This window comes from Rattus norvegicus, chromosome 18, assembly GCF_021556685.1.
Source record: "Rattus norvegicus strain SHRSP/BbbUtx chromosome 18, alternate assembly SHRSP_T2T, whole genome shotgun sequence".
NCBI lineage: Eukaryota > Metazoa > Chordata > Mammalia > Rodentia > Muridae > Rattus > Rattus norvegicus.
The window spans coordinates 59,830,692-59,974,870 of NC_141551.1; the positions used below are offsets into that span (position 1 = coordinate 59,830,692).

Genomic DNA, 144,179 nt, shown 5'->3' on the forward strand with positions numbered 1-144,179 from the left:
AATTATAGCAGATCATTGATTCGTGGGAAGAGTTCATGCAACAGAACAGGGCAGGGGCAGAAAGAAATTTTTAGGAACAGTCAATAATTCATTGTTTTGATTTTGGTTGCTATGACTTAGATGGAGCATAATCATGTCCAAACCCATGTTTATGTTTAATTCTTTTTTTTCTTTTCTTTTTTTATTTATTTTTTTTGTTTATTTCTATATTTTTTTTAACTTGAGTATTTCTTATATACATTTCAAGTGTTATTCCCTATCCCGGTATCCGGGCAAACATCCCCCTCCCCCCTCCCCTTCCTTATGGGTGTTCCCCTCCCAACCCTCCCCCCATTGCCGCCCTCCCCCCACCAGTCTAGTTCACTGGGGGTTCAGTCTTAGCAGGACCCAGGGCTTCCCCTTCCACTGGTGCTCTTACTAGGATATACATTGCTACCTATGAGGTCAGAGTCCAGGGTCAGTCCATGTATAGTCTTTGGGTAGGGGCTTAGTCCCTGGAAGCTCTGGTTGCTTGGCATTGTTGTACATATGGAGTCTCGAGCCCCTTCAAGCTCTTCCAGTTCTTTCTCTGATTCCTTCAACGGGGGTCCTATTCTCAGTTCAGTGGTTTGCTGCTGGCATTCGCCTCTATATTGGCTGTATTCTGGCTGTGTCTCTTAGGAGCAATCTACATCCGGCTCCTGTCGGTCTGCACTTCTTTGCTTCATCCATCTTGTCTAATTGGGTGGCTATATATGTATGGGCCACATGTGGGGCAGACTCTGAATGGGTGTTCCTTCAGTCTCTGTTTTAATCTTTGCCTCTCTCTTCCCTGCCAAGGGTATTCTTGTTCCCCTTTTAAAGAAGGAGTGAAGCATTCACATTTTGATCATCCGTCTTGAGTTTCATTTGCTCTAGGCATCTAGGGTAATTCAAGCATTTGGGCTAATAGCCACTTATCAATGAGTGCATACCATGTATGTCTTTCTGTGATTGAGTTAGCTCACTCAGGATGATGTTTTCCAGTTCCAACCATTTGCCTACGAATTTCATAAAGTCGTTGTTTTTGATAGCTGAGTAATATTCCATTGTGTAGATGTACCACATTTTCTGTATCCATTCCTCTGTTGAAGGGCATCTGGGTTCTTTCCAGCTTCTGGCTATTATAAATAAGGCTGCAATGAACATAGTGGAGAACGTGTCTTTTTTATATGTTGGGGCATCTTTTGGGTATATGCCCAAGAGAGGTATAGCTGGATCCTCAGGCAGTTCAATGTCCAATTTTCTGAGGATTCTCCAGACTGATTTCCAGAATGGTTGTACCAGTTTGCAATCCCACCAACAATGGAGGAGTGTTCCTCTTCCTCCACATCCTCGCCAGCATCTGTTGTCCCCTGAGTTTTTGATCTTAGCCATTCTCACTGGTGTGAGGTGAAATCTCAGGGTTGTTTTGATTTGCATTTCCCTTATGACTAAAGATGTTGAACATTTCTTTAGGTGTTTCTCAGCCATTCGGCATTCCTCAGCTGTGAATTCTTTGTTTAGCTCTGAACCCCATTTTTAATAGGGTTATTTGTTTCCCTGCGGTCTAACTTCTTGAGTTCTTTGTATATTTTGGATATAAGGCCTCTACCTGTTGTAGGATTGGTAAAGATCTTTTCCCAATCTGTTGGTTGCCGTTTTGTCCTAACCACAGTGTCCTTTGCCTTACAGAAGCTTTGTAGTTTTATGAGATCCCATTTGTCAATTCTTGATCTTAGAGCGTAAGCCATTGGTGTTTTGTTAGCTTTAGCTATCCTGGGTTTTTTGTTATTCCAGATGAATTTGCAAATTGTTCTGTCTAACTCTTTGAAGAATTGGATTGGTATTTTGATGGGGATTGTATTGAATCTGTAGATTGCTTTTGGTAAAATGGCCATTTTTACTATATTAATCCTGCCAATCCATGAGCATGGGAGATCTTTCAATCTTCTGAGGTCTTCTTCAATTTCCTTCTTCAGTGTCTTGTAGTTCTTATTGTACAGATCTTTTACTTGCTTGGTTAAAGTCACACCGAGGTACTTTATATTATTTGGGTCTATTATGAAGGGTGTCGTTTCCCTAATTTCTTTCTCGGCTTGTTTCTCTTTTGTGTAGAGGAAGGCTACTGATTTATTTGAGTTAATTTTATACCCAGCCACTTTGCTGAAGTTGTTTATCAGATTTAGTAGTTCTCTGGTGGAACTTTTGGGATCGCTTAAATACACTATCATATCATCTGCAAACAGTGATATTTTGACTTCTTCTTTTCCGATCTGTATCCCCTTGACCTCCTTTTGTTGTCTGATTGCTCTGGCTAGAACTTCAAGAACTATATTGAATAAGTAGGGAGAGAGTGGGCAGCCTTGTCTAGTCCCTGATTTTAGTGGGATTGCTTCGAGTTTCTCTCCATTTAGTTTAATGTTAGCAACTGGTTTGCTGTATATGGCTTTTACTATGTTCAGGTATGGGCCTTGAATTCCTATTCTCTCCAGGACTTTTATCATGAAGGGGTGTTGAATTTTGTCAAATGATTTCTCAGCATCTAATGAACTGATCATGTGGTTTTGTTCTTTCAGTTTGTTTATATAATGGATCACGTTGATGGTTTTCCGTATATTAAACCATCCCTGCATGCCTGGGATGAAGCCTACTTGGTCATGGTGGATGATTGTTTTGATGTGCTCTTGGATTCGGTTTGCCAGAATTTTATTGAGTATTTTTGCATCGATATTCATAAGGGAAATTGGTCTGAAGTTCTCTTTCTTTATTGTGTCTTTGTGTGGGTTAGGTATAAGAGTAATTGTGGCTTCGTAGAAGGTATTTGGTAGTGATCCATCTGTTTCAATTTTGTGGAATAGTTTGGATAATATTGGTATGAGGTCTTCTATGAAGGTTTGATAGAATTCTGCACTAAACCCATCTGGACCTGGGCTCTTTTTGGTTGGGAGACCTTTAATGACTGCTTCTATTTCCTTAGGAGTTATGGGGTTGTTTAACTGGTTTATCTGTTCCTGATTTAACTTCGGTACCTGGTATCTGTCTAGGAAATTATCCATTTCCTGAAGATTTTCAAGTTTTGTTGAATATAGGTTTTTATAGTAAGATCTGATGATTTTTTGAATTTCCTCTGAATCTGTAGTTATGTCTCCCTTTTCATTTCTGATTTTGTTAATTTGGACGCACTCTCTGTGTCCTCTCGTTAGTCTGGCTAAGGGTTTATCTATCTTGTTGATTTTCTCAAAGAACCAACTTTTGGTTCTGTTGATTCTTTCTATGGTCCTTTTTGTTTCTACTTGGTTGATTTCAGCTCTGAGTTTGATTATTTCCTGCCTTCTACTCCTCCTGGGTGTATTTGCTTCTTTTTGTTCTAGAGCTTTTAGGTGGCTGTCAAGCTGCTGACATATGCTCTTTCCTGTTTCTTTCTGCAGGCACTCAGCGCTATGAGTTTTCCTCTTAGCACAGCTTTCATTGTGTCCCATAAGTTTGGGTATGTTGTACCTTCATTTTCATTAAATTCTAAAAAGTTTTTAATTTCTTTCTTTATTTCTTCCTTGACCAGGTTATCATTGAGTAGAGCATTGTTCAATTTCCAAGTATATGTGGGCATTCTTCCTTGATTGTTATTGAAGACCAGTTTTAGGCCGTGGTGGTCCGATAGCACGCATGGGATTATTTCTATCTTTCTGTACCTGTTGAGGCCCGTTTTTTGACCAATTATATGGTCAATTTTGGAGAAAGTACCATGAGGAGCTGAGAAGAAGGTATATCCTTTTGCTTTAGGATAGAATGTTCTATAAATATCCGTTAAGTCCATTTGGCTCATGACTTCTCTTAGTCTGTCTACATCTCTGTTCAATTTCTGTTTCCATGATCTGTCCATTGATGAGAGTGGGGTGTTGAAATCTCCCACTATTATTGTGTGAGGTGCAATGTGTGTTTTGAGCTTTAGTAAGGTTTCTTTTATGTATGTAGGTGCCCTTGTATTTGGGGCATAGATATTTAGGATTGAGAGTTCATCTTGGTGGATTTTTCCTTTGATGAATATGAAGTGTCCTTCCTTATCTTTTTTGATGACTTTTAGTTGAAAATTGATTTTATTTGATATTAGAATGGCTACTCCAGCTTGCTTCTTCTGACCATTTGCTTGGAAAATTGTTTTCCAGCCTTTCACTCTGACGTAATGTCTGTCTTTGTCTCTGAGGTGTGTTTCCTGTAGGCAGCAGAATGCAGGGTCCTTGTTGCGTATCCAGTTTGTTAATCTATGTCTTTTTATTGGGGAGTTGAGGCCATTGATGTTGAGAGATATTAAGGAATAGTGATTATTGCTTCCCGTTATATTCATATTTGGATGTGAGGTTATGTTTGTGTGCTTTCATTCTCTTTGTTTTGTTGCCAAGACGATTAGTTTCTTGCTTCTTCTAGGGTATAGCTTGCCTCCTTATGTTGGGCTTTACCATTTATTATCCTTTGTAGTGCTGGATTTGTAGAAAGATATTGTGTAAATTTGGTTTTGTCATGGAATATCTTGGTTTCTCCATCTATGTTAATTGAGAGTTTTGCAGGATACAGTAACCTGGGCTGGCATTTGTGTTCTCTTAGGGTCTGTATGATATCAGTCCAGGATCTTCTGGCCTTCATAGTTTCTGGCGAGAAGTCTGGTGTGATTCTGATAGGTCTGCCTTTATATGTTACTTGACCTTTTTCCCTTACTGCTTTTAATATTCTTTCTTTATTTTGTGCGTTTGGTGTTTTGACTATTATGTGACGGGAGGTGTTTCTTTTCTGGTCCAATCTATTTGGAGTTCTGTAGGCTTCTTGTATGCCTATGGGTATCTCTTTTTTTAGATTAGGGAAGTTTTCTTCTATGATTTTGTTGAAGATATTTACTGGTCCTTTGAGCTGGGAGTCTTCACTCTCTTCTATACCTATTATCCTTAGGTTTGATCTTCTCATTGAGTCCTGGATTTCCTGTATGTTTTGGACCAGTAGCTTTTTCCGCTTTACATTATCTTTGACAGTTGAGTCAATGATTTCTATGGAATCTTCTGCTCCTGAGATTCTCTCTTCCATCTCTTGTATTCTGTTGGTGAAGCTTGTATCTACAGCTCCTTGTCTCTTCTTTTGGTTTTCTATATCCAGGGTTGTTTCCATGTGTTCTTTCTTGATTGCTTCTATTTCCATTTTTAATTCCTTCAACTGTTTGATTGTGTTTTCCTGGAATTCTTTCAGGGATTTTTGCGGTTCCTCTCTGTAGGCTTCTACTTGTTTATTAATGTTTTCCTGTGTTTCCCTAAGGGAGTTCTTCACGTCTTTCTTGAAGTCCTCCAGCATCATGATCAAATATGATTTTGAAACTAGATCTTGCTTTTCTGGTGTGTTTGGATATTCCATGTTTGTTTTGGTGGGAGAATTGGGCTCCGATGATGCCAAGTAGTCTTGGTTTCTGTTGCTTGGGTTCCTGCGCTTGCCTCTCGCCATCAGATTATCTCTAGTGTTACTTTGTTCTGCTATTTCTGACAGTGGCTAGACTGTCCTATAAGCCTGTGTGTCAGGAGTGCTGTAGACCTGTTTTCCTGTTTTCTTTCAGCCAGTTATGGGAACAGAGTGTTCTGCTTTCGGGCGTGTAGTTTTTCCTCTCTACAGGTCTTCAGCTGTTCCTGTGGGCCTGTGTCTTGAGTTCACCAGGCAGCTTTCTTGCAGCAGAAAAGTTGGTCTTACCTGTGGTCCCGAGGCTCAAGTTCGCTCGTGGGGTGCTGCCCACGGGCTCTCTGTGGCGGCAGCAACCAGGAAGACCTGTGCCGCCCCTTCCGGGAGCTTCAGTGCACCAGGGTTCCAGATGGTCTTTGGCTTTTTCCTCTGGCGTCCGAGATGTGTGTGCAGAGAGCAGTCTCTTCTGGTTTCCCAGGCTTGTCTGCCTCTCTGAAGGTTTAGCTCTCCCTCCCACGGGATTTGGGTGCAGAGAACTGTTTATCCGGTCTGTTTCCTTCAGGGTCCGGCGGTGTCTCTGGCAGGGGTCCTGCCGCTCCTGGGCCCTCCCCCACGGGAGCCCAGAGGCCTTATACGGTTTCCTCTTGGGCCAGGGATGTGGGCAGGGGTGAGCAGTGTTGGTGGTCTCTTCTGCTCTGCAGCCTCAGGAGTGCCCACGTGACCAGGCGGTTGGGTCTCTCTCTCACAGGGTCTGGGAGCAGAGAGCTGCTGCGGGCCGGGATCCGAGGGTGTGGGACTTCCGGTAAACACAGAACGTGCCCGGTCCTAGAGGAATTCTGCTTCCGTGTGTCCCAAGCTCACCAGGCAGCTTTCTTGCAGCAGAAAAGTTGGTCTTACCTGTGGTCCCGAGGCTCAAGTTCGCTCGTGGGGTGCTGCCCACGGGCTCTCTGTGGCGGCAGCAACCAGGAAGACCTGTGCCGCCCCTTCCGGGAGCTTCAGTGCACCAGGGTTCCAGATGGTCTTTGGCTTTTTCCTCTGGCGTCCGAGATGTGTGTGCAGAGAGCAGTCTCTTCTGGTTTCCCAGGCTTGTCTGCCTCTCTGAAGGTTTAGCTCTCCCTCCCACGGGATTTGGGTGCAGAGAACTGTTTATCCGGTCTGTTTCCTTCAGGGTCCGGCGGTGTCTCTGGCAGGGGTCCTGCCGCTCCTGGGCCCTCCCCCACGGGAGCCCAGAGGCCTTATACGGTTTCCTCTTGGGCCAGGGATGTGGGCAGGGGTGAGCAGTGTTGGTGGTCTCTTCTGCTCTGCAGCCTCAGGATTGCCCACCTGACCAGGCGGTTGGGTCTCTTTCTCACCTGTTTAATTCTTAATATAATGGTTTGAGGGAAATATAAGATAGTTCATGAAGGGATTAATTGGCTCCAATGAGAATGGGTTAATTACTACAAGAATACATTGTTATACGTTGAGTTTTGCTTTCTCGCAGAGGAATGGCATTAAGGAAAACCGCTAATTATCCTGGAATAAACAGTAAGAGAGTTAAAGTTACAGCATTCGAGTTCCCACATCTAATGAGGTGTTGTTGATAAATTTTAAAGGCTTAGCACTCCTTTTATATCATTAGCTCCAATGGAAAACCCTGAGGCAGGATTGGAGAGAGAGCTCTGGCAGTTAAGGGTACATCTGCTCTTGCAGAAGACCCAAAATTCGGTTTCCAACATCCATAATTAGGTGGCTCACGACTACCTGTAACTCTGGTTCCAGAGGATCAGGCACTCTCCTCTGACCTTCATGGGCACAGCATGCAGGTGGCACACATATACGGTGCACATATATATGCTAAAGGCATGTACACATGTACATTAAGTAAACAAATAAACAAACAAACAAATCTGTTAAAAATTGAAAAAAACCCTGAGGTATATTCTTCAGATATTTCCATGGATAAAATATAAAACTACAAGTTTTTAGTGAATGTAAATTAAAGCCCATGTCCATAGCAAGCCTTTTTACTACGCAGTTACTTAAGGCCGCTTTTGTGTGAACATCGTTCACAAAGTTTCACATCTACTTTGGCGTCATCGGCAGGGGACCTACCCACCTATAGAGGATTCTGTGTGTCTATAATGTCTAGGACCTACAAATGAAAGAGAAAATGTGATGTTTGTTTTTCTGAGGCTGAGTTTATTAAAAATTAAGCCCAAGAAATGTTCCAGTGGTTAAGGATACATCATTGATGGAAACCTGACTCCATCTTCCGAATGCCACGTAGCCCATCGGTTGAGTAGATAGAATGTCTGCCACCGGCGTCTCCTCTTTGCTCTTTAGGAAAATGTATCATTTAAGGAGAATGAACTTATAATCACAGAATACCAGTTTAAACCCTCAAAGTTTAGACTTGAAGGGAAAGTCTTCAGTATAGGCTTTGCCTACTGATGGAACAGGATAGCTCAGATTAGATGCCGGAGTCTGAGGATTCTCACGCCAGCAGATTTGCTGAACAAGATGGATCCTGTGGGCCCTTGCCCCACCCCCTTTCCACAAGCAGCCGCAGCTGGAGGCTACATCACACAGAGGACAGAGCATCCTTTCCCTGAACAAATCTGACAAGCTCATCACATTAGGTGGTGACACACAAAATATGGCATAATTGCAGGTTCTCATCGTCACCGCGATAGCTAACTTGAAACGTGAGGTCAAATCCCATCTTTATATGCCGAATTTCTAAAATATTGTTTCGTCAAACAAAAAAAAAAATCAATTTCTCATTTTTCTAGTGTTAACTTGAAAGGGGTATAATTGATCAAGCCTAAATCCCTTACATCACCCAGGACTGTGTGAAAGGCTCACACACCCAGCAAGCCACTTGAGTTGGGGGGCAGGCAAACAGCAGTCGTCTCCCGCATCTGACACCCATGGGCCCAAAGGGCTGCAAAGCAAGAACACATTTTACATCCCTTGGTTAAGACTGTGGGGAAAATATCGGCTAGTGGAATGCGCTGAGCTGACTCATTGGGGTTTTGTGGTCCAATTTGCGGATGAGATATTTATAAAATGGAGTGATTACAATGCCATCTCATTAACATTTGTTAAGTGAAAACCACAGAGGGCAGCATTTGAGCTCCAGCCAGAGAGGAGAGAGGCTGAATAAGGAGGCTGGCTTCCCTGCCTCGGCACAGCAGAAAGACACCCTGATGGGCAGATTCCCTCTTGTATCCTTTAAGTTTGATTTTTCTCCTTACTGAAGGGAAAGACTGTGGGAAGGAGGAACCTAGCTCTTGCTTTCTTTCATTTGCCTCCTAAGCACATCAAAATTAAGTCAAGGCCAAATCAATTCCCCAATAAATTTACGTTCTCCACTCCCTGTACTATTTATCCAAGAAGACACCCCCTCCAGAATGTCTGCCTGGAGGCAGATTAGCCATCCCAGTAGGTCTTTGCAAGCTCAGTGAGATTCTAGACCCGAGTGGGCTCACAGTAATCACAGTGCAATTGCTCTTGCTGCCTTCTACTTTCCTGTCCCTGTTCCTATGAGATCCGGTGTGGAATGGGCTAGACTCCAGTCTCTGCTCCAGCACATAGCGGTCCCAGAATCTCTGTGCAAGGGTGTTACAGTAGTGGGAGTGGAGAGCATTATACAAGACATGCAGTGAACACTCCACCAATAGAAGCACAATTACTGTTAATGTATTGATAGCTGACTTTCCTCTTCTAGTCAGCCTCAATTTCATGGGTGGCTTAAGTCATGCATTGCTCACAGAACCAGCCCTAGGGCTAGCCACATGATGGACAGACATCCTATAACTAGTGACTGAGTATATGCTATATCCAGAGGAAACATTTGGAAGTTGAGCCCCATGTTCAGTGACTGATCAAATCCAGTGATTATTACAACGATGTGCACAGCAACTGTACTTAGGACTTTTCTGGCACATCTTCTTTCTTTGTCGATTAGAATCAATATCTAAATTTCTGGCATCCCTTCCCTCCTAACACCTACAGTCTCTTCTTCCCATTGTGAGCATGTGTGCACATGGGCATACACATATACACGTAAGGGTTAAGAAGAAGGCAGGAGGGGGGACGAGGAGGGACTGGGGGAGCAAGAGCAGCAGACTTTCTCCTTGGTACTTAGGAGTCACTTAACATACAGACAGAGACTCCAAATAAAGATGCCCAGGCCCAGAGCAGAATGTCTTGTTTCAAAGTGTTGTTACAACTTTAATTCCATCCTGCCTTCTGTACTTGGCCCCTGCAGGTCAGGGATACAGGGCAAGTTAACCATTAACCCTTTTCAAGCCACGTATGAAACATCTGGTTTCTATGTAATTTCCAATGAGAATAGGAAACTGGTTCTGTCCTTCTGAGAGCCTGAAGCCAGGGGTGAGCATTAACCACAATTACTATCGCAGAAGCCAGCAAATGGTGAGAATGAGATTCTTGAGATGATATCACACTAGGAAGGAATGGGCATGACTCGTGTCCAGGGCTCAGTCTCCCACTCAGATCTATAAAGCAACCCTGCAAAGGCTCGAGGGGAGTTGATAGAGCGGCTCAGATGGTAAAATGCTTGCTGAAAAGCAGAAGGGCCTGCGATTGGATTCCCTGCCCCAGCACCCACATAAAAAGCCAAGGACATATCTATAACTCTAGCACTGTAGAGGCTGAGACTAGCACATCCTTTGGGATTGTTTGCTGGCCAGTCGGCCTAGTTAAATCAATGACCCCCAGATACAGCAGGAGACTGTCTAAAAAACTCAGGTTCCCAGAAGGGCTGGAGGTACACCGCAGCGAGAGTGCTTGACTAGCACGTTGGAAACCCTAGGTTCAATGCTAAGCACTGCTTCCTAAAATAAATAAAATGGATGTTTGAAAAAGACAACAATCATACATATACATATATATCAACATATGTGCATATATATGTATAATACATGATTGATATATTTATATGTACGTATATATATATATATATATATCATACACAGAGATTTTAAGAAGGAGAAAGGAAGAGAGAGATGGAGGGAGAAAGAAGTGGGAGGAGACGAGGGAGGGTAAGGAAGGAAGCAGAAGTAAACACCTCTACTTATGTGACTGTATCCCCTTGCTTATAGTGAGAACATTCATAAGATATAGTAGATGTTATTAATAGAGACTTCTGTTGTGTTATTTTTAATAACTTTCATTGAGTTTGTTCTTTGACAATTTCTTGCATACAAATCCCTTTACACCATTATAACATTTCGCTGTTATTTTTCTTTATTTTGTTGTGGTTTGGTTTTTTTGTTTGTTTGTTTGTTTGTTTTTGTTTTTGTTTTGTTGTTTTTGAGACCCACTGACTTAACCAAGATCATTTCTATGACCCTGCTGAGCTCCTCAGTGGGTTCGTAACTGAAGCCAATGGTTGCCTCTCCCTAAGAATTCATCAGTAGCCAATACTTTATCAGGAAAGGTAAGGTCCTCCTCAGTCCATGACTGACTGCTAATAGGACCAGATTTGTACAGGCCCGGTGCAGACAGCCACAGCTACTGTGAGATCGTGACACATTAATTAATTAATTGTCCCATCTACAGAACACAGAGTTACAAAGTCCTCCTGTTCCCTGCCTTCTTGTGCATTCCATCTGCCCTCTCTTCTGCAATGACCTTGAAACCTTAGAAGGGCAGCGACAGACACACTCTTTTTTAAAGGCTGAGAAAACAAAATCTCCATTCTGTTCATTAAATGCTTTCATGAAGAAAGGTTAGCCAGAAGATATGTTTTTCTTGTCATTTTTCAGCATCAAAAATTTGAGTCTTTGTCCCCTGATGACTTCCCCAAAATAATTCATCTTGATTGTCAACTTGATCACATTGAGAGGCACCATGGAGATTATAAGGCACGCTTCTAGGTACATCTGTGAGGGTATTCCCCAGGAAGAATTAGATCATAAGGGTTCTGACTTAATGAATGTATTGATCATGAGGGTTTCAAAGTTTGAAACGATGATGGCAAGTGGTGGGTCTGTGAACACTGGGCTTAGCTGAACATTCCCTGGGGGTTCTGCTCTTCCTGCTACTGCTCTATTCCACTTCCTACCCACCATGGTATGAACTGCCCTGCCACACACCCCTTGCCACGATGGACAGCCATCTGTGAAACCGTGTGCAAGCTAAATTATCCCTGTGGGGGTGTTTTGGTAGCAGCAATAAAGCTAACCTTTTACCACAGCTGAAATATCCTAGATTCTCCATTCTCCTTCCCAGACATACACTCTTACTGTGCATAATTCATGCTCTCAGTTCTACAGCATTATAGTTGGAAGAAACAGCAGAGAGCCTAAGATGATTGAAAAGACATCAAAACTCCTTCCCAGCAGAAATCGAATTCACTACTTATTTGCAGTTGCCCTTGAAATAGTAACCTTCTGGGGTAGAACTCTGGGCTAAAGCAACTATCCTAGAAAGACATGGGTAAGTGCATGACGAACACCATAAACAGACTCCACTTTATCATATGATGTGCTACGTTATCTTACGAGCTTCCTAGCAAATGCAGAGTCAAGAAAAGGATAGAAGGAAGACCTGAAGGTCTGCATGGATGGAAGGCTGAGTGTGCAACTGAAAGAAAAGCCACAGAGAAGAGAGTGGCAAATCCATGAGGAACTACCAACGTCAGGGAGTAGAAATAAAATATCCAAATATAAAGGGTACAAGGAAAGAGCTTAGTTAATATGAGTTCATTCACTCGTTCAGTCTACAATTCCTGTGTATCTTCCAAGTCACGGGCAATCTGGGCACTGCCTGGTTTAGTGAGAAAGTCCCAGTGTTTGTTCAACCAGGTCTACCTCAGCCCACTTTCTGGTGTGTATTTAAATCTGTGAGCACTGGTTTTCTCTTTTGCTGTATGAAGAGGTTGAACGAGCTAACAGTGTGTAACACAATCATTGAGCTTACTCATCTTGTCTACCCATTCCCAGCTACGGTCCTGCAGTTGTGTTACATATCACAGCTAGAGTGAATGACTAGACCAACGAGCTATCAATCTACTGGGAGAGAACATAACCCATGAACCAGCTAGAGTGAGAGGAAAAAGGCAATTAGCTGAGTTTACTAGATCACTCTTCTACATTTGCTCTGAAAGGAAGAGAAGACTGGTCTATGTAGCATCTACCTTTGAGTAAGCCCTCAAATCATTGCAACAAAATTGGAGCTATCCTGGATCTGGGACTATGAGAAGCCACTACACTGACGCAGGAGCCTTAGGGAAAACATGGCAAGTGTAGTGACCAAGCTGAAGGGTCCGTGGTACTTCACAACAGTTAGCCAAGCCACGCTGTGTACGATTCCTCGTGGCCTATGAAATCAACCACAAGAACTCTTCTACTTGCCAACAAGCCAGGCATGCTTGGATTTATCCAGCTGGAAGGATCTCGTTTACTAAACAAGCATGTATAGAGGACCTGTCACGTGACAGAAAGCTAAGTCATTAGTGAAACGGAAGCTCTTGGGGCTTCCATATTAGTGAGAGAAGAAAGACATAAACAAAGACAAAAAGAAAGGAGGAAGAAGATGAGTCTTCGGACCTATTATAAAATTAACCAGGTTCCTATGTGAGAGCTACAAGGTGATGTACCTTGCAAAGATAAGGGTGGCAGCCAATGAGCTATTGCCTCATACTTTATAGACTCGTGTACCCTTTTCACTGGAAGGGACTTTGTCTCAACACCCACTGTGAATTGGGAGGTAACATGATGTCTCTGGTCAGTCACACACAGGATTCCCTGTTTATTTGCTGAATAATGTTTGCCAGATAATTATTTGACAAATATGAACTGAGCCGGTGGTGTACATTTTATATTATGTGCTGGCTTTTCTCTAGAGATTAAATTTCCTGCAGTAATATGAAAAGCAGGAAGATGAAGTAGGCAGAGGTCTATCCTGGGCGAACTGTGACCCTGGCTTTCATATAAATGGCGAGAAGGGGGAGGAGAGCGATATCCAGGTATGGATTCACCCAACAAGACTGAATAGAAGAGAAGGAAAGAAATGAAATCTCAGGACTCAGACGAGTCAAAGGGATGATGTAAGCTCAGCACACACCCTGAAGGAACGACCAACCATGGGTAGAGAGACCTGGAGGAAACTAGAGGAGCCGAGGAGAAATGAGACATGTTTCTGCTTACCATCCTCACATTTTTAGGCTCCCAAGAGCCTAATTACAAAGGAGAAATGTTTCTATGCTAGGCACAGTTAGGCTCCCTTTACAAAACTCCAAACTTTGACACTCTGCTGCTGTCAAACAATACCTTTCAGGACCTCATGCTAAGATACCAACAAGCAAGAAAGAAACTGACCAATCTAGCAAGTGCATTTGGTCCTGGTTATGTGAGGGACTTTGCTTCCGCTGTTATGCAATGCAAGCGGAAATCACCTGTCAGATGCTCCAACCAGGGACATCTTGATGTTCTCATGTTCACTATTAGGTGTCAGATAAGTAAAAACAGCAGCCATTGCCTGAGAGGAGCATAGAAATCTTGGGCTCAGAACCAAGGCTCGGGGTTTGATTGCCTCCAAGAGCTAAGCCACCTAGACCAGAACAAAAGCTAGTCTGATTGAGAGAAGTACTGAGTGGTGAGGAAGGGCATCCTCCTTGATATCAGCTGACTAGCCCTGAGCTCGGGATAGCAACAGTAGCTAGCATATTCCCATTAAACCTTCACACGGGAGGTCTAAGCCCAACCTATTCAATAGTAAAAATTCCTGGTAGGATGAATTCATGATAAGCAGTAAGGAAGTTCAAATAGCACTAAAGTGCCCCACCCACGATCTCTCATCAGAACACTCATGACCCCCAGTTGATAAAAATTCTAGGTATTGGGGTTGGGGATTTAGCTCATTGGTAGAGCGCTTGCCTAGCAAGCACAAGGCCCTGGGTTCGGTCCCCAGCTCTGGAGAAAAAAAGAAAAAAAAAAAAAAGAATTCTAGGTATTATTGATCCAAGCTAAGTAACCTTCACCTACAAGTTGCTTCATGATAAACTCTTCCAGGGAAAAGCATATGACAAGTTATTGCCTACGTAGAGACAGGGCAACACTTGGGTCTTCATGCTTCAGTGTGGGACAGGTCTGAAAGAAGATCCTAGCTCCCTGCAGAACCATCAGAGGGTGGCCTGACACAGGAATGTAGAGTATTGTCTTCACCCACCCACCCCTTCGTCACCACCACACTGCAGACACATATCCTGAAAAGAGTATTAAGTTCCCCGTGAAACTCTGTCTAGACATTCATTTCTGAGCCCGTAAACTGAGAGCCCCGTTCGCGCATACACATCACATGTCACAAGCCAACAGGACAGGGAGGAGAGCGCAGCAGAGCCATCTCTCTTGGTTTCATCTCCATTTCATCAAATGTAGCTATCTCCAACATTCATATAGACAACCCCACATGCCTTGTTTTGAACCGATGACACTACACCACACGTTATTCAATAAAACTTTACATACAACCTGCTTCTTCTAACACAAGTGGCCAGTAAAGAGGAAGGGAAGGACATTTCTTTTTTTTTTTTTTTTTTTTTGGTTCTTTTTTTCGGAGCTGGGGACCGAACCCAGGGCCTTGCGCTTCCTAGGCAAGCGCTCTACCACTGAGCTAAATCCCCAGCCCCGGGAAGGACATTTCAATGGCAGAAAGTTAGTCTTGGTTTCATCGATGGAGACTAGCCCATGAGAAATGGTTAAGAAGAGGAGATCACGGGCTGGAGAGATGGCTCAGCGGTTAAGAGCTCCGACTGCTCTTCCAGAGGTCCTGAGTTCAATCCCCAGCAACCACATGGTGACTCACAACCATCTGTAATGGGATCTGGTGTATCTGAAGACAGCTACAGTGTACTCATGTACATAAAATAAATAAGTTTAAAAAAAAAAAAGAGGAGATCACTGGGGGGAAATGTCTCTAAGGAAGTCCTTTAACTTCCACAAGACAGTTTCTGAACCTGTTTTTAAATTTTCTTTTCCATTTCCTAATCAATTTAAAAAGCACTATCTGATCTGTTTCTGTAAGACATCTCTCCTGGGGTTTTGAGAACAATTAAATGAGGTCACGTAACACAACTTCTCTGCATGGTATACACTATGCCTATGTCAAGTAACAAATAAGATACTTGCAAACATACCCGAGAACTCTAACAAGTAACAAAAAGGTGTAGTAATGATTATAATGTGTCTGATATGTAACACTATACATTTTTTTTCGAAGCTTTAGCCTGCCTCCTTAAAAAGAGACCCTATCTCTCCCATTTCATTTAACCTCAAAGCAATACCAACGCAGTCTTTTCCACCGGGCAAATGCTGTAGCAGTTTTCCTGATTTGCAAAGCAGTGGTCCAGAGAGTAATAGTGTGCCTTCCCACCTTCTGACTTCCAGAAAGATCAGCTGCTTCTGTAAAACCTCTTGAGTGAGATTGGGCTTTTGTTTTGCATCAGACTGAAAAAGGAAAGAGAGAACTGCCTTCCCCCCAAAGTCACCAGGAGTATCATCCAGAGATTTCAAATGTATCCCTCTGTCTGAACGTGTCCCAACCAAAACGTACTTCTAACTACCTGGTGTCTCAGGATGCTGGTGTATGTGACCCAGCTCCATCTGTATTAAAAAGAAGAAGAAGAAATTGGGGCTGTATCTATCCTACACTAAAACTTTTTAATGGAATAGAAATCCTTTAAGGATTATCTTAAACCTGGGCAATATTGTTAAGTGGGACCCGAATGTAGCCAAATAGCTCTATGGTTAGAAAAAAACGTCCGTCTTCCTCCTCACGGTGATCCCATGAATCACAGCTTCCGCATCACCGGTCCACTTCAATGTTGGCCCATGTACTGTGAGGATATTAATTGACGGAAATCCAAAAACTACTCAGAAATGCCAGTGTGTCTCAACATGAGAATGGTTTGAGAACTCCATCAGTGCAATCTATCCCTGTGAATCTCATCTTTAGGAGGACTTAAATCATGTGCACCTCTCAGCTGAACAGCGCTAACTTTTCTCCATCTTCTCCTTCTCTGTGCCCGCGCCCTGTCCCTGCACCAGCCAAATGGCTTGCTTTCCCAGCATTACCTTCAGCCTTACTTCTTCCTGACACACATTGACTCCTAGAACCCAACTCATTTAAAAACTTAGAAATACACCCCTTCTCCAATGAAAACAACCACTGCAGAGGTCAAGCTAGATAATGTAACCAGCCTTTCTGCTACCCTGTAGCCTGTATGCAAGGCACAGGCAGCAGCAACATATCACCAAGTTGTAATAATCATATAATGATCATCCAATGCACTAAGTAGTTCTTGGTCTTTAAGGGACAGCTCTTCATTTTCTGGAGAAGATATGTTACCAAATATATATTCACTCATTCCTGTTACAATATGCTGTTTCTTCCCTTATCTACATCGACACTGTACTACTAGAAGTGTTTTTCCTCGTTCACATCCTCTCTTTGTTCACAATAGAGACACTATACTCATAAGGTGTGTGCAGAAGTTGGGTTCAGATCCCCTAGAATCACAGCAGTTGGGTTTCATCTGACTTTTAAAGAGCTCCTAAAACCGTCTCTGTGAGTTCTATCCCTTTAAAAACTTCTCTGTGCTAGAACAGCGTGATTGAAGCAGTACGCTGGATTCTTTGTGGTTGATTACAGGCGCCCTTTTAGGATGGTAGCTGGTTTTTGTTTCTTGTTTTTACAAAGTCTGAACTAGCTAGCCTTAAAGAAATAAAAGGGGATGGAAATTTTAGAATTTCCGCAAGCCAGGGAAATAATTACATTTGTACAAAAAATTCAGAAACATTGTCACATTGTATCATTGTAGGTAGTGGCCACTTTTAGGTTAAAAAAAAAAGACTTCAACCGCTCAGATGGGGTTAAGTGCAAACAATACAGCACTTGCAGGAACTAGTGAGAAGGGTCCAAGCTAAGGAGCAACACTCTCCTGGTTCCTCAGACCAAGAGTTAAGATGCACACACCTACCCTGCTGCCATTCAAGATAGCATCCTATCTTCTTCCCCCAACCTACTCCTGGGTATCACATTGAGCCCAATGCTTCTAATCAACTAGATTTGCAATATGCTGCCCACATTGAGTGATAATTAAAGACATGGTCAGGTGGACCTACATTCAAATTTCAGCTTTCTGACTTACTAACAATAGGATCAAAATGCTGGCTCTAATCCTCTGTTTTTCCTTCTGTGAAATGGGAGGGGTGGTAGAAGTTCCTATTTCACAAGCTTAGTTAAGGATAAACGAGATAAGTGGGTAATCATTAGGAGAGCAAAGCCCACAGAAAAGCTCCAGGCATTGCATGATTCTAGCCAACATTTGACCGCTGAGAAGTCCAGCCACTACTCGGGTATAGCAACTGCAAAAACACCACTGGTGTTTTCTTTTTAATTGTGAGGACAGTTGAGGCCGTGAGGAGGCGGACAGCTCTGAGTCAAAACCAATTAGTGAATAACCGGGTGAGCTCATGGAACCAACACGCCTTTCTCTAGGCTTCCAATTCTTCATAGATAAACCAGGGGAGACAGTGTCACTTATGTGCCACAGCAGGTGACAGAGACAAGTGTGATGACATACATGATGGTACACGGAAACTTCAGACCCGCAGCAAACAGAAGGAATCGAAGGAACAATCTAGAACAGTGGTTCTCAACTCAACTAAATCCCAGACCACTTAATACAGTCCTTCATGTTATGGTGACCCCCCCACCAACCGTAAAGACCCCAAAAGGGTCACAGTCCACATGTTGAGAACCACTGGTCTATAGGATGCTATAGCCCACACCTGGAATCACGCCCTAGCCTCCCATCTCTCTAGATAAACAAAAATATTATATCAACTGAAGCAGAGATTCTTTGCTGAAGTCTTGTGTTCTATGTATTGTAATTGCCTGTCCAATCATATTTGGTCACAATAGTCTACACTGGTGGATTATCCTTAAAATAACGAAGCTATTAATTAACATGATTGCTATGTGGAATGCTCACAACCAAATCTGTCCTGTCTCGCTCATCTTTGTGTCCCAGTGATCAGAGGAATAATTTGAAATATTTTCCAAGCTGGTCAAATTAGTGGGTAAAAGAGAAGGAAAGGAAGAGGACAAACCAGTGAGCGAGCTGACTCATTTCTACTTCTGTTCCTAAGCAACAAGCTCTGCCCGTCATCCTATGGAGCTGGATCTTAGGGACCTCATTTGTGAAATATGGATTAATTATAGATCATCTTTTAACAGAGAAAGCTGGAAGGAATAAAATCTTATTTCTAGACTAACAATGGAGCTGCTAAGGTCATGTCAGTGACAAAAGTGGAGCCAAGCCAGGATCCCAGGTTTAAGTCTTCACATGGCTTTCTGATTCATTCTAGGATGTAAAACCCTCTGGAGGAGGTAGGACACCACAGTCCCATTTGACTAGAATGTGCCGACTGCGGCATGGAGAAGTCACGTGACTGGGACCCAACCATGCTCAGGTCTAGGCTGGGCTTCTCTCCTAGAAAAAGCAGTTACGCTGTAACTTTGCAACTTCCTCTGAGAATAAGCCCAAGCCTCCTCAGGATTAAACACATCGGAAGACAGTGAACACCCTACAAGGTCAGATCCGAATCCCTTCTCATTGATCTCTTTTTTCTTTATGATTTTACTCCTAATTTGAGCTTAATTTCTCATTATTTTTCCCACCTTGAGATGGGTATATAGATATGGCAATATGACTTTATATATAGATAGATACATATTGCTTATTTTCATTCATGTCTAAGGCTTGTATTTAATGCTATGAATTTACTTCTAAGTGGAGTTTATCTCTATTCCCCTAAGCTTTTGATAAACAGCATTTACATTAGCATTCGAAATAATCTGTGATTTCTTCATTGACAGAAGGGTTATTTTAATAGCATGGTGCTCAACTCCGAAACATCGAAGAATTTTCTAGTGTTTTACGGTTGCTTTCATCTAGAATTCCCTGTAGTTGTAGGAGATCAAAATTTTGAAATCAGCTGAGATGTGATTTTTTTTATCTTAGCATACAATTTTGGCAAACTTTCTGTCTGTATTTAAAAATAAGATACGTTCTCATTATTGTTGCTTACAAAGTTCTATACAAGAATAAAGTTGATGTGGATTTTTCCACAGTTTTTCTTTTATTGTACAAGTATTGCTTTGGTTCTTTACTCTCTTAAATTATTAACAAAAGTATGTTAAGGTTTCCCTCCGTAACACAAAGGTATTTGCATCTTTTCTTGCTCCCTTATTTTTATCAACCTTTAGTAATGGTTGTGATGCTTATGGTTGGTGTGTGTGTGTGTGTGTGTGTGTGTGTGTGTGTGTGTGTGTGTGTGTGTTTAGCCACAATGGGCATAGCCCAACCTTTCCTCAAATTCATTATGTAGCTTTGAGCTCATGACCCTTCTCTGTCTCTACTTCCTGGGTGTCAGGATTATAGACCTACACTGTTACATCTGGCTCAAGCTGTGTGTGTGTGTGTGTGTGTGTGTGTGTGTGTGTGTGTGTGTGTGTGTGTGTGTGTGTTTGTTGTATATTTGTGACTATGTATACCCATGTACACATAAGAAAGCCAGAGGGGGAGATGTCTTTTGTCATTCTCTACATTATCTCTTTGAGCCAGGGTCTCTTGGTGGACCTGGAGTTGGGCCATCAAGCCTCTCTGATCATCCTGTCTCCACCATCCACAAAGCTGAAGTTTCAGGTATAGTGGCTTTTTGTTATAACCCAGATCCTCATTCTGATTAGCAAGGGCTCTTAACCACTAAGCCATTCCCAACCAAAGCATTTACTTTTAAACTTCAGGCTAGGCTATTGTCTGTCTCTCTATCTTGTTTAATGTCCCTACCACACCGTTTCTTTTGTCCTTGTGACTGTTAATCTTGGCTGTAAACTTGGCTGGGCTAAGAGACCCCTAGGAAATTAGTAGTGTGCACTCCTGGGTGTGTCCGTGAGAGCGTTATCCAGAGAGCCTAAAAGGCAAAAATGAAGTTTCCACAAAGATAAAATTCTGCATCAAAACAATAACAGGTCCAGCCTGAGAGTCTCCTATCCACTGCTTTGGCCTGGGGCTTTCAGATTTTACAATTGCTTGAGATGAATTTCACTGATCTGATATACAACCTGAAAGGAATTAGTATTGTATGCTTCCCAAGAAATGCTATGGATTGGGCTGGGGATTTAGCTCAGTGGTAGAGCGCTTACCTAGGAAGCGCAAGGCCCTGGGTTCGGTCCCCAGCTCCGAAAAAAAGAACCAAAAAAAAAAAAAAAAAAAAAAAAAAAAAAAAAAAAAAAGAAATGCTATGGATGTTGAACATATTAATGTGGTTCACACCGCCCTTTGTTCTACCTGGAATGCTACTGCCACATGTACTCACACGCCTGTTACAGTGCATTGCTCTATGCTGCCACTGTTCCGTCTCTTTCTCTACGTGTCCTTTCCCAGCATTCTTTGCCTCCTTTTTCCCAACATTCTTTGCTTCCTCTTTTCCCAGCATTCTTAGCCTCCTCTTCTTTGTCCTTGTGCCTGGTTTCCTTCCCCCTGAAGCATTGGCAAAACACACTAGGGACAGAAACGCTCTCGTTGTGCCTTCATATTTGAAGGATGTTATTTCACTGGCCAAAGAATTTTGGTTCTGGTTCTCCACAGCTAGCCAAACTTTCCACCACAGAAGGAAACCACTTAAAGGTGGAGAGATTATCATGGCTCCTAATGCCAGGGGTTTCTGTCCATGGTCATCTGACTGCACTGCATTGGGTCTGTGGCAAAGCAGAAGGACATGGTTGGAAAATGTTGCATACCTCAGCGTGGACAGAAGTAAAGAGAGAAGAGACAAAAGACAAATTGAAATCTTTCCAGTGACCCCCAATCAGAGGACACCTTAGACTCAATCCCAACACTCTTTATACCCTTGGGACATTAAATATGCCATCCCATTTCTTTTGGCTCCTGTGTTATGGTCCAGATCATTGCCTCATTCTGGAGTCTGTATATTCATTGTGTATTTTCTTTGTTTTCAGGCTCCCCAAATATTTTTTTAGAAATTTTATTAAGAATATTTTCTTAATGAAACACATTCTTAACCATTCTTTGTAAAGTCCATGGAACTTTTAAAACTATGACTCGATACTATTTTATTTCAGAACTTTTAGCCATTATCTCTTTGAACATTCTTTTTACTCCATTTTTTCCACCTCTTAGTCTAGAACTCCAATCCTACATAAATTACGCATGCTCATGATACGCCAGATGTACACACATCTTCAATAGATAAATGAATGCTTTAAATGGGGTCCATATTCTCACGGAATTATAGTCAAAATACCTTTAGTGAAATATGCACATAAATTATCAGAACATTGTTAACATTATTTTTTTAAAAAGTCAGTAATCACGAACATTGAGATGAAAACATATTAAATTTTTTTTGTTGACTGGGTGTGGTGCATGCCTTTCATCCCAGCACTTCTGAGGCAGAGGCAGGAGGACCTCTGAGTTCGAAACCAGCCTGATCTACAGAGAGAGTTCCAGGACAGCCAGGGCTACACCTGTCTCAAAAAAACAAAAAAAAAAAAATCATTGAAGACTAAAGAGCATCCACTCTACCTATCCTCAATTTAACAACTGTGTACACTTACTAACAGTGAATAAATGGTCTCAAAAATATAGGCTATAAAGAAGCCTGCTGAAAATAGAGAGCTTTATAACATAGAAGAAAACAATTTAGTGGATCAGAAGGAACAGAGAGAGTAAGCAGGAGAAAGAAGAGTAAAATAAAAGACAGAACATTACCAATCACACAACCCAAACAACAGAAAGAAGAGGAGCTGAGTACAAAAAAAAAAAAAAAAAAAAAAAAAAAAAAACACTGACAACCATGGAATCAGAACCCCTGAGAGGTAAGAGGAGCTCTGGTGAAAAAAAAATAATAGAAAGGGTTTCTAAAATCTGGTGGCATCACATACTTACAAACCACACTTAACACTCAAACCATATAAATTCAAAGAATCCCCCATCAAGATAAAGTACGGTCAAACTTCTACAAACTAAAAGCAATGTTAAGTGTCCCCAAGCTCTATCCACCTTGTCCATGCAAACAGGGTCTCTAATTGGCCTGGAGCCCACCAATCAACCGAGGCTGACTAGGTAATAAGCTCTTGGAATATGCTTGGCATTACGAGTGTGTCACTGGGCTTCTTCAGATTGAACTCCAGTCCTCGTGCTTTCACAGAAGTCATGTCTCCAACTGAGATATCTCACCAATCCTCTATTTTAATTGGAAAAGATATATATGTGCATATATGTAAAGATATGTTTGGCATAACAGCATGCTATCTTGATATATATGTAAATCTTCTGCAAAATGGCTATAACAGTCTAATAGCATAAATATTGCTTTGCATATCTGTATGCAAATGTGACAATATTATGCATACACACCTGAATACATCATATATATGAATGTATATGCACACATATACATATACACAAACTACACATATATATATAAAAGTTTAGAAATCTATTCTTTAGTAATTTTTTTTAGAATACAACGTATTGTTAATATAGCCTTCAAATTGTGTTGAAATTTCATATCACTTGACAAGTGTCTCCTCAAACCTCCCTTCCCCAACCTCCTGGTAATGGCTACTTAGATTTTGTCAATTTGACTCAAACTGGTCAAAAATTTTTTTGTTAATTTGGCACAAGTACGCTCACCTGGAAAGAAGGAACATCAATTGAGAAAATGCTTCTATAAGATTAGTCTGCAGGCAAGTGCGTGGGGTATTTCCTTGATTAGTGATCAGTGTTGGAAGGCCTAGCCCACTGTGGGTGGTGCCACCTCTAGGCAAGGTGGTCCTGGGTGTATAAAATCTTAATCTGCTCAAGTAAGGGAGAGCAGGTCTGTAAGCAGCAACAGCATTTCCCCTGAACTCTGCTTCAGTTCCTGAAGTTCCTGAGTCTGTGCTTGACTTCCCTCAGTGATTGGCTGTGGGTTAAGATAAGCTGACCAAATAAACCCTTTCCTCCCCAAGTTGCTTTGAATCATGGTCTTTATCACAGCCAGAGAATGAGAGCTAGGATACCAGTCTACTCTCTGTTCCTTTGAATTTCAAGAATTTTGACAATTTTGGATTCCACATATAAATGAGATTTTAGGCATTTGCCTCTCTGTGCCTGGTTTATTTAACATAATATTCTCCAAATTCATCTTTGTTGCTATAGATGACAATATTTCCTCACCTTATAAGGCTTAATTACATGCCACTGTGTGAAGACCTATGTGGGTGTAGCTTTGTGAACATGTATACATGTGTGCATATACACACACATTATATACCTGTAATGGGTACGTGTGCACATGTGTGTGCATGCATGTGTGTTACATTTCCAATCGATTCATCTTTTAGTGCACAATTAGGTTGAGTCCACATCTTAGCTATGGTTAACCACTGCAATGAGCAGGAGACCGCAGTCAATTGTGCCATACCTGATCCCACATCCTGTCATGGCATATGCAAACGTAGTTCTGCTTTAACGGTTTGAAAGACCCTCCATATTTTTTCTCTAGAACATTCTGTTTCTCCATATTTTGTCACTGTCTCTAAGAGTATAAAAAGTCTTCTCGATTTCTTTTATGAGGCTAAGATGATCCTGATATTGGAAGCAGACAAAGACGACATTTAAAAAATAAACGTGTGGATCATTGTTCCTCATAAACGTAGATGTGAAAATCTTTAACACAACATTAGCAAACAGAATCCAGCAGTATACGGAAAAATTATAAACTATGGCCAAATGAGTTTTATTCCAGGAACACTAGCTCAATGCTAGAAAAATCAATCAATGTAACCCACTATATTAACAGAATAAAGAAGAAAATTATACAATCATATCAGTCAGTGCATAAAATTTATTTGTTAAAATTGAACACCTATCCAAAAAATCTTTCAACATAGGAATATAAAGAAATTTTTTCTCAAAAACCTTACAGCTAAATTACAGTAACTGATTTTTTCTTTTAAAATGACATATATTTCTGCTAGGACTAAGAGCAAGAAGGCCCACTGTCACCAATTATTGTATTAACCATAGAAAGCATAGTGAGAACAATGCAAAAAGAAAACAAATTGTGCAGACCAGAAGGGATGAGTTAAAAACTGTCTTTATTTGTAGATGGCATAAATATGTATATAGAAAATCCAAAAAAATCCACAAAAAATAATAAACTAGAACTAATAAATTGCGAAAGATGACAAGACATCGATTGGACTCTATACAGCAACATTATGTGAATATCAAAATGTAAAATACGATGTGATTATAATTCTTACCACCCAGAAAAGTGAAGCTTTTAGGGGGAAAAAGACCTAGGATATTTACCCTGAAAACCAAGTGATCGTAGTAAAAGAAACCAAACTAGATAGAAATGAACATGTTGTGCTTGTGGAACAATGAATACAGCAAAGATTTCACATGCCTCCAAAACGAGAGATGGCTTAACAATTCTTACCATAATCTCTAGAAGGTTCTTATAGCTATACACATAATTATCCTAAAATTTAAATAGGTTAAAGAAAATAAAATGGTTCAGACAAAATTTTAAAGAGACTAGGACAATGGTAATAACTTGTCTACCTAACTTCAAGACTCACATAGCTGCGACAATCACTAGTATGTCATAATTGTGGAAGGAAACATCTATCAGAAACAGAGAGCTCATCAGTAGAGAGCCCACTGCATATGTCAAACCAGCTTCTCACAATGGCACAAAGATGATTCAGTGGAGAAAAGGTAGGCTTCCTAACGTATGGAGCTGAGTAAATTAAACACTCGCTTATATGCAAAATAAACGCTGAAATCTCCCTCATACAAAACATGGCTTAAAATGGATCACAAATTTGATGTTAAACATAAAACTATAGAAAAAGAAAAATGTTTGAGAATAGCCCCAGGATCCAGGGCAAATTATTCTTATCCTAGAAGCTAACACCATAGTCCATAAAAGCAAAAATAATAAATTAAACTTAAAAACTAATAATTACTTTGTGAAAATTCATGTTTAGAGGATAACAGAAACACTGAAAGTGGGTGGAAATACTTATAAATAACACACAACAGAAGAACTACTGTCTAAAGCAAAAGGGACTCTCAAGATCCAATAATCAAAACTATTAAACATGCCACTTGAAAATAGGCAAGATACATGAGCATACATTTCCATGACATATGCATATATATGACACTACATATAGATTTCAAATAAGCTCATGAAAACATGTTATGTCATGAGAGGGAAACCTAATACATGAAGTTATTGCATGCTGAAAAACTTTTCTCATCTCCACCTAAAATAACACCCAACAATATCTATGCTGGCAATGGAACGATAAAACTGAATTACTCTCATTTTGCTGGTGGGAAACTGGATCGGTAATCACTCGGAGTAGAGGTTTCTTTGTAAAATGAGGGAGGTGGGCTGAGATTATATCTCAGCTGTTAAAGCACTTGCCCAGCAAGTTCTATCTCATCAGCGCGGCATAAACGGGGTCTGGCGGTTTAGGCATGTAATCCTAGCACTTACGAGATGGAAGCAAGGAAAGACCAGAAATCCAAGGTCGTTCTCAGCTTAATAATTAATAATAATGATAAAATAATGATTAATAATAATAATAATAATAATAATAATAATAATAATAATAATACAGGCACTGGAGAGGTAACCCACCAATTACACTAGAGAGGTTTGAATGAGAGTATTCTCCGTAGGCTCCAATGTTTGAGCACTTACTTGCCAGTAGGTGGTGCTGTTTGGAGAAGTCTGGGAGGTGTGGTCTTGCTGGAGAAAGTAAGTCATTGGAGGACGGCTCTGAGTGCTTATAGTCTCACCTCATGTGCAGTTCACTCTCTCTGCAGAGTGCTCAGCTCCCTGCCCCTGCCACATTACCTGCTACTTGCTGCCCTGTTTCCCTGCCATGAGGGACTCCTATACTCCTGGGACCAGAAACCCAAATAAACTCTCTTCTATACGTTTCCTCGTTCCTGCCGGTTTAGCACAGCAACAGGCAAATAACTACCGCAACTGCTAAGCGCTCGTTCCAAAGAAATACAGACATGTGTCCAATCGGACAGAAACATGTGTATTCATAGCATCTATAGTCAGAGTAGCCTCGAGCTGGAAACAGTCACTAGCAACTGAATGATTACAAAGGTTAACACCCATGGTACATCTCAGCGTGAAATATTACTCAGCAATGAAGAAGAACACACCAATCACACACATGATAACCCTGGTGGGTCTGTGAAGGTGTAAGCAGGGTAGAGTCTATCTCAAAGAGTCATGTCTGTTATGACTGTACCTATGTGTATTCTTGAAGCCATTAAATTGAAAAAAAACTAAAAATAATGGAGATGTGAGAGAATAATACAGGAAACTGAAGGACATGTTCTGTCTCTACTTGTGAGCATCCTAATACTGTGTTTAATGCTGTAGTGTTTCCATTCGTAGAAGCCATGTCAGGGGTACGGGATCTGTATATGTCATTTCTTGCACATATATCTGAGTCTAGAATCTTAGGAAAGGATCTACTATTGCCACTTTGCTAAACTGGCATTATCCCTTACCACATTCTAAATCGTATTCTTAGAACCCCAGATAAGTATGGCCACCAACCATCATCAAAGAAGACACTCTTGACGGCAAAGAGAGACCACCACAGAAAACCACTCTGGACACAATGGGCAGCTGAAGTCAGTGAAGCCTGGGGAGTCCAGCCCCATAGGTACATTTACTTCACAGCTCCTGGATCTGTGGTTCAAGGAACATGGAGGAAGATGGGGCAGAAAAATGGTAAAAGCCAGATGATCAGGAACTCTTCTTGAAACAGTCCCTCCTAGAAATGGCTACAGAAATAAGAGCAGAACACTGGTACCATCAGTGAACGTGTTCACGGGGCAGGCAATGCTCATGGGTCCCAACTCTAGACAACTAATGACTGTTGGGAGAAGAGTCTCCTCGTCCAGGGATGAGCCACGGTGTTGCCTGTCCAGTGCAGAGTGGCCAGCCTTGGCCATATACACACCACCAACAAAACAGACTCATTAGACTGTCCTTATACACGTTTGTGTACACGCACATACATATACGTATGAAGGTAACAAAGTCTAAGAAAAAGAGGCCATCAACTTGGGAGGGTTCACAGGGGATCATGAGAAGGTATCTGGGAGGGGTGGGAGAAGAAAAGGAAAGGAAAGTAACGTAATTTTATTTTGATTTAAAATATTTAAGATGGAGCTGGAGAGATGGCTCAGTGGTTAGAGCACTGACTGCTCCTCCAGAGGTCCTGAGTTCAATTCCCAGCAACCACATGGTGGCTCACAACCATCTGTAGTGGGATCCGATGCCCTCTTCTGGTGTGTCTGAAGAGAGTGGCAATGTATGCCCATACATAAATAAATAAATCTTTTTTAAAATATTAAAAAATAATTTTAAAAAATCTCTAAACACAAAATATAGGCACCGATTATTCTGGGAGCCAAGTAAAAATAAATGTCCATGCTACGGAGCTGATGAGGAAATGAGCCATTTGTTATGTCAAACAGCAGTTCTCAGTGATGTAGACATTATTGTGGTAAAAATGTAACTAGAATCTGAATCCTTGGATTCAAGTCCCATTGTGACGCTTATTAGATGTGGAATCCTTAGTAAGCACATATATTCCAAGCTTCACTTTTCCATCTTTAAAACGGGAACAAGGGCTGGAGAGATGGCTCAGTGGTTAGAGCACTGACTGCTCTTCTGGAGTCCTGAGTTCAATTCCCAGCAACCACATGGTGGCTCCCAACCATCTGTAATGGGATCTGATGCCCTCTTCTGGTATGTCTGAAGACAGCTACTCTATACTCATGTAAATGAAATAAATAAATATTTAAAAAATAAAATGGGACTGGAGAGATGGCTCAGCAGTTAAAAGCACTGACTGCTCTTCCAGAGGTCCTGAGTTCAAATCCCAGCAACCACATGGTGGCTCACAACCATCTGTAATGGGATCTGATGCCCTCTTCTGGTGCGTCTGAGGACAGTGATGGTGTACTCACATACATAAAATAAATAAAACCTTTATTAAAAACAATAAAATGGGAACAATAAGGACTAGTCTTCTGCAGAAGACCTGAACATACAGATCCCACATCAGGTGTTTCTCTTTATTATCTCAAGTTCCAGGGGCATCTGATGCCCTGTTTGGGTCTACAAAGCCACCTGCACATAAATTCACACAGATACAGGTGTGCACATGCGCACAGACACACACACACACACACACACACACACACACACACATGCACGCGATATTGATAAATACACAAATATTTTAAGTTAAAATAAAATTATGAAGAAGTAGGAACATCTTCCCAGCTCACCTCGCATATTCTCCTAAAGGCCCACGAATGTGTGATCACAGTGAGTACAGTCTTAAGTCTCATTCGTCTCTGTGACAAGCCCTGCCTAGCTGAGGACCAGCAGGATCAGGTGTTCCATAAATGTCTGCAGAATGAGTAATAGTTTTAGGAAGGATATGTAAAGTAAAAGCCATTAATTTAGTGCGATACTAAATCCTCCTGTCTGGCCAGCAAAGTATGCCTTTGTCACCCACAGCCAGCATTAAATAATGTCACCTATTCTTTGGGAAGAGACCCTCGACACCGGCCATTTTGCCCAATCTCTTTATAAAGTAAACGTAGAAATAGCAGAACAACTCACAGCTTCATTATATAGTATGGGTTTGGCTGGTAGAGTAAACGCTTTCTGTGGCAACTTTTACAGGCTTGGTTATCATGTTTGAGAATTATTCTAGCATGGGTGAGTAGGACTCTGGCTTATTACCTACATTTCAGGCCAATGAATTTAAGTCCCTCTGTGAGAAAAAGAAATATCTAATTGTATGACTCCTAATGCTATGCTAGGGCACAATCCTTGAGGTAGATTTCTTGGACATGCACTTGAAGTTTCTCAGATATTTGAAAGCTATTCATGGTATCATATATTACTAGCTTCCAGCAGGGTCTGAGTCAGCAACCATTCACTAAACACAGAACCATATCTGCAGACATGTGTGTGTGAGTGTGTGTGAGTGTGTGTGAGTGTGTGTGAGTGTGTGTGAGTGTGTGTGAGTGTGTGAGTGTGTGTGAGTGTGTGAGTGTGTGTGAGTGTGTGCGAGTGTGTGCGAGTGTGTGTGAGTGTGTGGGTGTGCGTGTGTGAGTGTGTGTGCACACGCGTGTGTGTGTATGTGTGTGAGTGTGTGAGTGCGTGTGAGTGTGTGTGTGAGTGTGTGAGTGTGTGTGAGTGTGTGTGTGTGTGTGTGCAGATGTTGTTTTGTTTAGTTTTTGAGACATGGTCCCATTATGTAGCCTTTGCTGGCCTGAAATTCACCGTATAGACCAGGCTTGCCTCTAACTCATAGAGATATGCCTGCCCTTGCCTCCAGAGTGCTGGGAGGACGTTAAGGTGGGTACCACCTTGCCCAGCTGTGTAAATATTGCTTGTAAGTAGAACAAAGATGATAGAAGTCTCATATCAGTTAAGCTTATTTCAACAAACAAAATCCAAACGTGATTGGCTGTCCGGAGATTTTATTTAACTGTAGAAATCCATGCAACAAATAAATAATGAATTTATATTTCTTCAAAGAAAGGCATTTGTAGTGTTCTGCGAGAGAAAAGATCTCGGCATGCGTACGTAAAATGTATAAGTTTGAAAATGTTCGATGCTGGTTTATTTTTTTTTAAGCTATCTAAATCAAATCCCTTTCACTGCTTATTTTTCTCAAATACTCGATTAAGCAAATCCCGTGGTTCAATTAGGGATGGCTTACTTCAACCTGCTGCCTGCCTATACTGCTACCTACTAATGCACCCTCACCCAGCAGTCGCAGAACCCTGGTGAAACACTCCTTACATGTGAAGAACTCACGCTGTTGTGTGGCAACATGCCGTGCTCTCTGGCAAGCGTAATCACTGAAATCCAAAGCAGCCTGTGTTACCCTTTGCTCCTAAATCTGAACTGGGGGTAGGAAAAGCTACGTGGCCTGTCCCTGCCGTGTGACAGAGTCAAATATTTGAGAGGACAGTCGTGGTGCCAGGTCATTTCCCTCTCCTCCAAGCTGAACTTCTGCTCCAGCTTTTCTACAGGAAACGGATTTCTTCTTCCTTAGTCTGATAGTCTGGACTGAGCTGTAATTTATCTAAGCTTTAAGTGAGGTGTCCAGAAATGAATGGATCAACAGCTTAGAATATAGGGAACCCACTCTCTGCCTTATAAGATGCGCATTGTATTTTTCTTTTGTGTTTAATTACATTACTGTGTGTGTGAGTGTGTGTGCACATATGCATGTGTCTGTGCGTGTGTGTGTGTGCATGTGTGTGTGCATGCGTTTGTGTGTGTGTGCATGCATTCGTGTGTGTGTGCGTGTCTGTGCGTGTGTGTGTGTGTGTCTGTGCGTGTGTGTGTGTGTGTGTGTGTTACGAAGCGGGTGTAGAAGGTGAGGTCTGGAGATAGCTTTATGGGGTTGCCTCCCTCCTTCTACCACGTGACTGAGCTCAGAGCACAAGGCTCAGCAGCTAGCATCTTTACCAGCTTTATACCATAGTTTTCGAAATGCCATCTAAAGTAGATTGCACCGCAAAAGACAACTATGCTTGTACTAACACAGATCGAGCATGCTTGGTCCGAAAATCTGCTTGGTACACGTGCCAGCATGGTTCCGCAGGTGGAAATTACACACTTAAACTCATGTGACGTGCTACAGAGGCACTGAAAAGACTGCACACGATGACTTACAGGTTCTGCGTCGGAGGTAAAGCATAAACGAGTTTTCATGCTTCGACATTCCGGAATAGAAACTCTAAACTCCCAAACCCCTAACCCTCGGCCAAGATTTTACTGAAAGCATTGTACGAAGGAGAACCAAAAGCCCTGTGACTTGCCACTGGAACATTTTGGATGGCAGCACCCCGAAATATCACCTAACAAGATGATATATCAATACTATACACACAAACTGCAGTGCCAGGCCAAGCCTCCGATGGCATGTAGGAAATGAGCCTGTGAGGGCGAGGGGGCAAGCACTGAGGAGAAAACAGCGTGTTCCTGCAGCACCGGAATTAATCTAAACTGAGTTTTCCTATAAGGATATATTTAAGAGATGCCTCTCTTAGGAAATGTAAAAGAACTACCAGATGTCCCAGAAATTTACAAATGACATGAGATCAGCATATCAAAGAGGTATACTGTTAATTAGTCTCATGTTGGCTGAAGCAATTTTAATAACCTAAACAGGGAATCACACTCAGTGTCCACCAATAGATGGGTGGAGAGAGGAACTGTGGCAGGAATATGAATAGTTCAGAGTACACTACACACTGAGTAATAGATGGTCTGTGGTTTTATGCAGATGAACCCAGGAGAGCCACTTTAAGAGAAGCAAGCTGCATACAGAATGGCATGCATGGTTGCCCTTATGTGTGGAATCTTAAAACGTCAAATTTACAGGAAGAAGTGTCATGGTGATTGCCAGGGTCAAGAGCGTGGCAGCTGGGAAGATTCGGGGAGACTTAGTCCAAGATTATGAAGTTTCAGTTTGAAAAATGTAAACTCGAAATGTATATTGTTCCATGTCAACTCAACATTCTGAATACACACACAGTGAATTAACACGTATGTTAGTTAGCTCCATTGAGCCACTCCGTTATACACACATTTCAGACTTGCATGCGGCACATCCTAAGTATATACAATTTCTGTCAATTAAAATGTTTTTACTTTTTTCAGGTTATCAAGATGTCTCCTATCAGGTAAAGGTCTTTCTCAACAGTCCCAAGCCTGAGTTAAATCCCGGGGACCCACATGCCACAAAGCAAAAAGTGATTCTTGTGTGTTGTCCTCTGACCTCCGCGGGCCTGAACACATACACACTAAATAAATAAATGTCCTTTTAAGGGGGAAATTTTTTAAATTAAAATAATCCTTGCTGAAGAAAGAGGAAGGGAGGATAGAGAAGGAGACAGAGAGACAGACAGACAGACACACACACACATAGACAGGTGCACTCACGGTGGAGGGGGGAGAGAGAGAGAGAGAGAGAGAGAGAGAGAGAGAGAGAGAGAGAGAGAGAGAGAGAGAGAGACCATTTCCTACTATGAATCTCATCCAGGAAGTTGGCAAATGTGCTGTTAATGGATTTGAAGTAGATGAGAGAACAGGCAAACAAACCAGGAGGAAAAAAAAAATCTCGACTCATTAAGAGTCAAAAGATTCTTTTAGCACCCAGTGGCAGGGTGGCACCCCAGCTTCCCCCCCCCCGCCTCTAAGTTACACCAATATGTAGAAATCAGTATTTTGTGTTTGTATCTTTAGATGGTTGTTGGATGTCTAAGGAGATTGTTCACCTCTTTAAATGGGTCATACAGAGGACTAATACAGAAAGCAAGTTTAAGGTATGTTTATTTGATCAATGCCCAAGTTTTTTAGTACACCAAGGATGCAAAGACATGAAGGGCTGCTGTTGTTTGCTTATATTGGGTAACAAGCCTAATGTTAAACATGACCCTTGCAACTGCTCCCTAGCCTTTTCCAGTCAAAGGTACTTTGATGCTAGAATAAATGTCAGTATAGTTCTATGTTGAAGAAACAAGAGTTTTATGGAAGGATTTCACCCTGTCCAGCAGGGGTTTTTTTTTCCCCCAAACAGCTTAAAATTATTTTTGAAGGAAATACTTAAAAATCTATAGTACACCCCAAGAAGTGGCATGAACTGAAACAATCACTTCAAATTACGATAGTCTCTGGTTCTCTCACAGCCTCTGTTCGTTACTTCTGAATTTTCAGTCTGAAAATGAGTTGCAGGAAAAAAGCCAACTGTTACCACCGGGAACTGAAAGTGACAGCTATCCACTGACAAGCATCATGCGGAGCCAGAAATGAGATTTATCTTTGAAAAAGAGAACACTGAAGGCCTTCCAGGATGTGAGGTCATTTCTTACAATCTATCCATCAGAAATAACTTTTTTTTTAAAAAAGGATTTCTCTTAAGCCAGGTGGTGGTGGTCACCCCTTTAATCCCAGTGCTCCAGAGGTAGAAGCAAGCTGGTCTCTGAGTTCTAGACGAGCCTGGTTTATTTACATGGTCTGCAGAGCAAGTTCATGGACAGTCAGGGCTACACAAAGAAACCCTGTCTCAAAAAAAGAAGGGGGTGGGGGATTCATTTTATTTCATTTCATTTCATGTGTATTAGTGTTTTGTCTGCATGAGTGCAAGTATACCTGTGCCTGGTGCTGGAAGATGCCAGAAATGGACATCAGGTCCCCCGGAACTGGAGTCATGGATAGCGGAGAGACATCATGGACACTGAGAGCCAAACTCAGATCCTTTACTAGAGCAATGAGTGCTCGTAACTGCTGAGCCAACTCTCCAGTCCCCCAGAAATAACTTTTTAAGACCAGAAGTCCTAAAACCGGGCTGGAGAGATGGTTCAGAGGTTAAGAACACCGACTGCTCTTCCAGAGGTCCTGAGTTCAATTCCCAGCAACCACATGGTGGCTCACAGCCATCTGTAATGAGATCTGATGCCCTCTTCTGGTGTGTCTGAAGACAGCTACAGTGTACTTATATATAATAAATAAATAAATCTTAAAAAAAAAAAAGAAGTCCTAAAACCGTTTGGATTCAGAATCAAGGCACCTAAAGAGCCCACGGAGAGTAAGCCCAATCATCTAGACCCCATTTTGCCTCACTCCTGAGACTAGTTAGAAAGCACACATCGGACTGGATGGGAAAATAAATGAAAACTCAGTGTCGGTTGGGAGGGAGGTAAGAATGAGGAAATGCACTGCAGGAGGGACTGGGGAGGGTGGTATGGTCAGAAAACGTATGAAATTTTCAAAAAAAATTGGTAAAAATATTGTAACAAAAAGTAAAAATATAAAGAAACTTAAAGACTCCATTTTCATCACAGTTGACCCATGTCAGTAAGGTTTTAAATACAGGGGACCTTGGAGAACCGCAACGCCCTTCATCAACTAGCTGGCCAATAATAAGAAAGGACTAAAATGCTGGTCCCTGCCCATTTTGACCTTGAGATTTAGGGTCATTGACTAAACATATGAGCCTCCTGAACCAATAATTTTTGTGTTCTCCTGATGAACAGACAGTCATACCAAAAGATTAAAACAGCCTATTGTTTTATAAATGGGATCTGGATAATTCCTTGTTGCTTTACTCTTTACATTAAAACACACACACAGAGAGAGAGAGAGAGAGAGAGAGAGAGAGAGAGAGAGAGAGAGAGAGAGAGAGATCACTTACTGAAAATGCAAGGTCTATGAGAAAACGACCACCTCCAGACTGTTCCCTGTTCTACCCACAGCACACATGTGCTTACATACTAGAGCACACGTGTGCTTACATACTAGAGCACACATGTGCTTACATACTAGAGCACACATGTGCTTACATACTAGAGCACGCGTGTGCTTACATACTTCTGGGTGTTCTTTGTTCCCGATACCCAAATGCTCTCCCTCTTCAAAGAAATAACCTGATGTGTACACTATAAGAGGGAATATGGTGCTCTTGTTTCCAGTCCTAGCAGCGTAGGACACAACACACACACACACACACACACACACACACACACACACACACACAAACACGCGGAGCTAGCTCTTGTAAAAGTGACAAAAAGTTAAGGGATAGGATGGAGCTACTCTTTTTTTTTTTTTTTTTTTTTTTGGTTTTTTTTTTTTTTTTTTTTCGGAGCTGGGGACCGAACCCAGGGCCTTGCGCTTCCTAGGTAAGCGCTCTACCACTGAGCTAAATCCCCAGCCCCGGATGGAGCTACTCTTAATGGAAGCAGCTGGAATACGGCATAAGCAAACGCTTGCTCAGCAGCCTGTGGCAAGATCCTAGCTCCTTCCGGTGCTTTGTTCTCCCTCCCGGGTTTGTACTCTGGCTTTCCTATAGTTCTGTCTGCTATCTGCTTTAGTCCATGGAAGTTCTTGCCCTCTGACGTTAGTGTGTTAGTGTAAGACAGCTTCTGTTACAAGCAAAACCACTAGCAGACTTACAGTAGACACTCAATTATTTCTTAGGTTGAAAACTAGGCTAACAGGATCAATTACCTATTATGTTATGTCCAACACTACAATTTCCACTCTTTTTGACCTTGTTCCAATTACATTCCAGATAAGTTATCATACTTAACAAAGGCAGGCTCTTTTTGATATGAGTCAAATAAAAACAAACAAACAACAACCAAAAAAAAACTTTAAAAAACCTAAACTAGGCTTGATATTATTTCTCCCAAGTGTTCTGTGAAATGTCTGTCATAACATTCCGGATGGCTGAAACAAAGAAAGAGGGAAACTTAGAATATGGTCTGGGGAGTTGAAACCAGAAAGAAGGGGTATGAAAGAGAGATAAATGTTTTCTAAGAGAACATCTGAAGGTGTGCTAAGTGTATGGATGGGGTTGGGGGGGGACCTGGAGAAAGGGAAGGGGGGGAAACAAAAAGTACTAACACACACACACACACACACACACACACACACACACATCTGCTTTCACTGGCTCTATTAAACCAGGACAGATCGTTTGATCTGTAGATTCTCAAGAACATCTTCACCTATCCCATGTCCTTAGAGGTCTCCTCTTTCCTAAAATAATCTGCATAGGGAGTGTCACAAACCTACCCGTTTAAAATGTAAAAGACTTGGTGTTCAGAATGACCCTAAGAATTCTACCATCTTGCTATCAATTTACACCAAGATAAAGAATTTACCGGAGTGTGTCCTGCTGGTTTATGTGAGCACAACCCCCCAAACTAGGTTACCCCAAATTTAAAATTCACTAAGCCAAGTCCAGTGAGGAAGAAAGAAAAGGCCATTTTCTGAAAACACTGCTCGCACAGCGGAAGGATTCAGTGCTAGCTACCCCCACCCCCACTCCTGCCATGCCCGATCTCCAGGGAGCTGATGCTCAACCCTATCCCAATAAACCTAGAAGAACACTTCCCACAGAAGGTCGCTGATACTTAACAGTAGTTTCTAAAAGATTGGGGGGAAAGAAATACTGGAAGAGTGCTTAATTGACTTGGTTGTCGTGCATAACGTGATTTCTATAAAAATGAGTTATAAAAATAAGTTCAAATTGTAACGAAAATCCATATACATGTCTTTCAGTAGACCAATAAGAGACGTGAAGCCTATGTATTGGCTTCTGTGCTTGTCTAGTGTAGATAGGAAGACAAAGGCGTTGGGTCAATTCATCAGACCACGTCCTCTGTTGTAGCATCTGTTATGCTGCTCAAACTATACTGGCCCTTTACCTTGTACTCAACACTGATGCTCCTTGCTCTGAGGACACGGGTATTTCTTTCTCCGCAGGACAAACATTCATCTCTCAGAACTGGTACAAGAGTACCAGGCCACCCACTGCCCTGGCAGCTGCGGAGACTCAGGGACTTGTTGCTGGGAGTCCGCCTCTCCCTCTCCGGTCAGGCGTGGGTGGGGACAGCTGCCCCATTGCTCCCTGAGTTCCGAGAGCCCGCCCGAGGGGAGTGGAGCGCTCTCCTAGGTCCGGAGCACCGCGCCTAACCCATCCTCCCGCTGAGGTCGCGGGGTCGAGGGCACCCCAGGGCCCAGCCACTCTTCTGCCTTCCCCGCAGCCTCCCCACCCCCATTCGGCTCTGGAATCGATAGTGGGCGCTGATTTTTCACAATTGCAGCTGTCTGATTCATCAGTGAATAATTAAATCAGAGGCAGCCAGGCCTGCCTGGCGTTGGGATATAGGGGGCCCCTCCTAGATCGTTCAAACTGGGAGTTGTTGGGAAGCTAAGAGGACCGCCTGCCTGCGCCTAGGCTGGGAGAGCTGTCTGGAGGGGGCGCCTTTCTGGATGTGATTGGAGGTGTTGGGAGTCGGCCTGGCTGCTGAGGAAGGTGAGGAAAAGTGGAGCGCTCCATAGAGGCCTTGCCCGGGCTCGACAGCGCCTTCCTTTTGATCCAACCAGCACACTCACACTCAAGTCCCTCGCTCGGAGCTGCGGTCGCTTTTTATGCAGACACCCTTCTCTGCCCGACTTTCCGAAGGAACAGGAAATCCACCCTCTGAAGGCCAGTTGCCTTTGAGGAAGATAGAAGCGCCTAGAAACGGCATTGATTTAGACATCAATCCTGATCTCCTCCCTTCTCCCTCCCCCTCCTCTCTACTGGCTGGGCCGCGCCGTCCCCTCCTCGTGAAGGAAACCTTCACCAGCGGGATTCGACTGGCTGGCAATCAGAACCGCTCACTCAAGGCCCTACAGACTGCACAGCAATCCTCCGACAGCCCGCATGCTATCCCTCAGGGTCTCCAACCTACCCTCCACAGCCTCAATCCCGCACCCACCGTTTCCACGTCCACCCTGCCTCCATGACCTGAGCACCAGCCACCCCCACAACCTTGATACCAGCCTCAAGGACCTCCGGCCTCCAACCACCCTCAGGCTGGAGGCCAACGCCCTGGGCCACGTTGCCCAGTCCCTACGGTATCCGCCTTCTGAAGAATGTGGGGGCTTCTTAAGATCTGGTACCCAGCCTGTTCCCTGTACACCAGGGCCTCCACACCTATCCCCAGGGCCTCGACGCCCTCCTGGCTTATCTCCAACCCCACCCCTATGGTCTGGATTACCACTAGCCCACTCAGTCGGCTCCACGTCCGGGCGTTCCGCGAAGCAAACGCTATGTCCTTGGGGCCAACAGGTCTCCACGGCCCTCCAATTCGCAGGGTGGCCGATTGGTTCGCTCAGCCCGGGATCTGAAGGTCTTCGGAGCTCAGTTTCCTTCTCCGCAGTCCTACCAATTAAGTCCGGCCGGAGAGCTCTCTGGTTCCCAGGACAAGTCCGGCTACTAGGTTGACCACAGCCCCTTGGTCACCTGCAACTCGCGCGGCCGCCAGTGTTGATTTCAAATTACAAGCGTTTGCAAGCAAAACGATTCAGAATTCTTAAGGTGACATCGAGACAGTTTTGCGCGCATAAATTTCTCCTAAAACAACCTCAAAATGCTTGGTGCCTTTTAATAGTATTAGCTCGAAAGATAACTCGGAACGATACGATTTTTTTTTTAATTTCTGTGAGAGCAGAGAGTTAAAAAGTCTTTAAAATTGTACGATTTTAATAAACAAAACGGATTCACATAAATATTCTTAAACCCCCTGTTTTATTAGTTTCCGAATAAATATATATATTTTAAGTCGAAAATTCTGTTTCTCCAGTTTCAATTCTGGCCAGTGTCTAAAATACTTTAAGCTCAAAAAAATCTTCTCCTGTGGTACCTACACAATTTAAAGATATTTTAAACTCTCGTTTTTATTGAGAAAGTACTAGGTATTCGTAGTAATGAATAAACAATGCTAAACCCTCAAAACGTGTTATTTGACGAACAAATAAATGGTGGTTTCCAGAGGACAATAAGAGCAGTGGTGCTGTATTTAGTGTCTCCGGGCAACTTAAAAACTGTTCCATTTTCAAGGAGCTAAATTTGTCCTTTTCACAACCAACTGCAACTTTTGCCTTTCTTTAGAAAAGACAACAAAAAGATTTCACGCGCAACTTGACCCAGACAAAGGGACCTCATGCCCAATCTCCTTTTGAAAGGTGACAACTGACAAAAAAGGAAAACTTTATCTTCAGCCTACTTGAGCAGTACATCTGGAAACCCTCTTTAAGAAGAAGGTGTAACGGAAGTCATTTACCAACCCTAAACTGACTTTGAGGCTAAAGTGACAGGTAAACGGGAACTGAAAACTGGTGCCGTTGGACTGGGGAACTTGAAGTCCAGGCAGTCTGGTTGGGGAATTCCTTGCCCTTGGGTTTCAAGTTGTTTATTTAAAAGTTTCAAGTAACCATCTCTCATCTCAACTGTCACAAGCTCTTCCCTCACCCAAAGAAGTCTTCTAATTAGAGCCCTCAACTTTCTCCATACACTTTATTGCGATTACTTTTTTTTTTTAACTAGGGGGAAAGTGTTTCTCCAAGAAGCTTCAGCAATGTTGGCAGCCTAACACACACACACACACACACACACACACACACACACACACACACCAGGAAAGGGTATGGTGGGCTGGACAAGAAAGGTGTCTTGACAAAGTCTATACTATCAAGATTCAGCTATGGTCTGTCCAGCTCAGAGGCTCCAATACCCTCTGTTGCTAGAACTCCTTCAGCCTGAGAGAAAGCGGGGAGAGGGGAGAGAGAGCCAGAGAGACAGTGCACAGCTAGAGAGAAGCTGGGCACCAAACTTTAGCAGTCTCCAATCTATGGGAATAGAGAAGGATTAGCATTAGCCAACCTAGTCCCTGGGTGTAAAACTAAACAGGTGGGCCCACTGGTTGATTGGTTGCCCCTTCCAGCCTGCTCTCAAGCATAACCCCACCTCACCCACCCATCCAACTCCACCTTCCAGCCTTAGAATTGAGCTTGTGGCTCCAAGAAAATGCTTCTCCTGAAGCAGGCTTTCATAGCTTCATTCCCACCCACCTCCAACCCCCAAAAGGCCAAATAAGCTGGAGGAAAAAAAGACGAGAAAAAAAATAGCTGTCTTCATCCCTAAGCAAACTGTCTTCTGCCAGTGATACAAGTTAGGAGCAGGCTTTTTGAAGGATCTGCATGCCTAGATTTTACTTTTCATATGATTCGTAAGAAAGGGCACCCCCCCCCACACACACACACACACACACACACGAAAAAACTGATTTGGCCTCAATCAACAGAAAAAAAAAACTTTAATGATTCATTTGTTTGTTGTTTGCTTGTTCGTCTGTTGTTTTAAATTTCCTAGACCCAGCAGGACATCTGAAAAGCCTTGATAGATTTTTCTTTTTTTCAGGCTGAGAAGCTCGAGAGACTTGGCCCTACGCTTTAGTTTTAGTTTTCTCCTTCCCGTGTTCAACCAGCCCGAGCTTTCAGACACAAGAAAATTGAAGTTAATGGAGATCTCAAACAGAGCCACAATTCTGAAGCCTCCCTCTCTGCCACAAACACCCACCATGCATCTGCACGTGTAATCGTGTAATCGCAGAGCCTCGCCGGCCGGGTCTTCATTACAAGGGACTCTGAGGAAAAGCGAAGAAGACTCTCTGTCGTTAAAAGGAAGCCTCGATTATCACCACCATTATTTGTGTATAACAACATAAGAAATGTCTTTCTCTTCTTGAAATTCCGCCCCCCCCACAATATTGAAACAGCGTTTGTTGTACGATTTATATAAATGCTTGAGGCCTTACTGGAAAACTATTACCATTCAATGGCTAGGAAATTGCTCTCCTTCCCTAAAAGAGAAAGAAAGAAAGAAAGAAAGAAAGAAAGAAAGAAAGAAAGAAAGAAGGAAAGAAGGGAGGAAAGAAAGGAGGAAAGGAAGGAAGGAGGAAAAAGAAAGGCTGGTGTAGCAGCAGAAGCAGCTACACAGAAGCAACAAAAACTTTCTCCTGAATAATCCTCCCTCGAACAATGACAAAGAAATGATATTGACTTACCCAGGAAGGGATGGTGTGTTTGATAAGGGGGGTACTTTTTTGTGCGTGTGACGATTTTTGTCCCGGAGCTACGCAGACAGCTGCAATTCATGGGCGATGTTGATTCCCAGAAAGGCTGTGGATTGGCATGGGGTCTGCATCTCACAGACCCTGATCAATACCCCTACACTCACACGCCAGATGGTTTGGGGAAGGGCAAAAATAAAATAGCCCCAAACAGCCCACCATCATCTCCCCCCACCCCCTTTGGTACTGTTCAGATAAACCTAGCTGGAGCATGAATGTATTGGGGCCAGTATAAAACCCGAATACATTCTGAGTGTTTCTGTGTTTTTTTTCTAGCCTTCCTAGACAGAACTATAGCTACTCCTGGGGGTGTTTGTTTGTTTGTTTGTTTGTCTGTTTGTTTTGTTGTGCTTTAAAAAAAGACCCGATGGTATCTTATCCGGAGGGTATTGACTTTGGGGAGGGGGTCTGTTTGTATTTTTTCGTGAATAATTCATGGGGTTCCTGTTTTAACTGAATCTCCCCAGTTTTAACATGGAAAAAAATACAAATGAAAAACGGATAGTATTTTCAGTGTTTTCGTAACATTTCTAACTTAAGCTCGGAGTTCTTTTTCTCCTACTATGAAAAAACAAAAAACCTAGTCGAACATTCTATCTGTACTCATTCACATTTCTGACTGTAAAGGACATCTGACCTGCAGATGTGATATACCGGAGAAGTAGAATCCTCCAGGTCCTGACACAATGCCTGACACAGGTCCTTGGATTCTAACAGGAACAGGCTATTGTGGCAGGACATTTCCATAGACTATTTGTGAATCAAATGCTGGGGAAGGAGGGAGAGGGGCATATAAGTTCACATTAAAAGGCAAACCCCTGACCTAAAGAACTTGTTAAGCTTAAGGCAGAGCATGGGGTTAAACAAGAGCTGACTAAAAAGCAGCCCTTTCCTTTTGTTTTATCAAAGACATAATAATAAGAAAGCATCACCAACACATTACAAATTTTCACTACTATTGCTACAATTAAAATTGTCTAAGTGGAAGATAAGTCATGTTCCCTCTTTAGGAAGGAAGGGAAGGGGGCATGTGAAACCTAAATCAGTAAAAATTAGAGTGCTAAGTAAACAAGCCCTTTCATTTCCCCCTTAATTAGGTTCTGAGTTGGAATATAAACCGTCAAAGCTATTAGAAAAACATCGTGGAAAAAAAATCTGCTCTAATTTAACCCAATGAAATTATACACAAAGAAGCCCAATGCGATTTCACGATTTTCCTGAGATCGTCAATATTGATTGAGAGGAGGGGGGAGAGGGATGGAGGGAGAAAGGGAGGAGGGGGAGAGGAGGAAGCCAGGCAGCAGCGAGAAAAACGCAACTCACCTTGCTGCTCTCGGCTCTACAGCACGGAAACGTAATTCCCAGGAGCAGAGTTATCTTGGTGGTCTGGCGAATTAGTTTAGCATTTTGAAAGAAATATTTAAATGAAAATTTATATGTTTAGGGTTCTGTTTGCATGAAGCACCAGCCTAGGGGTCACTGATTACTCCTTGAGCCTGGAACCAGGACAACAGCAACTGTAAGATACCTTCTGCACTAGAGTCCACCAGAGAGACTTTTCCCAGCCCTGCCCTTCCCTGTTGTTTTGGGGGGTTCTATCAATGAACACTAGGGGACCAAAGCAGGTTGCTGTCTGGAGAACTTTTGTTTGACTAGGTGTGTATTTCAGACATTAGCTAATTCGTATTTCCCTGGGTCCAGTCACCAGAGATACAGGGAAGGATGCATGAGGGGACGAAGCCAGAGTGTAGAAAACTACATTATTTCACTCGTCTCTTTTATAACAATAAAGATGTGAATAGCTAGGAAACTAGCGACCTGGGGCGTGCTTCTTTCTTACCCAAGCTTCTTTCTTACCCATGTCCTAGAGGATGCTATTGGAAAGAATAATTGGCAGCATGTTGACCAAAAGCTCAACAAAGTTGATCTATGAACAACATCACCGGACATTCATGGGTGGTAAGTAGGGTGTGTCTGTGGCTGGAAAAGAGGACAGAGCAGCAGAAAAGGTCACTTCGAGAAGAACTGTTGTCCAAATGAATCAAACTATTCTCTAGTCCCAAGAAGGCACATACAGTATTGTGGGCTGTCCTTGTTTTCTTATCAAGTTTTCTCTAACAGCTGGAAATGGTCGGAGGGGGCAGTCTTAAGAAGACCCCCCGCTCTTCTTTTGACAGCTGATCAAAAGAAAATAGGTCACGCTTCTCAAACTTATGTCCACCCTGTCCTTAATTACTGTCTCTTTAAACAAAGGCAACATCTGCGCAACCTCAGCTCGCTTGAATCTTCGGAGGCAAACGGAGCGCAACCTGCTTTGGAAGAATCTATTGCTTTTACGGCTTTCAGTGCACAGTGTCGGCCTCTCTGGCTGTCTTCAACCACCCCCTCAACCCCCACACAGTTCGCGGAAATCTCCTCCACTCCGACCTCCCGACCTGGGTTTGTCAAACAACGGTAATTCTAGGAAGATGAAAGTGTACTTTTGAAAGCTGCAGCTTTCAGAGAGCGTTCTCCCAGGTAGTCAATGCCCCAGGCTCGGATTGTAGAATGTAAATACCAGAGGAGGCTATGGTTACCTACCCACGGTAGTAACCTAGGGTGAACAGTCCTCTTAAGGATTCCAGAAAAGCGATATGAGTGAACGACTCTTTCTCTCTCTTTCTCTCTCTCTCTCTCTCTCTCTCTCTCTCTCTCTCTCTCTCTGTGTGTGTGTGTGTGTGCGCGCGCGCGCGCGCGTGCGTGTGTCTGTGTGTGTCTGTGCGTGTGTGTGTCTGTGTGTGTGCGCGCGCGCGTGTGTGTGTCTCTGTGTGTGTGTGTGTGTGTGTGTGTGTGTGTGTGTGTGTGTGTGTTGCTAGAGGAAAGATCCGCGGATACTGTCTCCACTTATTGCATACACCTTGTCCCCAGGAGAAGTTTGCCGGTCTGTGAATTTCAATAACAATCTTCACCCCCCAGACCCAGGGGTTCTACACTCCCTTCTTCCCCGTTCTTTGAAAGAGCAAGCATCTGGTCACCTCGAAACCGCAGCTGCTGAAATTTTAGTCTCGTTTTGCAATCTAGTAGGGCCCTTCTGAAGCCTCATAACTGAGAGATTTATGGGCTGGCCAAATAATTAAGTGATGTTATTGTGTTAACTTTGCATGCATTAGGGCTGCTTGGGCCGCCGTCAGTGTAAACCTTCCGCCGCCGCCGGCCCCAGCTCTCAAACAGTCCAGGCGTTCGAGTTATTCTCTCCCATAGATTATGCACATACCAATCTCGGAAAATTACCGTGCATTAGAACACATTAGCGCCTGCATTTTAAAAGCTAGCCTGCTAGCTCCCTGCGAGCGACTCTCGGGAAGTGGCTAGCTAGGAGGCGCGCGTTTGTTTTTACCGTACGACAAGCTTACAAGAGTGAAGAAAGCTTTGAGGTGAGACTAAAGAAGCCGAAGCAATCAGCCCAAATCGTTGCTGCTCAAGAGAGGCAGAAAGCGGCATCTCTCACATAATCCCCCTTAGTCCGCCGCACTCTTGCTTCTTTCTCTCTCCTCATCACCCCCGCCCCCCGTCTCCTCCCTTCTCCTTGATGCTTGGTTCTGGGAGCAAAAAAAAAAAAAAAAAAAAAAAAAAAAAAAAAAAAAAAAGGGGGTGGGGGGGGCGAACCGAGCTGTCAGCCAAACCTGAAACGCTCGGCCCCGCCCCTTCTATATCCATTGGCAACTGCTCGGAGAAGGTCTGCCTTTCGAGGCAGCTCCTACCGCCGATTGGTTTCTCCTCATGCCCATCGGGCACGGTCCCGCCCCGGGCCCGGGAGGATAGGTTGGCTGCTCTCGCAAGCGGCAGAGCCCTTCTGGACAGCTCCCGCTCACCCAAACAGAAGACGTCGGCGCCAGAGTGGGCTCGGACATGGCGAGGCAGCGCGCCCGCACAACCGGCGGGGCCCGGTGATCCCTCCCTCCTTCCCCACCCCCTCCCCTCTCCCGCACGCACGCCCTGTCCGCCCCCACCCCACCCCCACCCCGGGCGCGCCCGCCCGCAGCCCGGGGCACACACCCGCACGCACGCTACCCCAGCACACACTCCCGCACTCCCACGCCCGCCCCCGAGCCCGTGGCCGAACCACGCCACGCGTGCCTAGCCAGCCGGCCGGCATCCCCCGCCGCTCCCACCGCCCCCGGGCCCCGATGGACTGAATGAAGGCTGCCTACACCGCCTATCGATGCCTCACCAAAGACCTAGAAGGCTGCGCCATGAACCCGGAGCTGACAATGGAAAGTCTGGGCACTTTGCACGGGCCGGTCGGCGGCGGCAGCGGCGGGGGCGGCGGCGGGGGCGGAGGGGGCGGGGGCGGGGGCCCGGGCCATGAGCAGGAGCTGCTGGCCAGCCCCAGCCCCCACCACGCGGGCCGCGGTGCTGCTGGCTCGCTGCGCGGCCCGCCGCCGCCAACCGCGCATCAGGAGCTGGGCACCGCAGCGGCGGCGGCAGCCGCGGCGTCGCGCTCGGCCATGGTCACCAGTATGGCCTCGATCCTGGACGGCAGCGACTACCGGCCAGAGCTCTCCATCCCGCTACACCACGCCATGAGTATGTCCTGCGACTCGTCCCCGCCAGGCATGGGTATGAGCAACACCTACACTACGCTGACGCCGCTCCAGCCGCTGCCACCCATCTCTACGGTCTCAGACAAGTTCCATCACCCGCACCCTCACCACCACCCTCACCACCATCATCACCACCACCATCACCATCAGCGTCTGTCCGGCAACGTCAGTGGCAGCTTCACTCTCATGCGGGACGAGCGCGGGCTTCCGTCCATGAACAACCTTTATAGCCCTTACAAGGAGATGCCTAGTATGAGCCAGAGCCTGTCTCCGTTGGCTGCCACGCCGCTGGGCAACGGGCTGGGTGGCCTTCACAATGCTCAGCAGAGCCTGCCCAACTATGGTCCGCCGGGCCATGACAAAATGCTCAGCCCCAATTTCGACGCGCACCACACTGCCATGCTGACCCGCGGTGAGCAACACCTGTCCCGAGGCCTGGGCACCCCGCCTGCGGCCATGATGTCTCACCTCAATGGCTTGCACCACCCTGGCCACACTCAGTCCCATGGGCCAGTGCTGGCTCCTAGCCGCGAACGGCCCCCTTCGTCCTCCTCGGGTTCTCAGGTGGCCACGTCGGGGCAGCTGGAAGAGATCAACACCAAAGAGGTTGCCCAGCGGATCACCGCCGAGCTGAAGCGTTACAGCATCCCACAGGCGATCTTCGCACAGAGGGTTCTATGCCGGTCTCAGGGGACTCTCTCCGACCTGCTCCGGAATCCCAAACCCTGGAGTAAACTCAAATCTGGCAGGGAGACCTTCCGCAGGATGTGGAAGTGGCTGCAGGAGCCCGAGTTCCAGCGCATGTCTGCCTTACGCCTGGCAGGTAAGCCCAAGGGCAGCCGGCAGCCAGCCTGCTGGGGTAACCGCTCCAGTGTGCTTGTGGGGCTGGTCTGCGCGCGAGCTCTGCTGTTTAGCTCTTCTCCCTTCTCCTCCTCCATATACGTCCCCTTAGTTCTTTCTCTTTCTTCCATTTTCACTTTCTCCCCTTATTTCTCTCCTCCCTTTTCCCATCTTTTGCTTTCACACGCCTTGACTCTGAGTTTTCATGACCAGACAACCCCCCCCCCCCCCATTTCTTTGCCCTATTATCAGTGTGGCAACCTTTTCCTCTCCTCTTTCAGTCCTAGGCGGGGTCGGGGCTCTTACTGTCCCCTGGAAGCCCTGTATTGGTGACTAATGTCACCTAAAGCCCTGTTTTGGGGACTAGTGTTCCCCAGAAGCACTGTTCTGGGGACTCTGAAGTCCCGTTTTCGGGACTCTAGAAGCCCGGTTTTCGGGACTCTAGAAGCCCTGTTTTCGGGACTCTAAGAACCCTGTTTTGCGAACTCATGAAAATGGAGAACAGCCCTCAGCCAAAACCCAGTACACTTGAACTCCCAGGACAACAGATTTCAGTTTTCCGGGATGCCCGATGTAGATGCTTTTCACTGTTAGTGGTCTCTGATTCTGAGAGAAGAAAAACTTCTTCACTCACCTCCTATCCACACAAGCCGGCAAACTTCTCTAGTCATTGGCAGGAGGTACACCCTTACGGCTACTAACAGCCAGGATAAAACACCGGAGCCAGAACTTATCCGATGCTTTCATGTTAACCCAAGGACTTTGTGACCCACCAAGTGAGCCGAGTGTGGCCAGCTCCTGTGTCACTGCCTACAGATAAGAGAGTGCAAAGACCAAGGTTTGGGGCTGCCACAAACCTTCCCACCCACCATCGCTTTAGGAAGTGAAGGGAAGAGACACCAGAGTGAAGAGCTCGCTGCTTCACTCAGCTGTACCCCCTTGCTAGGGCTGCAAGCATTTACTAGGGTTTATGCTAGGTCTCCGGAGAGGTTAAGGTGCTCTCGGAAAGAGGTGCTGAGAAATTAAGACGCGAGTTAGTTAATGCTTCTGGGCCTCAGCAGGCTGTAAGCTCCGCCTTTGCATTAAAGTGGGCGCTGATTGTGCGCGCAGGGGAGTGCGGCGGAGGCCCGGCTGCCCGCGGCAGGGGACCGGTCAACGCGCGGGTTACATTGTTCCGGAGCGGGCACGGCTCTCTGTGCCTCCTCTAGCGGCCGAGAGGCGAGGTACAGCCCTCTATTGTTCTAGGAACACTGAAACCTCCGGTATGGGCGGTGAGTGCAAAAGCGAAAGACGCCGCCTGGGCTGCGGCTGACACAGTTTCGAGCTTTTGTGCAGACAGACCCGACTCCCAGAGTGCTACGACTGCTCTGCCCCTAGGCCTGAACCGCGGACCCAGAGGGGCAAGGAGTCCAGACCTCCCGCTGGTGAGGACATAACAATAACCAGCTGCAACCTTGGCTGGGTGACTTCGTGCTTCTTGGTGCTCTAGGAACAGTTAGCTAGCGTTGGCCTTAATTTGCTTAAAACCCGTATTAGGGCTCGCGTGGTTCTGAATCCGGCGCTCACGAGCTCTGGATCTTCTTAGGTCAGGTGTCCATTCCGGTCCCTCAAGACTTTCTTCCACCACCAGACCGGGTTTTGTGCGGTGCATCCTACCGTTCCTAGCAGAACTAAGGGATGTGTCCCGGGGTATGGTCACTGCTCCTAAGGAGGAGACGTTTCCACCTACAGTCCCTTCCTTTGCCCAATGTTGGGTTTTGTTCGCTTCTCAGCAACCTCCCGTGTCAATCTAAAAGGGTAAGGAAAAGAAAGAAAAAACGATTTCTTCCAGAGAACTCCCCTCAAAATCTCTGGGCTATGGACAGTTTTGACTAGAGGTTGAGGCCGACTTTAATCTTTTTTTCTCCGTTAGCTTATTCTCCATCCTCTTATACACTCTCCTCGTTTTGTGCTCCTGGTCCCGGGTAAAGATAAAGCTTTGAAAGCTAGAGGCTTAATGATTGCTCTCGTTATGGTAACTTCATTTTAGACTTCCCATTCCCCGATACTGTAGGAGCTCTAAGGGGTCTCAAGCATTGGTTGGTTTCCTGCGCTTGTGGGGGGGGGGCGCAGAAGGAACTTGGCAGCTGCTCCTAGGGGTACAGTAAAGGGCTCCACGACAGCTTTTCCTCTCTGGGCCATCTCGGAGCGCTGCCGCCCCCTCACGCCCGTCCGGCAAAGGGCAATGCTGTATAAAAACACTAGCATTCTGTCCGTGTTGAAAGTTAAAGCTTCCCCTTGCAGCGAGCTTTTCTACAGTGGATGAGGAAGAGTGTGGTACCTGGGGCTCTCAGCCCCAAACTCCCGGAGAGTTGCCAGGTGACTCCTGGGGCAAACCTTCCAGACTTGTATCGTGATTTCCGGCGGGGATCGCAGACAGGGAAAGTAAGCGGAGCACCCGGTTTTGCTCAAACATTTAACTGTGAGTCTGTTTTATAACCTTAGGAGAAATGGGGACAAGCGCCTTCCCTTTTTTTTTTTTTTTTTAAATCTGGCCGTTTTGTCGGCAACTACAAGTATTGAGTAGTTATAGGGGGCTTTTCGGTATGGGGTCAGTAGATCAGTGCCTTCAGACACTGTCAAAAGCTGGAGATGGGTAAATAGGTATTATGTGCTCGGTAGAGTAGGGAACAGAATCGCACAGAGTAGAAAAGGAAGGCCTTTGATTGTTATTGATCGGTGGGAAACCCTGCTGGGAACCATCCCGGAGTCCGGGTCTTTGGGGCCCTGGGGTTAAGCAAGTCAGTGACTTCCCAGGATGGCCGGCCGTCCCAGCCCAGCACCTTCACACACACACACACTCTCTCACTCTCTCTCTCTCTCTCTCTCTCTCTCTCTCTCTCTCTCTCTCTCTCTCTCTCTCATTTCATCATTTTGAGACCCATCTGTACAAGGGTCAGAGGGACTCTGATTGTCAAGCTCTATTTTTAGGTCAAGTATACCAGTCACCCCGGAAAGCTGGGCCGTCCAGCCAGCCCATGAACCTTCCCAGTCTTTCTACTGTCAAGCTTGGGTATACAGCAAAGACGACTCCTCCGGACCAAGTTAGTGAAGTTCGGATTGTCCCAAAGTAGAAGTCAGGGAAAGAAACTCTACCCTCACTGGGTGGTGAGAACGGCTAGTAGTAACAACCGGTCAAATAGGCTGGGAGTGGCCCAAGACGGGATCCCGCTGGGCCGTTCTTATTAGCCTGGCGCGAGGACAAACTCACGCAGGTTTGAGCACACTTTCTCTGGCTTTGATCCTCCAGGGCCTCGGCACAGCGCACAAAAGCGAACTAGGAGGAACCGCGGGAGCTCAGGGAAGAACCTGAGTCCATGAGGGGGGTCATTACTATTATTGTTGTTGTTGTTGTTGTTGTTGTTGTTGTTGTTGTTGCTTTTCTCAACGCAGGAAAACAATAGCGTGGCTGCTATTACCGTCATAACAGAGGTTTCTGCCTCCTGGGAGCGAGGCTTCGCTGTTGGCCCTCCCGGAGCCGAGCTCCAGTGCCAACTGCGTGAAGACCTTCTCCAGGAAGCAGTCCCTAAACAGACAGAATAGAGCCTACTCAGTCCAGGAGGTTTTAAAGTCCTTAGCCAACTCGATGCCCTCGGGCCCAATTGTCGCCCGCCTCAGCGGATGTGGTCAGATCATTGATCGCCCCATAGCTCCTGCATTCATACGTGCGCATCTCCTGCCGCGCCGTACAGGTGCTTTTTAGATGACGCGGGAGACAGGTTTTTGCTAAAACGAAGGGCTGGAAGTGGGCCTCCGCCACAACGTTCTTTCCGTTTCGCACCCAACATTTCCGACCATCTTGTTTGTCCAATCCGGGGGCCCAGCCCGCTGGGGGTTTACTTTGGGGATCCGAGTCAGGAGGCCAAACCCAGTGCACACCGGTGCAGAACAGACTGATCTGTTAGCTTGCTGGCTGATCAGATTAATAACTGTAAAGCTCACTACCGGTGTTCTTGCCGTGTCAAGTCCCTAGTCCCCAAAGAACGCCTTCCGAACAGAGATTGAGACGGAACTTGTAGAGGAAGGCGGGCCGCGAGGGAGCTGAGTGAACCCGAGCTCCGAGAAGTATTCCGGGCCGCCGGCAGCGGTGGATTAGAGGGGCGGCGCATTTATTTTTATTCCAAGCTTTCCACAGTGTGGTTATGTCACTTTCTCAAACAAATGTGTATATGGAGGGAGATCGATGCTGATAATGTTTAGAAGATTAAAAGAGCATTAATGCTGGCAACAATAACGTAAACGTGTGGACCCAGATTTCATTGATCTGGAACCTGATCCGGCGCGTTTCCAGTAAGTCGGACGGACGGCTCGCTCTTCCCAGAAGAGCGCTCGCCAGTGCCCAGGATCCCTGGCGCTCCGGCCACGCCAGCTGAGGCCGGGTTCTCAGGTCTGACCGCAACTCCTCCCGGGAGCAGCCGTTGGAGCCAGCTACATTTTCGATAAACGGTTTTCTTGGCCTGCACAGGGCTCCTGGGTCCCATTTACCCACCGTTGCGTATACTGAACAATCTGCGCTACTTGGGGTGACAATTGGTGATCCTGCTCTAAAACAAAATAACAACAACAACATGCCTTCGTCTTCCCTGCCCTTGACCATCGTACTTGATCCAACGGATCTCTGGCTAGTGTTCTCTCTCTCTCTCTCTCTCTCTCTCTCTCTCTCTCTCTCTCTCTCTCTCTCTCTCTCTCCCTCCCTCCCTCCCTCCCTTCCTCCCTTCCTCCCTCCCTCCCTCCCTTCCTCCCTTCCTCCCTTCCTCCCTTCCTCCCTCCCTCTATCAAAATCGTCCTGAAAAGCCTCTTCGTTTTGAAATTCGTTTAGAAATGTGTCTAAAGCTGTCGGTAAGCATCGCACTTTAATGATCCGTGTATGGCCGGGTCCTTACAGGTTTCAGTGTTGCAGAGTTGGTTGAACTGTTGAACTCAGCCTCAGTACCAAAAGCCTAGGCTTCACCCCTCAGAGTGGCTGGATCTGCTGTGAACTAATCAGGACAACCACTTTGAAGGACCTCATCCTCTATCTTGACGTGCTGAGGTCTTAGGGAAAGCAACTAGGGGCACACCAGCCTCACATTTTCCCAACTGACTCTGAGGCTTACAGAACCATCCGTGGTGTGTGTGTGGTGGCGGTGGGGGGGCGGGTGGTTGCTCTGAGACACACATCCAATCATCCACCAGATAGAAAACTCTAGAAAATTTTCTTTCCATCTATGGGCGAGGGGAAAGAACTACACTCTTAATCCCTTTTCTTGCTAAATGGTGGCTTGTTCTTTGGGAAGGAGCATTGAGGTGAATTTTCTACAGAGAGAGCAAAAGCTGTTTTAGCTGGTTGTATGTACATGTGTGTGTGTGCATGCGTGCGTGTTATAAAAATATTCACATGTATGAGTAAACTAATATTTTCCTTCAAGAGTGTCTTAGACATGATGGAAAGGGGTATTTTACCACTTTCTCCAAGAGAAAAATGGAGGAGAGAGAGAAGAAAAGAAGATTTAAATCTTATATTTTGCTTTGAATGTGGGTGGTGATTTCTTATCTTCCCACCAGTGGCTTTCCTTAAAACAGGGGAGCAAAGTACCCTAGTCTCTAAAAGCCCGTGGTCACAAGATACCCCAAGAAGCATAGATGATTTCCCTTTGGATTGGTCCACTATCCATAAGCTCTGGATGACATCAGTCTTGTCTGTCACCCTCTCCCCTCTAGGAGGGCTGAGTATGGTCTTTGTAGAGTGGAGCTCCTGGATTACCCCAACCCCATTTAAAATCTAAATGGCAGGATTCCTGCCGGAATGTGTAGGACGAGGATTAAATTGATTTGTTCCACATTTTCTTTGTCCTTATGATGTCTTAGCAACAGCTACATTCTTAAGTCAAGACTGCCCAGACCCTGGACTCTCTTTCGAGACATTCATTTAACGATCACCTCTGGATACAAGATGAGTCCCTCCCTTCGAATTCTCTGGATTTAAAATACCTATGTATACAGGAGACCAGGGGACAGAGGAAGAAGAGCTCTTGGGAAGAAAGTATAGCTTAGGGCATGGCTGGTAGCTAGGGTGGTCAGAAAATGTCTTTGCAAAAGGTGGTATCATCCTGGGGAATCTCCAGAGAAATGAAAACCTCAAAGGAGAAGCAGAGAGCTGTAGTTTCTGGGTTCTTGCCAAAGGAAGAGAAACAAAGAGAGCTTAAATAGAGATAATTGTCTGGATAAATGGCTCTGGGGAAGAGGGTGAGACGGGGTGCTTGGGCTTAAACTTCATGGACACACTCTCTGGGTAGTATTTGCTTTCAGTCTTTTAGGGACTCTCCCACCCCCACCCCCCACCCCCATTGAGCTGAGGAATGCCATTTCCTTCAGAGGGTGAGGGCTGAGTGGATAAAGAGGAAGTCTTGTGTGGTCCTCTAGCCTTTCTGGTTCAGAGGAGCCTGAGTGACTTCCTCCTGGTGAGAGACAATGCCACTCCTCTTCAGCCCAGCCTTCCCTTCAGACAACCTTAGTGCCTCCGAGGGTGGTGTTTTGATTTCCAAGTGTCAGGCAAAACAGTGACCTTAAAGATCACTTGGGCAGAGACATGGGAGGCAGGAGAGTTAACTAGATATCCCAGACTTGTGATTCCTGGTAGAGGAGACAGAGCCCAGAGACAGAGGTTGTCTCACTTGGGAAGTAGGATTCTTAGAGGCTGTGGGCACTTACTATGAATAAGAGTCCACACACACATTTTCCCCAAGGGCCAGCAGGCTCTGCACACCTCCTTGGTGCATCTCTCACCACTTGAGGATCCATTACTCTTTCAGTAGAAAGCAGACTTTGTTTGGGTTAGAAGCACACCTCCAGTGTAATTTAATCAGCATTAGACTTTGGTTCCTGTAATCAAATATACATATACCTTCTCCTGTAGGAAGGAAAATAATTTCTGTGTGACTGGTATTGACTCAAAATCATGGAATTTCTGGAAGGCATCACATTTTTAAAAGGCAAACCACCATTTTCATGGTTTGCTTTGTCATGAACAAGAAGCGCCAGTTGCCACCTAAGAAAGGGCAAAATGAGCACTGACAGGACTCAAGTGTTCAGCCTCTCTTGTTGCAGAAACCTCAGCACAGCCTCTATATGGTCAGCCTGTTAGATCTATATTGATAAGAAGCTATATTGACTGCCTCGCCAGCTCCCAGAACATGAGCTTTATGCTGCCTGACATTCTTAAAGGAACCTGTCTGCCTTGCATTTTACTCCCCTTGTTGGAGAGGTCACGGGCAGTGGAGTCTGGATGTATATTAAGCCAGTTCTTGCTTGGTGGCTATTACCAGCAATTTCCCATTCTACCCTAGAGCATCTCCCTGGAGCAGCTTGGTCTCCCCACCTCCTAGGGTAAGGCTTTGGGCTTTGCCCAAGCTGAGTCTGTTAGGGAATCAGTTGTAAACACAGATCCATTGATTTGCATTTGTCAGAGAGTAAAGTTAAACCAGGGAAAAGAGAAGCCCTTACCCTTTTATGCAGGGCCAGGGAAACCTTTCATATTGATCCTATTGATCCAACCTTTCCCTTTAAGGAAACCACATAGTTAAAGACCCTCGTTCAATAGATTTACCCTTCGTGCCTATGATATTCCTCTAAGTGTTCTCATCTAGGGTAGCTGGACATTCCAAGCCAAACAAAAAATGAAAATGGGGGCTGAAGGCGGGGGGGGGGCAGGAGGCGGAACTGTGGGAAGTGAAATTAAATCAGACCAAAACATATAGTGACACAGCTGGGCATGTTTTGATCACTCTGAAATGACACGCAGAGATAAAGATAAATTAGATGCATTTAGCAACTCCCCTCCTTTTTTTTTCCCCCTCACAAATGAAAGTCAGTTTCTAAGGCGAAGACCAGCAGTGTCTTAGGAACAGCATTTCCTAATGTAAGGGGATTTCCATCGAACCACTAACTTGGCTCATTTAAACGGTTCGTGTAAAAGCACTATTTCTGCCACAATCAAGAATAGAATTGGTACCTACCATTGCAATATTTTGGACTCCATATGTGATCGTGGACACCAAAACTGCTTAAGAAGGGACTTAGAGTCATGGTGATGGAAGCCACAGAAGCCAGTTTAGGTATGAAGAACAGGGTTTCTCATAGAGCACTGTAGACGAAGTGAGAGTTGCCGCCTGTGGTCTAGCATTTCTCTCGCTTGCAGATATGAAAACGAAAGTCCCTTCGTCCCTTGAATTACTGGCACAGCTCCATCCTTTCTTTTCCAGCCCTTCTTTGTTCCGTAAGTTACATCAATTCATGATTTTTTTTTTCAAAATGGCACATGGACCCTTCTCCATTGGCTATCTCTTAGATTGTTTTTGTACACTCATGTTTGTCTTACATGATTGAAAAATATTAATGATTCCTTAGGTGAGTTAATGTATTTATCTGCCGAGTGGGTTCAAAGGGCAGAGTTCAGCTATGGTTCAGGTTAATTGAACAGGAAGCAGTGGGCTCTCTAGGTTGTGTTGAACAAGGGATTAGCCCCTTAAAAATATCACCTTTAGCAAACACACAATTTCACTGCCCTTATTCTGGAGTCTGATGTAAGAGGCTCCAATTGATGCAGATTGCCTGTTAAAAAACAAAAACAATCCAAAGCAAAGGGCAGCAACTGCAGCAAAATGCCCAGAGTCCCCCTCCGGGAAGAAGAGTTTTCTCATTGGCTAATTGCTTTATTGGTAGCCTGACCTGCAGAGCAGCTGCAGGGGCCCAGATGAAGGCATGGGCCTTGGAATAATGTGATCCATTAGAACAGGGCAAGGCATTTTTTTTTTGTTTACTCAATTGGAGCTCCCTGCAAAGTGCCATTAACCCCAACCCAAATGTGTGTGCAAAAGCCAAAGGTCACGCTAGTCATCTGCTGGTGGAGCCAGCCTCTGCCCCTTGTCCAAGGGAGGGGGCATCTTGCTGGCACTGCCTTCCTTGGAGTTTGGCCCAGTCTCTTGGGCCTCTCCAAGGTTTTGACCAAAGCAAGCAGTTTCACCAATTGTTTACATTTCCCAACTGCTGAATCACAGTATTGCTGATTAAACAGTTTTGATCTGAGCATGAGCGCATGCGTGCTCACTAACACACACACACACACACACACACACTCCCCCCACTAACCCTCCCTAGTCTATTTTTGTTCCCTCTATTACTATGCGTTACAGTAAATAGAACTGTGCACACAGCGCTTTGATCATAAACAATGGATGCATTACTTGGATCAAGCAGAAGGTACGGACTAGAGTAGGAGCAGAGTCAAGGCTTGCTACAGAGACGCTGGTAACTGCAGTTGCACCTGCTGAGAGTCTTGATCTGTGATCAGCTCCACCTCACCCAAGGCCCCTTCCTTCACTTCCTGTCTCATGCTGATGCTTCATTCCCTATCTTTCGCATTGCTGCCCGCTGCTAACACTACCGTCTTAGATATATATCATAGGAGGCCTTCCCATGCTCCTTTGAAAATCAAGCCTCTGTTTCATTGTCAAGGAGAAACCAGCCAATAGTTCTACTGTGAGTGAGGTCTTGAACCACAGAGCAATTGAGGTAACAACATCCTGCTCAGTTGGGTGGTGTTGGGTGGAAGGGCAGAGAAAACAAGAAATGTGTGTGGGACCAAAGAGGAGTGGCCATCTGTGGAAGAAGAATGGCATAGCTGATGGTGCCAGAGAAGACTATGATTGATAAGCTGATCCACGGAGGTAAAATATTGTAAAGGAGACTAGAGAGAAGGAGATATGGTGAGGGTGAGGAAGAGAAAAACAAAGACCTGAGTCAGTGAAGTAGACTTGAAGGCTAAGGGTGGGGCTGACTGTGGTTTTATGGGGTGTAGCTGTTTTTGACATCATCTCCCCCCTGTCTGCCCAGCCAGGAGCCTCGCCCACAACCCCCAGCCTAGTGCTTGTGGGTGGGTTGTAGCCTGCACGCTTAAAGAGTTTCAGCACCTTGAACAGCGCCACGGAGCAGCCCTCCAGCTGCGGTGCCTGGCTGTAGGACCCTCTGCCTAGATCAGGGAGATAGATGTCTGAGTAGGGACATAACTCCAGTCCTGAAGATTTCTGTGCCCAGAGAGGTGCCGGGGGATAGCGCCTCAGATTTTCCTCTCACATTGGATGGTTTCTTGGAAAAACAAATAAGATAACCCACCTTTCCTCCCAAGGGGGAAGAGCAGGATGTCTGTGCAAGAAGGCAGGGTGGAATTGTCCAGATGTGGCTTCTTTCTCCCTGTCGCGTTCAAAGGAAGTGATTGACACTCTCAACACGTGTTTTAAGACCCGGACTCTCTTCTAAGCTTTGTGCCTGGTGGCCCCTTTCCCCCGGAATGTATGCAAATGAGGGCTTCTGCTCTCCAACTGTGTGCTGCTGGCTTTTGAAAGCACAAGCCTCACAGTAGTAAGCAGAATTCCCACACTAAATCAGCAGCAGTGTTTCAGAGAGACCCCATTATAAGACATATGAACTTCACTGGGGGTTCAGTCTTAGCAGGACCCAGGGCTTCCCCTTCCACTGGTGCTCTTACTAGGATATTCATTGCTACCTATGAGGTCAGAGTCCAGTGTCAGTCCATGTATAGTCTTTAGTTAGTGGCTTAGTCCCTGGAAGCTCTGGTTGCTTGGCATTGTTGTACATATGGGGTCTCGAGCCCCTTCAAGCTCTTCCAGTTCTTTCTCTGATTCCTTCAACGGGGGTTCTATTCTCAGTTCAGTGGTTTGCTGCTGGTATTCGCCTCTGTATTTGCTGTATTCTGGCTGTGTCTCTCAGGAGCGATCTACATCTGGCTCCTGTCGGTTTGCACTTCTTTGCTTCATCCATCTTGTCTAATTGGGTGACTGTATATGTATGGGCCACATGTGGGGCAGGCTCTGAATGGGTGTTCCTTCAGTCTCTGTTTTAATCTTTGCCTCTCTCTTCCCTGCCAAGGGTATTCTTGTTCCCCTTTTAAAGAAGGAGTGAAGCATTCACGTTTTGATCATCCGTCTTGAGTTTCATTTGTTCTAGGCATCTAGGGTAATTCAAGCATTTGGGCTAATAGCCACTTATCAATGAGTGCATACCATGTATGTCTTTCTGTGATTGGGTTAGCTCACTCAGGATGATGTTTTCCAGTTCCAACCATTTGCCTACGAATTTCATAAAGTCGTTGTTTTTGATAGCTGAGTAATATTCCATTGTGTAGATGTACCACATTTTCTGTATCCATTCCTCTGTTGAAGGGCATCTGGGTTCTTTCCAGCTTCTGGCTATTATAAATAAGGCTGCAAGTGGGGGGAGGGCGGCAATGGGGTGAGGGTTGGGAGGGGAACACCCATAAGGAAGGGGAGGGGGGAGGGGGATGTTTGCCCGGATACCGGGAAAGGGAATAACACTCGAAATGTATATAAGAAATACTCAAGTTAATAATAATAAAAAAAAAGGAAAAAAAGACATATGAACTTAAAGTCCAAGTTTAGCTGCTCAGTGGTCACTGGTGATGGGGCTGTGTTTAAGGAGATATTTAGTTCAAGTTGCTCCCCCAACACAGAAAGAGCCAAGATGTTGAGGCTACTCAGGAGAAGGCAAGAGCTGACTCTAGGTGCTGACCTCTGGCTCTGTCTGGCCTTTGGTACTCAGAAGCATGTGAGGAGTCCCATCGGTCAATAATTGGGCACAGTTTGCATCTTTCTGACTTTTAGTAAAATACCTCAAGTTCCCCGAAACTAATGAACATATAAAGCCCTCTTTTCCTTTATTTTAAGGAACTCTAGTCCTGGCCTAATCTATTACTAAGTGGTTGTTGGGGAGGCAGAGCATAGCTAGTGACAGCAGCTCCTTCCCAAGAAGGCCATGGGCATAATACATGCATTTCTTTTCCCCTGGCAATTCATGTTAAAGTTTTAGGTGGCTCTTTATGAAGATAACTGGTCATATCTAAAAACTAGTTTCGAGAGCATTTCGAAAGCTCTGACTAAAGTGATTTCTTCAAGCTTTGTGATCTCAAATTTCAGATTCCCTTTCTAAGCAGGTATTGGGTTATACTTTTGAAAATCTTTTCTGGTGAAGCCTTGACAATCAGCAGAGCCTCTCCTCTCCTTTCTCCTCTCCTCTCCTTTCCTCACTACTACTACTACTACTACTACTACTACTACTACTACTACTACTTCTTCTTCTTCTTCTTCTTCTTCTTCTTTCCTCCTCCTCCTCCTCCCCCTTCTTCCTCTCTCTCTCTCTCTCTCTCTCTCTCTCTCTCTCTCTCTCTCTCTCTCTCTCTCTCGCAGTGTAGTAGTCTGAATTTATTGTCATTGTGATGGACTCAGTGTGGCTTTTGAAATGCACTTTGACAAGTGCTTCTGTAGTCTTTGACTTTCAACGTTGAATAGCTTAACATCTTTTCAAATCAGCCCCTTTCCAAATAGACCCCTAACTTTAACATATATAGGATGTTTTTTTAATGGACTCAGTTGGGTCCTACCATGTACCAAAGTTCACTCTGGGTCACACTGAAGGTACAGGAACAGGTTCTTTATTCACACTCTGTGTCTTGCCCCTGACCCTCTCTTCCATTTTTCTAAAGAGGGAGAAATGGCCTTGGTATTGAACCTCTGACTTGTTCTGAGCCTCTGGCTCTCTTCTCTCCTCAGGACCCTACCCTTCCCTTCACCTCTCCCTTTCAACTGGCTTCATCACATCAGCATCCTCAGGCCCTCACTTCCATCTCCTGTTAAAAATGTCCCCCCATCCCACTTTAATCTCCTCCCTCTATTGCTATAAAGGCTTGTTGTAGCCCAAAGTGTCCCTTACCTGTGCGGTTAGCCTCAATCTTTGGCAGTTCGATCCCAGCCATTCCTAAATCCAAAACTTGCTTCTATTTACTACTGTCATTGTAACTGGAGTTCACATCTCAGTTCCTGGGTACACATTCCTAGCCTCTGCTCCAGCATCCTCTCACTGTGTCCCTCTAGAGCAGTGTTTCCCCTGGGTGTGTGATTCTCTTCACTCATGATACTCAACATTGAAGATCTTTCTTTTTAATATTTTAATCTAAACTTTGAGATAGAATGCAAAATAATGAGTTTCCTTGTAACATTTTTCTAAATGTATGTCATTACACTTTGTGCTTATTTGTCTCCTCAGTGCCTTCCCTTCCTCTCTCCCTGTCTCTCGGAGTCTCCCTTCCTCCCTCTCAAACAGTCCCTCTCATGTGGCGTATCTTCTGTTGCCCTCACTAACTTTAGTCCTCTCTTCTCCTCTTTCTTCTTCATGTGTGTGTGTGTTTGGGTGTATCTCTTTGTCAGTTTATATGAGTGTGTTTGTTTTGTATTAGTGTGTATGTGTGTGTATATATGTACATCTGTCTGTGAGTCTTTGTGTGCATGCATCTCTCTCTCTGTATGCATGTATGTAGGTGTGTGTCTCTGTATGTCTTTGTGTGTGTGAGTATGTGTGTGTATACATGTAAATCTAGATTCCACATGATATTCATCTTTCTGTGCCTGGTGTCTTTGGAGAAACAGTGCTTCCCAGTCTCATATACTTTGCAGCCACCGTCACAATCTTGTTCTTCTTTATAGCTGAATGAAATATGTGTCTATGTGCTATATTTTCTTTATCCATTTGTCTGTTAATAGGCATCTGGGCTATCATTCTCCAGCTACTGTGGCTAGTGCAACAGTAAACATACATGTGTAGTATATGTGTAGTACACGGATCTAGGATCCTTCAGGGATAGACTTAGAAGTGGTATAGCTGGACCATAAGGTAGTTTATACAGCATCCAGAATGACTCCATGGATAGATCTGACTCGGGTGGCAAACAAAGAAGAAAATACAACACAGACACACAGAGAAGCTCTGGGATTGGCTGGTTGAGGAACGCATACCATCTCTGAAATGCAGGGTGTTTATTTCCTAGAGTTGAACTGGGAAGCAGTGTTATTACATAAAGCTCAATAAGGGGTGGGGTTTGTGGCGGACGGACAGCTGGAATGAGGAGACAGGCTTGGCTAACTGTGGCATAAACACTCTCTACAGGGAGCAGTGTTGTAAATATCCAGGGGGAAAAGCTATGGTGGACATTGTCTACATACTACCAACATCCGCACAGACCAGAAGGGAAGACTTTGCCATTTTCCCATGGATCTGAGGCTCCAGAGTCCTTCACGTGGCCAGCCCAAGTCAACATACACCCACTCGGACCCTCACACACTCAATTTTCTACAGTCCGTTTTCAGGGGTTTTCTGGGGTGGGGGGTGAAGGAGGACTACGAACTGATTTCTCCTCTGGCCTTGCTAGTTTGAAATCTCTTCAGCAGTACTTAAGGGTCCCTCTTCCCCATATCCACTCTGATGTTCACCACTGTGTGTTTCTTCCAGGATAGCCATTTGGACTGGGATAAAATGGAATCCCAGTGTAGTTTTAATTTGCATTTCCCTGATGGCTAAGGATATCGAACACTTTTCAAATATTAATTGGCCATTTGTGTTTCCTCACCCTGGAAGATCTTATCGATGTGATTATTATCTCCCTATACTAAGGACTCCAGGTCTCTCTCCAGCCCTGGTATCTCTCTCCCTCTCTCTGAAGCTCCAGGAACCTGTTTCCATTTGTGTTGGGTCATCTTTGCCTAAATGGCCTCAAACACAATTTATCTTTGAGTGAACTCATTTGTTCATCCTTCAGCCTTTCTCACCACCATCGAATTTGAGATTTTTATTCAGTCTTTGAATAACAATACCTCGTATACAAACTTATTCTATAAGTCAGGATATCAGTTCAGATCCTCCTCCTCCTGCTCCTCCTCCCTCCCCTCCTCTCCCTCTCCCTCCTCCTCCTCCTCCTGCTCCTGCTCTTCCTTCTTTTCCTGCTCCTCCTCCCTCCCCTCCTCTTCCTCTCCCTCCTCCTCCTCCTTCTCCTCCTCCTCCTCCTCCTCCTCCTCCTCCTCCTCCTCCTCCTTTCATCTGTCAAGCATAAATTAGCCACATCCAGGTCCATGAGTGGGACACACTGCCCCTGTGCGTTCTGATCTGTGACTTCTTCCTCTTATAGTCCCATACATTCACACAAGCTGCCCTTGCTGTAATTCCTCAAACACCAGACTAATGCTTTAAGCCAAAGCGTTTCCCCCTCACTCAATGGACTGGAACCCAGCTTCCGGTCTTGGCTCTAGGAAGTGTTCCCTGGCCTCTTAAGTTGAGATACTTGTGAGCTACCCTTCCTGTTGCATTTGGAACACAGCATGGACCACCTGTTCACTTGACAGTGTGACCCCATTTGACTAAGTCTGAGAGGACAGAGGTTAGATACATATATCAGGTCAATAAATATTTGTGAATGAATTTAGAAATACTTTACAGGATACTTTTTCTGACCATTATAGACACCCCCGAGTTATTACATAATATTATGGGGGGACTTAAATAAGAATTATTGCATCATTTACAAATATTGAATATTTTTCATCATCAAGTTCTCACCAGTACCACTGATGAAGACTAATTTTAAAGGTAGTCTTAGAGTTAAGTCTTAACCAGGACTTCAGATCACAGTAGTAAGACAAGGAATACAGAGTAATGAACAGTTGAAAGGGGACCCATTTTTCTGTGCCTCGCTCCCCTAGGTAGCCAGCTCCAGCCAGGCAGTTCTGCTTCATGCCTTATCCTGTTTATCAAGCCCATGTATAACTGCGTTCTCCAACCGGAATGCCTCCCCTCTTCTCCGTCCTCTTCCTTCCTCACCTCCTCTGTTCTTCCTTGATGACATCATTCCAGCTGAGTTGACCCTGCACATCTAAGTATAGTCATCTGCCCAAACAGCACAACACAGCTCCTTAGCTCATCATTCTCTTTACCACCACCACCCACACACACTGTGGCTCCCCTTTCTGTGGCTTTAGGGGGAAAGTCATATCCTTGTTGCCCCTGTCTGCCATCTGTAGCCATATCCACTGCAATGCTTTTCATATCACTTTGGACTTTAGAATCCGTGAATCCCAGTCATCCTGAGAGTAGGTTGTGTATGCTTGCACACCTCCATTGTTGCTCCCTTCCTTTGTCCTCACAGAGTATTGAACCCGTGGCTTTACGCATGTTAAGCGCTCTACAACTGAGCTATAGTCCCAGCCCCTGTTGCCTTTCTGGCAGCTCTTTTCAACTGGGTGGTAAGATAATTGATAGGAATATTCGCTTATGTAATTAGACGGAGATTTCAGTGTTAACCCACAGTTAGCCGGAAGCCAGTCTAGCGTGGCTCAAACGGCACTTCTAGTTGCTTGGTTGCTGATAAAGGCTGTTCTGCTTCATTCCAAAGCCGGAAATGCCACACACCTTGGAGCAGCAGGGCCGGAAAGCCTGGTTAGCAAACCAGAGAGACTGGTTTGTAAATCATTTTAATTATCTGTAACCTAAATTTATATTTAAATCCCAAGGCTATGAATCTAGGAGCATCCATTTCCTAGTTGGTGAGCCCCACCCTGAGGCACTTCCAGGCTGCTTCAAAGGGATTAAAGAAAACATGCTCCTCCTCCTTCCTCCTCCTCCTGCTCCCTCCTCCTTCCCCTCCCTCCTCCTGTCCCTTCCTCCTCCTTCCTCCTCCTGTCCCTTCCTCCTCCTCCCTCCTCCTGTCCCTTCCTCCTCCTCCCTCCTCCTGCCCACCTCCTCCTGCTGCCCCCTCCTTCCCCTCCTCCTACCCCTCCTTCTGCCCCCTCCTCTTCCCTCCTCCTCCTGCCCCTCCTCCCTGTCTCCTCCTCCTCCTGCCCCTCCTCCCTGTCTCCTCCTCCTCCTGCTACCTCTTCCTCCTGCCCCTCCTTCTCTTCCTTTCTTCCTTCTCTCCTTGCTGATCTTCTCTCCTTGCAAATCATTTTTTTCACATCTACTTATTTACTTTGTGTACCTGTGGTGTGTGTTGGTGTGCACGCAGGCACACATATGTGGTATGACGTGGACGGAAGTCAGAGGACAACTTGTGGAGTTTGGTTCATTGCCTTCCACCGTGGGGCCTCAGGAGCCATCTTGCTGGTCCTTACCCTGACTGATCTTACAGAAACAGTAAAAACAGCAGGTGCACAGTGCAATGATCTTTGGGTTTAGAAGTGTACAGGCTCAGGTACATAACTCTGCCTTCGCGTAGTTCTAACCTAATTTCCACGAGCCTCTGTTTTCTCCTTTATAAAATGGGAATAATACGTCCACCTTGGAGAGCACATGTATTAGACATGAAGGTACTATCAGGTAGCAGAGTGATGTTATCTTCATGGTTTCCTTATGGAAACCCCTGCCTAACATAATGACCCAAGAGACAAAATGCCTTTGGGTGTTAAGGGGAAACAAAGTATAAGAAGAACAAATTTTATTGATACATTGTATAGCAAATATAGAATTTCCTATACAAAATACATTGTATAGTAAATATACAAAGATATGTATTGATATTGATACTGTTGTATAGTAAATGTATGTAATATATCACCTCCAGATTCATATGACCTGACAATTAACACTTATTTCTCATGTATTGACCGAAACCAGCTGATATAGGCTGATCCCAGACAGCTTTGCCCAGTCACTGTGATAGCCGAGCTAAAATATCCGAACAGTAACTATCTCTGCCCTCCCACTGATGACAGCACCTCACACGGCTGAACCTAGAGACAGAGAGGAGTCTGTTATTGGGTTACATGGCAGTAGGGTACAGGAGAAGGCAAGGGACTGAAGCTTTCAAATCTCTCTTGGTGCTCTACCTCATGATGCATATTTTGACTCATTTGTTCGCGTAGGAAGACACTCTCTTAGTGACATATGAACATGAAGGGATGTCTACCAGAACAATACCGATGTGGCAGCAGAGAGAAGGTAAATGTGGGAGCAAAAGCATCTGACAGCCATAAGGACAGGAACCATGCCTGTGGGTGCTGTGCCCCTGTAGGACATGCCTGAGCTTCCCTATTTTGATCACAGCAGTCTAAGACCCCAAGATTTGCACTGCTTCATGTTCTCCTCAACCTGTCACAACGCCCCGGTGTGTAGTGGGTGTTGGCGGGATTAGAGTTTCCTCCCAGAGGTTACTAGGGGATTTTGTATTGCTGGCTATGTATTTAATGGCTGTTTATTTTTGGGTGTTAGAGCGTGGTTATTCTGTATTGATAAAACCAAAACAAAGATGCAGAAGTCGTGTGGTTTTCCAATGGCTACAGAAGCATTTGGAGGCCGTATCCAAAAGACACAGTATCCTCATTTATAAGTCAACCAGTGTCTTGAATTTTGTCTTGTGTTTAAGCCTCAGGTTCTACTTCTGGATCATACTTTTTTTTTCAAATGGTAAGCAGGAGTAAAAAAAAAAAAAAAAGAACTTGAGTGTTTTGTCACAATTCTCTGTACAGATGTTAAGGGACGTCTTCCATTAGTGAGCATGCCCCAGATAACGTGTTCATTTGCATTTTCTTCTCTGCCTGTCTCCTAATGGTCTGGTACTTGAGATGATTTATATGCACGTCAGCTGCACTCGTTTGTGCATACTTAATTCAGAGAGGTGAGCTCATTGATTTCCAAGACCTGTACTCTGGGACATGGTACTAGCATAGATATTTAAGGTGCTCTCACTACACTGTCTGAAAAGGGAAAATATTTTATAGCCCTAGAAGTGATTTTGACAAACATATCGTCGTGCTCTATATAGCTCCCATAATTAAATTCTCTTTACTTCATAATGTTTAAGATTTTTAAATTAGAAAATGTTTTCAAGTTCCATTGGGTAGATAACTTTGTTCTGCGTACATAGGCAATGATACCTATGATACACAGCTCCCCTTTCCCTTGTTTGCTTCTCCATTGCTGTGACAATCACCATATCTAGAAGCAGCTTGGGGAGAGTTTATTTGGCTTACAGGTTATAATCCATCATCAAGAAAAGCCAGGCCAGATGCTCACGGCAAGAACCCAAAGTCAGGAACTGAAGTAGAGACCACAGAGGAATGCTGCTTACTGGCTTACTCAGATATCATTTTTATACAGCCCGGGGCCACCTGCCTAGGGATGGTACCACCCACAGTGGGCTGGGTGGCCTTACATCAATTAGCAATTAAGAAATGCTCACAGGTCAATCTGATGGAGGCAGTTCCCCAATTGAGATTCCTTATTCCCCATATGTCTAGGTTTGTGTCAAGTTGACAAAAACAAGTAGTCAGCACACTGTGGATGTGAAGAGGTTTCAGCCTTAGTAGGCATGTGCTGTCTCGTGATATTAAGCTTGTTTACCTTGGCATTCCAATGTCTTTGTGTTTTGTGCCTGTTGCCTACTCAGTGCTTAGTGTTACAATTTGTAAATTTTTTCATGGGACTCTTACTTGATACAAGAGATGTGAATCTCAATGCCCCCCTCCCCCATCTTTGGAAAAGAGACACAGGGGTAGCCTTATCTCTGGGCCTGCTCTCCTGCGGGTAACACTCTTCTTTTATCCTGGATCTCACCGAGTAACCATTCCATTGGCCCTTTTTGGTGTTAGAAATATGATTGGAGAGTGGAGGGCTGGCATTCCTTAAGCACTGGATTAATACTTCCAAAATAGTCCCAAAGAAGTGCTCTGTTACCTTCCCTTTGGATACTTTAGAATTCATTAGAATAGTCAGTCTTACAAACTCTTTAAGGCTTAATGTATTTGTCTTTGGGCTTAGACAAGGTCAGAGGATGCATATAGATGCTCAGAACAACTTATGTGTAGCAAATGGTTGCTAATTGCTAATACCGACAACGTTCACTGCTAACCTTATATAGCTCCTTTGAGTAGCAGCAGGAGACTTTGCCTCAGTGGCTCCTCCACAGGGAAGTGTACATGCATGCTCAGGGGCATGTATGTGTGCGCGCATGCGTGTTGGTTTGTTTGGCATGCCACATGAGCATGGGAGTCAACCCCAGTTTTTCTCTGGCACCATTACTAGCTATGTAGCCTCTGTACCACACTTCCCTCCTCTAAAGACCCAGGAGAATTTTGTGCTCACTTTGGTTGCTGTGTAGACTAAAAGGGATATTGTGAGTAGGCTGGGTGCTGGCACATTCACCTCTGGTGTCCCTAGTAAAGACACCTGGACACATCTGTCCTCCTGAGTAGTGAGTGTCACTTTCAGTGGTGACACTCTTAAGAATGTCACCTGCAGATGCAGAAGAATGATTAATGAAATCTGCAGACTGGACACTCCTCTAGTGAATCCACTCTTTCCATTCAATGCTTCCTTTATAGTTACAGCTTTTGGCTAACAGAGCTCACTGGGTTCACATTGGAGCCCAGTGTTGAATGGACACATGGTATATCCAGCTGAATCCTTATAGACTCATGCTGGGAGGAAATGGGTCCATTTTGCAAGGGTTCTGCTAATCGAAGCAACATTCTCCACTTGGCGTATAGATATTGCTACCGAAGCACCCAGTTCAGTTTATCCTTACCCATAATAAGTCCAGCATGGGAATGTGGTCTTAACCAAGAGATGTTTTCATCTACACCAAGGGGCTCTTGTGGCTACTGGTCCTTAGGAAAATGGCTCCCCCTTCCCGTCCGTGTTTCCTGTTCTCAACTTGCCCAAACCCTGCCTCTTTACCACCCTGGCCAAATCCATTTCAACTGGATTGAAACTGAGCGGCTGCTGTGCTCACACCATAGTCTTTGCTTCCGTGTCCACCAATCTCAATAAGAAAAACAAAACAAAACAAAACAAAACCAGCTGTTGCTCTTCTTAATGCAACAACGCATTTGCTTGGGTAAGGGTTTGAAGCCATGGCCTCTGAGTTGTCAATGTTCCAGGCTGTGGAAACAACCTCCAGAATCCCTGCCTGACCCCAAATTACTCCCAAGCATTAATTGTCCTGGTGGTTTCGTGGCCACATTATTTCATATTCATTTGTGTTTTCATGAAAGATTACAACGCTAATTAGAGCAGCTTCCAGTTAATTCACTTGATGATTCATTACCTCTCTCCCCTCCCGGTGTTCTGCATGTGGTCATCCCGGAGAAAGCATCGAGGGGTAATTACAGTTGTATTCCCTGAGTGATCGCCTAATGCCATTACTTCTGATCCACCTGCACAGCCCAGCAGCTACGACGGGGTCTGGTTACAGCTGCACCCCGGTCCTTGGCCTGCGGATGTCCAGGGAGAGGGGAGGAAGAAGGGAAGCTTACAGTGAGACCCTGTGCTTAGAAAAACATCCAGGACAGCAGAGAGAGGAGAGCAGACCCTTTGAGAGAGAGGAACGAGGGAGCTTTGGCATGTGAACATCACATTGGCTCCTTCTGCAGCCCAGATAAGGAAGGATGGTGGGCATTCATGCTTTGAACTCAGCATGCATGTGGCCGTGCTAGAGTTTCCCTTCTCAACACTCTGCTGTTTTGTTCTTTTAGTAAGACGTTTGGGGGGGGGCTATTAGCATGGCTGCTATCAAGTAGAAAATAACTGTTGGGAAGGATGTGGAGAGACTGGAGGCTTAGGTACCACCAATGGGAATGGAAAGTGCTAAGGGTGGAAGCAGAGTGGTAGCGGGAATTAAATATTTTGTTTGGCAATACGACCTCTAGGTCCATACTTGAAAAGAACAGAACACGAGGTCTCAGGAAATGCTTGTACACAAATACACACCTTCGTTTGTTGCTATAGACAAAGAGAGGAACTTCAGCGTTCATGGGCAGATAAGTGAGCAAACACCATGCATTAAAACATGTATTGGACTATTAGCCTTTGAAAAGAAGGAAATTTTGACAGGCATGGTGGCACAGGCTGATAACTCCAGTACTCAGAAAGCTGAGGTTGGAGGACTGGGACTTAGAGACCAGTCTGGGCTACAGTGCAAGAGCTTATATGAAAGAATTGAGAGAGAGAGAGAGAGAGAGAGAGAGAGAGAGAGAGAGAGAGAGAGAGAGACAGAGAGAGAGACAGAGACAGAGAGAGACAGAGAGAGAGACAGAGAGAGAGAAGGAGGAGAAGGAGAAGAGGAGAGGAGAGGAGAGGAGAGGAGAGGAGAGGAGAGGAGAGGAGAGGAGAGGAGAGGGAAGGAAGTTCATTCTGATTCATGGTGTGATATAAGTGAGCCTTAAAGACATTATAAGGCAGTTACTGGAAAGCAAATACTGTATGATTTTACTATAAAGTGTCTAGCATAGTAAGTCACACAGAAACAGAAAGCAGATGTGGGTTGGCGAATGCCTGTAATCTCAGCACTGGGGAGGCAAAGGCAGGATGATCCAGGAATTCAAGGTCATCTTTTACTGCATAGCAAGTTCAAGGCCATCCTGGGCTATGTGAAACTGCTCCTAAAACAAACAAACAAGCAAACAGCAGAAGGAAAGAAAGTGAGAACAAACAGAATGGTAGTTGCCAGGGAGGAAGGAAAACAGAACTGCTTAATGGGCTAGAGTTAAGAGTTAAAAATGGTTACGATGAGAGCTGAGTGCAGTGACCTGTGACCCAGCACTGACAGACTGAATGGACAGAGAGAGTAAGATCAAGTCTTCAAATCAGCCTATGCTACATCAAGAGACTGTGTGTGTGTGTGTGTGTGTGTGTGTGTGTGTGTGTGTGTGTGTGTGGTGTGTATAGGTTGGCAAATTTTACATTATATAATATATTTTACACAGAAAAATGTAATTATATTGTAATGGATGCTCAATTTTTTAACATTTGAAAATAATTAAACAAAGTTCTGCTGTAATATTACTCTCCTTCTTTCAGTTTACCTAGGCATTGCATTAAAGTCTTGTTGTTGGGGCTGGAGAGATGGCTCAGTGGCTAAGAGCAGGCACTTAGCTGCTCTTCCAGAGGACAAATCCAATCCCCAGCACCCAAGTGGTGGCTCACTACAGCCTGGAACTCCAGTTCCAGGGGCTCTGGTGCCCTCTCTTGGCGTCTGCAGGCATTGCATGTACATGGTGCATAGATATACAGGCGGGTGAAATACCTAAACACATACATTAAAAGTAACTCTGCCAGAGCCTGACGAATACAGAGGCAGATGCTCGCAGCCAACCTGACTGAGCACGGGGGCCCAAGTGGAGGAGTTAGAGAAAGGATTGAAGGAGCTGAAGGGGTTTGCAACCCATAGGAAGAACAACAATGTCAACCAACCAGACTCCTCAGAGCTCCCAGGGACTAAACCACCAACCAAAGAGTACACATGGAGAGACCCATGACTCCAGCCGCATATGTAATGGAGGATGGCCTTGTCAGACATCAGTGGGAAGAGAGGCTCTTGGTCAGCTCAATGTCCCAGTGTAGGGGAATGCCAGGGTGGGGAGGCAGGAGTGGGTTGGTGGGTGTATGGGGGAGCACCCTCATAGAAGCAGGGGGAGGGAGGATGGGATAAGGGGGTTCTGGAGGGGAAATGGGAAAGGGGACAACATTTGGAATGTAAGTAAATATCCAAAAAAGAGAACTTGTATCTGAAAATAATAACAATAGTAGTAATAATTTTTAAAACACCAAATAAATGGAAGCAATCCTAATGAACAATAAACAATAAAACCTTTGTCAGTGTAAAAATCAAACTATAAATAGTTGCGGTAAAGTCCCCTTTGCCTGCTCCCCTTAATCTCTTTCTCCTACGTTACTTCTCTGAGGAAAGCTCTGTTTGGGCTGCAAAGGAGTCTGCCCATCCAGGCATGCGTTCCATTTACCTACACACGTACCTGTAGAGATTTTATCACGCAAAAGTATCGTGAGTGTTGATTTGATATGAGGGCTTCACATAGGCCTCGTTGTTCCAGGGCTCCTCAGTTTCCTTTAAAGTACATGTCAGCTCCCACTGTAGCACAGTATGACATAAAATTGACAATTTCATTTAGTCATCCTTGTATTGCCGAGCAGCTGGACAGCCTTTATTATTGTTCTTGTTTGAGAGACTTCCTGTTTGGCCCCGTCTTGCCTAGAACATATTCTCCTACCCCAGCTTCCTGGGTGCTGTGATTACAGTTACAGACCAACCAACCATAAAGGACAAGGCTGTTGATCCTTTGAGTTCTTTTTCTTGATAACCTACTTTGCACAAACACCTGCGTGTGCCCGTGTGCCCGTGCAAATGCTTCCTATGGTAGACATTAAGAGATGCTCTGCTCTTCCACACCTACCAATAAGAAACCCCTTATCCTCTTCGTGGTAAATGAGTTAAAATAGACTTTGTGGTTTCTTGGTGATTTTTTTTTCTATTACTTCCAGTGAATATGGAGATACTCACCTACTTTCCAGCAACATCCATTTCCTTTTGACAATGTCCTGTTCCCATACTTTGTCTCTATTTTCTTTACATTAATATTTTTCTGTTCTTCACGTATTCTGCAGAGAAATCCTTTGTATTTTGCAAAGTATTGTCTCCCGTGCTAATTGGTTTTGGTTGTTTGGTTGAGGTTGGCGTTGGCTTTGTTCAGTTTAGCTTCAGTTCTTTGAGATGAGCTCAGGCTGTCCTAGAATTTTCTATGTAGCCCGTGAACTCACGAACTCAAGATTCTCCTGCTTTGGACTTTAGGATACTAGAATTATAAGTGTCTACTATCAGACATGGTCCCATGCTGTTTTATGGAACCTAATGTATTGCTTCCTTTCTGGTCTCTGTGACAGATCACCCTGACCAGGGCGACTTATACAGTTTATTTGGGTTTCAGTTCTAGAGGGTGAGAGGCCATGACAAGGAGGTATGGCAGCATAAAGCTGAGATCAAGCTAGTCTCCCTCTCAGAGGGAGAACTGCTCAGTCTAGAACTACATTCTGGTCATCATCTTCATCCCTATTGTAAATGTCTCTCAAGCACACGTCAGGTTCCCATACACACTTGGGCCTAGTCCCATACATCTGCTCTGCCCTGTGGATGCATTGGCTTCTCTGCCATGAGCGCCTTTAGTGACCTTTGCTAGAAGTGTCTCTAGCCCTGCCAGGTCTTATTTTTCTTCCTATCTTTTGTTTCTAAGTTTGTCTTGTCTGCCTTACTCTTCTACTCTTCCAGAGGGTTACAGAGCAGGATGCAATTAATAAACGACTTACATCTTCCTGACTGCATATAGGTCAAAGCCCCACGTGTTCCAATCTTTATGTCTTTCTTAAGGAAAAAAAGAGTTTGAGATTTGTCCTTTCCACTGTTTGGTTAAAGTCATTAGTAGTTACCCATGACCGTCGTGAAGGGCGTATCTTCCCGTTGCCTTTTTAATAGGTCATTTGTGATATGTAGGAAAAACAATCTATGCCCCTTTCAAATGTATTACTGTGGAGGCAAAATATATCTTGAAGTGCGTAACACATTGTTGTGTTATGAACACCGTTCCTGGGAAGGCATGATCAAATACCCACTTACCCCAAGCAGGGAACAATGACAAACCAAAGAGAGGAGACCACCAGATTCTACCGTGGTGACCAGTGCGCTTTACTGGGGTTACTGACAGGAGTGTGGGTCAGGAGTTACTTATAAGAAATGATTCTGAGTGACATCACCAAAGGCCCATCCCAGTGTGTGTAAGAGTTCACAAAAGCTGAGACCCGGAGCACACTGTGCAGCTCGCAGACAGCTCAATAAGTTTGAAAAAAGTGTCCTTTCTAGGTGCCTCAATTGGTCCAAGCCTCTTCCAGAAAGAGTTCCCCCTGAGAGAATCTCACAGCTGTCCTTGCTGCATATCTATACTTGCGGAGGGAGGAGCTTAGTGTTTCTGGTCAGTTTCAGGGACTTCCAGGAACCTCTGTGTTGTTTACTTCCTGAATTTCAGGAGCTTCCCTATGGGAGTAAATGTTTTACCTCTCCTTAGGACATTGTATTGTTTGACTTTTTCTAACAGTCAGTGCCTTTACAAACTTCCCTTCAAGACAGAAGTTTTATTATCAGAGAAAACTGATACACAACATAGACAAATACATGCTTACATTCTAAAGCAGATTGAATATTGCCAGCACTCCAGATGGAATATATGATGTTCCTTATCCAAACTCCTCAGAGGCAAAAAACTTCCTCAATAGTTCAACTTAGGGGTATTGCCTCTTGATTTATTTCAAGGGTCCTAACAGTCTTATGAACATCCCTAGCCACCAGTATAATTTAGCTTTTTGAGTTTTAACATTAATCTTACACACACACACACACACACACACACACACACACACACACACACAGTTATCCCTTCTTTCCAAAGCCATTCCATCAAACCAGTATGCCACAACATTCTTGTATTGGCGAACTCTTAGGTCATTTCTAGTCTTATCACAAAGAGGACCACTCTGGATACTCTAAATGCATGTATACTGTAAATGAACACAGCATATATTCCAGTAGAGGCTTAGATTCCCTCAGAAGACCCTGAAACCAGGACTTAAAGATAAGTAGTCTATTTAGAAGGGGATTCTAGCAAGCACGAGTACAATAGTTCTCAACTTTGCGAACACTGAGACCCTTTAATACAGTTCCTCATGCTGTAGTGACCCCCCACCGTAAAATTATTTTCTTTACCACTTTGTAACTGTAGTTTTGCTAACGTTGTGAGTCATAATGCAAATATCTGATATGTAGGATATCTGCTATGTGACCCCTGTGAAAAGGTCATTCAATCCCCTAAGGGGTTGCCACCCACAGGTTGAGAATCACTGCACCAGTAAGAGGTTGGGAAAGTGACAGAAAGTCCAAGGAAAATTGTTTTATGAAATAACATTTCCAGTGTCAGCAACTGGACCTTGGCCTTCAGTGACACTCGGTAACATCCCATAGAAACCACATATTATGGATTTTTTGGTTTTGATGGTGGGTAAGTGCATAAAATATATTTGATACTGAGTATAAAATTTAATGTGAGGCTCCACAGCCTCTCATCTGTTTGCCCATTCTAATAGTGTAGAGTTCATTGAATTGTGTACATTTAAATTTTGGGCCTTAGCCTTGGTGTACAGTGTTTATAAGTTTTTTTAAAAAATAATAAAATTTATTTCAGAAAGGAAGAAAGAAATAGAAAGCACACATATATGCACACACACTTCAGAGTTGTCCTAGCTAAGGAAGCCAGTTCGTTTCATAGTCTTAATTATTCATTGGGGAATTTTAGAAGGGGCACCCTGGTCTTCCCATGGGCAACACAGGTTCTGGAATACAGAGGAGGCTTTTATCAGGGAATGACAGTGCTGGCACTTGTAGCAATTGGGAAAGATGTTGGCATGAACACATGATGAGGGCTCCTAGGGGCATGTGCCTGTGCCCAACACAAGCTACCCAAGGAGACCCTGTCCAAGCCCACATATATCAACCACTGAAGAGTCTGCCAAGCTCTCCCAGTGTGCCTTCCCAACATAGTCCAGTCAGCTCCCTACAGGACCAGCCTTGCAGCTCTTGAAGGTGAAACACATTTACATTTCTTGCCATTTGTACGTGTGCGCCCGTGTGTGTGTGTGTGTGTGTGTGTGTGTGTGTGTGTGTGATGCTTTAACTTGTAGTTCCTAGATTAGCAATAATTTTCAGTAACTTTTTATATACTTATTGGACATTCAGGTTTCCTCTGTGGAGTGCCTGCTGGAATCCCTTGTCTATTTTCATATTAGGATGTCTGAGCTTTGCTTATTGATTTCCGGTAGAGTGTATATATCCTGGCTCCAAGCCCTTTGCCAATAACATGTATGGCAAATATCCACGGTTCTCTTTCTGGTCTTATTACAGTCTCCAGTAAACAGACGTTCTTAATGTTAATGGGCCCTAATAGATCATTTTCTTTTGAATTAATACTTACTGAGTCTTAAGAGATCTTTCCCAGGATTATGATATATTATCCTGTCTTATTTTTGTGAGCAATTCTCTTCTCTTTCTCTCTTCTCTCCTCTCTCCTCTCTCTCTCCTCTCTCTCTCTCTCTCTCTCTCTCTCTCTCTCTCTCTCTCTCTCTCTCTCTCTGTATTCACATGAAGATTTGTGATTCATACAGAACTTGTGTTCTGTGTAAGAAATGAAGAGGTAGAGAATATACCTGGCCTGGTACGGGGCAGCCACTCAGTAGGTAAAGCGCTTACTGGGTAAGTATAAGAAGCTGAGCTTGAATACCCAGAGTTCACATTAAAGCCTAGCTAAAGCTTGGTAGTTGGTACAATGTTGCTTTGTGAAAAACATCTTGGCCATTCTGGGCTTTTTTTTCAAGACAGGGTTTCTCTGTGTACCTGTACTAGAACTCACTCTGTAAACCAGGCTGGCTTCGAACTCACAGAGATCCACCTGCTTCTGCCTCCCAAGTGCTGGGATCGAAAGTATGCATTACCACCAAGCTTAGCTTGGGCATTCTTTAGCAACCCTTGTACATCTCAGAATTAACTGATCAAACTCCAAAGACAGCCAAGAATGAAGGAAGGAAAGGAGGAATGGAAGGCCACTGGTATCTGATTGGAGACAGCATTGTGTTTTAGACCAATATGAAAAGAACTGAATCCTTCTGCCAAATCTGCCACTCCAGTTATTTAGATACTCTGTAATTCCTGTTAAGAAACTGGAAATTTTTTGCCAGACACTTGTAGACTTGTACAGTACTTGGTGTTAGATTGCACCTATGTACTTGTTTCCATCTCACTATAGGTAAATAGTATTTTTTAACATATGTGTGTGTTTACAGTATGCATGCACGTGCAAATGCATATTTGCATGTGTATGGGCACATGTGTTCAGGGATACGTACACATATATGCACATATGGAGGCTGCAGTAGAGTGTTTTGTTTGATTTCATCCCACCTTATATCCTGAGGGAGGTTTTCTCATTTGAACCCAAAGCTCACTGACTTGGCTAGTCTATCCAGCGAGCTTTCCCTCTGCCATCCCCTTTTCTACTTCTACCAGTAGACTGCCACCTCTACCTGGCATTTGTGCGGGTATTAGGGATCCGAACTCTAATCCCCACATTCGCACAGCAAGGGTTTTACTCACTGACCCATCTACTTATCCCAGATACACGATACTTTTTAATATTCTATGTGTAACATTATATCAAAATACTATTGTTTTGTCTACTAAGTTTAAGAAAAAATTTAATCCTTCTATTAATTTTAACAGTTTGCTTACTCTCAAGATTTTTTTATACAGATACAATATTGATTTTTTTTCATGTTTATCTTGTTACTGGTCATCTTATTGAACTTCCTTATTAGTTCTAATACTCAGTCTCAGGGGCTTTTGGATTCCCTAGATAAAAATGAGATTATCATGTAATGAAGGATGCAATGTTTCTGTCTGGAAAGAGTATAGGCTAGCTCTAAGTGTGAGGAGTTTGGAGTCAAACTACCCTAATTTCTTTTAGTTTTTTGAGACATGATCTCTCTGTGGCCCTGCCCCTCCCGGAACTCACTATGTAGACCAGGTTGGCTTTGAACTCACAGAGATTCTCCTGCTTCCCATTCCTGGGTGCAGGAATTAAAGGTTTTCATTCACCAGTATGCCTGACTGTAGAGTACCCTAGTTTTTATTCCAGCTTTGCTTCTTATTATATGACTGTAAGGAATTTGCTTAGTTCTCTTTACGCTGGTATCACTCATTATAAGCAGCCTCTCATGGAGTGGCTTCAGTAATTGGCTGACAGAGCTGTCCAAGAAAGAGAGGCACCTGTTCGTCTTCTTCTGCCAGCCAGTTTCATTACCTTCTAAATCTCAGCATCCTTTCCATTGGGTTTTGTTGTTGTTGTTCATTTGTTTCATTGTAATGGCTACTGGGCTACTTTCCCAACAGTGCTGGGTAGTAGTGGGATGTGAAGGCTTCACCTGAAGCCCTGAAGCATATCCTACTGATGTTGTTGTAGGGGAAGATATTTTTCCATATTTGATGTATCTGAAGCAGTAGGGTTAAATTTGTTATTCACATATAAATGAAAACGTTGGTGCTGAAATCATCTTTAAATACCACCGAGATGTGAGAGACCACCCATTTGCCTCCCCATCCACCTTCCCATCCACACACCTCCCCACCTATAGACCCATTCATATAACTTTTCCAGAGAACATGCTTTGTGACGCTGCAAACCTCCTGAGGATGCTTGCGATGACATCAGCACAATGCTCGCTGGCCATCCACTGTTAGAGAACAGCATCAGATTCCTGAGCTTTTTGTGTTTCATTAAACTCTTAGTGACTTGAAGTACATCTTCAAGCTATTTACCCTTTCAAGGAGGGAACACAGACTGTGTTCCTATGGGAGAGACTAGCTAAGTTCAGCACTGTGGGCACTGTGTCTGTTACCCCTCAATGCTGCTCCTACATTCCTCATTTTCTTGCAGTTTTTAAACATTTATTTAGTGTGCACACACATGCATTCTATAAATACACACATACATAAATATAAGCACACATGCATACACACACACACATACATACACACCTAAATATATAAATACAGTCTGTTTAGTCTGTTTAGTGTTACTTGTGTGTTTATAATTTCAGGGCTGGCCACTTGGGATTAGATAACCAGTTGGGGGGTTAATCCCCAGAGAAGCCTATTTTTCCCACTTTCAGCTTTTCTTAGTTGCCTGTTGTCTTAGAGTTTCTATTACTGTGAAGAGACAGCATGACTAAGGCAACTCATATAAAGGACAACATTTAGGGCTGGCTTACAGTTTCAAAGGTTTAGTCCATTAGCCTCGTGGTGGGAAGTATGGCAGTACCCAGGCTGACATGGTGCTGGAGGACCCGAGTTCTACATCTTGATCTGAAGTCAGTCAGAAGGAGACTGTCTTCTGCAGGCAGCAAGGAGGAGGAGGGTCTGGATCACACTGGTCAGACTTGGACATATATATGAGACCTCAAAGCCCCACCTCCACAGTAACAAAGTAACTCCCTCTAACAAAGGCTGCATCTCATCCAATACGGCCATACCTTCTAATAGTGCCACTTCCCCCGGGGCCACATTCCACTCCCTGGCACCCATAGGCTTGTTCAAACACATGAGTCTATGGGGGCCATACTTAGCCATAGCATAATGAAAAAAATGCCCTTAGTCCAACTGCAAAAGTCTGCATCTTCTATCACAGTCTCCACAATGTTTAGAAGTCCAAAGTTCCAAGTCCCTACTGAGATTCATTCCAGCCCTTAACTGTAATCCTCTATAAAATCAAAATCAAAAATCAGATCACATGCCTCCAGCATCGCAGGATGTACACTACCATCCCAAAATGTCGTCGTTAGGAAATACTGAACCAGAGCAAGACCAACTGAGCAGACTCTAAACTCTGCATCTCCACGTCCAATATCTAACTCCTTTCAGCTTTGTTGACTGCAACGCACTTCTTTCTCCTGGACTGGTTCCTCTTGCTGTTAGCAGCTTTCCTCAGAAGGTATCCCACAGCTCTGACCTCCCTAACATCTTGCGTTGTCACCAAGGCAACTTTAACGTCTTTGCTTCTTGTTCCAATATCTGGGATCAACACATGAACTTCTTGGGCTCCTCCAAAGGGCTTGGGTCACTTCAAGCTCTGCCCTCTGTAGCATTCTGGGCTCTGGCTAACTCCACTCCATTGCTACCGCTGTTCTTCATAGTCGTTCCATGGTGCTGGCATCTCCAATACGCTGGGGTCTTCTGCTGCAACAAGGCTGCACTTTTACCAATAGCGTCTCATAGACTCTCCTCATAGTGCCAAACCTCAACTTATTTGCATGAACTCTTCAGTCCTAGGCCTTCTGCCACTGAGGCTGCACCTTCACCAATGGCTTTCCCTGCCACCTCACAGTGTCAAGCCTCAACTGCTCTCCACTACACCTATGGTTCTTTGTCTATGGGTAGGGCACCATAAGACTTTGCATGTTAGGGTATCTATTGGTGTTGTACTTCTTCAGGCCTTGTTTAGACCGCCATATTGTTGAGACTTCCTGGGTATAGCTCCCTTGTTATTTCTAGAAGACACAATCTTCTACAGCAGCTTTTCTGTTTCTTTGGTTCTTTTATTCTTTCCACTCTTCCTCCTGCAATGTTCCCTGGGTCTTAGATGCAGAAGTTGTGTTCTAGATGTATCTACTAGGGCTGGACAGCCATGATCATGTGTTCTCTGTATTTTCACCGGTTGCGATTTCCTAGAATGGTCTCTCTCCTTCTGTGGTAGGAAGTGTTTCTGGGAGGGAAGAGAGATACACTTACCTGTGGTTCTGAGGATATATATTTAAAATAGTTAGGGATTATGCTCGTTGGTAAAGTGTAAGTCTTAGGTTCTACTCTATGATCTTGCTAGCTCTGGTGGTCAGATAGGTTTTCAGTACCAGGCATAATTTCTCTCCTGTTGAGTAGGCCTTTAGTCTATAGAGTGGTTAGTTACCACCAGGATATGAGTGCCACCATTGCACTTACATCTTGAGGTTATCGTGTCTTTCTGGTCATCATTGTGTTTCATGGGCAATGCAGCAGGGTAGGTCTACTGGATGCTTTCATCCCTTGAAAATTTCCATACAACCTTCTGGTGTGATGGATGCTAGCCTGAGGGAGGAGGCTTTCAGGTCATAATTTCCATACAACCTTCTGGTGTGCTAGCCTGAGGGAGGAGGCTTTCTAGTCATATCCAGCTCAGATCTCTGGATCTTGTGTCCAAAATTCATGGTGTCTTCAGCAATAGAGATTTATATCCAGCCTTGGGGAGGCAATCAAGAGCCACAGCCATAGACTGTTTCATTTTGAGAGTCTTTTTTTTTTCCCTTGACCAAAAATTCAAAAAGATGTGTCTCATGTCTAATATTTTAAAGTTTTTAGGTAGTCTGTAATCCTTGGTATGAGTATTATCAGAAAAAATGGGGATAATTGTGTGTGTGTGTGTGTGTGTGTGTGTGTGTGTGTGTGTATACAGACTTACATGTATTGTATATAACTTAGGCAAATAAATAATGCTGTGAGTTGTTGTGAATTATTCAGACTTCTTTGGTATTACTTTATCTTCCTCCCTTTCTCCTTCTGTGCTGATACTTTCCCCTCAGTCCCCAGTTATAGTTTTACTATAGTTTAAGTTTTAGCTTTCCTTTTGTTCTTTGAAATAATTTTACTGGGAGGTTGAGCCTGCCCTGGATCTTCTAGCCATTTGAAATCAGATGTTCCTATCCAGAATCACCTGCTAGTTTTTGCAGCTCCTAGCTTTCTGGGTGGCTTGGAAGAATGCTAGCTCTGGCTATCTTTAGTTATGTGGAGAGCTGGAGATCTCTTCAGGACAGTATTCTGCTGGGCAGAATGGATGGTCAACAGTCGTAATTTCAAAGAGTAGAGTCTCCAAAGATTTATCATAGTAGGTAAGTGAGAAAACCTTACTGATCTGATGGGAAGACAACTGGACTCTCGAAGCTTCCATTCTTAACCATTCCCAAGGACCAAATAAACGCCACCTCTGGGAGTTCTAGCCTCTTTAACTCATCCATGCGGTCTGTAAATCCTGCTGTCTTTGAACATCACAGTTTCGTCAGTGAAGCTCGGCCATCTATCTGGCTTTAGCGGATCATTTGGTGATCATTGTTTCAACTGAAGAGGGAAGCAGAGGTAGAAAGCACATGGTCTCTCCACAGGCTTCCTGAGTGCCACTGGGGCCGGCTGCTGGTCGAGAGCCAGACATCTGAGCTCTCTCAGTTTATGATTCTCAGACCTTCGGTGACTTTGTCTTGATCGCAAAAAATAAGGACAGGAAATGGAGCTAGTTTTATCCAAAGACTGCCCCTGAGGCATTTGAACTGAGATCAGTCCCCGTGCTGCCTGTCTTTTGTTGGATGAGAAATGGACAACGTACTTTTGCCTTGTTGCTTATCAAGACCAGCTCGATTATACCTTTTCCAGCACTCACAAGAAAGCAGAACTCTGGGATGTGAAAGAAGGCTGTTCATCATCTATCACCCACATTTTCCAAAAGCGTAGAGGAGGAGAAGCTTGAAAACACCTCATGGCAAGCAATGTGCCACGGGTCAACAGCTAGGCTCAAAGCACAGCATGGACATGCATGGGCAGCACCAAGCCCCTTTGGCCTCCCAAATCTCTGCCTAGACTCCAGAATGTTCATATGTATACATATATGTGTGTGTGCATTCATTTGAAAGCCAGAGGTCAACCTTAGGTGTCATTCCTCAGGTGCCATTTATCTTATATTTGAGACAAGGTCTCCCACTGGTCTAGGATTCCAAATGTAGTCTAGGTTGTCTGGCCGGCAAGTCTCAGGAACCCACCTGGTTCTGCCTCCTCAGCACTGGGACTGGATTGCAAGGATGCACCAGCATGCCTTGCTTATTTGCATGTGGGTTCTGGGAGCCAGGCTCTTATGTCTATAAGATAAGCACTTACAGATTGAGTGATCATAGCCTCCCTTACTGAGCCATCTCCTCGGCCCCTTCTCTAGCTCCCACGTCCCTTCTCTTGCTCCCCCCCCCCTCCTACTGGCTCCTCTTCCCTCCCACTTATATTCGCTCTGATAAGCTGAGCTGAAGCTCTGAGCCTAGCATATGGGGTTGCTCATTTGTCAAGGATGCTGGGCCTAATGGAGGCTCTTCTTCCCAAGGTTTTGCATAAACCCACAATGATAAGAATATGAGAAGAGAGGAATCCAGTAATTACAAGTGCCCCATTCTGGTTTTTGTGGCACATTGCTTCTTCTCTTGGCCTCCCAGATAGATGTTTCTTTTTTAGATATGGCTGACTCTGCCACTTCAGTGGAATGGCATAAGGTCTGTGGAGACAGAGTTCCTAAGGAAAACCAACTTTTTCCTTTTAGACAAAGCCAGCATGCTTCCCATCTGACTCTGACCAAGGGAGAGGATTAAATGAAGTTAAGAGTTTAGCTTTCTTTTTCTTTATTTATTGGATATATTTCTTTATTTACATTTCAAATGTTATTCTCTTTCCCGGTTTCCTGTCCATAACCCCTCAGCCCCTCCCTCCCCCTCCCCCATAAGGGTGTTCCCCTCCCCATCCACCCCCCCTTACCGTCCCTCTCACATTCCCCTGCACTGGGGGTCCAACCTTGGCAGGATCAAGGGCTTCCCCTTCCACAGGTGCCCCAATGAGGCTATTAAAAGCTTAGCTTTCAAGAACCAAGTTGACAGTACTAAGTCTATGGGTATCTAGACCGTAATGTGCCAGGAAACAGGCAGGCAGGGAATACTTGAAAACTAGTTTCCTAAATTCATGGAACAAAACATAACAGAATAATAATTTTCAAATCACTGTGTTCCCAAAGTAAGTCCTTTCTCCACCAAGATAAACCCACCTGACCATTGGTAGCCAACAGAACCGTTGAGACCCAGTCTCTTGTGTGTCAGCCTCTTTCCCCCTTGTCCCTTTAGCAATGTGCTGGCACCCATCCCTCTGCTGGCCCAAGCAGCCTGCAGAACTATGATTTACCAGCACTGATGACTGAATGAACATTAAATATGTACCAGCACAGTGTGTGGGTCCCGCTTGCTTCCTTGTTTGAGTGCAAGGGATCCAATTATTCTTCCTGTAGAGTCTCTTGACTGTGCAAATTACTTCCAAAGAAAGGGTTAGCTTGCTATTCGGTCAGTACTGAAGAGTCACTTCCTAAAAGCAAAGAAGTGAAGGGAGTTAATTTCCTTTCTTCTTTACTCAAAAGCCCATCATCTTTGCAAAAAGTAAGACCAGTGGCCCAAATGGGAACTTTCTGCCATTGATGTTTTCCAACCCAGTCTCCCTGGGTCTCTCATGGGATGTGCCTTCTTGCTGAAGGTCAGTCCCCCCCACTCACCCCCCTTTAATACAATCCCTAGCTTCAGGCTCTTCAGCTGAAAAGGCAAAGGCTTCTCCTGTGAGCTTCAGACCTACAGAATTGCAGATGCCGACAGACTCACACCTTTGAGGGTTTCTTCTTCCCACCTCCACCCTCTGTGCTGGCAAGATGGTAATGAACTCATCAGAGGAGTATTTACTGACTGCCAAGCGGAGAGAGTGTGGTGGTTGCATTATTTCCTAGGGACTTACAGACCCATCCCAGATAGAATGTATTTGAACATAAATTAGTGATGACAGGAAACACCAGGGCTCCAAAGCCTTTTAGGCCCTCTGACACAGGCAAAATAAGAAGAAGAAGAAGAAAAAAGTGTGCCACCGCCTTATCTTATTCTTTTGCATGAAGCTGGGAACTACATGAAAAATCAAGGAAGACAGAACCCACAAACTTGTACATGCCTCTAGCCCCATGGCAAGCTCATGTACGTATGGGAAGTGGCCTTTGAAAACGTGTGTGTATGTCTCTGTATTGAGTGTGCATCACATGTGTGCAAGTGCCCACAGAGGCCAGAAGAGAGGGCCTGGAGCTCACTTGGTCATTTTCCAGCACTGCAAATGCCTTTAATCATGGAACTGTCACTCCCACCCTTCAGATCGTGAACTCTAAACCTCACCTCCTGAAACCACTTTCCTTTTTCTCTATGAAAGAGAAAGAAGAGTGTCACATAGTCTGAACATCTGTGTGCTGAGTGAGACAGCAAGCATTGTTTGTGTGTTGGGGAACAGTGTGTGTGTGTGTGTGTGTGTGTGTGTGTGTGTGTGTGTGTGTGTGCACAAATGTGTGTGGAGACCCGATGCTATTGTCAAGTACTGTTGCCCGCTACCTTATTTCTGAGGCAGGGAGCTTCCCTGAATCAGGAGCTCATTGATCTATTGAAGCTGGCCAGCCAATCAACTCCAGGGACCCTCCTGTCTCTATTCTCCTAGCTGTGGAGAAATAGACACCACCAATGTGCTCAACTTTTTACATGGGAGGTAGCCATCCAGACTCAGGCTCTCGTGTTTGCATGGGAGGCATTTTCCTGACCAAGTCATGTCCTCCACCCACAGCTGGTCTGTTGATGATCTAGAGTGGTGGGCACCAGAGTCCCCACTAGGTAAAGCAAGTAAGGCTGAAAGTGGCCAGTGAAGGACTGGAAGAGTGCTTGCTTTCTAGATGAGGTTTCTCCCCTGCATTTGACTCACCCAAGGAGCAGCAAGGCCAAGGTTGTTCTTGGCTTTAATGTCCGCTGTCTCTCACCACAATTAGGTTGCATAACATAACCACAAAGCTGGTGGTATAAGTCAGCATTTATTTCTGTCCAGAACTCTGTGGGTTGGCCTGGCTGTTTTGCTGATCCAGACCACACTTGGCTGATCTCAACTGTACTTACCCAAGCCTCTGCAGTCACCTGCTGGGACGGCTGGGAATGATCTAGTACTGTGGAGTCGAGTCACCCCATCTCCTCCTGCCGCTAGCCTCAGTTTATTGGTAGAGCTCTCCGAGCCTAGACAGACTTTCATCCAGTCTGACTGTGCTAACGCTGGGCCCCAATCACAAGTCACCAGACTGGCTCCTGACACCCAGCCTTGAGCATCTTTGGCTGACACCATGTTTTGCTGATGGGGCCAGAGCCTTATCTCAGCTCTCAGCGATGACCTCTGTTTTCTTCGCTATGATGAAAGACCTCAGGCTGGGTACTTTACGAAAAAGAGGGGTGCATTCAAGTCAGGTTCAGTGACGTGGTATTGGTGTCAGTGTGGCTTTAATGAGGACTGTAGAGCTGAAGACCATATGGCAGACTTTATGACAAGTGAGAGGGAAAAGAGATCATAGAGTGGAGCAGGAAGCTCGAGGGAGACATGTGAGACCCATGAGAATCCTACAAGAGTTATATGAATTACTCTCAAGGCACACCTTAGTAACCTCAGGCCTTCCTACCAGGCAGCTGCCTCTCAATGCACTGCCTCGAGCATCCACATTGAACCCTTAGAACCCAGAACACACTTAAACTTTATCCAAACTGTAGTAACCTCTTTTGGGTGCACGTGCTTCTGGGTTCAGAGGGGAGAGGGTTAAAAGGGAAGGTTATTTATGAAGGTTCTGGGTGTCGCCAGATCCACACAGGAAGCAGTGTCGTACATGGAAGTGATACATGAGCTGGGTGGTGAGGTGGGAGGAAGGAGAAAAGAATGCCGGATGCAGGACAGAAAGGACAGCTGGATTCTTGGAGGACAAGGGTGGACAAGGCGGTCCTAGAAGAAAACATCTGAGACCCGAAGGGAAACGGAAACAAGTCTAGAAGAAACATAGATCAGGGATGAGGGAACAAACCAGGGTCCCCAAACTTTGGGATCCCCCTAGACCACATTCATCCTGCTACGGCTTGGTACCCAGGGCTTGCTGAGGCCGCTCTTTCCAGCAAAGAATTCATAAGCCTCCGCTGAGACACTATATTTCTCTGCACACTCATCCCCTGAAGCCGCTAGTGGAGGAAGGATGATAATATCTCTTCCTGTTTAATGAGGCCACTGGGCAGGGGTTCTATCATTATTTCGCAGTAATAATTCTGTTGCAGATCTCCAGGCTTAAAGAGAGTACCAGCCTTGTCTTAGTCAGGGTTTCTATTCCTGCACAAAATATCGTGACCAAGAAGCAAGTTGGGGAGGAAAGGGTTCATTCAGCTTACACTTTCCACACTGCTGTTCATCACCAAAGGAAGTCAGCACAGGAACTCACACAGAACAGGAAGTTGAAGGCAGGCCCTGATGCAGAGGCCATGGGAGGAAGCTGCTTACTGGCTTGCTTCCCCTGGCTTGCTCAGCTTGCTCTCTTATAGAACCCAGGACCACCAGCCTAGGGATGGCGCCACCCACCATGGGCCCTCCCACCCTTGAAGCTCATGGAGGCATTTCCTCAAGGGAGGCTCCTTTCTTTGTGATAACTCCAGCTTGTGTCAAGTTGACACCCAAAACCAGTCGTAACCAGCCTGGTACAAGAAGGGCACTCACTGGGGATCTGAATTTGCAAAGTCCAGGCAATGTGGAGCACTGTCACTTCAGAAGGGGGCGTTCAAGCCTTGGTTTAGGTCCCCTTTACCTCACAGAGCTCCTAGGGAGGTTGAGAAAGGAATTTCTTTTTTTTTATTTTTTTTTTATTTTATTAACGAGTATTTCTTATATACATTTCGAGTGTTATTCCCTTTCCCAGTTTCCGGGCAAACATCCCCCTCCCCCCTCCCCTTCCTTATGGGTGTTCCCCTCCCAACCCTCCCCCCATTGCCGCCCTCCCCCCACCAGTCTAGTTCACTGGGGGTTCAGTCTTAGCAGGACCCAGGGCTTCCCCTTCCACTGGTGCTCTTACTAGGCTATTCATTGCTACCTGTGGGGTCAGAGTCCAGGGTCAGTCCATGTATAGTCTTTAAAAGGGGAACAAGAATACCCTTGGCAGGGAAGAGAGAGGCAAAGATTAAAACAGAGACTGAAGGAACACCCATTCAGAGTCTGCCCCACATGTGGCCCATACATATACAGCCACCCAATTAGACAAGATGGATGAAGCAAAGAAGTGCAGACCGACAGGAGCCATATGTAGATCGCTCCTGAGAGACACAGCCAGAATACAGCAAATACAGAGGCGAATGCCAGCAGCAAACCACTGAACTGAGAATAGGACCCCCGTTGAAGGAATCAGAGAAAGAACTGGAAGAGCTTGAAGGGGCTCGAGACCCCATATGTACAACAATGCCAAGCAACCAGAGCTTCCAGGGAGAAAGGAATTTCTAAGCCTGCTGACCCTCCACAAAGAGGCGCTGCTGAACTTTAAGGAACCGTGAGTGGGAATCCATACCTCTGCTCTGCCTTCCTCTCAAAAATATGTGGAAAGAAAGTGTAAGGCGGCATCTTGGAACTAGCTTTGATTCTGTTGGTGCTTGATCTTCTGAGCTTCTCATTTTCCTCAGGAAAGTGACAGAGTCTGGTCAGACAAGGACCCTAAAGATCTATGATTGTGACAAAGACCAGGCTGCAGGGTGTAAAAGGTGTCCAGGTGACCAGGCTTGTTCTTAGAATCCCAGCAGGTTATCAGAGGCAGGAGGATTGCCACAAGTTCAAGGATAGCCTGATCAAACACAGCAATCTCTGGGCCAGCCAGAGCTATGTGGAACTTTTTTAAAAAGTAAAGCAAAGCAGAATAGTGTTTAGGTGCTTGAGAAGCTAAAGGTATTGAACTTATTGGATAGATCATGAGTCAAGGTAGTGTATGGTACCAGCATGACCCCACCTACTTGTAACTGCCTCCAGAACCACCCAGACACTGCTTTAAACATGCACACATGCATGCGCGCACGCACACGCACACACACACACACACACACACACACACACACACATGCATTCATACATGACGCACACATTCCCAATGTCTTCCATAGGTGCAAATTATCTCTGTTCTGATAAACTCTGCCTCAGGTCTCTGGCCATATTCCTGCATGTTGCCCATGGTGAGCAGTGGGCAGAGCTAAAGACCCAAGTATCAGAGGACAATGGAGACCCCAGAATTCCATGAGCAGCCCTTCCCAGAGCAAATAAGGCACAGTAATAGAGAGAGTCTGGATGGAGATATCTATAAGAGGGTCAGTCTGGAGAGAATTAAGGATCTCTTAATTAAGAAGTATCAGCTATGAGAAAGGGTCACATAGCTGGCTTTACAGTTTCTTTATCTTATCAACATCCCTGTTACCATATAGGAGACAAATAAGGTAGCATCCAGGTAAAAGGTAAGTTGACATGTTGAGATATGAGACTTGGCTTATGCCTGGACCAGACCCTCCCTTAGAAACTAATAGTTAAAAACTCAGTATATCAATGAGCCTTCATTTGTAGGCTGGTATTTGGCTGTTGCCCCTTGCTATTAGACACAGGTTATGGACAGATCTGTGGATTCTTGTCTTTCCCTGCCTGCTCTGGCCCAAAATGACCAATCTGAGTCAATGGAATTCCTTCTGGAAAGAGGGAAAAGGCCTGGTTGCGTGGGTAGCTCACCTCATGTTAGGTAACCCAATGATTATCCCCATCTCTGAGCTAGGACTGAGCTGGAACTCCCTTACACGTCACATAAGGAGGTGAGGCCATAAATGACTGGAAACCTCCCGGATTTACACTCCTCACTAGCACCAAGTCCAGTCACTGGCTGACCTATGTTATCCCTGCTTTCTTTCCTTGAGAAGAGAGGAAGAGAAACAGATACAGTTGGTCAGACTGAGATGGGATCTACTGTCTACTGCAAATTTTCCCCCAGGCAGCTGGAAGCTGGGTAGGACTGACCAGCACTGGGCTGCGGCGAGCCTCCATCAACGTCGCCTGTGAACATCTGCAGTTATGTGGGCTCTCTGACCCATTCCTTAGGCGTACAGAGCCACCTGGCACTTTCCTAGCCATTCAGAAAGGGGTATGTATTGACTGTAGAATGTAGTATCTTGACAATACCTGAACCGTTTGCAGACTATCTGTGTCTATGGGGATAGTTGGCTCAGTGGCTTGTTTTAAGAGTGCTGAACTTCACAACCCCACACCACATGTCATTCCATCTGTTGACTCTTTTTTTAGACTTTCAAAGCAAATAAAACTTTATTTCATTTTGTTTCTGAGCAACTGACCCCCCTTTTTGGCTTCTTTTAACATAATATTTTAATTTACTCTTTGAGAATTTAATATGTTCATATGATGTATCTTGATCATGCCCCTTCCTTGTCCCTGCTTCCAGTTCCTTCCACATTTCCCTCTTTCACATCCCTCTCCCAACTTCGTGTCTTCATTTTTATAGCTCGTCGTCAATGGAGTCCAATCAATGCTCAACTACACATGGGTGAGGGGCCGTCCACTGAAGCCTGGCTAACCTATCACACCCATAAAGAAAACTGGCTCTCTGTCTCTTGGCAGCCATCAACTGCCAATAGCTACTCAACCAGGGGTGAGGATTGTGAGCTCTTCTCCCATTCATGCTGGCATCATGACTGGCTTGAACTTGTACGGGCACCAACATTTCTGGGAGTTCATGAGGACAGTGGTCTTGCTGTGTCCAAAGACACTGTTTTGCCCCAGCCTTCCTCAAGCTCCAGCTCTTAGAGTCTTTCTGGTCCCTCTTCTACTAGGCTTCCTGACCATTGGGTGGGAGGGCCATGTTATTCATGTCCCATTTACAGCTGAGCACATCACAGATACACGTTCTCCACCTTTGAACCACGGCCCAGTGAGTTAAACCACAAAGTCAGTGAGTTAAAATCGTGAGTTGCCAACTCCCAGATGTTAACACCTTGAGCAAGTTCAGTCCTACTACGTCACTACTCTGGCCTTTTTGACAGACTGTCCACTGACAGACTCTAGGCCGTAGCAGTCCATTGGCTGGTGTGGAACCCAGAGGCTTCAGAAAGCAATTGGAAGGGAATAGGAAGAAAGTATTGGTCTATTATTTCTACGCAGGGCTGAACATTTTAAGCATTTAATATTTTTCTAAGTCTATAAATCTAATATGAATACCTATCTTATCTGTAGCTCACCAAACAGAATCTGACAGCCAATGTGGGCTTCTCCCACACAGTGTAGTCAGCCTCCTAAAAGCACAAACAGAGGCTTATCTGAAGGGTGATCAATATTGGTATGAAAACTGAGGGCTGGTGACTAATCCGGAGGAGGGTGAGTTGACAGAGGACTTTAGCCAATGTTTACAGAAGACATTCGCTCCGAATTTATCAGGTGATAATTGCACATTGATATTTATTATGAATCCTCCAGATTCCTCCACCCCAGGAGGTCAGGGCACAGCTGGTGTCTTTGGTACAGCACATTGCTTCTCAGATCTCAGAAGAGCCTGGGGGAAGCACAGTATCCCTCTAGATCTCAGGAGAGGAGTCCTAACAACTACCCTCCACAGACGTCCCTCCCCTTCCAACAGATACTGTTCTCTGGAAGGAAAGGAGGAAGCCTGGCCTCAGGACCATCAAGTTCACTTCCTAGGTGTCCCCTTATTTCTTTTAAGATGAAAATCATCCTGCCTGATGTCTATAGCTCAGAGTTGCTGGAGTAGTGTGGTGAGTGGTCACTGGCACTGTGGTTTCCTTATTTGACTCAAGGATACAGGCCCTGAATGGTTAGGATACTCTGAGATCCCAAGCCTTAGAAGTAGAATTCAGAATTTGAACCCAGGTACCTCCGGCCACAGAGCTTTGAACATAAGCAGGTGCTCCTGGGAGATCGTAGAGTACACGTTATTCGGGCTGAGGCATGTGGACCATCTGGGGCAGCATCACCTAGAAGCTAATCTAGGTGCAGAATCTCAACATTGGTGCCCCACCTCACACCCATAAAGCCGCACTGCTTCCACATCTGTATTTATAAAGTGCTCTTCCGGTGACTCTGGCTCAGAATCACTTTGATAGATGAACTGAAACATGACATGAGAGTCTCGCCATGGGCCGGATGGGAGCCTCTATAATCACAAGCTGTGAGAATCTGGTGGTGTGGACAGGGGCAGGAATGCACAAAGAAGTGTGCAAGGAAAACTGTGCAAGTGTGGAGTGGCAGGCAGTCTCAGTAACTATAGTCTGACACCACATCTCCAGGGACTCTCCCTTCGTGAGAAAACTCTAAGCCCTCCTAGAATATTTCTTGTGTGGATACCCTTACTTTTGGAAGACTGTGTGACACATTCTCATTGTTTCTTTGTTTCTTTTCTTCCCTTCCTTCCTCCTCCTCTTCCTCCTTCTCCTCTTCTTCCTTCTTCTTTTCCTCTTTCTCTTTTTTCTTCCTCCTCCTCTTCCCTCCTCCTCCTCCCTTTCCTTCTCAAGAAAAGAAGGACAAACCAGGAAGAGTTATTTGCCAAAACTGACATGTCCCAACAGTTTTCCCACCAGAGGTCCCTCTACTCCTGATGCCCTTGGAGGACAGTGTCAAATCTTGTTTACTTCAGGAGTGAGTCCTCTTTGTTTCTGTATGGAGCATAGATAATGTTCTCAAATTAGGTGAGAGAAGCTTCAGTTTACAGAACATTTTCCTCATGAGTGTTGTCCTTGAGTTAAATCTTCTAGTCCATTCCAGCTGCTATGGCAAAATATCATACTGAAGTTCATTCGTCTCAGTTCTGGAGGTTGTGGAGTAGAAGATCAGGGCCCTGCCTCCTGGTTCATGTTGTTGGTATTACAGAGCGTCCCCACACATTTGGAAGACACCCACTAGCACTCCTATAAGAACAGTAGTCCTACTCAGGAGGGCTCTACCCCCATGAACCAGTCACTCCTCCCCAACTCCACCCTCCTAATGCTGCCCCTTGACTAGGATCTCAGCATATGAATTTGGTAAGAGCCTATAAGCAGCTAGATAACCATGAATCCTAAACTCACAAGAGCACTGATATATCACTTCAAAATACAATGAGCAAGAATGCCCGGACTAAGGTCTAGGCACACATATACACCAGTGCTTTGAGATGTGCAGAAAAGCATCTACTCACCACTCAGCAGCATAAAGTCCCATCCTGGGGGTCAGGTACCCAGTGAAATTTGACTGTAGAAGAGGCTGCCCGGCCTATCTCCCCCTGTACTTTCTCAGGTAACACCGTCCAAGCTATGCAACACTCCCAGGAAGCTTAGGACTCTCTCAAATCACGGTAACCTGTGTTTTCACATCTCAACATTGTGACTTCTATGAGCTGCATTATTTAGCCCTCATGACACTGAGAACCACGTGTGCTGGCTGGTTTTATACCAGCCTGACACAAGCTAGAGTCATCTGAGAGGAGAGAGCCTCTCCTGAGAAAATGCCTCAGTAAGATCCAGCTGCAATGCATTTTCTTAATTAGTAATTGGTGGGGGACGGCCCAGCCCATTGTGGGTGGTGCCATCCCTGAGCTGGTGGCAGTCCTAGGTGCTATAAGGAAGCAGGCACATATCTGTTTTCCCATATTGGTTTCACCTTAAAGTGGCCAAAATAGAACTGACTAAATCAAATTTTCCATGATGATGATGATGATGATGATGACAATAATTTGTTGTTGTTTTGCTTTATAAATGTCTGGATGGACAGGATTTGGATTATGATGACTTTGTGTCATCACCTTAATTCCCATCCTGTTCACAATGTCTGGAATCATGTGAACTTCCAGCCTTGTTTCATGCGTCTGGACAGAGTGATTTCAGTCCAACCGACAACAGTTCCAGAGGGTGGATATGCTAAGGGGCGCGCGCACACACACACACACACACACACACACACACACACACACACACACACCAGTTCTTCCTCTGATGTACGGCCTTTTCACCTCTTCCACCACAGCTGGCTTCAGGGTTAAGCAGGCACAGGAGTAAAAGAGGAAAGAAAACAAAAGCAAGGTGAATCAGATCCAAACTAGACGGTGAGAAGCAGCCCTGCCTCTCCTTTCTCCCAATCCCCGCTTGCTAACCGATGTTCTCCATCACCGGGATGAACTGGGTTGGCTTGCTATTGACATTCGGGCAATCTACTCGGTAAAGCTTAACAGTTTCCATCCCCTCTATGACTTTGTCAGTGCTTTCAATGGCTCACCTTCCCTGCCAGGTCCTCACAGTACCACACTGACTCCTTTCCCTTTTCTTCTTTCCCCTCAAGCATGCAAACGCAAAGAGCAAGAACCAAACAAAGACAGGAACAACTCCCAGAAGAAATCCCGCCTGGTGTTCACGGACCTCCAACGCCGAACACTGTTTGCCATCTTCAAGGAGAATAAGCGCCCTTCGAAGGAGATGCAGATCACCATTTCCCAGCAACTTGGGCTGGAGCTGACCACTGTCAGTAACTTCTTCATGAATGCCCGGCGCCGCAGCCTGGAGAAATGGCAAGATGACCTAGGCACAGGGGGCTCCTCGTCCACCTCTGGCACTTGTACCAAAGCATGATGCAAAGACTCTCACCTGGGCACAAGTCACCTCCACATGAGGACAACACATACCAAAAACCAAAACCAAAACCAAAACCAAACCATACCAAAAAGAAAAAAAAAATCACAAAGACATCAGATTCTTAACTGGGGCCCTTCACTGGTGACTTGAAAGCACAATTCTCTTGAAACTTCTAATCTAGCTGTAATCATAGGCCAGGTGTCCATTTTCTTTTGTTTCATTTTAAATGGCTACAGAGTCCACGTGCACGCCGAAAATTAATCTCTTTGAACCAGACACTGTCCTCTGAGTATGCTAAGCAACCCAGAGATCCAAATGGGGCCTTCTTGGAGTGAATCAATTACAGCACGGTGTCAACCAAACTCAGTGTAGCTGTAAGCATCAATGGTCTTATCCAGGCCCTGTCAACCTCTTGCTATCATTAGTTCCCCATGAGTAATTGTGGGTATTTGGCCTGAGCATAGACAATTCCAAAATACTACGATAAGAGAAGTATTTAACAAGAAAGGCCTCAAGTGCTTAGCTTCTTTCTATCACACTATATTAAACTTCTCAGCCATAACTTTACAAAAAAAAATCAGAATGGTAATTACTGAGCACAAGTTTTAAATATGGAAATCAATAAAAAAAAATCCAAGGACCTGTTTTTTCCAACTCAGGCATCTTTTCAATGGATAGTTTAGAAAGCTTTGATTTCAGTTTACAATTTTTTCTTTTCCTTACCTCCTGGAAATCTCATGTGGTCTTTTTGGATCCGTCAAAAAAAAAAAAAAAGTCAATTCACTTGAGCTCAAAGTATCAAGCACAACGAAGATAAACAGACAGAAGGAAGGTTCTGGTTTCAATGCATCCAGTTTGACAAGGCGGTTTACATCTGTCTTTACTGTCGTGAAGTCATTAGGGAATTATTGGGAATATGGCTTCAAGCACACTTTGCAGTTTGTTACAAATTCTGTTTGTACATAATGCAGACGCACACTCAGGAGGCCAATTTAACTGTTACAGTACAGGAGCAAACGCATCACTTAAAAAGATCTAGATTTTTTTAGATCATTCCTTGATTTACTAGTCACCCAGTTCCTCCTGTGTGCATCATGACTACGGTTCATTCTCGTCGTTCTTGCCGATTCGTATTGTCCCCTATCCCATCCCATTAGTTGGGATGTCTCTATTGTTTTCTACAAAGAAACAGTTTAATAAGCCACTTCCTGTCGTCTCTTCCTAACTCTCTTCCATTGCTGATTCGTCCTTGTAAAACAGCCGACGGAATCTGGAGAGAACACAGCACACCAAAGAAGCAGAAATTCTGCAAACCAAAGATATTTGTTACCTGCCATTTTCTAGCCTACAAATACTGTGATTACTTTTAGAGATCAGAGCACCTCTGTAACTCCGAGTGGCATTCGGCTCTTGTCTTGGGCTCACCACCTGGCTGAGTAGACCAGCTATGCTGGTCAATGACATTAGCCAAACATCCAGGCAGTGGCTTCACCACGCCGCCGGCTCTGGTTGTCACCTTCTCATAGCAAGTGGAAGAGGGCCCACAGAACTCTGGGAGATTACAAAGGTCGCTATGTGCATATTTACCAGTGAATGGCCCCAGGTGGGCACCACGAGGTGTTCGGAGCAAGCCAAAAGCTTCGATGACTCTTTACAGACACTTGAGACTGACTTTTGTATGAATTACTTAATTGAAACCAAAGAAATTTTTTTTTTCTGCACCTACTTCTGCAACAAAACAGAACTGTCCCATTGGATGAGTAAACGATTCCATCAATCACTGGAAATCACCACCAACGGAAAGAAGCACGCTAGAATGAGGAAACAACAAAGCCACCGAAGACACACTGTGTTCGAACAGACCTTTTGGGACACTCTTATCTTTTATTTTATTTTATTTTTTGGAAGCAGAATTTGAAAGAAAGGGTTGAGACACGAATCAAAGTACAGAGGAGCCTCAACGGCAGCTGCTTCATATGACGACTCACTCGGTGATCTTAACGTTGAAGATTGTCTTTAATTTGTGCCTATGCAGTTTTTTCAAAAGAACATGGAGACGGCAACAGAAACCTCAACAGCTACAATACCAAAGACGAGGATTCTCACACCTTTTTGTCTCAGTTCATTACCTTCCTTTGCCTGGCTAAAATACTTATAGCGTCATTGATCTGTACAAAGGTAATCGATTTTGTTTCTTTAAGCAACAAAAGGAAAGGATCATTTGTTTGATTTTATTGTTTCCCTTTAGTTTCGTTTCATGGCTTTTTACCCAACATGGAATCCTCCCCACCCCACCCCACCCCCGCCCAACCCTACACATAAGGTTCCATGGACTCCAAATTTGAGATGCTGGGGGTACTGAAAGATGTTCCTTTCTCCCTTCGGCAGAGCATGGGAAATATTACTGCCGCTTGAATGTCCGTGGCTTAACCCTTAGGCTTGGTTGCTTCTGTGTTCAGTCTTGTCATTAGAGGAGGGGAGGGGAGGGGAACAAGGACCGGGGGTAGGGGGTCTAGGTGATCCATCCTCTCCAGAACCAAAGAATTTATAGAGAAATTGACAGCCTCATCTTCATGTGATTGCCACATATTAACAGGGCTTCATTTGGGGGTGGGGAAACATGTAAAAAGAATGACCAGTTTCTACTTTTCTATTAGCTTTTTAAAAAAAAAGATCAGCTGTAAAGTTGCATTTCTAAAGAAAGATATATATATAGATATATATTAAATGTACAAGGACACATATAGACTAACCCGCATTGGTGATAACCCAAAGTTTTTGCTGTTCAACTTTTTGTTTTGTCATAAGCACCATTCGTTGAGTATTCAGTTCACAACTGTGCCCATTCTCACGCCATCCCAGCGTTAATTAGTCACTGTGGTTGTACTCATATCTCCATATAAGTTCATGGTAAAAGTTGAAGTCCATTTAGGCATTTCTACCTGTAACCTGTTGATGAATGGATTCATGATGTGAGTATTCAGTCATCTCTATTCGCCTCAACTGTCAGAAGCAAGGTTTATCCACCAGATTAACTCAGAGCTGTGCTGCTGGCAGTGGGAAACTTATCCTTCATCGTTGCTGGGAATACTCGGTGATTCATTCCCATCTGCTGTGGAGCAGAACACCAGAAATCCATTTTCCAGCCCTTATCCATGCCCTTATCCATCAGAGTATTCTAGATCCCTCTCGCTGAGTAGATCCAACACAGGCTTCTCATGGGGAAGTCCAGCTTCTATCACAATAGGTGGATCAGGTCTCCTCAGGGTGGTAATTACCAGTTTGCACTGACAAGCTTGAGCCCAACCATAGCTGGCACTGGGGTAGAACAGGATTGTTGAGGGGAGGAGAAAAGTCCTGGAGAAAAGACATACAGCAGACTGTGAGGAGAGTTCCAGATCCCTGTCCCTGGAGAGCCACATCCACATCATCTGCCTTGACTCTTTACTCAACCCATGTGGGCAGTCCTGTGTACGGGGCATCATATCTAAAGCTGAGAGAATGTGACCCTGTGGTATTTTGGTAATTTATCCTACCTAGGGAGTGTTCCTTTCATTTTCCCTTTGTCCCTTGCTTATAATTCATGGACTTTTGGTCAAATGACCAAGAAAAAGCATATTTCCTCAGAGGCTTCCTCCCATTTCAACTTGGTCAGATGAATATTATCTTGGGTCTTACAAAATGAGTCCTTGTGACTTGTGGACAATGGGAACAGTGGTTCCGCTTGAATACAGACTGCAGAACAGAGCATCTTGCTTTGGTTAGTGACTGACACTCATTAACAACATTTGGGGCTCTGCATCCTTGGAAGATAATGGCATGGAGGAAAAAGGCACGACATTCCCTCTAGGAACTCTCCATAAATGGCTCTTCTATCTCAGATCATATCAAAGAGAATACTTGCTTTCAAAAATTATTTACATACACACAAACACATAAATGTGTAGGTGCATCTGTACACACGTGTCCAAATTTCAGGCCAAAGTATTGTTTTGCTAGATAGCTGAAAGAAAAAGTATTATGCTGAAAGGTTATAAAATTTAATCCAGTGTCTTTTCTCAAAGCCTTTGATTTTTTATTTTAAATAACAGTTTCAGAGGAAATAACTATTTGGACTTGCTATAGTCTACAGTCTACATTCTTAATCCAAAAATAGTTTCAGGTTACTGCCACCATCAACAACAGTGGGACGCTGTGGAAGAAGAGCTCACAACCAAATTTCACCTCCATAGGATGACAGAAATCCAAAGCTATTAAGTGAAAGGTATATTTTTCCCTAAGCCTTCATATAACTAAGCTTTATTTTTGTTTTCAATGCGATTTTAAAAATGAAGATTCGATTCCTTCATTCTTAGGATTCTTTTAAAGGATAGATAATATATTAAAAGTACAATGACAATAATAAGATGTAATTCCAGTATTTACAAGATTTTCCCATAACGGAATAGAGTATTTGGTTTGTACCATATAGTGGTACAGGCTACTCTGAGGCAGGAAGGAAAGATCAGAGTTGGATACATGGTTCCTGTTTTCTCAAAGGCTCTTTGCAGCTTCAGCATTCAAGACCCAATCTCGTCGTTCCTTCAGGCTAAAGCAAAACAAAACCCAGGAAGGTAAACCTAATGCACATATACCCGAACACACAAATGCACACACGTGCACACATAGTTTCTTAAGGTGAGCAGTGAGTTTCGGAGCCAAATATTAATAATTAAAATTTACATAATCAAACTGAATAATCTTCAAACAAATAACCACTATTCAGTAGGTACAGAGAGGAACTTTCCATTATCAAAACTGTTCATGTTGTATCTGTTAGCTTGATATTAGCAAAATATCATAGAAATACACTTTTGGAAGAAACGGGTCTTTGGGAGCCTGTCTAGTTGGATTTTTTTCAAAATCTACAAACAAACCAAGATTGTTTAAAAAAAAAATTAGGGTCATTAAAAACTGGGGAAAGTAGGTATTTGTGTTGACCACATAGCCCAGACACTACTTTGACAGTATCTTTTTGAGATTCCTACCCAATCAGGGCTGACTTCTTACTGTCTTGTAGCAACAGGGCAGTAACGCTCTGACTTGCTAGTCAAACCAAGTGAATGGGCGGGAAGCAGGTGAAGAGGAAGGGATAGAGCCTTTCTGGTAGTTATTTTCAAAGCTGGATGGCTTAACAGTTCTGTGCTATTGGCTAACTGCAGAGACCAGTTGTTAAAAAAAAAAAAAAGTCCCACTCAAGAAGAACAGTATCCCAGGTGGTTGCTTGGAACTGTGAAGTCTTATTTTTCTATCAATGCTTTGTTTCTTTGCCAGGTAGGAGGTAAGGGTAGATGAATGATTGATTTACCTTAGAAAGTCCCAAGTACTTATGAAACAAAACTTAGTCTTAAAATAACAGGATATCATATATATAAAATATATATATGCAAAACTTTTTATCAGTGCCCATGGGTTATGCTATAAGTCCACAGGACCTCAAGTGCTCATTGACCTCAAGTTACACAACTAACAGTCATGGGGAAGCAAAAGCTAGAGTCCAAACTCTACCTCTCTAGACTTTGAATTAGGTTGCTTGACATTACCCAGTTTATACATTTTTAGTGGGGAAAAAAATGTATATAAGGAAAAACAAAAGAATCACCAAAGGTTAGTCATTTCATGGGAATATTCCATTTGTCTCCATTTTTAGCAGCAGTCATTTTACATGGCATAGACCTTGTCCTTGTTAGATAAGTCTGCCTGACATTTACACAGTCTGGGAGCTTGAATGTATACAGATCTAGATACATATTTCAACATAGATCCTCACAGTTGACTTTACGTCCACATCCATTTGCCTAGAGGTGTCTAGACTGTGTACATGCAAGTGGGTACAGACGTGCTTAAAGCATATACAAATTGTAACCTGTTACAATAAATAAACTTCAAATCACCGTGCGACATGTATGTGATACTTTGACAATGGACCTTGTCTCTATTATTTCTTTGTAATGCTGAAAACCAAAGTGCGGAGACGTAAGCAAAAGTATCCCGCCATCTTCATTCATCACGATACTTGAAATTAATTTCGTTTGGGTGCAGCCACGACAAAGAACTTTTGGTGGAACGTTCGATATTATTTTCTCGTCTGTGTTAGATGTTTAACGACTTTGGTTAAATAGCTTTATCCTGGTTCTCTAGTAACTAGAGCTAAATCCAAAGACCTTAAAAAGAACAAAAGAACGGGGTGGGCGTCGGGGTGGGGGGAGGGATGCAGAGTATAGTGCAAACCAGTGACAGAAAGCGGACCTGGTGTCCAGGGTTGAAAGAATGATGGTGTGGTCTTGTGGAGGTTGTGTTAGCTAGGTCAGGGAGGGGAGGAGGTGATGATTTTTCCTCCATGTTTGTCACATCTAAGTGGTCTTTAATGTGATAAAGCTTTAGAAGTTATACTTTGCTGCTTTATTTTATTTTAGACTATAGAGCGAAATGACCCATTTTGTCCACCAAAAAAAAAAAAAAAGGAAGACAACCCCCCCACACACACACCTCAGCTATGTTTTAACCTTTCTCTTTCAGTTGCGACCCCAACAAGCTATTAATATAATTAATTTATTTAAATTAGTTCCTTGTATGCTAGCATGTAGGATGCGGGTAATTATTTAATTCTCCTCCCTTGGTTTGATTTTACTCCTTGTTCTTATTTATCATGATCTAGAGCCGCGGAGCATCCGAGATGCAAAACCCTGGCTGCTGTAGAATGTAGTATGCTTCATAAAGCGGTGAACTTCTGTTACAGGGAAGAAACATAGGTTACAATGAAAATGAAAAAGAAAAAAAAAACAATCTGGGTGTATTTCCCTTCTTGGATTAACTTATAAGATGGTTTAATGGTTATTAAATTATTGAATTTAAGTTCACAGCCCCACCTGGTACCAGGCGAGCTTCACCTCTTAATTATGGGGGGCCCTCAGAGCCTTTCTATTGTAACTTATTTATTTAACTTATTTAGCATCTGCGACAGATGCGCTGTATAGTTTGTGTTTGTTATTTAAAACAAGAGAGCACTGCAGTTTGTTTGCTGTCAGAACAACAGAGCAGATCTGTCTGTGGACAAGCAGTGACTGATCGGTCAGCCTGAACCTGCTTCAGAACTTGAGCTGAGATCCAGCGTCACCAGCCCGGATTTCTGGGCTTTTCTGTAACCGAAACTGGAAAAATAAATAAATAAATAAGAAATTATTAAAAAACCAAAAAAATAAAAGAGAGAGAGAGAGAGAGAGAACCCTTATACTAGCTGCTTCCAAGAAAGAACTCAGTGTGCGTGTAAAGCGAGAAAACAAAAAGGGAAAAAAAGCAGAAAAAAAAAAAAAAGGAAAAAAAAAAAACGGAAAAACTTTCTATTTGTAGTGAGAACCAAAGGAGGCTACCTCACTGACTTTTTCTATTTGTAATTTTAATCGTGTTGACGACACCAAAGATACCAAAGATTCCTTTCTCTGTGCGGTCTGCATTTCGCCTGTGCTCTGTTATGATTTGAACTCTTCTCTCTGACGTACAGTATGGACAACCACAGCTCAGACTCCCCAAAGAAACAATGATGTGTGCGAACGAAGGCGGCTGCTAACCTGGAAAGGGAAATTTTCTGTGTCTCTGGCGTCTGTCTGCTGCCCCCTCCCACGCGCTCAACTTGCGAGTCCGGACACTGCTGTCACTGGATTCTTTATAAAGTTCCCATTCCAATTTGGTGAAGAAGACTGCTTGGAAAGGGTTTGCAGTCCTAGCCTGTGCCTCTGGACCTCTGGAGCTATCACAGGGAAAAGTGTCCCAAGCTACTGCAACTACAGAAATAAGCATTGCGTAGGAGTGCTGGGAGGGACTTTAGGAGTCACTCCTTACCTGACTGGGGCCCAAATCAAAGTAGTTATCTGAGCCTAGGAGAGTAGTAATCCTTTAGCAATGAACAGAAGCTGTAGTTTCTGGATTAATATTTTCATCCTTTAAAGAATCATCTTCGAACACTCGCACCCTAAATTATGTTGCTTAGTAGGGTGGCCAGCCTTGAACTTCTAGGGCTCATTCAGGGTTCTGCCCTGGGAGGCATATTGACTCAAACAGTAATGTGACATTGGAGTGCACCCATTACAACATCTTGAATAAGTAAGCTTGCAGTCGGTGAGAGGAGAAAGCCCAGTCTTGACCTATTGAGTTTATTACTACGGCTACTCTGAAGTCAGTATTTATCAAGCAAGGGCACCTGACTATCACCTCTGATAGACTCTTCCAGCTGTCAGCTTTTTTTAAAAAAAAACTGCTCTTTATTTTTTTTTTACCTAACAGTTCCCATTTCATTTCTAAGCCAATCCTATTTACAAAAGAAATGCAAATAAGCCTCACACTGTTCGATGGTAAAGTGTATTCCTTGCAAATGAAAAATATCCCAAAATATCAGACGAATGGATAGACCCGTTTAGATAATGGCTAAAGTTACTTTTCTCTTTTTCCCTTATCAAGGCTTAATTGGTCTTCTTTAAGTTTCTTTAGATTCTATTAAAATGGCTCAATCACTATTAGGATCATTCACCAGTGTGATTAGAAATTAGCCAGCGGCTCTTTTTTAGCTTTTGGTCAAGTGGGAATTAGCTACACACTGATTTCTATCTCTAGTCTACAGAGCTCTTTACCGAATACTACATTTTTACATTTCACATAATAGTTATCATTGAGCTTTTAAAGAGGCTCTTAGATAAAGCTAAGAAGGGAAGATCAATTTACCCCTCCGTTGCACACCCCAACAGAGTGTAGCCGATAGAGGAATTTACAACAGACTTATAGACTATGAAGCACACACCATTTCCCCTCTCTTTTCATTCATTCTCTTAAAAAAAAAAAAAAAAAAAAGAACAGGGTCTTGTGTGTTCCAAGGTAGCTTTAAACTCATCATGTAGAGGATGGCTTTGAACTCTCAATCTTTCTGCTTCTATGTGCTTAGTGGCGGGGTTACAGTTGTGAACCACCACGTCCAGCCAGTCATCTTTCTGAAGTTTGTATGCTCCATCCAGGCATATGTGAAAGTTCTTTTAACCTAGATAGACCTCCCTCTATGTGTGCTCCTGACTTAGGCAAACCTGCAAGGCTTTCTTTCCAAGCAGTCGATCACCAAATTCCTATTGGCAATAAACATCCCCCAGAATACCTGGGAAACAATAAATTCCCCAAGCAGCAGAGCAACTCCCTGTAAGCAACATCACCTTCCCCAGCCTTCCAACCACCCAACCCCTAGGAGGGAGGACCTAGAAAGAACAACAGCAGCCTGAACACAGAAAATATCTCCACTAGCAGACCCCTCTTCAGCGACAACCCCCACCCCCAGCCTCATGCTTCACTTGCAAAGTGTGACATTACCACGGGACGAGTGCCTTGCTTGAACCAAAGCAACGATTTAGCCAGTCTGGACCTCTCTGTGCTTTTCTTAATCCTTCCGGTGAATACCTCAGCTTCAACTGGGCCTCCAAACAGTAGATTGGTAGGCTTATTGTACTGTGGTGCTTTGCAACGCAACCCTGCAAAGAAAAAGATTTGTACCAATACCAAAGGTTCTTTCTCTATGTCTCTTCCTTCTGCCTCCCCCACTGCCCCCCCTTTTCTAGTCCCTCATGGTTCCAAAGCTTTAATATGAACCTGGGCATGGTGGCAATGCAGACCGCGCAATTCCTTACCGAATTTTCTCAGATATACCTCATAGATAATAGTGTTTAGAGTAATGTTATTATAGCGTATGTAATAAATTATTCACTGTTTCTTTTGGTAACTGTGATTTAAAAAAAAGAGAAAAAAAAGGAAAAAAAAGCTTTATACAGTTAGGTTGTGCTTTTGTAATAGATGAAAATGTGCGCTTAAAAAAAAAAGAAACATGTGTTCTTTTTTTTTTTTTTAATTTTTCTTCTCCCCCTTTGGACTTTATTTGTTCTGGATTGGGGAAAGTTGCAGAATTGAGCCCAAAGTTTACAGTTTCATATTTTGCTGAGAAAACAATCTGTGTTCATTTGCTCTGCTGAAAAGAAAAATAAGAGAGTTATTTTCTACATTTGTGCTGACTGTTCTGTGTTTAACGGTGTAGTATTATAATTAGCAACTGCCAATCAGTGCTATGATTTTATGCATGAGACTAAAAACTTAGCCGTGTGATGCATTGTGGTCTTGATAGCAACGTTTTCCTTTTCGTACTAGATCCTCCCCTTTGGTTCAACAGACATTGTTTATGCATGGGTGCCTATTCTTTGTTAGCCGTCGTGAACAGTTGTGTATACATTAAACTGTGAAAAAATAACGTACACAGTTCGGCCTCAGACAGTGATCATACCGGTTTTCTTGGGAAATGTATTACCTTGAGAAATGCCTTCACACCTGTTGGGATTTTGCTATGAGTCAGATCGAACCGGGCTTGAATTGTAATGAGAAAGTCATCCAAGTTGGAGTTTAGACTACTGGAACCCCCACAAATCGGGAGCCGCATAACCCAGATGTATCACTAGATAGAGCTGAGCAAACTAGAAAGGAGCTGGAGAGAGCAGCTCACCTCTAAATTTTTATCCCACTAAAGGGAATCTTAGCATTATGTTCATGATCTCAGACCTCTTGGGCCATGTATACGACAAGGCTAGTTCATCTAGGCCTCACTTTTCTGGATTTTTCCCCTTGGGGATTGAACTCTGTTGTCAGTTCCCAGTTAAAGAGCATCTGTATCAGTGATCCATGCCTGGCCTTTTTGTACACTCTCACAGAGAAGCCCACCAGTTATTTGGACAAGAATATGTGGTCATTCCCTAAACTTTCACTCACGTGGTCTATCAGACTTTTCCTCCTTCGGTCACAAATGACTCTAGATTGCTCCTTACAAAGCTGTCTATATTCTAAAGGGGACTATAAAGTTTTTGTTTTTATGGTTTTTTAGGGTTTGTGTTTTTGAGAACCAATTTATGAAACCCATCTTGTTTGAATTCCCCAGTCTTTGAGGTCTCTCTGTCTCCAGAAGTAGTTTTCAGGCCCAGGGGCAAACATATTTTTATGTTTGGGTTCTGAGATCTGCTTTTGACCCAGGGGACTGGGCAAACATATTTTTATGTTTGGGTTCTGAGATCCGCTTTTGAGTTTCATACCTACTTCCTACACCAGTATGCTCCCCGCACAACTAAATCAGCTGCCAGGTTCTGCAGTCCTGCAGAAGAGAACGGAGATGAGGACTAACAGCGGAGCACCAGTCTGCCATGCAGAGTTCTGGAAATCACCACCAGACAGCAGAGCGTCGCACGCGTGTCTGTCAGTGAGGACGTCGGAGATGTTCTTTCACTGATGGCGCCAAGGAACGAACGGCCTTATGAGTAGGTTGTGATAATGACAGCATTGTAATGTAGTCTTTTGGGTTTTTTTTTATTCTTCCTTTTATTAATCTGCCAAAGATGGGAATGGATACGAGAACTTTAAAATCAGCTTCTGTAAGCCAGTCTTTGATTGTAATGGTGTTTAATCTCCCGGAATGCTTTACATAAGTCTTCTGCAGTAAATCAAGTCCCTATTTGTTTGCAGAAGTTCTCCTCCTACTCACAAGCCTGCAAACAAACAATTCCTCTTGATGCAGATGTTATAATACCTACAATGTTCCAGCGTTATTTTTGATCCAAAGGGGTGTGTGAGACAGGAGCATGCCTGGCCCTTTTTACAACAAGCAACCCTGGGGTCTGGCTCACTAGAATTTGCCAAGAAGACTTGTCTTATGAAATTCCAGGTATATTTTGTTATGCTGTTTTATTTCCTTTTTTTAAAAAAACTGTGGAAAGTGATACGTTGAATCAAGTGTAAGCTGAGTTTTCCAGACAACTGAAGTAGCTTCATTGTGAATGTTATTTTGTTATTAAAGGGTTTTTACTCAATCTCTGTGCCAATGAATCCTTTTCCTTGGAAACACAAGAACCTCAAAATTACCTCCACTTGACCTGGATTTTCCTCCTGCAGAGGTGTGTGGACCTTGCCTGGGAAATAAATGGTCGTGCCTGGGCTTGGAAAGTAGGTTTGGGGCACTAGGAAGAGATCTCTGTGTCTTTCAGCTAGCTTTAAAGAGACCTGGGCCCATATTTTCCAGCCTCAATCTCTTAGGACCCCAATACTTCTCTAAGGACCCAGGAGCAAATGCCAGCATGAAGGTAGACCCTAATCCCCACAGTAAAGAGCAGGGAGGGAACTTGGTAATCCTGTATCTCCTGTGAACCACTAAGTATCCACTCACCTCAGATTCCACCCAGGAGGATCCTGAGCCTCCTTCACTCAAGGATGTTCTTCCATTTTGACTCCTGCAAGGGTTTCAGTTCTTCACCAAAGTCAGAAGGAGACTCTTACAGATCAGTAGCCTTCCTAGCCACCCTCTGCATATCATTTACCTATATCTGCATACATTTGCATCTATGATTTTTGAGGCAATTCCTTGAGAATCAAAGGTAGGGCTTCCAAGTGTTTTTTCCTAAGTGATTTGCTTCATGGTTCTTAGATGGGAAAGCACGCAGGTGGGGGGGGGTCGTCATCTTGTACCTCAGTGGGGCTAGGCAGGTTACCCAAGCTGTTGATCATATTTAGGGTCAGGTTGAACCACAGTTACTGAGCCTACCAAAAACGTGGCCCACTGATGGCTATTTTATTTCTGCTTGAGCATCCTTTTCAAATAGTTGTAGAACTTGGCTTATTCTCCCATTTCCCTTCCTTTGGCTCCATTTGGCATTTAGCTTGACCCAGCTTAGTTTCTAGTCCATGTTCTTTTTTCAGATAAAGTCAGGGAGTCTGCTATTTGAGGAGAAAGGTTAAGTATTCACAGGCTTCCCATCTAAGAGCCACATAGTTAGAATATACTTCCTTAAATGTAAAATACAACATACCACCACCACCACCACCACCACCACCACAACCACCACCAGGTTGCTTTGAATCACCCAAGGCCAGTGTGAGCCAATAGCTAGCTCTTCATGAAAGACTACAGAGCACCTGGCTCTCATTGGATTTCTCAAAACAAGAATGCAAGCCTCCGCCTGGAGATGTTAACTAAGAGCTACTGAAATTCGGGGCCAAGGGCTCATACGATGTAGCAGTACCTTCTTAGGACATATCATTAAACAACAAATCTTTTTCCTCGGTCCCTAGAACAAACACTTCAGTCCCTTCTCTACAAACCCACGATACCAAAGATTTTCACGGGTCAGGGGAATCGGAAACTAACTTTCTAGTGACTTCTCTTCTGCATCCTTTACTTTTCTCAAAGAAAACATTCCAATGGCTTATGGAGAAAGAGCTGGCCTTCCCCTCCTCCATTCATTCCTCCTCTGAATATTTCTACCAGGTCCTTGCTTGATTAGCATAGATCTGCAGAATCTTTCTTGCCCAGTGAATTCTTACTGCTCCCACCAAACAGAAGGAAAACCAAATTCCAATATATTTTCTTGTATATAGTTTCGTTCAACTCTCACGTTGGCCTCAGGTATGCTCAGTTTGGGTTTAAAGAAACACTAGTTTTACATGCTGGCCTATATGGCTTTGAGCCTCCCTTCTAGTCTTTCAGCTGCTTTATGGTGGTATTTAAAAGTGACCATCATGAGAGAAAGGAGGAGGTAAAGAGAGAACTTGCCCCCTAACCCCTTTTTTAAAGTTTGGAAATGGAAGAGGCCTATGATGTCACAGGGGGCGGGAAGGGGCGGGGCTGTGGAGTGTGGGCCTTCCTGCTATGGACTTGACTCTGTTTCCTGCCCTGGGTGGTGGTGGATCCAGGACTCTAATCCTTTAGCAGAAATCCAACTGCTTGTCGTAAATTTTCATCCTGACTTAGAGACAGCCATGAGACCCCAGTCATGTGCACACCTCTCGTTTTTTGCCTATTTGCCTTTGCTGACACTATCTCCAGGAAATTCATTGGAGGTGGAGGACTTTATTTTAGCCAATCCCTTGTGAGTCCGTTTATTTAATCCCTCCTGTTTTGAAAAGAATAAATAAGCAAGCCCCAATGCTGGCCCACTGCCTTCTTTTCACCCTCTTATGTTTCCAAGCACATTATTCCCAGGTTTGACCCCATCTCAGACGCACTAAGTCACACTGAGCTGAACGATTTTCTGGCGATAATCAACAGGGTGTCTACTCCGTGACTGCCCTGAGATCCTGGCAGGAGTGAAGGTTACGCCTCGGTATTGAGAGGGTGCTCACCCTCGTAGGTTCCCAGTCCTTTCTTTTTGGAAGATTTCTTTGAATGTTGATTGCATTTTCGTGATGGCTCATTTCCCCCACCCCGACATTTGGTCTGCAACGCAGCTTACACTGGATTCTTTCTATTTTTATCCCTATCATTAAATAGTAGTGCTGTAAATTCTACAATTAATGTCAAATAAACTGCTTTAATTCATTGATCATGGCTCAGTTTGCTTTCTTCCTTTTTTTTTTACTGTGTGTGTGTGTGTGTGTGTGTGTGTGTGTGTGTGTGTGTGTGTTCCAGAGATCAAACTCAGGTTACCAGACTTGGCCACAAGTATCTTTACCAGCTGAGCCATCTTTTGGGCTCTTCTTTCTATTTTGATGGAAAGAACTAGGTATATTATTCCTCACATTGAGGGTTCATAGAGAACAGCAAAGTCGTTCTGCCTGGCTCCTGGAAGGACACGCATGTTCTCTGGGCAACTAACCTGTCATTCTTGTTATCACTAAAAGAACATGCAGGGATGCCTGTCAGTTTTCATATTCTTCACTCATTAAAACTTGGAAGGTAGCCTGCTCTATGTGGTCTTGCCCTTGTACAAATGGTATCACAAAAGGAGAATGTATTGTCACCTGTGAAAAAATCAAAACACACAGACAAACATATATAGATCTTGGGGGCCTCACAGGGAACCTAGCCTCTGCCAAAATATATAGCTTACACTTCTAGCGGTTGCCAACTTGAGTTGGCCCCAGCTGAGTGGTTCTTTGATCTTGACTGTGCTAACTCATTCACAGTATCGGCCACTGGTTCTCTGTTTGACTGAGGTTCACTAGGATGGCCTGAGTTTGGACAACTCTAGTTTTTTCATCTCCCAGATAGCAGGGCTCAGCTGAATTCCAGGATTCAAAGGAAATACCAAAAATTCCTTGAGGCCCAAATGTGAAGCTGGTAAGGTCACTTTGGCTGTAGCCTGTTGACTGAAAACAAAACATCAAAGTCCAGCCCAGATTCATAAGGGAGAAATGAGGCAATCTCACCCCTCAGTGGGAACGATGCAAAATCACACTACCAAGAGAAGAGTCAGAGGGTGACCGTGTTTGCCATCTATCACATTCAATATCATCTTAAAAGATCTCCCATGGATTCAAATGCTCAGCTAAATTTTCAAAACACACAAAATCTTATATTGGGCGGTGGGGGGGGTGTTTGGTTTGGTTTGGTTTGGTTGGTTTTTTTTTCTTGTATGTTTTTGTTTTGTTTTGTTTTGTTTTGTTTATACACACCAATCCCTTATCCTTATCTGTTGATTACCCCAATGCCATTAGCATGATCACACACAGAACTCACTTTATGAAGAAACGATTTACAGCTACCAGACTTGCAAAGCAGTTATCACCTAGTGTGGGCTGATACAAGTTAAAATAAAAAGGCCATCCACACACCAGAGTGAATCAGGCCCTATCTGACAGGGGGAAGCATCTTAGAGAACACATAACCCCTCCTGGCTTGTGTCAAGATTGGTCAAGCCAGACGACCACTGGACGTCTCCCATATCGGCCACCATAACCTACCGTTGTTGCTCAGAACAGGAAGCTGTGATGGTAGCTGGCATACACCAAGACTGAGGATCCCTAGTGGCTAGCAAGGCCCCTTTGTTTTTATTAAAGAAAGAAAGAGAGGGGGGGTAGGGAAGGAGGGAGGGAAGGAGGGAGAGGGGGGAGGGGGGAAGAGGGGAGGGAGGGAGGGAGGGAGGGAGGGAGAGAGAGAGAGAGAGAGAGAGAGAGAGAGAGAGAGAGATCTGGACTCTGAAAGGTTATGCACCATGTCTTAGATAACATAGAAATGGTATACAGACAGCAATTCTTATGTCTCAGTCATTTGAGTGGTAGGACAGGAGGATCCCACCATGACACCTAGTTTAACAATTAGCTTTGACAATAGGAATGTGATGAATAGAAGAATTTTAGAATGTGCCTGCTGTTCTTATAAAGACCATTCATACAAACTGCCATGAACCAGCTGCTTCAGTTTAGTCATAACCAATCCACATCTTTTGGCGACTAACTGTGACTGCTCAAAACTTCTGAGAGGCTGGATGTGTTGGTGCAACCTATAATCTGGCACTAGGGAGACAGAGGTAGGAAGAGCTCAAGTTTGAAGCCGGTTTGCCGTGCATGGCAAGACTGTGTCTAAAAACAAGGAGGACCAGCAAGATGACTCAGTGGGTAGAGGTGCTCGTCAAGCCCAGTGACCTGCATTCAATATGGAACCCATATGGGGTAAAGGGGGAGAACCAGTTAAGTACTGCAAGTTACCCTGACATGTACACACCCTGGATGGAGCACACACTAACACACACATAATAAACAAACGAACAAATTTAACAACAAACCATTTAGATGCCCAAGATTTATACCCAGGATGTGCTATGTCAGAGATACAGATGAATATGTTTGTCTTTCTAAAATGTCTGAGTTTATTAAGTATCAATAAATGTATTAGGTATGGTGTTTCATTGGCAGCCATCATGCCAGCCATTCCTATTTCCCTTGATAGCCCTGACTAAAGCAAACATAGGTTCTTTCAGTCCGATCTTAATTATTAATATTAATTCTCAGGTCACACACTATATACCCGTTGCTAAAATTCCTTCTCTGGGGGAGATGAAAACACCTCCTCCTCCTCCTTCTAAGGTCCGAATGACAAGACAAGATGATTTTACCACAGTCCGTACAGCTCATTAGGCTTAATTGTAGAGCAATGTTGAAGGGTCTCCAGAAGGAGCACAAGTGACCTCATAGCAGCCACACTGGAAGATCTGAACCCAGTGGCGAAGATGGCTTCCCCATGGCTGCACAGATAGAGGCCTCTCCTCTCATCCTTTCCCAGTTAAAGCTGTTAGGGCCTGCTCCAAGGCCCCAGGCGATTAGAGCAGAATTGTATCCAACTGCTTGATGTTAGGTCTCGGAAACCTGGAACCAAATACTTAACTGTGGTGCTTATTAACATATCAAAGCAGAGATAGGCCAGCTCCCTCCCCCCTCATCCTTCCCCACCCGCTCACCACACAGCGTCTGTAACTCCTCCAGTTCTTCCAGTATCATAGTAGTTATGGCTCCTCCCAGTTTTCCCAACATCCTTCTAGCTTCTCCCAGCATCCTTCAGTAGCTGTGGCTCCTCCCAGTTCTACCAGCATCTCTAAGAACCTGTGGCTTCTCTCAGTTCTCCCAGCATTGCTCAGTACCTGTAGCACCTCCCAGTTCTTCCAGTACCACTCCTCCCAGCACTCCTCACCCCACCCCCTACCTTAAACCTGTTACTCTCTCAGAAGCTGGTCTTCTGCTTGTCTTGCCCCAGGTTGATCCCAGCATAACTCAGCCATTTTGACAATTCCGGGATTCCTGGTTTCTGGGCCTCTCTGCCCAGAGTTGCATCTCTTGGTCCACAGCTCCTCTCTTGTGCGCTCTCTCTCTCTCTCTCTCTCTCTCTCTCTCTCTCTCTCTCTCTCTCTCTCTCTCTCTCTCTCTCTTTCTCCCTCTCTTCTCTCATGGGCCACTTAGTCTGCTGGCCTTGTTCAGCCTGGACTCTTCCCTCTACCTGCTTTCTCCCTTATATCTACAATGAAAAGCATCTCCATATGTTAGGCGTAGTCATATCTTCTTTTATTTCATTTTTTTCATTCATCTGGTGCTGAAATCTGGTATTGGCATAAACAAGCTCTCTTACAAGGAAGGGACCCGATTTCTCTGAACCAAGCTGCTGATTTGACTATCCTACGGTATGCGTGGATCATTTGTTTCTGCTGGCTTCTGCCAAGCCCCATATTTGATTCCAAATTCAAGAGTCAGCCACGTTTGTGATCCATCTGACCTAACCATCCTTCTCTCCTCACCTACTCAGTAAGTGTCCTATCTCTGGCCTCTGCAAGCTGCTACATCATCCAGGGCACCCAGCACCTGGCACCTCTCTTTCTCTCTTTCTCCTGCTACGCCCTCCTAGGTATCCACCACATAGGCATCTCCCTGTTACACATTCTGAGGCATCACCCTGCTAACCTCTCCAGGCTGCCCACCTCATGGGCATAAGACACTTAGCCTGTTTTCCTTCTCATCTCCCGCTATGAGCTGCCTGCTATGTACACGGCTTCTCTGTGCCCTTGTAACATCTCAAATAATGGAACCCTCCCTTGGGTGGAGTTCTTGTCCCAACCCTTCCTCCTTTTCTCCAAAGACTCGATTCCCTTCTTGAGCTCAGAGATTTCATTAAAGCCTGCTGTACTTACTGCTTTCAAGATATGCACTCATTGCTAAAATTCCTTCCCTGGGAGCTGTAAACAACACCTCCTCCTCCTTCTAAGGTCCTTACCACCAGTCAAGGTATGATTCTGAGCTACCAAGAATAAGGTATGATTTCTAGAGCTACTAGGTCTCAGTCTTCAAGCTTTCAAGATAGCTTGGCTTCAGTACAACTCAATGTCACACTTGAGTTCCAAGTTCTTGCAGATGGTAACGACTTCTGCTACTCCACAAGCAAATGCTCCCAAAGTCTCTTATCTCTAAAGTTTCCCAACTTTCTAATCTTAAAAATCTTTTATCTCCATGATTTCTCTGCTCTCAAGAAATCTTCGAAGACTATTGTGGAAAACTGTCTTTTTTTTTTTTTTTTTTTTGGTTCTTTTTTTCGGAGCTGGGGACCGAACCCAGGGCCTTGTGCTTCCTAGGTAAGCGCTCTACCACTGAGCTAAATCCCCAACCCCGAAAACTGTCTTTATTTTGGGATTTGTAAATTCATTGAGTATTATTAAAGAATCTGTAAACTCTGAAACGAACGTTATCTTAAGGGCTGGAGAAATGGCTCCCTGGTTAAGAGCGATGGCTGCTCTTCCAGAAGACCCAGGTTCAATTCCCAGCACCCACATGGTAGCTCGCAACTGTCTGTAAATCCAGTCTCAGGGAATCTGATGCCCTCACACCAATGGGCAAAAAATAAAATAATAAAATACTTATTTTAAAGTTGGCTTAAAACTTGTAACAAAAAGTCGTTAGTTCAAAAGTGTATTCATGCCCCATAGTCATTTTTGGATACCTGAGAGTTGCATCTAGGATCTGCCATTCCTGTTTATCCCAGAAAGCTTTATCATTAAATACTTTAAATGCCATATTCAATAAATCTCTGAGGAATTTGAGGACCACTGATTTGAGGACTATGGGGTATGTAAACATACCTATGTACATACACATATAGGTACATATTAACTTGGATTCAACTCTTGTTTCAAAAATAAGTCTGCTAGGAAAAGAGATGTTTCAAACGGCAACCATGTGATTTGCCTTTGGCTAATGATGTCATCAGGAGGTAGGGAGGCAATCCTGTGACAGGCAGCCATCTTTGCTAAAGTGTACATGCCATGAGACTTCCCTACCATCTTAAGATGGCCGTGTAGTAGAAAGCAGCAATTATAGAACTCCTTAGCCATAAAGAGCTCTCCATGTATCACTAAGACTAAGAAGACAACCGCCAGTCTCCAAAGTATTTTGGATTAATATAAATTTTTGTATAGTTGATAAATGCCTAAGATATACTCAGGTTAACAAAAACTGACTGACTTAGAGATCTAGATCTGATCTATGTCCTTGTTAAGTGCTAAACACCAAGCTTCTAAGTCTTTTAAATAAGGAACAACATATGCTTGATAAATAAGGCTTATAAAGTTTTATGATCTACTCGGGTTTAACAGCAATTGACTTAAGCTTTACATACTTGGATAAACTGAGTCACACAGAAACCGAGAGATGCCTTAATGGTGCACTGTAAAGGATAGAGATCCCAATCTCTCTATAGACTGTATCTATGTTTTATGCTTTATTTTGATACTACAGGGACTTCAACTACGTAGTCAGCTCAAAATTCTAAGTCTCAAACTTAACAGATATAAAGATGTAAAAGTCTAATCTTATAAAAGCTACTAACTTGTTGTAAACTTGAAATCAAGGCGTGCAAGTTAATGGTCAGTCACCTCATAAAGGATCGAAGTCTTTAATGTTCTCAGAGCTACGCTTGTAGCCATGGTAAGTTCAAATGCAATTAGTTTGCGATGACAAGCTAATTAGCCTCCTGTATGTGTGTTCAGGGCTAAGCCTAAAGCCAGTAACTAAAAGCGAGTAAAATTCTTTTGAATCAGGTACACTTAATAGATAATGGTCCTCAAATCCTTTAGAGATTGGCAGTTAAGGTATTTAATGAAAAAGCTTCCTATGATAATCAGAAATGGCAGGTCCTTGACCCAACTCTAAGGTCTTCAAAGAAGACTATGGGGCATAGACCTGGATTGTAGTAACGCCAACCACTGGAAGGAACTGCCCCATGCCCCAACTGTAGCCAGGGCCCTGCCCAATCTGTGAACACACAGGGCATTTTTGTGTTGAATATCCAAGATAGGTCAATTTCCTCAAATTCCTTCTCCTCAGGAAAATCTGTGTCCTTCCGGGTCTGGTAGCTGGAAGCCAATGTTGTCCTGTGTGGCGACTGAAGAGCAACTACTTCTGCGTCCAGTGAAGCTATCAATACCATAGGAGCTTAGGGTAGCCACCACGGTAGCTGTAAATCTCTGTCATTTTAATTGATCCATAAGCCATTTGGATTATACTTCCTGCAATAATGTACCCTCCTCAGATCTCTGATAATATTGATGGCCAACTGTAGTTTTATGTTAACAGAAGCAGGCACCCAGCTCCTTTGACCAAGACTACAGCTTCCTGTTCAGTTCAGTTCATGTAAGGATCTGCCTCACTTTCCTAGTGCTACTAGGCGTCCACAGAGAAAGGCAGGCATAGAAACAGTTTACCTTGCTGACAGATTTCTCTCTTAAAGAGATAAACTCACAAAACGGGTTTCCATGTAACTTTTTACTCTTCCTTTATTTATTTTTTTTTTTTTCGGAGCTGGGGACCAAACCCAGGACCTTGTGCTTGCTAGGCAAGCGCTCTACCACTGAACCAAATCCCCAACTCCTTCTTCCTTTATTTAAAGGGACTTGCTTTGCTGTGACTGATCTCAGTAATCAACCACTTATATCTTGTGGTGAATGTATAGATTCAGGGAGGGGAGGGGAGGTTTAAAGTTTTTCTCAAAAACTGTTTTAATGCGTGTAACGCAAGTCGTAAAGGTCTAAGATAAATGCTATACTAAGACTTCGAAAGTTCAGAAGTTTAACGTTAATCAATGGAGTTCTGATAACACGAGCTCAAAAGTTCAAATTTCTTTTAGTTGTCTTCTAAGTGTAAACTTAAAAGTGCTTCTCAATCATGCTAAAAAAAAAAAAAAAAAAAAAAGAAAGAAAGAAAGAAAGAAATCTCTGTCCAATCTATATATCAGGCCTCTAGAAAGAGCGTTCAAAGTGTTACCCAGAATCATTTTTGGTTCCCCAAACTTTAACCATGACCTAAAGGCATGAGTCTAAAGCCTTTTCTACAATGTAGATTTCAGTACAGGTTATAAACAGTGATGTATATATATATATATATATATATATATATATATATATATATATATATATATATATATATTTGTAATTTTAAAGAATTTCCTCTAAGCTTCAAGATGTTGACTTGAATCCACAGGTCAAATGGACTCCCGTAATTACTCCTGAGTTTCCTTACCTGTCTGTTTCTCTCTCTTCCCTGGTCTTGGGATTCCCCTCTCCTAACTACCAGGACCATAGGCCTGGAAGTTTCAAATGTACACCCCCAAACATTCCCCTAACCTTTTAACTTACTTTCTGTTCCTAGTTTGGATCTGTCCTAGCAGATTTCTAAACTGCAGGCTGCTCCAATACTGCCTACAATGGGCCAGCCCTGGGGCTTCTTGGAACATACATCCAAGATGACTTCAGAATGGCCCAGACCCTCACTAGCCTGAAGTGATGCCACAGAACTTGGGCAACAAGTGAAACAGATATTCCCCAGCCTGCATTCCTCTCTCCCTTCCCAGCTTTGTCTGACAACATTCCGCCCCAGAACTGACACCCCAATTTCAGCAGGAAGTAGTAAGAGATTATGTCACCCCTTTATTACCAACAAAAATTCCCAGCATTCCTCACTCCACCCCCTACCCTAAACCTCTCCCTCACAGGGGCTCAGCTTCTGCTTCCCACCCCTCAGCCTGAGCCCATTTGGAGATCTCTACCATTTGGGCTATGCCAGTGTCTTGGCCCCTTGGCCAGGGCCACATCTTTTGGTTGCTGGCTCCTCTCTTGCTCTCCCTCCTGCTCTCTCCTCTGATGCCCTGTTTAGGCAGCCAACCATATTCATCCTGGACCCTTCCCTATGCCTGCTTTTCTCCCCTGTGTCTACAATAAAAAAATCTTCTCCCTGGTTTAGGAGTACTCGTCCTCCCTTTTGTTAATTTTTTTTTCACTTAGTTGGGGCCAGAGGCTGTATACTTAGGTGAGGGACCCACAATCCTCCCACCTCCTCATTCTAGGAGAAGATAAGCACTCAACAGGCTAAGTGAGGATGGACTTTTGCAAGCAGACCCAGGAGAACTTAAGATGGTGCCAGGTTGGCTGGGGAAATAGTTCTGTACAATAATAACAGTAAGAAACAGAAGCAAAACATGCCACCAACTGGAGACCAGGTATTCCAGTGCTAAGACTGGAGAGCATCCTTCATTCGGAGCACTACGAATCCGCACCTGGAGGTCAGTGCCAAGGCTGCCAGAGACACGTGTGGATTTGGGTTCCCCTGCAGGTATTGGCCTCATCTACGAAGTTTCTACTCTATTCCTCTGTTCCCATTTGATCTCCTTTGATACTTAATGCTGTCATATCTAAGAAACCATTCCCTAACCCAAGGTTATGAAAATTATATCTTTCGTATAGGTTAAGTTTACACATGTATGGTCAAATATCCAGGAAAAAGAAAGCAGTTTAGAAGAAAAGGAGATTTAAGATTAGTAAAAATGCTGGCTATGCAAGGATGAGGACCTGAGTTTGAAACCCAGAAGAAAGAAAAAAAAAATCCAGATCGCACTGGAGAAATAGATCAGCGATTAAAGGCAAGGCTCACAACTTCAACATAAGAAAAAGCCAGATGTGGTGATGTGTCCTTGTAATCCCAACATTGTGAAGGCAGAGACAGGCAGATTCCTGTGGCCCCCTGGCCAGCCTGCCTTACCTACTCGATGGGTTCCAGGCTCTGAAGAAATCCTGTCTCAAAAAATAAAGTGGGCAGTGGCTGGGGAACAAAACCTGAGGTTGACCTCTGGTCTACATACACAAGTACACCCAGATGTATACAGAGGAATGCATATGCACACACGTACACATGACTGTGTATACACACACATACACCACAGAAGAAATCCTTATTTGGTTCACTCTTTCAGAGAGTTCAGTCCACAGTCATTGGCTGCACGCATTTGGCTAGAGTATCATAACAATTAGAGTGTGCGGCAGAAGAAACGTTTCATCTCATGGTGCACAAAATATGAAGATTGAGGAAGGGACTGAACCCAGGCCTAAACTCTATTATACCCAGATCCTTCCTTCCTCCAATGTGACCCCACCTACTAAAGTTTCCAGAATCTTCCCAAAAATCATATTATTGATACTACGTTGTGCCTGCAGACGGGAGCATAGCATGGCTATCTTCTGACGGAGACAGATGCAGATACTTACAGCCAACCTTTGGACTGAGGTCGGGGACCCCTATAGACGAGTTAGGAGAAGGATTGAAGAAGCTGAAGGTGATGGCAACCCCATAGGAAGACCAACAGTGTCAACTAACCTGGACCCGTGGGAGCTCTGGTCCACACACACACACACACACACACACACACACACACACACACATATACACACAGACACATACGCACACACACACATGCACACACATGCACACACACATATACACACATATACACACAGACACACAGACACACACATGCACACACACATGCACACACATACACAGACACACACAGACACACACATGCACACACACGCACACACACACATATACACACATATACACACAGACACACACACACGCACACATACACATGCACACACATACACATAACACAGACACACACATGCACACACATGCACACGCACATATACACACAGACACACACACGCACACACACGCACACACACACACAGACACACACATGCACACACACACGCACACACACATATACACACATATACACACTGACACACATGCACATACACACACATGCACACACATGCACACACACATGCACATACATACACATACACACATGCACACACATATGCATATACATACACATACACACATGCACATATATACATATACACACAGACACACAGACACACACATGCACACACATACACATACACACACATACACACATACACACACGCACACACACATGCGCGCACACACACACACACACACACACACACACACACACGCCGCACATATATAGTAGAGGACTGACTTGTCTGTCCTCAGTGGGAGATGGTGTGCCTAATCCCATAGAGACTTGATGCTCCAGGACAGGGTGTGGGAAGCATCCTCTCAGAGGCAAAGGGAGAGGGGGAGGGGATGAAGAACTCTGGGAGGAGAGAGGGGGGCAACATTTTGAATGTAATAAATGAAATAATTAATTTTTAAAAACTAAAAACAAAAACCAAAATCATACCAGTAGAAGCTTTCACCATCTGAACCTGTGCGTGGGACCTTTCATATTCAAACCACAAAAGTTTTCTTCTAAGAGTTTTATTTCTTGCATATCTGTGGTTTAAAGTTAATTTTTGTATGTGGTATGAGGGAAAGATCTAGATATCACATATATGGAGAAAAATCCCTGAAGAGGAACTCTGTGTGGCTACGAAGAAAACGCCTCCTGGTAGGCATTTCTGTGTCTGCAGAGACTGACAGACCGATTGGAACTAAGATTTGTACAGAGATTGGAATTCTGTGGGTTCAAACAGAAGCTAATCATTTTTCTTGCTGCCCTTTGTATCTGAACTAACACCTCATGACAATAACCACAAAGCCACGGAAGCAGTTACTTTAGATGTGACATTTTGTGATAATAGATTAAAAAAAAAAAACTCTTAGAAACTATTAACTTAACAGAACACTAGCTTCTGTCAATCCAAGGGCTGAGAATGCCATCAAAGAACATCTTGGGCCTATGGAAAAGCTTCTCCCTTCTCAATGTATCAGCCTCTCTGGTGTACCCACTGATGTATTTCAAACTTGCCTTGATTTGTGAATTTTCTTGTTCTGTAACAATATAAAAACCCCATGAAATGCCTTTCATGGTGGACCATGGAGTTTAGGGATAATCTAAATCTGTGTTCCCAGGCCATAGGCCCTCATAATAGCCCCAAAATAAATGACCTCTTATTCACTTTAGGATGAGAGCTCTGATTCTGGTCAACACATCTAAAATCTATCTTTTCAAAAGGTCATTTAAGACAAAAATGGTTCAGCTGTATATTTTGTCCAACTCTATGTAATAAACACATTGACCACTTCCTGGGTGCTGTGGTTTCTCCAGCCAAGAGCACAGACCACCCAACTCCTGCTTTCTGTCCATCTGTTCATCTGTCCATCTATGTTTCTCTTTTCTTCATTCTGTTTCTGCCCTAGTCAAGTCTGAGACCCTGGACGCAGCACTGAGGTTTCTCTTTTAAACTAGTAAAGTTATTCTCTTTGAGTAAATAGTGACTTTGCTTGACTTTCAAACTTCCCCCTCCTTTTAATTCTTTAACTGGTAGAGAAGACAAACCTGTTCCTGCAGCCCTGGAGGGCATCACCCAACCGACACAACCTGTGGCTGTTGAGGCGGTCCTTACTCGGTTTCTGGCCTCTGTAGATGCTTTCAACAAAGAAGTCTCTGTGTGGAGCCCACACTTAAGGAGCCGCACTCCTCCTTCCACCTTTTGTCCCACGTTTCCAGTGTTCCCAGATCTCTAGCTCTGATGGTCAGGTCTCCACACCACTGTTATTCTACTCTGAGATAGAAGTTTTCAGTGGCCAGGAGATGCCCTGCTTCCTTCTTGCCCTTAGGCCTTTTTAGGCTTAGCCAAGGGAGCAAGGCCCTCTCTGCCTTGGGGGAAAGTAGACTACCTCTACCCCTCTTCCCTTACAATGGAGTCCACATCACCAAATCTGCTTTCATCCTCAACAAAAGGAGAAAAAGCATAGTCATCAGTTCTCTCTCTCTCTCTCTCTCTCTCTCTCTCTCTCTCTCTCTCTCACACACACACACACACACACATACACCCCACACGTGATCTAGAGCAAGTGCCCAGCAAAACCCTCAAGCAGGCAGAATCACCAATAAAAAAAATAAAAATAAAATAAAACAAACAAAAAACAAAACAAACCTAATCTCCTGTTCAGAGCTTCTCCTTTGGTCCCCAGACCAGTGCTGAAGTGCCCACCCCTGGTTCATTATCCTCTCTTTTCCTTCCTTCCCTCCTGAGCATGGGAACAATCACAGCTAATTAGTAGCTGGAGTAGCCAACTGTGACCAAGGCTGGAAGCCTGCGTGTGGATACCATCCCCTCTCCAGAGGAGAAAAGAGCTAGGGGGTGCAAGTCAGCACCGGCAGTAATTGCTCATCATCTGTTTACCTGTTATTTCCTGAGAACTTTGAAAACTCCCTACCCCTCTGCCTTTGCCCTGTAGAAAAGACGGCTATCATGGAGCAATGAAAAATTGATTCTGCCTCTAGGTGTTTGCACTTAGCCAGGGGATCCAGGGGCAGCTTTAGATTTGCATTTCTATCGCTCCCTCTCCAGAGCTGATTATGGTTCCCAGCACCTCCCAATTGCCCCATTAGTTTTCATAACCACCTCTAGCTTCACAAAGTCCTAATCAAACTCCATTTTGGAAATACTAGTCCTTGCTCATGACTCCCAAAAGTTTCTGCTTTCTCCCTGTGTGAAGTTTTAGGAAACGGTTTATTTCCCCCTCCAGGCTTATTTTACTTAGCGGAAGTCACAGGAGACAGCATTTGCTTTGCATTTTCATCAGATCCCTTTCAAATGTGCTGGTACTGCAATTGAATTTCAATGATTTGTTCGATGATCGCAGTCGGGAGTGTTGAAACGCCCGCTCCCAGAGCTAGCCTGTTGGTAGAAGTCTGGACCATGAAGCCTTTACTGTGTACTTAGTTTCAAGACATCCACTGACTCCTTTTTCCTTTCACAAATAATCATGAGGACTCTCCAGCATCATCTATGTTAGCAACCAAAAGCGAACTCACTCTATCAGGGAGACTGGGAAAAGGCTCTTCAGGTAACAAGCAAGCTGGGAGCGCAGTGAACATTGAAACTGCAGCCCTAAAGTTGGAGACAAGGTCCTCTCTGGCAAGCTGAAATGTTTCAGGTTTACAGAAAGACCATGTCTCCCAAAGATATGGTAGGAAAAAAAAATGAGGAATATATCCTGATAGAAACCTGACTTCCACATTGGTGAGTATATCTGCACACACACTTGTATATGCATCCAACACAAACACACGCAGACACAAACACACACGAATTTAAAAGACCCTACCATCTTTCGGAAGTTAATGATCCAACTAGACTTGAGGAAACATATGCCATGATTAAGTAACACAGCAGAGGAATCACACCCAGCTATGAAGTCCATAAAACACGATGACCGGCACGGCACCATGAGTCTAAGGTTGTAGCGGTGGCTTGAAGAACACGGCCATAACTAACAGCTCTCATTGGAAGTAAGGCCATTGAACAAGTGGGAAAACCAAGTTTGATACTGGAAACTTAGGTAACCACTCAGGGTTAGCAACAGAGGTCTTGGAGGAGAACTAATAAGTATCGCTTTCCTAAACCAACATAATCCCTAACTACATTGTAGTATTTCCCCTTATACCCACAGATAAGTTCAGGTCTCACCCCCCCCCCATCAAGAAATGTCTCCATGCAACAGACGGAGACCATTACAGAAAAATACAATTGATCAAAATTCAGAGAACAAACGAGTGACCATGTTGCACCCAACACCAGTTGGAACATTTACAAAACAACTCCTCGGCATAAAGCTCGAGGATCACAATGGAAGGTGGGGTAGAAAAACCACAGTGGTCAGAGGATCGGAGATTTTGCTGTGAAATTTTTGTCTCCTTAAAATGTCAGAGAAGCGACACCCACACGGTCTCATTTATACGGCTGTCCAAATAAGATCCGAACAAGGACAGCCACAGTAGGCAAGTAGGCATGCTAAAGGGGAAAACTTCATGGGTTCTCAACCTTGGACACAGGACTACAGGAAACTAAGGAATGCCAAGAGTGGGAGAGAGAGTCTTCCCCAGGGCAAAGCTTCCAAACTCAATACCAAATGGTCAGCCGTGAAACCATATACATCAAGTAGCATCAGACAGCCCGAGCAGGTTGTATTGTAAATACATACATTATGGGTGTGTATAGCAACGATTTAAAAAATAGAGACCGTGAATTTGAGAGAGATCAAGAAGGAGAGTGCATGGGAAGGGTTGTGGGGAGGAAAGGGAAGGAAGGAAATGATGTAATTATATTTTGGTTTAAAAAAACGCATTTTAAAAGTTTTTAAACTAAAGTGACTATCTTAAGCAAACTCTCCAGGATTTCCACATCCGCTGCAGGCAAGGGGTCTTCAGACTAACTCCTGTGCTGGCCAACAGTCACGATGGAAAAGAGCGTCTATTTCTATGCCCTAGCTTGGCTTTGGTTTTTTTAATGTTGCAACTTCCTGTTTTATACCCTACCTACCATCTTCAGCTTTGACTGGAGATAATCTTCCTTTTTCTTTTTAATTTTATTTTTACTGGATATTTTATGTATTTACATTTCGAATGTTATCCCCTTTACCTCCTCCTCTATGCCCCCTCCCCCTGCTTCTATGAGGATGCTCCCCCTCCCACCCACCCACCTCTCCAACCTCAACTCCCTGACATTCCCCTACACTGGGGAAACGAGCCTTCACAGGACCAAGGGCTTCTCCTCCTATTGATGCTGGACAAGACCATCCTTTGCTACATATGTGGCTGGAGTCATGGGTCCCTCCATGTGTACTGATTGGTTGGTGGTTCAGTCCCTGGGAGCTCTGGTGGAAACAATCTTAAACTGGAATCAAAATGCTTCTTCTCTGTTCTCTCAGAGGTTTGCCTCTTTCCTCTGTTTTCCTCATTCCCCAGCCTCCTGCCATCTTGACTTCTATCCAGCCTAGAGCACTAACTGCCTTCCTGACAACACGCTTGCTAAGATCTCCAATCCACTCCTTCTGTTACCTTCCGTTCCCTCCCCATACACACACCTCCAGCCTGAGTTTCAGTAGTTTTACTAACACTGATTCGGAGGCTCTCACATCAGCACTCTGCACAGGGGCACAGCATATTATCTACTTGTAACTAGTTACACACGCGTTGCTCTGAAGAAATACTCAGCAACAACAACAACAACAACAACAACAAAAAAAACTACTTGAAAGAGGAAGGTTTTATTTGGCTCCCAGTTTGAGGTGAGATAGTCCATCGTGGCAGAGAAAGTACGGTGGCTCTATAACATCTGGAGCTTATGGTAGGAGTATGAGTCACTTGTTCATATTTCCACAGACCAGGACAGTTACTACACAGGGGGACTCATTTCCTCCAGATATATCATGCTTCCTAAAGGTCCCAAAGAGTCCGCAAACAGCGCCCCCAAGTGTTCAAATGCATAAGCCTTTGAGAGACATCTCACAAGCAAACCATAGCACAAGGCTTGATTCCCTGCCCCTCCTGGTTTACCACACAGGCTTACTGTCCTAGGACATTGATACCTGTACCACGTCTACTGTCACCACCCTCACTGTCCACTATACCCTATGATGTAAGATCTTCCTCCCCACTTTTTGACAGGTTTTAATGTAGTCCTTCCAAGATGGCCTCAAACTCACTATGATGGTAGACGTCTGATCCTCCTGTCTCTACCTCCCAAGTTCCTAAATTACTGGCCTGCCCCACTATGCCTGGTTTATGGGATGCTGCAGGTCAAATTCATGGCTTTATGCTTGCTAGGTAAGCACCAAGCCAAGTGAGCTGCCTCTTCCCAGCTCTACTTCTTTCTTATGATTTCATTTTAATTGCGAGAGCCTGGGTTGTTTACGACTCCGTTGTCTTACGATCTCCTCCTAGTCCCCTTCTCCTGGATCTCCACTGGCATCTGCATAGTAGGGTATTTCTTTTTCTCGGTGTGTATGAGGGTATTTGAAGCAACTGCTTGCTCTCACACCACCACTGCCTTACCCCTCATCCCTCTTTACCTCACAGCACTCTGCTTGCCGCCCATCAGGAAGATCCTTCTCCAAATAGCCCCAGAGATTCTGTTGTGCCTTCCTTTCTGAAACGCCATCCTTTCTCATGACTCCCCGTATCTCTGATCGTTGCTGCTCTGTCTTTTCCAGGTGCTAATCTTCCTGGGAACAGTCATGGGGGCCTCCCGTGCTCTGTCTCACTGTAGCTTCTTCCTGGCTGATCTTACCCACATACTAATAACTCGTTTATCTTCATTTCATCTGGGATTTGTATAAATACATACACATGTACATACATACATACATACATACATACATACATACATACATACGTACATACATAGGTACACAAACATACATATGCCTATGTATTCCTAAACCTCACTTAAAATTCAACTTCTCCCTTTCTCCAAACGTGGCTCTTACCTTCCTCATAACGAACAGCATTAGTACACAGGATCATCTAATCCACAAACCACAAACTTGGAGTCATACATTTTTTTTCATTGTTTTATTTCAGGCGGTTTTCATTTGCTTTGTTTTGGTAAGGTGACCCTTACACAGGTCAGGCTGGCCCCAGACTCAACTTGTATCCAATAATGGTTTCGAACTTCTGATCCTTCAGCTCCAATTCCCAAATAGTGGAGACAGAACTGTAACACCACACCTGTCTGGGACTCATCCTCGATGATTTTTTAATCTCATTACTGACTGATAACAATTTCACTTACTTAATATGTCTCCAATCTTCTTGTTCTCTCCCAGAACCTCTGACCTAACTCACAGCTTTATTACCATCATTTCTGAAGTCTTATGTGTATCTCTGTGCGTGTGTGTGTGTGTGTGTGTGTGTGTGTGTGTGTGTGTGTGTGTACCCATAGACAAACCATATCTCCTGGAGTTACAGGTGTTTGTGAGCCGATTTCTAGTTCTCATAATAGGGCAGCAAGTGTTCTAACTGCCAAGCCATCTCTTAAGAGGTTTCACTATGGAATCTTTAAAAGGATCTCGACTGAACTCTCCATTACAACACAGGTGAATTGACATATTTTTAAAAGAATTATTTATTTTTGTGTATCAGTACAATTTAGCTATCTTCAGATATACCAGAAGGAGGCATCAGATCCCATTACAGATGGTTGTGAGCCACCAAGTGGTTGCTGAGAATTGAACTCAGGACCTCTGGAAGAGTAGTCACTGCTCTTAACTACTGAGTCATTTCTCCAGCCTGAGTTGACATATTAAGGTCCAAAGAGATGGCTTGTGAGAGAAGGAAGCTACTGTCTTCCATTGAAGGCAAAATTGAAAGTTAACATTACTTGCTCTGCCTGTTATGGCCTCTACAGTCCAAAATTTTGAAGTGGGGTGGATGAAGGACAGAGAGAAAGGGGCTTTAACTTTGGAACTGTCTAGAACTCTCCAGTCCATCACTCACATCGTAGTCAGTTCACTTCTAAATCACTAGTTTGATTCTGTCATTTCTTTACTTGATGCAGTCAATGGTTCTCCAGTGTTTGTAGGATAAAGCCTGAGGTCTATCACGTCACACAAGGCTTTCCTTCATCAAGGATCTGCTCATATCCCCAGCCCACTTCTCACCAACTTCCATCACACGGCCAACCAGAATGGAAGAAAGCATTTGTGGACTCCACCTTGTCTTTTCTCTATAGCCCTTTATATATAGCCCTTCTTGTTTCTGGAATTTCTTTGGTTGAGAAACCCTTCATGACTCGCTGCACTGGAAGTCTCTTACACGCCCATGCTACCTGCCTGAAATCTGCTAACTTCCTCCTCCTTGGGGAGCTGCTTAGAAGCAAGGGTTATTTTGTACTCCTTTTTAGTCTCCAGAAACTAGTATGTTTCCTAATAAATGGTTGACATGTATAAGCTACTTGTTAAATAAATAAAAGATTGGATGATGCTAAAGCCATTTAAAGGAAAATAACAGCCAGTACTTACAGAAAATTTACTATGTGTCAGGCTTTACCCTAAAAGCTTTAAATGAAGTTTAATTATTACCAAAAACCTGCAAGGGAGAAGCTCTTGTTAATCCACATCTTACAGATGGCCAAGGAGCTCTGTTAACCTGCCCAAAGTCCCAATGGGCTGCTGTCATTAGAAAGACTATTCCAGGAGGGCTCCCAACACAGATTTGCTCCCATTGTGAAATTATTGGTTACAGATGATGTCACACTGCTTGCAAGCTCTTGTCACCCAGTCCAAACAGCCCTGAAGAGCACTGTAGGTATCATCTAAAATTATTTTTGCTGAATGACATCTCTAAGGACCTAGATTTAAGAGGCGCAAACGCAAGGAAAGCTGGGAATTCGATCAGGGCAATTCTTTCTAAGGTCAAGGGGAGGCAGCCCCAGTTCTAAGCCCTAGTTCATGACAACTAACTTTCCGATTGATTTTTGCTTTTTCCTATCTGAGCTTGGAAATTACTTCCCTCACAGGGCACTAGATTCGCTTTTCTCGGGCTTCAAGACCCCAAGGGGGAGAAAAATTCTACTTCCAAATTAAAAAGAAGAAAAAAAAATCTTTGTCTCAATGCCAGAAACCCCTACACGCTCCCAAGAGGATGGGTGGCCCTGCTCTTTACCTCCCCCATAACCACTTTCATTTGCTCAGCCCTACAGCTAGAGCGAGCTAATTTTCCTGCCTATTCCCGCTTCCAGAGTGATCTGATTATAGGGAATTCTATAGACACACCCTGTTGTGCTTACATAGGTGTCAGGACTCAGCAGCAACCTTACACTTACCTCTGATGCTCAGCAAGGAATTTTCTGGAAGCCAGGAAGTATTCTTGTTTCTGCCTCTCAGACTTTTCCTACCTCTGCTCCCTGCCTCCATTTCTTTCCCTTGGTCAAACACTAGGAAGTAGTCTCCCAACAGGTTTTGCTTTCTTCTCCTCATCTCTCCTCTTCCCGAAGACAATCTTGCAATTGAGTCATAAGGCTGTAAACTATCACCTGAAACTCTCGACTGCCACCCTTTCCTGCTTTCCAGATATCTTGTGTCTTTTGTTTTCTTTCTTTTGTTTTGTTTTATTTCTTGAGTCGTGAACCTGGTGTTCAAGGCACCATTTCTCCCAAATACTCTCACGGTGGTTTTTGTTGTTTTATGTGTTCATTCAATTTTATTTATTTATTTATTTATTTATTTATTTATTTATTTATCCCTCCCAACTCCCCATTTATTTTTTATAATTTTCAATTTATTGTTTCTATTATATATTTTATATATTATCTTTAAATTTTATGATTTTTACTGTATGTGTGCATGTAACATGCCTCTATGTGTGTGTGCATGTATTTTTGTGCTTGTACGTGTGTGTGTGTGTGTGTGTGTGTGTGTGTGCAGGTTCACATGCTCTGGTGTGCACACGGAGGTCATAAGATGACTTTAGGAAGTCAGCTCTCTTTGTGAAACCTAGAGATCAAGTGTTCTGGATGAAAGGAGAGAGTTAGCCCTTTTACCTCCTGTCTGGCCGTCCTTTTTTTTTTTTTTTTAATGCTTTTGTAGTGCTGGGAAACTGAACCCCTAGCCTTGTGCATGCTAGGCTGAATGTTGAGCTGAACGGAACACCTTCAGTCCTCCAAACACCTCCACGATCCTTCTCGATTCCGTGTGATTGTTCTTTGTATTCACTGTTTTGCTTGTCACCAAGACAAAACACCTGACAGAAGCCTGAGGGAGGAAGGGTTTCTTGGAGTCCATAGTTGCAGGGCTTTGCCTGTGACAGTTGTCAGCACTGTTTCTAGGCCCAACCTGAAACTGAACATCTTAGCAATGGTAGAAGCATGTGGAGAGGCGGAGACCATTTAATTCATGATGGACAGGATGCAGTAGGCAGGCAACAGGCGAGACAAACAGCCTCCAATGATGGATCAACTTTTCCCAACTAGGCCCCACGTTTCATAACTCCACAGCATCCCAGTAGCCTATTCAAATTTAAAATCCATCAGTGAATTAAACCATTCCTTCTGCCACCACCCTTATGATTCCCATCTGCCGTAATCATTTTCTAGGCATCGTTTTTAGTTTAAGTTGACAATCCGGACTAACCACCGCATTCCCAATTTGTCCACTGCCTGGAATGTCCTTCAGAACCCACGCACTGTCAGGTCTACCAGTAAAGGCAGAGTAATCAGCTCAGATGGATCCTCCTTAGAAAATAGTTAGACACGTGGATGAAGCATGGGGACAGCATAGTAAAAGAATCGAAGGCCCGGCAAGGCGGTAAGGACAATTACCTGAACACAGCAGTGGGAAGCACATTGTTTGCCATAGCTTCTGCTCTGGAACATTTGCTGATGAAGAAGAGATGGTAAATTGCTGCTCTGCACTTCCGGAAATCGCTCAAAAGCTGAGAGGACAAAAGCTAGAAAGGCAGGAACCCATCAATCAATGAAAAGCTCAGGACGACAGCACGGTCCGAGAGTTGGAAGTAAATCGGTCTTCAAATGGTCATCTATCTGTTCAAACAAGAAGGTGTTAAACCCTGAATTTGCCTTAAGGTTGTTAAGCAAGCATTTCCATGTTTACCGGAAATACAAGCATTTCCAAGGCATATCGTAGAAGCAAGCAAGCAACCAATCTAACAACCCTGGAGGAAGATAAGACCATGTGAGGTCATATATATTTATATAAGCAGTTATTCAAATACAATGGCATACATAGAACCAGAGAGCCAGGCAAGCTCTCCAGGATCCCGGAATCAGTATTAGACTCAGACAACTCAAGGGTGTGTGGTGGATCTCTAGAGAAGCCTCTCATGGATTGAAAACAGTGTAGATCTTAAAACCAAAAAGAAAAAAAGAAAAATGGGGATGATCACAGGAACCAACGAATGTAGGCTTGAAGACAAAGAAAGGGAGAAGAGAAGCTGAGGCACAAAATTGAACGGTCTGTCTTTTAAAGAGATGCTCAGATGTCTCCTCAACAATTCACCTTTTCCCTGTGTGCTCATGCTCTATTAAGATGTCTACTATAATGTGTGTGCATGTGCCTGCGTGCATGTGTGTGTCTACATGTGTGCACACACATCCCTCTCCAAACAATGCATCCGGCAACCTCAGAATCCCTCAACCTCCTGTGGGCATTGGACTATGAGTACTTAAATCTCTGAACAATGACATGTTCTCAACCTTTGGTGTCATTCACGTTTAGTGTGATGGTTTGCCTATGCTTGGCCCAGGGAGTGGCACTACTAGAAGGTGTGGCCTTGCTGGAGGAAGTGTATCACTGTGGGATGGGCTTGGAGACCCTCCTCCTAGCTGCCAGAGGATGCTCAGTCTGTTTCTGGCTTCCTTCAGGTGAAGATGTAGAACTCAGCTCCTCCTGCACCATGTCTGCCTGGATGCTGCCATGTTCCCTCCTTGATGATAATGGACTGAACCTCTGAACCTGTAAGCCAGCCCCGATTAGATGTTGTCCTTTATAAAACTTGCATTGGTCGGGGCTGGGGATTTAGCTCAGTGGCAGAGCGCTTACCTAGGAAGCGCAAGGCCCTGGGTTCGGTCCCCAGCTCCGAAAAAAAGAACCAAAAAACAAAAAACAAAAAAAAAAAAAAAACAAAAAAAACAAACCTTGCATTGGTCATGGTCACAGCAATAAGACCCTAAGAGAAACAGATTCTATTCGGGTCTGTTCCCAGTGTATCTGGGTATGAAGAATAGACAGAGCAGTTTGCCCTGAACTGGTTCAAGATGTAAGTTCAGGAAGGCAAAAGTGTGCCCTCTGGTAACCTTTTAGGGAGAATCTCCTATTTATTCCTTTATGTCTTTGCATACCTGGACTTGTGAATGATTAAAAACTCATTGTAGGAAAAGAGACACACAGTAAGATAAATGAATATATGAAAAGAGACCATGAGTTTAAAAAAGAACAAAAGAGGGGGTACATGGGAGAAAAGAGAAGGGGGAAATGATATAATCTCAAAACCAAAAATATTATTGAAGTTAAACAGGAAAGGAAAAAGAGAAAAGCACATGTACAGATTTATATGTCAACCTGACTGGGTCAAAGCCATGCCTATAGCTTGTAAAATGCTATTCCTAGGTATGTCTGTGAGGGTGTTTCTGGGAGAACTCGGCATTTGGGTCAATGGACTCATGGGGATGATCCACCTTCAGTGTGGGTGGGAACTGTCTAATTAGCTAGAGGTCTGGGAAGAACAAAGGGCCAAGAAAAGGGAGATCGCTGTCTCTCCTGGAGCTGGGACATCATTCTCCATCTGTTAGACTGTAGAGTTCCAAGGTCTCAGATCTTCACTCTCCAGGGCTCTTGCCAACACTCTGCTTCTGACTGGATGTACACAAGCTGATTCTCATAAATCCTATAGAAAAAGTATGTATAACCTAATCTGTCCGACCAACTAGAGAGTCACCAAAACTGTGCTCCATAGGAAACAGTCCTTCCTTTAGGTCCCATAAAAAGAGCCCAGGATTCATTCTGGGGGCCACTGAGTACTCTTACTCATGTGGCTCACATCACCCTTGGCAGTACATGCTACTATCACACTGCTCTAAATAACATTATCTTGATGGTTCACAAATCTATGTGGATAAGAGGTCAAGAAGCTGGAAACATCCGGGCCTGGTCCCAACCACCAGCAACACCGGGTGTCAGGGACAAGCGCTTCCCTTCTCAAGGGAACGCTCTGAGGAGCACCTAGAGCCTAGGTCCTCTCTATAGCATGCCTCTGAGATCAGAGAGGCCATACATCAATTAAAAACAGACTGACTGAAGCAAAGCTGTAGGGCCAGAGTACAAGCCCTGAGCACCCAGAAGCCCTGCTTTCTTTCTCCACTCCTGAGGAAATGAAGAAAGGTGCTGTGAGTTTCTCCCTCAAGGTTTTAAATGTATCAGTGAAAATTTACTTCCTCTTGGTGTCCATCTCTTTGACATACATATAGGTGCCCCGCCTACACACACACACACACACACACACACACACACACACACACACACTCGATCATACATACACACATGCACTTACACATACACACATACACACATACACACATATACACATAGACACACACACATAGACACATACACACATACATACACACACTCGATCATACACACACACATACACACATGCACACACATACACACACACTTGATCATACACACACACCTACACATACACACACATACACACACATACACACACACACTCGATCACGCATACACACATGCACTTACACATACACACACATACACACACATACACATAGACACACACATACATAAACACACACTCAATCATACACACACACATACACACACACTCGATCATACACACACACACCTACACACAGACACATACACACACACAGACATACACACACTCGATCATACACACACACCTATACACACACCTACACACATACACACATACACACATTCGATCATACACACACATACACACACACATACACACACACACACTTGATCACACACACACGCATGCACTTACACATACACTCTAACAAGAGGAGTCACTCTTTTATATAAGCTCCTGTCTTTCTCCATACCATCCCCTGTGAATGTTGATACAATATTTATTAAGGCTTAAATAGCACTGTTAAGTGCACATGCTGATTTAGAATGATGGATTATGTCATGCAAAGGACAGGAACTCAGCCGCAGAGAAGGGATCCCCAAAGGATAAGTAGATAGATCATTAGCTAAAGACTCGAGCTAGCAGATGTCACCAGCAGAAAAGAACCGTTCTTTAATTAGCCCTCTCTTTATACCTATTGTTAACACCAAATTTTCACAAATATATTTCCAAAAATGTATATATAATGTGAAATAAGTACAAAGTCAAGGAATTCAAAGAGTGCAGGCTGTGGTTAAATGAGCTGTCCCCACTTAATGCTTAGAGAATGTCCTCATAATTTTCAGATTTTAATTATTCTGTGACGTCACCACCATAATTTGTTTGCTTAGATTGGGTCTGTATCCCAGGCTGGGATCCCCCTGCCTCAGATAACTAGCACACATCACTATGCTAGGCCACCACCATAATTACGAACAATATGTCCTGATCCCAATTACCCGGCTCATAATCGGTAGGTACTGTCAAGTAGCATCTAGACTCGCTGACAAAATTTAATTCACTTACTTTTGAAACCACCTCCGCCTGTTCTTAGCTTTGCTAATTGTATCAATTACGCTTATTTTTTTTTTGAGTAGTTGTCACTCTCCTTTCAGGCAAAATACATACCTTTATAATGTTTAAATTATAGAGACACAACTTTTTATTTCGATCCCATCGTTTTCACACACCGTCCGTCCTCTCATCCAAAAGTAAAACGAAGACCAGGAACATGGATGGCTCAACAATTGAGGACTCTGCTGCCTGGAAACCCTAGTTCAGTGTCCTCAATGTGGTAGAAGGCAGGGACCAACTTCTGAAATTAAAATGAAGAAAGTTACACTGGAGTTGCCTCCCCTGCTTCTGTTTGTAACGTGTATTATAACCAGTTGGAACATTACACACATACATGCACACGCACATGCACACACACACATGCACAAGCACACACGCAAATACAAATTTAAAATGAATCTCCATCGTGATGAATTAAAGGGTGGGATCAGTAAGGGCATTAAAGGGGTAACTAAAGGGTTTTGTTATTGTTTTATGTGTAAGGGTGTTTTGCTTGCGTGCATGTCTGTGCACCTCATGGGTACCTGATGCCTATGGAGGTCAGAAGAAGAATGGGAGCCCCTGAATTGGCGTTACTGGTGATGGCAAGACGCCATGTGGGTGCTCGGAATCGAACTCTGGTCCTCTGGAAGAGGACTCCTGAGCCACCTCTCTCTTCCCTCTTCAAAGTTTTTATTCATCTAGCTGATTCTAGGGTGTGTCTTTGTTAAACACAAGCTCACTCTTTCACACTCTAGGATCTCCGAGATCTGGAACTCCGAGAGACTAAACCAATAAGAAGGTCTCATTATGTGCAGCCCTTAGACATTGGGCAGTTTAGCCTTCTTTATAAGACAACCCCATTTGTGTCCCCAGTTACAGCAACAGAGCATGGGCGTGGACTGCAGTCCCACACAAGTGCTTCCTGTAACTCAGGACTTGGAAGGCGTTCTCAGAAGACCATATCCATGCCTTCCGTCCCTAGGCCACTCTGTTATTCCAGACTACCACGGCCTCTGGATTCACTCCTCCGGGGTCTGAGTTCCCACCTGCCAAGAGCATACACGCTCCTGCATTGCACTAAAGCCCCAAAGTGCCCAGCACGTTCCAGTCTCAAGCTGTTTCCAAGGGCCCTAGGGTCCAGCCAGAGGAGAGTGGCAGGAAGCCATAATATATTAAAATGGTGGATTAAAACAAACAAGGGCATTTTGGATCACATTACACATCACTTTCCTCGTGTGTGACAACAGGGGGAAAAAAAAATCAAGGGCGGCAAAAGACAATTGCTGACCATAATGGTCTAATAACTTGGTGATAAAAGTGCTTGTGGGAGCATCGTGGGAGGAGGCTGCTCCTGGCTCAGGAATCAAAGCTTTGTCAGGTCCACAGCAGTGCTCAGAGGCATTACTGCTTAAGTGCTCGTTTAAGACTTCCTCAAAACACAGCATGATCGCCGGAGAGTCATAATTAGCCTCAATTGCCGGCCATATTCACACATTGTGCGCCATCCTTAAAGATGACAGGGGAAAAAAATCACTCAGGGTTATGTGGAATGGGTCTTAGCCCTTTCACCGCTGAGGGGAAAAAAAGCCCACTTAATAATCCCCTGTCTAAACACATAGCCTTCTGAATACTGAGTGATATGACCATTCTGATTTAAAATAGAATAGAAAAGATCCTGGACAATAGGAAGACGGTGAACACAAGAACTCGGGAATTTACATCTGCAGAGATAGTCAGAACCATGGGCAAAGAGCGACAAGGTAGGCTTCCATTCAGGTAAAGCAAAATCCCAGGTAGGTAGCAGTTACCAGAGTTAGTCAGAGACATGACAGCCATGTTTAAGGAAACATGGTGCAGCCAGAATGTCCACCTGGATGTCCACGGTGACCCCTGTCCATCTCCACTTTCTCTTCTCAACGCCATTTCCACTCTGTCATCGGGAGTTTGGCTCCTGAGAAATAGATTGCCCAGGACTGGTAAATGCATTGGTCAGTTATGGACTTCCCATGAGTCTTGGGCTTGCTGTGGCCTCGCTCACCTCACCTGAGCCGGGGTTGAGGATCACTCCAGGGAAGCACTCCGTCCAGGTCCTAAAGAGAGCAGAAGCCCTGATCTCCGGCCATTTTGGCTGTTAATCTGAACCTGCGCACTACAAACATTTCTTTGGCATCCTTTCTAAGCCATCCGCTCTCCCAGAAAGTTCACACGAATCCATCATTTTGCCTTTGCTTTCCCCTCACCTGGAGCTCTTGCGTCACCCTGGCCCTTGGTTGTTCCCCACCACAGTCCTTGGCTTATGTTGCCTTAGCTCAAGGCTTCCTCAGGAGACGGTCTTCCTCCCGTGAGCCACCCTCGAATTGGAACCCCAGAGAACCACCCTCCAACTCCTTCGTGGTTGCACTGGTGCTGTCTCTCATTCGGAGACGGGGAGGTCAGACCTGTAGGCAGGGACTGAAACTTCTAGAGAACGTCCCAAGTTTATCCCTGTATATTGTTTTGGTTGGCATTTAACCTACACGTATACTGGATCCTGGAAAAAGAAACCAATTTCTTCTACTTGGGTGAGGGGCAGTCTGTGGCGTGAATATGAGCGGAGACACAATTATTAAATAGGACAAGGGAAGCAGAAAGACTTGCAACACCCCTCCCCCCCCCATAAGTTCAGAACCAAGGTGGTCAACACGGACTGCATCTTACTGGAATTTTCTTTAACAACAGAGACATTCATTCTCTCTTCCTTCTCCTCAGCCAGCAAAGCTTTGGTTGGGTGTTTCTGATTTTGTCACAGCTTCACACAGATGTGGAATCTATCACGTTCTATGTCAGTGGGAGCTTTAGGTAGTGAGCAAGGGGTGGTTATTCCCATCTTTTAGATTCTAAACTCCGCATCGTGCAAGCATCGATCCGTCGTGACGGAAGCTTCATCTGTCTGTGGAGAGGAGAGATTGTGCACCTCTTGGAGGTGGTGGGAAACACCTATGTCCTCATCTCGTCGAAATGGACTCCAAGCATATCAAAATTATGATACCCTGAAAAGGAGAAAACTATCACAAAATGCAGCTAAATATTTCCCGGATCCTCACATTAAAAGCATAAAATAACGCAGGTAGGCACAGGTAGACTAACAGAGCACACAAAGGGTTTAAATGTCTAAGATGTTTTTTAAAAAAAGGGGGTGGGGGTAAAAGCAAACAATAGACTGAAAAAATGTTAGCCACACACCTGACAGGCAGAAGGTTAATATTCTTACTATGTGAGGCGTCTCTGCAAATCAATACGTGACGGAAATAGAAAAAGAAAAAAAAAAAACCGGCTAGACCCATGAATGGGATAATTTACAAAACAGAAGATATACATGTGTGACAAGCATGTATGTAGGAAGGCTTAGTCACAAGAAATAATCAGAGAAATGAAACGTAAAGCCACCAGATACAGCTCCCTGTGTATCAAGTCAGTGAAAGAGAAAAAGACAGATGTTGGCAGCAACAGACACCACGCAGTGAAGAGAGGGGGATGCATAAGATGGGTCTTCCCCGCTGTAGGCTGACTGCACTGCTCAGCCTTGGAAAGCTCCTGCCTTCTGGTGAGCTCATTCTTTGTTAAGGTCTTCATCCTAAAAGACAATCGGAAAGGCAGTTTGAGATGTCTGCAAGCGATCTCAGAGAGCAGGTTAGACCAGTACGATATGGAGACAAGGTTGGCCAAGACATCGGTTTGAACTGTACTGAGTCACTAACACAGAATATTGTAAAGACATAGTAAAGTAGCTTTAGTGACAAGGAGAAACACCTCTTGGGACAGTGTTGAATGAAGCGCACAGGCTGTAAAATGGTATATGATCTAAGGTCTCAAATATATGAGCATGTGCTTAGGGCAAAACTGACAAAGTGAGTGAACACCGATGGGTTACATAGTAATATGCTTTTATTTCTAATTCTTCTACAAGAGGCATTATCTTAGAGTAAGATTTTCAGAGAAATCTAGGTTTTTTTTCTCATTAACATCATATTTGTTTTAATTTTTTTAATTTAAAGTGTTTAATTGATAGGGTTGGATAGATGGCTCAGCAGATAGCAGCCTTTGTGGGCAGCTCTGATAACCTAAATTTGATCCCAGAACCCACAAGGTGGCAGAAGAAAAGGGGCTCTCAAGAGTTGACCCCTGACCTCCACAACATGCAGAAGCGTATCCCTCCCCCACATACATACACACACAATAAATAAGTAAATAAGTAAATAAATAAATAAAAGCTCAAAAATAGATTTCATTGACAGTAAAGAGTAATGTATTGAATGTCTATAATGTGACATTTATGTATACATTGCATAATGATTCCCTCAATCAAAGCCATCCATCAGTACCATCCTAGAGTCCCAAGGCTTATTAATTTTAGAGCTGAGAAGTATGAGCCCTTTCAACTAGCATCTTTCAGTTACTCCCAGCCTACCACAGCCCCTACGACCACTGCATCTCTCTGCTACTGAGGGTCTGACATTCACAGACATTACGTAAGAGTGGAATCAGACAGTATTTATTGTATGGTTGTATGTATGTATGACTGTATGTAAGTTATCTGATTTATTTCGTGTAGCATAATATCCTTCAGGTTCACCCACTGGGTCACAAATAAACATTCATCCTATTAATGAAGAAAATCTCAAAAAAAAAAAGTAAATTAACATGGAATTTAGCCTCAATGATTTTATAACTGGTCTCTCCCACCCTCCCCCATCATGCATTTTCTTCTCACAGGAAGAAAATCAAAAATAACCTAAATAATTACAAAGTTTAAATTTTATATATAATATATATATATATCATTATATCATTACAGGGTTATTAGTTAATAGCCCCAATTAGTGTTCCCTGTTCTACCCTTTCACTTAATGTATTTAATATTTAAATCCCCATGTGATGATATTATAACATGTGTATCATGTTAGTGATGTGTCAGTCTCTCATTGCTATACCCCAAACTGCTCCCTCTTCAACCTAAGCCTGCAGTGATGCTGCCGTCCCGGGCTCCTGTGTGACCAGTGACTGGCGTCTTGCTCTGGCAGTGTAAACGGAAGTACGAATGTCTCCGGATTTGCAGTTCCGGTTTTGGAAAAAAACGCCCTTGCAATCTCCCTGTCCTTCCTCTCTTTCCCTGTTCCCTGACAGAGGCAGAAGGAGGACGATGGAGCCTCTGGATCAAAAGTGAGGATCCCTAAGTGACAAGAGGGAAGAAATAAATCCCATTCCCTGAGGACCCCCATTGACTGCAAGGGATAAACCATCTGATGATGGCACCAAAAGTCTGAGGCTGTTGAAACAGTTTTGCTCCACGGAGGCCAAAGCCGTAACCACCATGCCATCAGATCATCCTCTGCCTAAGAACAAGTCTCCTGTCTCGAATGGCCTCGTTTCTAAATAATTCCATAATTCTCACCGAGCTAGTTACATGTTTTCATTTGCTCCTCTGGCTGTACCCACAGAGCTCATCTGCCACAGATAATTACCAGGGGGAGATTACCAAAGTATTATCGGGGGAGGATGGACTATTTCACAGTTCTTGTTTTCCCACGGGCAGACTCCTCTCTAGGAACACTGGGCCTATGGAGTATGACCTCAGCAGTGTCTACGGGGCCTCATCCCCAGCAACACTGTGTTCCGTTCTTTTTAACTTGTTAATGCTGCGGCACCCATTAGAAACGCTTTTAAAGAGATTTCACTAAGGGCATCCATTCTGTGCGCTTGGTGGGAGTTCCTGCACTACAAAGTGCATGGCAGATAGTGTGTTTGACCCACCAGCCCCTCCCCCGTTCACCCTCAGGCAGCTGTGGGGATATTCACGCTTCCTGCTTTAAGGAAGTGATGACATCGCAAAATGCAATAAAAAAAAAAATCAAGCTTTCCCTTCTACATTACAAAACAGGGTCTGGGAACCCAGCAGAGACCGCAGAGTTAAGAGGAGAAGGTCTTGCTGCTCCGCGGCCTGGCATTTGAGCATAAGAAGCCTCGGGGCTGAAGGACTCAAGGCAAACGGCCTAGGCATTAATAATAGATTTGGAAGAATATGTGATCGGTCTGAGTCAGGCCACTCTGCCTCAGGCTAGATAAAGTTGCTCTGGACTGAGGCAATGGAGAATCAGAGAGGGAAGTAAAGGGCTTTAAATCAGGGATGCAATAGGAGCCGAGGAAGGCAGACGGAAGCCAGGTTCCCTACCCTCACGCATGACCCTAAGAGGGCTGTGGGTGTCTGTCTATCTGCAGAAGACTCAAGGCACGACTATGTGCTGAGCACTCTGGATACAGCAGTAATTAGAAAAGACATAGGCAGGGCTCCTGTGGAATAGCATTGTGATGGGAAAACAGTAACACACACACACACACACACACACACACACACACACGTGCAGTCAGCTCTCTGCATGCCAGTAGGTATTCTCTGAACCCAGATCCTTGCTTATAATACCTACCCCACCCGTGTTTGACCCCTCACTGCAACATAAGGACACTTGGATGCCCCATACCTGTAAAGTCAACCAACGGGGGAATCAAAACATTGTGTGTTGAGAGGCAGGGAGTACATTTAGATGAGTATATGATGCAGAATTACCATTATTGCCTGAGTAGTATAATATAACAGGTATTTATAACACATCTACATCGTATACACATCGTATTAGCACAGACACACTCATTCATATAGACATACACACCATCAGTGGTAGAAAAGTGCTCAAAAGACAAATTAAACCGGACAAATGAGGGGTGCCAGTGTTTCTTTAAATACGGGAAGGGACGGCCTCTCTGGACACTGACAAGTGAAGTGGGGAAGGGAGCCAGGAGCCTATTTCAGCACAGAGCACTTCAGGAAGTGAGAACACCAAGGACAAAGGCCTGGAGAACAGCTTTCTATAAGATCTACATGGTGGCTTGGGATATAAGATCTGTAAGGGGGCTAGTGTGACAGCACCTTCTTGAAGGAGAGAGGAGACAGGAAGAATGGTAGCAGGGAGCAGGCTGTCTGGGCAGAAAGGACGGAGGCAGCTATAACTGATGCTGATCTTTCTGTTTTTGTCTAAGGCCCACAGGACTCTGAGGAGTCAAGACAAGGAGCAAAGGGTATCCATGTAGGGAGAATGTCAGGGCTGATTTCACAGGGACATTCCGTATCTGTCCCCAGTTCTCCGTAGTTGTTTGCTAGCTCCCTTTTCTCTGTCCTCTGAGCAGCACACAGCACACAGTTACCTTCTCCAGGTCCCATGGAGGTGATTTACAGGATGCAAAGAAAATCTCAGAGGAGAAGCTGATCTCTGGACCCCTCCACTCTTTTTGGGCCAGGAGTATAGAATATGGGGGGAAGAGGCAAGGCACCAAGACTAACACATGAAAGAAACCAGTGCAAGAGGAAGACTAAGATACCCCTTACATCCCCGTTATAGGCTACGTATAACAAACCACAGGATCTCCACAGAAAGCGGTGTTGGGTAGATGACCTGAGAAGATCATGAGACTCTTGAGTCTTGGATCTGCACCAGCTCTCTAGCCCACTTCTATTCTTGGCCGCTCCTTTCTCATTAAAAGACCGCTCTGGTTCTATCACCATCCATAAGAGACCTCTGGGAACCCCACTGGGTGCTCTCTGGACTAAGATTCATGCCTGTAAAACCTTCTTCCATGTTTGTTTTCTCACCAAAACTTAAATCCACTGGGATGTGAGCTAGGCTTAAATCCTACCCGTTCCTGAAGCTCAAGAAGTGAGACCAAAGTACCTATCATGAAAAGTGACATTCACACTTGTTTTAAGTGAACTGTTTGTAGATGCCAGTCATGAGCTAACCCAAGTCAGTCTCTAACTGATGAACGGACAAGAGGTTTTCCGTTGTGACAGTCTCTTACCTGTTCTTGCACCCTGGCAGGTGAACACACACATACATCTCACTTTACTCCCAACCCCCAGGAGACACAGGGATCAGGAATCTGGCACTAGCCATAGACAGATGGCCATCCAAGTTCTAAATGAACTACAGCTCCTTCCCCCTTTTCATCTCCAAGGCCATTTGGCAGAACCCCATTCATCTGCACTGACTGTCAACCTCTCTCTCCTGGACTTCTCTCGTGACCTTCATTCTATTCCCGGCCCATGCCTGAGTGTGGCAGCTGAACTGGATTGATTAAAGTCTTAGCCCTGTCTTGTTTTAATTCAAGAAAGAGCTAAACAGAGCATTTAAATGAACCCATAACAGCATGACTGTCAGGATTCTGGACTCCAGCCCCGTATTTTGTCCCTCGGCAACCTTAACCCTCAGTACTGCTGCTCTGTCTCCAGACTGGCTTCTGGGTGAAGTTTGCCCGTTGGTTAAAAAAAAACAACATCATCGAGCCAGTGAGAGTAGATTAATGTTCACCTCCATCTATCCATCCATCACTGGAGATCCTGGGTTCATTATGTGTGTGCCAAGCACGATTTCCCTCCACGTCCCATAATTCATCTACAGGTCTAATGAACCAGTATTGAGTCTGTCAATTTCCCCTAGTTTTGACTAGAAGGGACAGTTCTTTGTTGCTCGGCCTTTCCACACTAGAGAGACAGTGTGAATGTGTGGAGAAGAGGAGGGGAAGTCCTGGTGTGGCCACAGAAATGTCAGAGTATACCCATTCATCATTTCTATTTATAAACACTGTGAAGGGCTTTCACCAAAGCAGGGATGTTGAGCTCACACTTTTTCTTCTGTCTCGAGTCTTCAGTCTGATTGTTATCTTTCAGGAACTTATATGGTTCCCCCTTTCTATTATTCTACTGGAATTTTCTATGGTTCTTTATATAACAGAGGAAAAAAGTGTGGGATGGGGCACAGGCATGTGACATCCAGGGTTGGGTCAAGTATATGACATCACACCCTTCCCCTACTAAATTCTCAAAGATTTGTTCTTCCATCTGTCCATCCATCCATCCATCCATCCATTCATCTGCCTCATCATTCATTTAATTCAGCCAATATTTATCACTTGCCTTCTATATGGTAGGTTCTGTGCCAGGTGTTGTTTTTGTTTGTTTGTTTGTTTGCTTGCTTGCTTGCTTTTTAAACAAACCTGGAATTTTGCTTGCATTCAGGGAAAGGAAGGCCAAAAAGATTAGGACATGGCCAGGTAGAAGCTGGAAGATCAGAAAAAGCTCAAGGTCATTCTTGGCTATATAGAAGATCTAAGGTCAGCCTGCCATTCATGAAACCATGTCAAAACAGGAAGAAAGAAAGAAAGAAAGAAAGAAAGAAAGAAAGAAAGAAAGAAAGGAAGGAAGGAAGAAAGGAAGGAAGAAAGAAGTGTGTGTGTGTGTGTGTGTGTGTGTGTGTGTTTATTATTTATAGTTCTCATGAGAAGGAGCCCCACTGAGCACACCTAGAAGTACCAGGGTGATTCTGTGGTAGAAGGAAGGAAAACACAGAGCAGAAACCTTTGCTGTGAAGATTGATGGGGAAGGATGTATGAGGCCATGTTGTCGATGAGCAGCCTGATGAGGAACTGATAGTTTGACGTGGACTCTATCTAGCTTGAAGGCATGGCCTGGTTACTAGTACTACCTTCCCTAGGCGGTTCAAGGCTGGAGGTTATTGTCAGAGCCTCCTGAACTTGATGGATGGTGGTGGATGAGGGTAGAAACTTGACTTCAGCTGGTTTATCAAAGGTTTTCTCACAGATAAATTGCTTGGCATCTCTAGTATATGCTAGCTTTCCACAGGCCCCAACATGTTGAAGCATCATCAAATGTAGGAAGTGAGCGACTAGATTAATACCTAGTATTTCAGAAAGATAATCATCTCCACTTTTAAAGAGTTCATAGAACTCAAACGATTACAGTAGGATTTGATATCATAATGACACAAGGAATTATTCCAGCCACCTTGGGGCATGTCTGCCAAACACACAATTACCTCACTCTTGAGAGATAACCCACAAATACAGAGGGGTAGGCTGTTCAATAGCTGGGTTTATCATTCATGCTTCTACCACCCCAGGGCAGACACCTGGTATCCAGCTTAGCCAATCAAATTTCCTATCCAATTAATTAGGGTTTGAGATTTAGAGTCCACCAAAATCAGGTGCCAGCCTGCTTTTCCCATACAGACCTATGACCCCAAAGCCAGCTCAACAGTCCAGCCACCTTGGAGGTTTTAAGAAACGCATAAGTCAGGGTTCCAGTTCAGACAACTTTCATTTGAGTCTCTGCTGGTGACCTAAAAACTTTGCTTAGACCACCTCAACTATCTCACCCCTTAAAACTAAATTTCTTGGGCTGGTCCCAGTCTCCCTCCTCCCAACACAGTCTCTGAACTGTCGTAGTTTGATGTGTACAAGAGGCAGTGATGAAATTGATATAGATGGTCTATATGTTCACAGACTCTGGGAACTTGGCATCATGGGGGTTAAGGGGCATGTTTAATCAACGTCTTCCAACTAAACTTCTAATAAAACAAGTGTCCATCAAAAGAAGATGAGCAATGTGCCCAAGAAGTCAATACATCGATTAAGCAAGAAATATTTTTAGTGAAGGAGATGAATGGGAGGAAGGACAGTTTCTAATTTAGCTGGAGAGGGGTTTGGAGGTGGCTGTAGATACCTCAGTGTATAAATGCATATGCAGTGTGCATGCCATTTGGGTAACAGGAAGAAGTCAAGCAAGCTATGCCGGATGACTGGCACTCTACGGGATCCAAAGGAAAGGTCCTTTTGGGCTAGACTGACTCAGAAGGACTTTTTGGAGGTGGCAGGATTAACCTGGTCTTTCAAAGATAAGTGACTTCAAATGAAGTAGAGAATGCAGTGGGTCTTACAGACCCTTGAACAGACAATCCAGTTCTTTAGATTCATGAAGGAGAAGAGAATCTCTACCCTGCTGAATAAAACTTCTCCTCTAGGATCTCTGCCCACCCCACCCCAACCCCGCCCCAAACATGTAAATGGTCTAGGTTAATTTCTCTCCCACAAGGCACTGGGGTACTGACAGTCAGACTCATCCAAAGGTGTTCTTATGTGGAAAGACCCTGTCTTGGGGCTCAATCTCCCTATCCCAAGGTGACTTCCCTTCTCTTTATGAAAAATGAGAGAATCAAGGGCTTAAATGACCAAACAGACATAAAACTCAGATATGGTTCCCCTCCTTTAAAACAGGCATCCCAGACTGTCTCCAGTTATAGTGGAACTTCAAGTGTTTTGCCTAAAATCCACGACCCTCTTCTGGACCCTGCTAAGGCCTTCTAACCACAGCCTCGGGTCTAAGTTTCCAGTGAAGATCCATTGTCCTTGGGGAAGCTCAGATCTCCACATTTGTGCCTCACTTGTAGATGCGTCCTTTCCTGGGGCTGCAGAGATCGCTTGGCAGCCAATTCTCGGCGTCCATGTCGGTGGCTCATTAACCACCTAGAATGGTTAATATATAATCACCAGACACAGGGGATCCAACCCTCTTCTGGCCTCTGTGGGCCTGGCAAACATGTGGCACACACGGAACAATAAAAATACAGCTTAAATAATGTCTTCTCCTTTCACTTGGATAGAGCATGAGAATAGCATCTGGGGATAGATGTGTCCAAGTCAACCTACATGGGACTATGTATGGTTCAATCCACAGTGGACTATGACTTCTCTCCAAAGCTATCCCTCCCTGACATCATCCTGTGTATGGGCTTTTCGCCACCCAACAGTTTATTTGTAGCCGAAGGCTTTCAGCTGGCCTCAGCTTTGCCCCTTCCTGCTGCCATGGACTATTTTCTGTTCCACCAGGGAGTGCAAATGTCTGCACAATGCACTTTGGAAAGACCTTGGAAACCTCTGCATAAATCAGTGGAAGTTCATTTATGGCTTAGGAATATTCCGGATCATTTCTTTGGTGTGAAGGATCCTAAGTCTATGCCTTCACTGTTCTGCCTCAGTCCTTGCAAGGCTCGACTGCATTGCCTCTGTACCCTTGTTTTGGTTGGCTCTGTAGTGCTAGCCAGGCACAAGGAGACTTTTATCATTATTCAGAATAGATCTTCTCTTTCTAATGGCATGCTCTTTGGAGGTTTGACTCACAGCCAGTACTTCTAACCCTTAAAAAAAAAAAGGAAGAAAGAAAGAAAGAAAAAGCATCAAATATAGAACACTCCCAAGCCACCGTCGCCACGGCTCTCAGGTTTCAGCCTTTCTCCGTTGTCCTTCCTGTGAGCATGAACCCTAAGGTGGCCGCACACAGACCCTCCTTGTAACCTCTACTGTCTTGGTGCTGCTCACTGCAGCAGATAGAAAAATGAACCTGCTTATGGCACAGTGAAAACAATACCTCACAGTGCAGGTTTGCAGTCTGAGCTTTACTGGCCTCTCTCTCTCTCTCTCTCTCTCTCTCTCTCTCTCTCTCCTCTCCTCTCCTCTCCTCTCCCCCCTCACTCTCTCTCTTTCTGTCTCTCTCCTCTCTCTTCTCTCTTTCTGCTCTCTTCTTTCTCTCTCTGTCTCTGTTTCTCTTCTCTCTCTTTCCTCTCTTTCTGTCTCTTCTCTCGTCTCTCTGTATCTCTCTTTCTCTCTCTCTTGCTCTCTCTTTCTCTCCTCTCTCCCCTCTCTCTTTCTCTCTCTCTTGCTCTCTCTCTCCTCTCCCCCTCTCTCTTTTTCTCTCTCTTGCTCTCCTTCTCCTCTCCCTCCTCTCTCACTCTCTCTCCCCCTCTCTCTTTCTCTCTCTCTCCTCTCTCTTCTCTCTTTCTGCTCTATTTCTCTCTGTTCTCTTTTCTCTTTCCTCTCTCTCTGTCTCTTCTCTCTTCTCTGTATCTCTGTATCTCTGTCTCTGTCTCTCTGTCTCTCTCTCTATATATATGTATATATAAACATGCATACATACATAATACATGGCTGTACAAAGACACCGCAAACAAATTTAGCAATTTAGACCCACTGGGTCTAGTCCCCAGAGGGTCCTCTACATCTCCCTGGATATAAATTAAGGTTAAGATGTGCTGATTCTGGCTCTTTGCTTTCTTATACCACCCCTATTCTGAGTCATGTGACCAAGCCTTAAACTCCTGTCCTTTGAGAACCATCAGAATGACACCTTTAGTGTTTGTGCCTTGTTTTATAGCCTCCTGATCTTGTGCCCTTTGGAGTTCAAAGGTCACATCAGGCAGCAGGCCCAGAGGCTTTTGATGTAACCCCTGAACCCGAGCAAACAAAAGAACAGACGCCCACAGAGACGATCCATCTGAAAACGATCCCATAAAGAAGGAAGCTCAATCAGCACGGAGCATGCAAATCACCTCACATTTTTATGGAGCACCCGGCTAAATCCAAAGCTATAGCCAGAAGATGGGACCCAAACCCCAGGAGCCCAATACATAAACCAAAGCTTGAGAAAGGCAGAGAAATT

The 144,179-nt window shown here is 44.2% G+C and overlaps 2 protein-coding genes across 4 annotated transcripts; one reads left to right on the forward strand and one right to left on the reverse strand.

Moving 5' to 3' along the window:
* Positions 1-40,248: 40,248 nt before the first annotated feature.
* RGD1562699 lies at positions 40,249-42,487 on the reverse strand. Of its 2 annotated transcripts, XM_087592416.1 has the most exons (4): positions 42,407-42,487; positions 41,018-41,132; positions 40,531-40,621; positions 40,249-40,444 (listed from the first exon to the last, which is right to left on the reverse strand). In XM_087592416.1, the coding sequence occupies exons 2-4, from the start codon at positions 41,106-41,108 to the stop codon at positions 40,276-40,278; spliced, it is 351 nt and encodes a 116-aa protein (XP_087448542.1). In that variant the 5' UTR covers positions 41,109-41,132; positions 42,407-42,487; the 3' UTR covers positions 40,249-40,275.
* Positions 42,488-44,906: 2,419 nt separating this feature from the next.
* Onecut2 (one cut homeobox 2) lies at positions 44,907-104,039 on the forward strand. 2 transcript variants are annotated; one of them, NM_001400633.1, is given in 2 exon segments: positions 44,907-46,489; positions 91,841-104,039. In NM_001400633.1, coding segments are annotated over 2 exon segments (1,518 nt in total). In that variant the 5' UTR covers positions 44,907-45,258; the 3' UTR covers positions 92,128-104,039.
* The last annotated feature ends 40,140 nt before the right edge of the window (positions 104,040-144,179 follow it).

Bases quoted from the DNA above. Each gene is read 5' to 3' on its own strand.
- Onecut2 (XM_087592753.1), top strand. From the start codon at position 45,259: ATGAAGGCTGCCTACACCGCCTATCGATGCCTCACCAAAGACCTAGAA. The intron at 46,490-49,476 runs GTAAGCCCAAGG...CTCTATTTTTAG, and splicing joins GTCTGCCTTACGCCTGGCAG to GTCAAGTATACCAGTCACCC.
- RGD1562699 (XM_087592416.1), bottom strand. From the start codon at position 41,108: ATGAATTGCAGCTGTCTGCGTAGCTCCGGGACAAAAATCGTCACACGC. The intron at 40,622-41,017 runs GTAAGTCAATAT...TTTTAACGACAG, and splicing joins AACACACCATCCCTTCCTGG to AGAGTCTTCTTCGCTTTTCC. The intron at 40,445-40,530 runs GTGGGTGTTTGT...TGTGTCTGAAAG, and splicing joins ATTACACGTGCAGATGCATG to CTCGGGCTGGTTGAACACGG.